Source organism: Arvicola amphibius, chromosome X (assembly GCF_903992535.2).
Source record: "Arvicola amphibius chromosome X, mArvAmp1.2, whole genome shotgun sequence".
Classification (NCBI taxonomy): domain Eukaryota; kingdom Metazoa; phylum Chordata; class Mammalia; order Rodentia; family Cricetidae; genus Arvicola; species Arvicola amphibius.
In genome coordinates this window covers 86,258,831-86,403,009 of record NC_052065.1, presented here as the reverse complement: position 1 = coordinate 86,403,009, position 144,179 = coordinate 86,258,831, and the positions used below count along the sequence as shown (strand labels likewise).

The 144,179-nt window shown below is 40.8% G+C and overlaps 3 protein-coding genes across 4 annotated transcripts in view; 2 read left to right on the top strand and 1 right to left on the bottom strand.

Annotated features, from left to right (window-relative positions):
- Xkrx (XK related X-linked) overlaps positions 1-3,119 on the top strand; it is an 11,360-nt gene extending 8,241 nt beyond the window's left edge. Inside the window, exon 3 of the mRNA XM_038316712.1 lies at positions 1,448-3,119. Coding sequence (XP_038172640.1) covers positions 1,448-2,193 — 746 coding nt within the window. The 3' untranslated portion in view covers positions 2,194-3,119. The remainder of the gene's footprint in view (positions 1-1,447) is intronic.
- Positions 3,120-51,174: 48,055 nt separating this feature from the next.
- Nox1 (NADPH oxidase 1) lies at positions 51,175-78,718 on the top strand. The gene is made up of 13 exons (XM_038317095.1): positions 51,175-51,249; positions 54,566-54,661; positions 64,817-64,927; positions 65,124-65,208; positions 65,525-65,676; positions 65,780-65,961; positions 66,048-66,180; positions 69,702-69,794; positions 71,255-71,490; positions 71,693-71,855; positions 72,156-72,302; positions 72,492-72,616; positions 77,838-78,718. Exons 1-13 carry the CDS (start codon positions 51,205-51,207, stop codon positions 77,962-77,964), a joined length of 1,695 nt encoding a protein of 564 aa, XP_038173023.1. The 5' UTR covers positions 51,175-51,204; the 3' UTR covers positions 77,965-78,718.
- Positions 78,293-116,503, bottom strand: Cstf2 (cleavage stimulation factor subunit 2). 2 transcript variants are annotated; one of them, XM_038317094.1, is made up of 15 exons: positions 116,385-116,481; positions 115,927-116,115; positions 115,175-115,253; positions 114,517-114,686; positions 113,859-113,995; positions 113,199-113,318; positions 112,952-113,083; positions 109,127-109,241; positions 106,121-106,183; positions 95,121-95,262; positions 93,929-94,113; positions 93,442-93,719; positions 84,573-84,683; positions 83,689-83,814; positions 78,293-80,992 (listed from the first exon to the last, which is right to left on the bottom strand). In XM_038317094.1, exons 4-14 carry the CDS (start codon positions 114,602-114,604, stop codon positions 83,692-83,694), a joined length of 1,494 nt encoding a protein of 497 aa, XP_038173022.1. In that variant the 5' UTR covers positions 114,605-114,686; positions 115,175-115,253; positions 115,927-116,115; positions 116,385-116,481; the 3' UTR covers positions 78,293-80,992; positions 83,689-83,691. The 2 variants fall into 2 exon arrangements, with proteins under 2 accessions (XP_038173022.1, XP_038173021.1); XM_038317093.1 differs by lacking the exon at positions 115,927-116,115 and having other exon boundaries at positions 116,385-116,503.
- Positions 116,504-144,179: the final 27,676 nt, after the last annotated feature.

Here is a 144,179-nt window from a genome sequence, read left to right as displayed (position 1 = left end):
ATCCTTTGGTAGCACAACTATCAATCACAGAGTTTGAATTTCAGGGAAAACATTGCCTACTTGGCTAGATGTCCATTATGATCAGCTTATCAAAGAACATTGTATCTTTCGAATAGGAGCAAGAGTGGTTTAGAAAGACAAGGGCAACCACTTTCCAATTCTCCATTTGGGGTCTTGGGATTTTAACACTCTACTCAGTGCTCAGGAAGATTTTGGAAGTAAACCAGTGCTTCCTTTTGGATTTTCATGGGAGAAGGTCTCAGTTTTCTCACAGCTGGACACGTATCTTCTCGGCTCCAGCTTCCCTGGGTCTCCTGTTTTGTGGGATTAGAAACGTATATGTTTCAGGTCTACAATGTGAAGTTTTGACGTATGTTTATCACTTCATGGAATTACTATTTGTGTGTGTGAACACTTCCAGAAAAATTACAAGTGTGAAGATGAATGCCAACCTGTACGTCAGAGCTCCCAATCTTAATCATTTTGTGACAGAAGGTTTGTTCCCTTTGGCAAAAAACCCTCCTGTTTTCCCCAACCCCTAGCCCCTGGTACCATTGCCCTACTCTGTTTCTTTGAATCCAATTTATTTATGGGATTCCACTTATAAATGGGGTAATACATTATTTTTATTTCTGAGTCTGGCTCATTTCACTTAGCATAATGTCCTTGATATCCATCCATTTTATTGCAGTGATGCAATTTCCTTCATCTCATTGTTGAGTGACACCCACTGCATATGTGTACCATTTTCTTTACCTCTGCACTCATCAATGGACATTTAGATTGCCCCCATATACTAGCTGGTTTGTGTCTCGCTGCAGTGAATAACATAGCAGGGCAAATATATCTTTGAGATACCGACTTTCTTTGTGTATGTAACCAGTGGTGGAATTGCTGGATCATATGGTAGTTCTGTTTTTCATTTTTTTTTAAGTTACTTTCGTGCTGTTTCCTACGATGGCAATATTAATTTATATTCCAAATATGTATCAAAGTTCCATTTTCTTCATATCTTTGTTAGTTTTATTTTTAAATCAACAGCCACCCTAGCAGGCAATATCTTATTGTGGTCATTCTTTTCATGCTAGACAAGGGTGCTACCACTGAGATGTACTACCAGCCCTCACTGTGAATTTCATTTTCATTTTTCTAATGGTCTGTGATGTTGAGCATATTCTTCTATATCTGCCAACCATTTATATGTTTTTGTAAAAAATGTGTATCCAGGTGCATGCTGTTGGTGTACATAGTGTGATCGTAAGTCTGCATATATACATATGTGTGTGTGTGTGTGTGTGTACATGTGTACATATAAGTATATATAACCCTTAAATAAGTCTACTTTTACTTGAAGTATTCAAGCCCTGACCATCATCTCTGGACCTCTGGTTCTGAATACAGGCTTCACCACAAACATCAACTGATTGTCTCATTCCTTACTTTGCAGCTGTCCTAATGGTTTTCTCCCTGATATCTGTAACCTATGGCGCCACCCTCTGCAATATGTTAGCCATCCAGATCAAGTACGATGACTACAAGATTCGACTTGGGCCACTGGAAGTACTTTGTATCACTGTCTGGAGGACATTGGAGATCACTTCCCGCCTTGTGATTCTGGTGCTCTTCTCAGCCACCTTGAAGCTGAAGGCTGTGCCTTTCTTAGTGCTCAACTTCCTGATCATCCTCTTTGAGCCCTGGGTTACGTTTTGGAGGAGTGGCGCCCAAATGCCAAACAATATTGAGAAAAATTTCAGCCGGGTTGGCACTCTGGTGGTACTGATTTCTGTCACCATCCTCTACGCTGGCATCAACTTCTCTTGCTGGTCAGCCATGCAGTTGAAGTTGGCAGACAGAGACCTTGTTGACAAAGGTCAGAACTGGGGACATATGGGAGTGCACTATAGTGTGAGGTTGGTAGAAAATGTGATCATGGTCTTGATTTTTAAGTTCCTTGGAGCCAAAGTGTTACTGAATTACTGCCATTCCTTGATCGCGGTGCAGCTTATCATTGCTTATGTGATTTCCATTGGATTCATGCTCCTTTTCTTCCAGTACTTGCACCCTTTGCGCTCACTCTTCACCCATAACGTGGTAGACTACCTTCATTGTATCTGCTGCCGCAGGCACCACCAGGAGAGGGCTGAGAACTCAGAGCCATCCGGTGAGGCTGAAACAAGACAGAGTATTGTCTGAGTTTTTTCTTCTGAACATTATAGGGTGGGTTCAGGGTTGACGAGAGCAACTGTGAAATTGAAGGAGACTCCTATGTGTGTGTTCTTCCAGGATCATTTTCTTGACTCTTTTAGTAATCCTATCGAAAGAAAGACTGACATCCAAATAGGCTTTCCTTTTTTATGATTGACTGCTATGTTTGGGTACCAGCACTAATCACTGTTTATTAGTTCATCCTCCTCCTACCCAAGTCAGTTGGAATAACTTCTGAGTACCTTACTCCGGCTCCGCATTTCCAGCTTTGCTCGTCTGTTTGAGTTATCGTTGTTGTGCCTCCCTGGGCTGATCTGAACTCGACCAGAACACATCTGGACTGACCAGAGGATATGACAGCTTACTAGGAATGAGCACCTCCCAGAAAACAGTCTGAGCCTTGTGGTACCTTTACCTGTGAGAGTGGCTGGGATATTTTGATTCCAATGAGAGACTGTGGCTAAGAAGGCCCCATTATGAAAGAAAGCTACTTCCCAGATAAGCTAACACTCCATTAGGATTTTACTAGTGGTCATTTGGCAAAGACTTCTCTTTTTAGAAGCCTTCCTAGGCACCCCTTTATAGACGGGTATGCAGAATAGGATTCTTTCAGGGAATAAATCAGAATGGCATATTTTTTTCAAGGCTGAGCTCAAGGTCACTCCGCAGCTAAGAACTCCTGATCTTTTTGCCTTTGCCTTCCGAGTGCTGGGATTGCAGATGCATAGCAGTGCACCTGGTTTATATGGTGCTGAGGGCTGCACCCAGGCCTAGGCAAGCACCACTTAGGTGATGCTGAGCACTGGACCCAGGGTCAGATAAGCACTCTACCAATTGAGACATCCCTGCCCCCCCAGGATGACACTTAAGGAACTACATAGGCTTCCAGCTCCATTGAGGGAAATGTTTGAATGAAATTTCTCACCTGGTGCCCCATTATTAGGGATTCCCTCCAATCCAGCTTTTCTGTCGCTTTGCATTTTGTTACTTAATGGAAACATCAGAGAAGCCGAACTGTAATTGAAAGTGTTTATGACCTGTGAAAGAAATAAAGATTTCTTTGTGTCTGCTACTGTCCTGAGTGCTTCATTGATTTTCATTTAGGGGGATACAGTCATAATGGCTAAGGCAGCACCTTCCTGCTGTTTGGAATTGGGCTGAGTGACTCCTCAGCAAAGGAAAGGTGGAAGAGAGAAGCTGATCATATGAGATTATCAACACTGCTTTCTCCCTGTGGGATTTTACTTGCTAATGGGGAATGTAGGTTGTTGGGTTTTTTTTTTTTCTTTTCAATCTTCTTGTCATTAACAAACCCCAATGGCCAAATAGAGATGTATCGTCATGCTCATGTCTCATCCCAGCTGGATCCTTTGGTGGGCTTGTCAGCTGGATGCGTAGAAGGAAACCAAACAACTGGCATTGTCCTGGCCACTGCCTGCCAGCAAACCAATTATTCCAGCCTTATCCAACCAATCATTCTTCCTCACAGACCAGGAAAGTGAGATGACCTCTCAAAAGTACACACTCGCTGAGGAGCTGTTGGCAGTTGGTGACTGCTTGGAGAGGGAGAGTGTTTTCTTCATGGATGCAGCCCCCGGGAGGCTTCTAGTGCTCCCGGAGACGGTCCTCCACCCAGCATACACTGGAAACACTAAGTGGATTCAGTGGGGTCTAAGGGGAAAAAGAGAAGGTACACGGGTTTGGAAGGGAATAGTGGTGCAGGGGCGTAGGGGGGATATTGGAATGGAGGGAATGAGGGATGGGTTAGATTGATAATTTACTTCTCAAAACATCAGAGATGAATACAAAATGGAAAACTACATGAGTTGTGGCTACCGTGTTTGAAGAACTTGTAAAGAATCTGACATGTGGTCTTCTGCCACCATCCAGTTGCGGGCGCTCCCTCTTCTAGGTAGCAAGCTGTTAACCAGAATTATCCTATTTCCTCACGTGTCTACTGTGGTTCTACCAACTTCAACTGCCTTGGGGAACTAAAAAGATTGGCTAATTAATTGGGGAGAAGAACGTAATGATTCTGAGACAGCAGATTTCCTTTTACAGCCTTGACTCTTTCATACCATTTTATGATGACAATCCCGGGTTGTCATGTGAGACTAACATGGACTTCTGACAACTACTCAGGGATAATGTGAAGGACATTATCACATTTGAAAGGAACACTGCCTTTTCAGATGCCAAGCAATAATTTCTGCCTAGTGATTGCTGTGCCCTTGGTTAAAAGCAGAAACGGTGTTTAGAACAATAATTTGGTGCATAAAAGCATATGAGTCAGCTCCTTAAGGGGAGAAACTATGGGAACGGAGAGACACAGGGTAGAAATGAGTGCCTCAGTGTCAAATCCGGCAAGCATTTTCCCCATGGGTCCTTCCAGCCACGGTGACTTCATATCCTAGGAATGAAGAGAGTTTAGGGACAGGGGTGTGGAGTAACTTCTAACCTGAAAAACCTGCTGCCCTGACCTGGAGAAGGGAGAAGGGTTGTGATGGATACATTAGGCAAACGAACCCTTAGATGCTCCTCTGTGGTAGCCTTCCTGTTACACAGCCATCTTCCAGACACACACACACACAGCAAGTGTGGCGTTTGAGAGGGTGGGCAGGGGAAGTACCCGCTTCCATTGCAAACACCTGTAAGTCCTCTCTTCCACCATAGGAAGGGTTTTTTCAGTCCTGGGACTTGCAGTCAGTGCCTTGCACCTGCTAGGCACGTGCCGCACCACTAAGCTGTATACCGATTCCTTTTTTACTTTTTCTCCTGAAATAGGGTCTTGGTAAGTTGCCAAGGCTGGTCTTGAGCTCACTGTGTAGCCTAGGCGGACCTTGAATGTGCCTTTCTCCTGTCCCAGCCTCCCTAGTAGCCAGAGTTAACAGACCTGCACTACCAGGCCCAGATATCGCCTCTGAAATCTTAAAGCAACACAGGGTGTAGTTGAGTCTTGCTGAGTGAAAGAGTAGGCGCAGGTTAGGCTAGCAAAGGGTTTCTGGGGAAGGAAGACTGAGCCACGAGGTTTGGATAAAGGAACTACTAAAGCAAGAATTTCTTCCTAGTAGTCAACCTGTTCTCAACAGCTGTTCTCGTACTACTGATAATTTTGATAGGCTAGGTATGGGCAAGTCAGCATAGAGGAAGGCATAGGAAATAAATTGTAGTCATCATTTCCACTGTTTCATACATGTTTTAAAGGCTATGGACACAGAACGGTGATGTACAGTGAAAAAAATGAAATAATAGCTTTTGCTTATGAACACAGTATGTATAGTATAGTACCAAATGCTTTAATTAGAGATAAAGTCTCACTTTGTATCCCTGGAATTTGATGGCCTCGAATTCACTATGTAGACCAGGCTGGCCTTGAACTCACAGAGATCCACCTGCCTCTGCCTCCCTAGTAAGTACTTGGGTTACAGGTGTGTACCATGACACTAGGCCCATGAAGATTTATATATATTCTATTTATATTTATATGTTCAGTCCTTACAACTATCTCAATATGGTAAAGTATTTGCTACTACACCAAATCTACTTTACAAGTAGAGTTCAAGGCATAACAAGGCTAAACCATACACTCAAAGTTGAAGCCAGTATCAAAGCCAGGATTCAATCAAGACCTAAGCCTCTATGTCCTAAGCGTTTGTGAAATTATCTTAGTAGTTTCAGGATTCCTTTCTAAGATATAGCTAGGTTCATGCCAAACATTCTTTGCTACAAGCATGTCTTATCAGAAGACAGCACTCAATTCCATCTACAAAGAGAAGTCCTGAAGAACCTGAGCTGAAAAACTGAGTGTGTGTTCATAGGCACCTGTAGTTTAGTACAAAGGTGCGGGGAAGGGGGGGGCAGCTGGTAAGTCCCTTTCTGGTTTCCAATCTTTGTCTCACTTAGGCATTTTATTTGTTTGTATCTTTGTTGATGAGTTCTTGCTCTTTGAGATGGGTTCTTGCTCTGTGTCCTAAGTTGGTCTCTGCCTCACTGTGTAGCCCAGGCTAGTCTTAAACTCCAATCATTCTGCCACTGTCTCACAAGTGCTGAGATTATAGCATCATGAGAACAGGGGAGGCTATGAAGGCATGGGAGCAGGGAGTCTGCCGGGAATCTCTTTCTTATGTATTATGTATGTGTATGCACATATGCCGCAGTGTACCTGTGGAGGTCAGGTCCTTTACTTTCGCCATGGCACCATGGGTTCCAGATCTAAAACTCGGGTCATCAGGCTCGTACAGGAAATGCTTTTATCTGTTGAGCCACTTCCCTAGCCCAATACTATAACTCTTTGTACTGTTGTCTGTTTTTCCTGTGGACATAACAATATAAAGAACGTCAAAAAATAAACTCCTTTAAAAACCCAGGATCACAATTTTGAGAGCAACAAGCAGCCGTGACAATGTGACAATTGAACCAGCACGACAGCCTTGGCTCCAAAATGATCATTTTAAATGTGTCTTTAAGAAACTAATTCTGTATAATAAACTATATGCTAAGTACTCCTAAAAGGTGGCATGCTTTGGTTCTTAACACATTAACCAGCTTGGATTCTAACTTAGCATCATGATTTGAGTTGACTTTGTCATCCTGCTGGGTTTTTTTTTTCCTGTAAGTCAAAAACAATTTGCACATGTTATTCTTATGAAACTTTTCCTTCTTTCTCATCCTCCTTTGTTCCTTTTTCCACACTTCCTTGTATTGCATCCTGAGAATCATACTTGACCGATGGTTCCGTTTTGTAAACAATGACAAAAATGTGGGTGGAATTAATTATTACAAACTCTTTTCATCAATTCTTAGTTTAAAGAATAGGGAGACTATTGAAGATTTCCCCGTTTTATTAACTAGGTTGGAATATTTGGATTATATAATACCTCACCTGACACATAATTAGAAGAGCATACTACTTAAAAAGTAAAGATGTATGAAAATAGATTCTTACACAGTGATTTTCACAATAGCTTTAAGGTTTGGATGAAGAGAGGCATATGCTTCATAGAATGAACTAGAAATATAAGGTAAATTATGATGGGCACCTTTGAAGAAAAAGGGCTGTCATCTGCCAAGTCTCTGCTGGATATCAAGGTCCACGTTGGATCATTTATAGACTTCCATTTGATTATCATGGTGTTCTTATGAGGTAGATGTTCTCTATCTCTGTTTTTAGATAAAGATACCGAAGCCAAGAATGACTTGTCCAGGGTCGCACGGTTTCCACTTTAATCTTTTTGACCCCAAGATTCCAGTTTGTTCCTGTTCTACCACACTGCCTCTCACGGATGGCAATTGTCATGATCTGGACTTCATAGCGCGGAAGGCAGTGGACATTTTATACTTGTCTTTGGATCTTTAAATGGAGTGGGCCCATTCATGTACCATGTAGAAAAGAACAAACAATGGGTCTCTTTAATAATTGTGTGTAGGGGCCCTGATCTGGATTGAATTTATTACAACCATCTTGGTTGTGCCTGCCATATTACTCAAAAGATGACCCTGGGATGAATTGAAATCCCAATATAATAAAAAAAATCAATTAAAATAGAGTATGTCCTGCCCTCCAACGAACTGTTTCATAATGGGTGCCTGCTACGCTTATAGTTTCTGAGAAATACCAGCATGCTTTTCATTTGGGATCACTGTAGGGATCAAGTGAAATCTTTAGTGAATGTGTGCTATTGACACGGCCATGGCCATGTCAAGACCCCAAAAGCCTCAGCCCCATGGAAATGTCCAATCTTTGCCTGGATGAGGCTCAGAGGCATGGCAAAGCCTCCCTCTGGTCTGTGTGCAGCTGCTGATAGCATGCACAGAGAATGTCCACCATAGCTTCCTCCCTCCAGATGTTTATGGCCCAAAGACTATCAGGGACTGCTCCTACTGAGATTAGGCAAACCTGCCTCTTTGCCTTATCTGTATCCCATAAGCCCTGGCTTCTTGATTCAGCTGTATGCATAACCCTGCTTTTCTGCTCAACTCTATATAACAAATATGCTGAGCTTCTGAGTGAGAGGGATCGTGACTTCTCCATCAGAGATCCCAGTCCACCCCCATCCTAGCTTTTCTTTGTCTGTGTGTCTTTTAGTCATTGTCCTGGCACCCCAGTCAGGTCAATGCTGGATCCATGTTGGACAAAGCAGCCCACCTTCATTTAACTTAGTGTATAAACCCCCTTCCTTTTGTCTCAAGTTTTAGGGGTCCCAGGGGTTCCCCATCTTGCCCAAGATACTTTTTTTTTAAAAAAAAATCTGTAAGTTCCTAATACATCACATTTTGTGCAACCTGGATTTTCTTTTTCCTTGGTCTCTTGGTGTTTTCTACTTTGGATAGTTGGTTTTTGCACATGAGCCTTCCCTGAAACCTTAGCCAAACCAGCTTGTGGCTTAGCCGGCTCTAGAGGCTCTCCTCCCTCTGCATCCTCTTTGCTTTCCTGACCCAATTGGCTCTGCACCTCTGGATTAGCCAACCTCTCTGCATGACTAGCTTGTTCCTCAACTCACTCTTGCCCATTGGATTGACCCACTTTCAAATGAGACATTCCTCCCAGCAGCTGCAACCCCGGGGTACTCACACCAGCTAGACAGGCTTCCCCGTTGTCCAGACAGGAGAGGGAAATTGAATAGGGATAGTCAGAAAACTATTATTTTTCTTGGAGCGCCATGCAAGAAACATGTGCTCGTGGGGCAAGACCAGAATTCAACACCATGGCAGAAATGCAGTAATTTGCTTAATTAAGAATAAAACTGAAAGTTGAAATTGTAAGAAGGGACAGTAAGTAATAGGGCAAATTGAAATTCTATGGGCGTAGTCCGGCCTAGAAACCAGGGAGGCTTTGGGCACCGACACTGCAGCAGGAGGAATGCACAAACTTGCCTGTAGTGGCTGTGTCTGCATGAGGTATGGGAATGAGTAGTGGCAGGATAGAAGCAAATGTTAAGGGAGCACTGTGGAAAGAGTGAAATTTTAACTATGCCTTGAAAGATAAATAGGATTTTCATTGGTGATGCTGGGTGGGGATGTATTTTTAGCCGAGAGAACATTACAAGTGAAGCCACAGAGGTGTTGTGGTTTATCACAGATGTATTCACTGAACATCAAGCGCTTTCCAGATGTAGCATTTTAGGCATGAGGCATAGAGGTTAGGTTTCAAAGGCAGACTTGGAGACAGGAGAAATGCGGAGGGCCCTAAGATACTGGCTAAAAAGATTTAATCTGAGTCAGGCGTGATGGTGCATGCCTTTAATCCCAGCACTCAATACACAGAGGCAGCCAGACCTCTGAGTTCAAGGCCAGCCTGGTCTACATAGTGAGTTCCCAGACAGCCATGGCTACATAGAAAAACCCTATCTCAAAACAAAAAACAAAATACAAAACCTGAATCTGTAAGCTAGTTGAAGAATAACTGAAAGCTTTAAAATGCACACACAGAAATTCACATTTCAGAACAACGTGTGGATTTTATCACAGTGTAGATGTCTCCACCACTCCAGTCAAGCCACAGAACAATTCCAACACCCCATAGTATTCCTGCTGCTACCGACTTCTCTTCCTATTCTCCCTAACACCCAACAATCAGCTATCTGTTCTCTGTTCCTATAGTTTGTCGTCTTGCAACTGATGACAAAGCACATAAGCTCTCAAAATTGAAGGCCTTTGAAGAAAGGGATGACTTGGCGAGGGCCCTTTCAGAAAGATCACTTTGCTTTCTGTGCGAAGGATAGTTAGGGGAGGGTAAAATGAGACGCTGGAAGACCAGCTGCGAGAGTTCAGACCAGAGATGACTGTTTGGTGCGTGTGGTACATATTCATTAAAGGGAGGGTTGCAGTCAGCGAAACAGCTGTGGGAAGAAAATGAAATGGAACTAGGTCATGTTGGTATATCTCTATATTGCTTTCACATATTTTAGTGTGATTACCAAGGGGGATATAATAGTACACACACAACACAGTGGGCTGCAAAAGAACACATACACTACACCCCATATTTTATTTTCTAAAAGTGACACCTATTTGTTTTCACAGAAAAATACCTGCAAGATACAGAAATGTACATGAAGATCTGAAATGGTTATTGTGGCATAGTGGACTCAAAGGCAGTGGTTTTCTCTTCTAACATTTTACACCTTTGAAGAAGCTCTATTTGCTCTCCTGCCACCCTTCCCCAACCCTGATGCTTCCGGACTAAGTAACAGCAGGTGACATAGATCCACTTCTTTAATTCCTGTAGCCCTAGGCACATGGTCGCCACAGCACATTTTAACCAGCTATTATCTCTTTGTTGTTGAGGAGAGAGCTGAGGTATTGTGTCTTGAGCAAGATTATACAGCTAATTAAGGGTAATTCAAATAATCAAATCCAGGGCTCACAGCCCTAGCAATATTTCTTTTGTCAATTTTTTAATAACCAAAAATGTACAAACGTACATGAAAGGCTAATATACTAGCCCCCCATGGAGCAGCCCTTGGCTCTAGCGATCATTATTTTCCATATTCTTTTTTATTTTTTTCTGGTACTGGGGACTGAACCAGAGCCTTGTGCATCAAGGCGAGCACTCTACCAATGAGCTAGCTACACTCCAACTCTGTTTTGTGAATCTTTTTTTTTTGTTTTTTTTCGAGATAGGGTTTCCCTGTAGTTTCTAGAGCCTGTCCTGGAACTAGCTCTTGTAGACCAGGCTGGCCTCGAACTCACAGAGATCCGCCTGCCTCTGCCTCCCGAGTGCTGGGATTAAAGGCGTGCGCCACCACCGCCCGGCTGTTTTGTGAATCTTGTTTCACTTAGACACCAATCCCTTTTTCGTTTCCACCTAGCTGGAAGATTCAAATAAAATTTCACAAAATGACTTTGGCAGACATCTGTAGTAAGGATTTTCTTATTATAAAAGAACAAGTACTATATCATAAACAAGTCAATGGAAATTATCAATAATTCCTTAATTCTCTGTCAGTAATCCAATTTTTATAGTTGCTTTCAAACTGCCTTTTCACAGTGAGCTAATTTCGATCAGGATCCAAACGACTGAACTTAGTTGATGAACTTTCAGTTCAGGTTTATTCTATAAAACTTTCTCTTACCTTTGCTTTCCTTTTCCTTTTTGTTTTTTTAAAGAAATAGTCTCACTGTGTATCCCTGATTGTTCTGGAACTCACTCAGTAGGCCAGGCTGGCCTCAGACTCACAGAGGTCTGGCTGCTTCTGCCTCCTGAGTACTAGAATTAAAGCATGTGCCACCATGATCAGCTTATCTTCCTTTTATGATATCACTGATGTACTTTTAAAAATCTGGGTCCTCTATTTTTTGAAGTAGAGTTGGGGTTTATTGAAAGACATTTTTAAATACAGATTTTAAGCACAGAGTTAATGAAATGCTTGGGAAAGAGTAGAAGGGTAGATTAATAGTGAGTAAATTTAGGTTAATTGATGTGCAAAGCTCCAATCTAAATGTGGGCAGGGCCATTCCATGTGTTGGAGTTCTGTATAGAATTAAAAGGAGGAAGCAAACTGAGTGCCAACATGTATCTCTCTGTGTTTCCTGACTGTGTATACAGTGTTACAACCTCTCTCCCATTCTTGCTACCATATCTTTCTGGCTCGAATGGACTATACCCTCAAATCATGAGCTGAAATAAACCCTTTCTTTTGAAGTTTCTCTTACTGGGTATTTGATTACAGCCAGAAGAGTAACTAACACAGACACCTAAAAGATGATGCTATGGACTTCCTCCTGCAGTGCATGGTAGCACACTATGCCTGCCTCCTTGATTTTGACTGATGGGACCCTTCATTAGTGGGATCAAGGGATACTTGCCCATCTCTACACTACATCTACTCAGTTGGTAGAGTGCTTGCTTAGCATGCATGAAGCCCTGGCTTAAATCCCAGCACTGCATAAATTGAGGAGTTGGGGTGTAAGCCTGCACTTAGAAGGTGGAACCATGAGGATTAGAAGTCCATGCTTGGCTGGGCCAAGCCTGGGATGCCGACCTGACATACATGAGATTCTGCCTCAAAATAAATAAATAAATAAATAAATAAATAAATAAATAAATAAATAAATAAATGGATACAACAACATAATATAACAAAATAAGATTCCTATCAACTTACCTAATTAATTATTGCCTTTACCCATTGTTTTATTAAGGAATTGCAACATGATGATTTTTTCTAATGCTAATGCTTTTCTTCTGTTGGGATTATTCTATAAATAGGTACTCTCTCATCAGCTGTCTCGCTACTCTGAGTCACGCCGTATTAAGGAAAAGGCAAGATAAGTGCTTTTTCTCTTGACCAGTTTTATTAAAACTAAATTAAGATGTATTAAGCCTTAAGGGTTTTTTGGGGGGGTGGAAATGGGGACAGTCCTTCAGTGCTTAGGGGGGCCACTTACAGCTGTGCCTCAGCCTTAGCGCTCTGCTTGTGTGAACCACCAAGGGAAGCCAGCAGCGTGCGTGCCGGCAGGCTTTCCCGAGCATACATTCAGCTCTGGGCACATGCATGGCTTCTCATTCCCTCGATTTACAGAAGTCATGTTAGAATCTCTCTTTCATGCATGCATTCCTTTACTTCCTCAGACCTGAAAAACAAACAACATTTCTTCAAAGGACTCCCACTCTTTTTCCATAGAAAAATATATTTAAAGATCAAAGCCTGGGCACCTTGGGTGTTTGCTTGCGGTTGGGTTGTCATTGCTTCTGAACGTTCAGATGGAAAAATCTAGGAAGAACATGATTCTTACAATAAAATATGTATTTTTTTTCTTCCATGGCAGTTCTAGACTTGCAGGTCTCTCTTCTGAGATTAGTCTGCTTTCCAAGAGGGTTGAGGGATATGCAACAGAAGAGGACATCTTCCGAACATGGGACATGAGTCATGGACATGAAATCTGAGACTGCCTTTGCACTCACGAACTCCTGTGGCTGGGATTATATGCACAAGACCTGCACAAGGTTAGTCCATCAGCTTTTCATCGTGGGTGGGGAAGGGGCTCATTTGGCTCCATCTCTCCCTCAGAGCCTATTGACAAATAATGGCTGTTCAAGAAGGAGGTGATACCGCCACTGCTAAGTTGTCCCTACTCCATTAAATGACCCCCACCATGCTCTCCAAAAGTCAGTGGGTCACATGCAAAAAAAAAAAGACATGAAAATAGGAGGGGAGCATGTAGGGAAAAGTATTTTCGTCGAAGAGGGAGGAGATAAGAGCGCATTGGGGCGATGGAAACAAAATTTATTGCATATACATATGAAACCAAACAATAATAAAAAATGGGGGAAAAGAATAAGGCCTACTTTAAGAGACACCATGATAAATTTAGACGAAGACGAGAAAGTGAAACTGATGACTATGTTTGGAGCTACTTGGCAATCCAGAATAAAAATAGTACAACATGCACAAAATACCCAAGGATGTATCATGTGCTAGCAGAGATGCCGTTTGTCCAATTGTTCCCACCTGCATGGAAGGAAACTGAACAATGTAGCTTATACACACCCACTACCAAAATGTGGCACAAGCCCTGGCTTGATGACGGAACACACTGCAGCATTTTGTTTTAACACTCAGGCTTCTCAATGAGTGCAGCAGGGACAAGATCCTTAAGAGGCACATAGAGGTAGCCAGAAATGAATAAAATTTGGGATGCACTGATGGACAACCTGAGGCCACTCCTATTTGAATCCAGGCCTTGCTGGAACTACGTCTTGTGTGAATCGTTTTGGGGGGCTCTGAAGGGAGAAATGAATGAGGCTTATCTGTCCATCACAATATCCAGGGATGCCATGATTATGATTTTGAAAGGAAGGAACTTAATGCAGAAGTATACTGAGAACATATTGAGGGATGTATCATTGCCGACCAGGTGTGGTACCTGATGGGAGAAGATGAAGATGCTTATGGGAAACAGAAAGAGCAACAAAGCTTCAAACATCATGGGATAGATGTCCAAGAAAGTTACTTGTTGAGTAGAAAACAATCTAGTCTCACCTGCCAGCACCCCAGGAAGTCTCCCCCTGGAATTCTGCTGTGCATGCTGGGCAAGAAATCAAGTAGGCGATTTTCACTCTTCCAACTCCAATTCCCTACTCTTGTTCCCAGTTCGGTAGCAGACGAGCTGCTGCAGCCTGCGCTGCCTCTCTGCCCCCATCCAAAGGGATTAAACAGATCTTTTCTAGCCTGCCTTTCTCACACTGTGTCTCACCCGACAATACCCAAGGTAGTCTCTCCTTGCAGACTCGCTGGCCAACTACAAATCCGATAGAGGGCTAATATCTAAAATACATAAAGTACTCAAAAAACTGAACATCAAGGGTGGTGGTTTGAAAGAAAATGGCCACCAAAGGGAGTGGCACTATTAGGAGGTGTGGCTTTCTTGGAGTAAATATGGCCTTGAGGGAAAAGGTGTGCCGCTGTGGACCTGAGCTTTGAGTTCTTCTATGCTCAAGCTGCTCCCAGTGTCACAGTTCATTTCCTGTTGCCTGCAAGATACAGGACTCTCAGCTGCTTCTCCAGCACCAGGTCTGCCTGCACACTGCCATGTGCCCCGCAGTGATGATTATGGACTGAATCTCTGAAACTGCAAGTGAGCCACCCTAAGTGTTTTTCTTAGAAGAGTTGCTATGGTCATGGTGTCTCGTCACAGCAATAGAAAACAAATACTCCAATTAAAAATGGAGTGCATGCTGGGAGGTGGTGGTGCACGCTTTTAATCTCAGCACTCTGGAGGCAGAGGCAGGCGGATCTCTGTGAGTTTGAGGTCAGCCTGGTCTACAAGAGCTAGTTCCAGGACAGGCACCAAAGCTACACAGAGAAACCCTGTCTTGGAAAAAAAAGGAGTACACATCTAAGTGGAGAATACTCACAAAAGAGGAAGCCCAAATGGCTGAGCAGATCTTAAAAGCTCACATTTTCTTTTATAGTGAACTTAATAGCATGTTGCCTTTGAGAATCTTAAAAAATGACTAATATTCTTAATGGTCTAAGTAACTGCATTCAGTATCCATTTTGTTTGTTTTTATATGTATAAGTGGTTATCTACATGAGTATGTGCCATGTATGTGCCAGGTGTATGCAGAGACCATAACAGCATGTCAGATCCCTGGAGCTGTGATTATAAGATGGTTGTGAGCCACCATGTTGGTGCTGAAAATTGAACCATGGTCCTCTGCAAGAGCAGGAAGTTCTCCTGACCACTAAGCTCTCTCTCCAGTCCCTGCGTTCAGTATCCTTTGTTTTAAAAATTCATATAATATTCTGATTATGGTTTTCCTTCCCCTGTTTCTACCCTGATCCTCCTCACTTCATCACCCATCCAATTCTATACTTTCTTTCTCTCTCTCTTTCAGAAAAGAAACCAGTAAATAAAAAATCAAAAAACCCCACCAGAATTTAAAAGTGCAAAAAATGCACAAGAAACACACACACACACACACACACACACACACACAAAACCCATAAACTCACATGCACACACACACAAATGTTCAACATCCTTAGTCATCAGGGAAATATAAATCAAAACTACCTTGAGAGTTCATCTTACACCAGTTAAAATAGACAAGATCAATAAAACAAATGACAGCTCATGCTGGCAAGATGTGGAGTAAGAGGAACACTCATCAGTTCCTAGTGGGAGTGCAAAGTTGTACAACACTTTGGAAATCAGTGTGACAGTTTCTCAGGAAGAAGGGAATTGATCTACCTCAAGATCCAGCTATACCACTCTTGGGCATCTACCCAAAAGATGATTCATCCTACCACAGAGACACTTGCTCAACCATGTTCATTGCTGCTCTATTCATAATAGCCAGAAAGTGGAAACAGCCTTGATGTCCCTCAACAGCTGATCAGATAAAGAAAATGTGGTACCTTTACACAATAAAGTATTACACGGTTGTAGAAAATGAAATTCACAGGTTAATAAATGGAATTAGAAAAAAGTCACCCTGAGTGAGGTGACCAGATTCCCAAAGATAAATATGGTATATATTTGCTTATGTGTAGATGTTCACTGTTAAATCTTCAATAAGCAGGCTACAATCTCTATAACCACAGAGGCTAGGTATGAGGTGAGGGACTAGGTGGAGGATTAGCTCACTCTAGAAGCAGAACCAGAATAGATAGTTATAGATGGATGGCAGCGGGGGATTGGAACAGGAGGGTCAAATAGTGAGAGGGAGTGAAGAGAGGGGTGGGGAAGGTCATATGGGGAGAGGCAGCTAAAACTAAGAACCATTGAGGGGCTGTATAAAGTAGTAGTTTCCTAAAAAAAAGTGATATAAATTTAATTGCCAAATAATCGGGGAGACAGAGCTTCAACTGGATACCTCATAACCAAGCAAAGCTTCCAGTTCTGGGAATGGGTTACATCCAATCTAATTATTGGCCAAAGGGGTAATAAGGGAACCCCCCAAACAATCCAAGGTATTTCCAAGGTTATTGAATGGTCTCCGCAAACTGATGGTAAAGCCATATTGCTGCAGACAACACCTATACAATTCACTGGACATGGAGAAATCAGGCTAGTGCATAACTACAGCCGTAAGCCCCACTGACTAGTGTTCACAGTACGGAAGGTGCTCTGCATGCTACCAAAGGAGAAAGGCAAACCCCAGGCCAGTTAGAAACCCCCTTTGATCTACCGTGGTGACCTGCCTACAAGACGTGTTAGCACAATAGTGGTACAAATCTTGTGGCTCTAATCAACCAAGATCTGATTGAATTTAGGATCTATTCCATGAGATGGAGCTTTTTCCTGACACTTGCTGTGTGGCCAAGAATCTGAGACTAGATAGGCCAAGGACCCATGGGAAAACCGAATACTGTTGTTCTGCTAAGGAATATAGTAATACAATGACTCCTAGTGACATTCTGCTATACTCATAGATCAGTGTTGTGCTCATCCATTGTCAGAGAAGCTTCTTCCTGCAGCAGATGGGAACATATAGAAACCCATGACCAGACAATGTGGACAAAGTGAGAGATCTTGGAACACTCAGCCCTAAATGAGACATCCAAATCCCTCCCTTCAGGGCTCAGCAAGCCCTGCAGAAGAGGAGGCAGAAAGATTATAAGAGCCAGAGGGGATGGAAGACACCCAGGAAACAAGACCTTCTAAACATAGCAGAGCCACACATATGAACCCAGAGAGACTGGCAGCACACACAGGGCCTGCACAGGTCTAGACCTGATGGAGTCCCAGTGCTAAGAGGGGATGTGGACACAAGCCTGCATCCCCAACCCAGAAGCTATTGCCAATTGATAATCACTAGCAAATGAAAAATTAGTTTCCTCCAAAAGAGTCTTACCTGGGTATACAAGTTACTCTCAAGGCTAGGTCCCATGCCCAGAAGTAGATGAGAAACACAAAGCAAACTCAATGATGATTTTAGAGTTGCTTGTCTCACAATGCTTTGTCTTTGTTCTTTCTTACTCTACAGGTCTTTAGCCTATATATTATGGTTTCTGATTTTGTATCTTTATGGAGTTTCTGTGTTTGCCAATGTGTCTATATGTGTTTCTTGTGCTTTTTCATTGATTTTTTTTTGTTTCTCTGTTCTTTTGTTTTCTATTCACGTTTGTGTAGTTAGAATTTTCTTTGGGCCGGGCGGTGGTGGCGCACGCCTTTAATCCCAGCACTCGGGAGGCAGAGGCAGGCGGATCTCTGTGAGTTCGAGACCAGCCTGGTCTACAAGAGCTAGTTCCAGGACAGGCTCCAAAGCCACAGAGAAACCCTGTCTCGAAAAACCAAAAAAAAAAAAAAAAAAAAAAAAAAAGAATTTTCTTTGGGCTGCCAAGACACAGAGACTTATTATTAATTACGAATGCTTGGCTTTATCTTAGACTTGTCCCACTATCTCTTTTAACTTAATTTAACCTTTTTCTATTCATCTCTGGTTTGCCTTGGGGCTTTTTACCTTTCCTTCATTCTGTATGTCCTACTTTCCCTCTTCCTCAGTGTCTGGCTGACTGGCCCCTGGCGTCTCCCTGGTGTCCCCTTCTCTTTCTTCCTCCAGCCTAAATTCCTCCTCCTACTTACTCTCCCTGCCTGGAAGTCCTGCCTATACCTGCTCCCTTGTTATTGGCCATTCAGCGTTTTATTAGACCAATCAGGTACCTTAGGAAGGCAAGGAAAAATAGCAATATACCATTATATAATTAAGCAACACATCTTTACATAGATAAACAAATATTCTGCAGCATAAACAAATGCAACAACATCTTTACATAGTTAAACAAATATTCTACAACACAAATACAATACATCTTTATGTAGTTAAACAAATATTCTGGAACATAAACAAATGCAATATATCTTTACATAGTTAAGCAGATGCAACGCATCTTTGCATAGCTAAACAAATATTTTGCAAGAGGTTTATTTTCATTTTATTATTTTTTCTTTTTTTAGTTACCTGTTTGTTTTCTAATGAGAGAGAAAAAGAAATGATGTGAATTTTGGTGGAGAGGGAGGTGGGGAGGACTTGGGAGAGTTGGGGGAGGGGAAGATATAGTCATAATATATTGTATAAAAATACGTTTTCAATAAAAAATGATGATCTAGTCTATGACAGGGATCCTAATAAATCAGTTAAGAAGTGGTGGAATGCTCCTCCAAAGCTCTTTGCCTACAAGAGAAATTGGATAGCTTGAAAGAAGCTTCCATGGAGTACGACAGGAAGCTGCAGAGCTAACCCAAGCAATGATATTCTGCAAAGACTTCAGATGAAGACAATACATTTAGTGAGCAAGCCAGAAGAGAGAGGAGCAAAGATGGGGGAGGAAAGGGAAATGCATGCAGAATGATGTTCCGAATTTTAATTCAGTGAAAAGGAATTTTAGCTAACTACATTGTGTTTGTGTTTTTCTTAAATTTATAGTTTCATACTTATTTGCTTAGGACAGTTTAGGGTTTTTGTGGCTAGTTTTGTCTTTAGACTGAATATCACTACAGCTATGTCCTCATGATTATGTATCTTAAAGTCATTGGAAGTTATTCGCTTATTTGTACAATTATGCCACTGACTGGACATATAATTTGGGTACATTTGTTTCCATTGGTTACAATTTTAGGGCTTGGTTTTGTTCTTTGACTTGATTTTATTTTAGCCATACTTCCAAAATCATAGCTAGATAACAAAGTAGAGAAGAATTTTGCTTCCATTCCTATCATTCCATTCCATTTTCCTTTTCCTTTAGTTTGTTCCCCCCCCCCCAGATTTGGGTTCACATTTCTGTTGTTCACTTTTTCTGTCTTGGAACTCATTCTACATCGATATAAGAAGATTGCTTTCATACCCTTCTTTAGTTCTGTTACTGCAGTATGTGGGTATGTTACGTTTATTTAGTCTATTGACATTGAGATGATGCCAACACATTAACATTGAACATATGCTAGTCGCAGTTTTTCCAGTATGTAATTTCAATAGCTTCTGGGAAGTAATATATCCCTATTTAATTTGTACTAGATATCGGCAAATTTACTTCACGTGGGGCTATTCCAGTTTGCATTGCTGCTCCGACCAGAGCCAATGTGACTCAGAACGGTAATTTGGGCCTTTCACCTCACTCACAGACATATTCAGAGCTTACGTCTTATTATTTTCCTTGTGACATACCTTGCACTAAAAACAAGTGAGTTGCTTGGTAGCAGTAAGGAAACTTTGGTGGCAAGCCTTGTCTTGCTATGAGTCCCTTATCAAGCTGCCTGCCTGAGGCTGAAGAACGTTCCAGAACATATTAAACAGCTTTGACTGACAGAGTCCACATTGTCTCTAACTACACCAACCACGTTTGTGTAAAGAATGAAACATATATGCGTAGCTAGAGCTTCCTAAAGGAATTGTTTGCCGTTCATCATGAGCCGTTGAAAGGAGCCCATTGAAGGCTTTCCCAGCAAGAACCCATTGTTTTTGTGGTTGTTGATCTTACACCTGGACATTTGCCCTCACTTCTGTCACAGCCCCTCTTGAGTTTCCTTGGAGCTTTCGCCATCTTGTGGCGGGACAGGAGGTTTGAGAACCTATAATTTACTTCAAAGTACTCCACTTTCCGTGATGTGTCATATCTTAGTTCACTTAGGATGTATACTTTGGCATTTTATCACCTCTGAAAGTTGTGTGAATTTTGCTGTCAATATGTCATAGTGTAACTGACAGCATTTTTCCTGCTTTTGTATATTATAATATATTGTGTATTTTGTATATTGAGTGATGGATCTTATAAATCCATAATATCTTGGACTGAAAGAATCAATTCTTTAATGAAATATTGCATCTGTCTACACAATATTTTGAAATTCTAGTCTTGAGTTGAGATTGTGGAGGTAGGAAGGAGGGGTACATTCGTTATGTAGTTTGAAAAGCAAAGAACTATACATATTTATCCTTACTGCTGAGGCATTTTTGTAGTTCAGCTAATATTGCTTTTGATCCATAGTCTTTGCATTTGATTAATCTTAATCAAAAATACGTACTGCGAAGTGATTCCTTAGTATCTGAAATAGCTTACTCAAGTGTCCACTCCTCCAGGGTGGCTAAACCTTAGGCTATTTATATTACCTCATCTGAAGCCTGCCCAATCAAAAGTGTTTAATCTTTCTCTGTGACCTGCCTCCATTTGTCAAAGTGTGATTATTGCCCTCAGCAATAATACAGTATAATTGCCATATTAGCAGCATAGGAAATAATGTTTTTGTATACTTATTCACTATGAATGATCAAACTAAGCTACTTAACTTAGCCATCACCGCACCTCACAGATATTGTTTAGAGTGAAAACACTTAATCTCTATTTCTCAATCATGTTCAAGCATATCATACATTAGCATGGTCTACAGTTGTAACACAGTAGATACCTAGTCTTTCTCCCCATGTGGCTTCCCAACTCCATTTTGAATGGCTTTTTTATTTTTACTGTTGTGCTTTTCACAGTAAGTGATGATATTTCCTTCCTTCTAAAGGCTACATAGGATTCATGGTGTATGATTTCTTTATCTATTCATCAGTTGAGGAAGAGTTAGTTTTCCCCTCCCTGGCTACTGTGAATAATGCTGTGACACACACAGGAGTGAAGATGTCTCTTCAATACATGGATTTCATTGCCTTCAAATAGACATTCAGAAGTAGGGTCACTTGATGCAGCAGCTTTATTTTTCATCTTTTGAGGAATTTCCATAATGATTATGCTAACTTACATCCTCACAACAGCGTGCAGGATTCCTTTTTTCCTTCCACACCAGCATTCATCTTTAAAAAAAATAATAGTCATTGTCTCCTCCCAATAACGGAACTGGCCTTCCTCTGTAATCAGATTGGTGAGGACCCTAATTGTCATCATAGAACCTTCATCTAGTAACCGATGGAAGCAAACGCAGAGATTCACAGCCAAGCATTGGGATAAGCTCAGGGAGTTCAGTTGAAGAAAGGGAGGAAGGGTTATATGAGCAAGGGGGTTCAAGATCCTGACATGGAAACCTACAGAGACAGCTAATCCGAGCTTGTGGGAACTCATGGACTCTGGACTGATAGCTAGGGAACCTGCATGGGACCAACCTAAGCCCTCTGCACGTAGGTGACAGTTGTGAGGCTTGGTATGCTTGTGGGGCCCCTAGCAGTGGGACCAGGACCTGTCCCCAGTGCATGAGCTGACTTTTTTGGAACCTATTCCCTGTGGTGGGATGCCTGGCTAAGCCTTGATGCAGTGGGGAGGAGCTTGCTCCTGCCTCAACTTGATATGCCAGACTTTGTTGATTCCCATGGGAGGCCTTACTCTTTCTGAGGTGTGGGTGTGGGGGTAGAAAGGAGGTGGGGGGAGGTAACAGGATGAGAAAAGGGAGGGAAACTGTGCTTGGTATGTAAAATAAACTAAAAATAATTAAGAAATACTAGTCGTTGTGACTGGAGCGCAGTGACATCACCCTGTGGCTGAGATTTGCATTTCTCTGAGCACTAAGAATGTTGAACCTTTTTATTTCTTCTCAAATGTTTGCTCATGTCCTTGCACATTTTAAAAACTAGTTATCTTCTTCCTTGTTATTGAGTTTCTTTGCATATTTTGATTATTAATCAACTCTTTATCTGATATATAGTTCAGAATATTTTCTTTCGTTGTGTAGGTGTCTCTTTCACACTGTTTTCTTCACTGAGCAGAGATTTGTAGTTTGATGCAATGCTGTTCTTCTGTTTTCATTTGTGTAGCCAGTACTTTGACATTCAATAAAAAATGAATATCACGGAGTTTTAGCTAATAAATTTAAGTACTCAGCTGATTTTGAGTTGACATTTTTATATGGCAGTGCAATAATGTCCTAAGTTCATTTCTATGCATGTGGATATGCAATTTCCCAGTACTATTTATTGGAGTGACTGTCCTTTCTTCATTGTGTGTTCTTTGTGCCTACAATGAAGATCAATTAACTATACATATGTAGATTCACTTTCAGGGTCTTTTATATGTTGTAGTTTTCTGAGTATCTGTTTTTATACTTGTACTATGCTGTTTTAATTAACACACCTTTGTTGTTTATTTCAAGTGCAGATAGTGTGAACGTATTTCACTTAGTACTTTTAGGTCAAGCTTGATCTGTCTACTCAGAGACTTTTGTGGTTCAATGTGAATTTTAAGATTCTCTTTTTCTATTTCTGAAAAAAAAATCTAATTGGAATTGTGATAGGGTTTCTATTGTACCGTGGATCTCAAAGCAAGAAAAAAAATCATGAAAGTGGGAAAGTGATGTGTAGGAAGGATGGAAGGTAACAGGAACAGAAGGGCAATAAGAGAGGGTGAAGGATTACAGTAATCAGAACACACTCATACGTGTATAAAATAGTCAAAGACAAAATTCAGTAAAGGTATATATATATACACACACACACACACATACATGTATACACTTTTCTTTCTATATGTGTGTGTGCGTAGAGGGAGAGAGAGAGAGAGAGAGAGAGAGAGAGATTGAGTGAGGGTACCCTCCATAGGTACCAGAATCCATGAGTTATTAAACAAAAATCCCAGTGCCAGGTATGGGTTACTTCCCTATGAGTTGTTGGTCAGGAAGGCTCCAGAGGCCCCACCAAAAGTACAGGGTATTGCCATTGCTCTTGGATGCACACCAGAACAAGACCCCATTGCTGAAGATACCGCACATTTGGTTACAAGACACAGAAAAGTCAAGCTGGAACTGAACTGGAAAGCTCCCTTCTGGCTAGCTTCATAGTACTGGAAGGTGCTATGCCGGCTGCTTCGGGAAAAAGGTCATCAGCAGTCTTACTCAGCTGTGAACCTTAAAAACTGCAATAGTGATCTGCCCGGCATGATATTACCCTCTGGTGCAGTATTGGCATGACTGTTATGGGGGTGACCAACCACTTTCTGATTAGATTTGAGGTCCACTCTATAGGAGGGAACTCATGCTTAGTCCTATAAACCCATTCAAGTGTCCCTGACTGGGCATGACTGTTATGGGGGTGACCAATCACTTTCTGATTAGATTTGAGGTCCACTCTATAGGAGGGAACTCATGCTTAGTCCTATAAACCCATTCAAGTATCCCTGACTGGGGAGATGGTAAGCAGTAGGGAGAAATCTGCTACTATTGTTTTGGTAAATGGCCACGTTAAACTGCCTTCTAAATGCTAATATTTGTGTTAGTACTGTGTTCAGCCTTTATCAGAAAGGTTATAATTGCAGTAGATAGCAGTTAGTGGAAAAGATTGTAACTAGCCAAAGTACCAGGAATAAATTATGGTGGAATGCTTAGTCTAAATGGGACATCGGTCTCACTCCCTCCAAGGTTCTGAGAATATCATGGAAGAGGGGGAGGAAAGAAGGTAAGAGCCAAAATATGGGGAGATAGGTAGCAAAAAGGTATCTTCTGGACACTACATAGCAAGTTCACCCATCAACTCACTGCAACTGTGGCAATTTGTACAACACAAGGACAAGACTGAGCCTATCACCAGTTCATCAGGAATTGAAGAGGGTCCCATGAATCCTCTCTCCTCCCTGAGGAACTTGGGAGCGCGGTTCATGGATGCTGAGGAGTTGTCATGTTCTTTAGCAGCGCAGTTGCTGAGAAGCTGCCCTTGGTCCATTAAATAGCCTCCCAGCTATGCGTGCACCAGTAACTCCTAATTAAAGTTAGTGGGTCAAATGCAAAAAGAAGGAGGGACTTGTTGGGAAAAAGAAAAGTTTCAGCAGGATAGGGAGGGAGAAAAGAGAGAGGAAAGGGGTGACATTGACTCAAATTCATTATATACATGTATGAATCTGTCAAAGGTTAAAAAATTGGGAGAAAGGGTGGACTTTCCCTAGTTGGCTTTTATAGTAGTAAAGCTGGCATTTCCAGAAAGCAAGGAAGGAAGAAAGCAAGGAAAGAAGGAAGGAAGGAAGGAAGGAAGGAAGGAAAGAAGGAAGGAAGGGAGAAAGAAAGAAATGAAGGAAGGAAGAAAGAGAAAGAATGAAAGAAAAAGAAAGAAAGAAAGTCAGTTACAGAAGTACTGAGCCTATAAACCCAGGATTCAGGAAATAGAGATTACAGGATACCCAGGGGTTGCTTTCCAGTCAGTCTAGCTGAATCAGTGAGTCCCAGGTTCAGTGAGAGACTCTCTCCCTAAAAGTAAGGTGGCTAGATGTGGTGGCGCACGCTTATAATCCTAGCACTTGAGAGGCAGAGGCAGGCAGATGTCTATGAGTGAATCTGCTGGCGAGCTTTGGCATTCTGGGACTAAGCATCACCCTGACCTCTACTCTCATTTTTGTATGTGTGTCATTGTTCACATTCGCCTTTTAGTAAGAGCACCAGTTTGTAGTGTGAAGCGGCGATCAGGATGCCTGCCCTACTCCCCATCTCATCTTAACTAATTGTATCTACCGTCACCCTATTTCCAAATAAAATTCCAGTTGGACTTGAGTTTTGTGCATGGTGATAGATATGGATCTACTTTCATTCTTCTACGGGTTGACATCCAGTTATGCCAGCACCATTTGTTGAAGATGCCCTCTTTCTTCCATTGTGTACTTTTGGCTCCTTTATCAAAAATCAGGTGTTCATAGGTTTGTGGTTTAAGATCCGGGTCTTCTATACGATTCCATTGGTCAACTTCTCTGTTTTTATGCCAATACCAAGCTGTTTTCAATACTGTAGCTCTGTAATAGAGTTTGAAGTCAGGGATGGTAATGCCTCCTCACCAACTTCAGTTGGATTGGGACTGATGGAACATGAGACCAAACCAGACTCTCTGAATGTGGCTGACGGTGGAGGCTGACGGAGAAGCCAAGGACAAAGGCGCTGATCTTTGACTATTCTGTATGGACAGGCTCTGTGGGAGCCTTCTCAGCTTGGTTGATCACCTTCCTGGACCAGGGGGGAGTTGGGAGGACCTTGGTCTTAACATAGAGTAGGGAACCCCGATGGCTCCTTGGCCTGAAAAGGGAGGGTGGGAGGGTATGGGGGGAGGGGAGGGGAGGGAAGGGGGAGGAAAAGGGAGGAGATGGAAATTTAAAAAAATAATAATAAAATAAAATGTATAAATAAATTAAAAAAAATTTCAGACTAGGATTTCTGGGTTGTGCCTTTAACTATGAGTTCTGGGAAGATGAGCACCTACCTGACCCCAACCTTTCTGCTTCTCTAGCACACCACGCTGATTTTTATTTCAGGTCCTTTGTACATGCTAGTCTGTCTGTCTAGAATCGCAAAGAACTATGGCAGCTCCCTTCTCAGCATACAGAAGTCATTCATCCATGGGTGAACACTACAGACTTGTTTTTTTTTTGTTGACCCTACCAAAAATAGCCCATCTACTACATGCCAGTCATTCTCAACTCCATTTCCCAATCGAATTTCTTTCTATTACATATAGTGTGATTATTTATCTGTCCCTCCTAGAATGTAATTTCCATGGTGACAGAAAGCTTTCTCATTTTGTTGAATTCCATATCAGCACTTTGTACAATGTCTGTTTGATAGCAAATATTTAATAATTAATTGCTCATGATATATGATTATGTATCAATAAGAAGAAATAGACATAAATTGGGTCATTTAAGCTTTATAAACTTATATATAATATAGACTTTAAGTTATATGCTTAAATTTATTAATAGACTTAAGTTATATATTTAAATTTATTAATTTTATAATACAATCAATTGCTTTAGAAAATTTTTTATTCCATTGGAAATTTTTTTGATAAACGTTTGTTGAATGAACGTTAAATAAATGAACACTCCCTTTGTTCTCTGAGCCTCAGGATAGTGCAGTAAAGTGTTCTTTGAGGAAAATAGGGCTTATCTCAAACTCTTAAAGTCCCATATTTCTCTTCTTTGAAACAATGTAATCTCATCAAAGGACCAATTACAAAACAATAAAATAAATGTATCCCTCTCTCCCAAAGTTTCCATTTCCTTGTGCTACCAGTAAACCACCGGATGGCAGTAGAAATCAGAGCCAACTAAAATGAGGTCAGTTCCAAGACTCATTTGCATGCTTTCCTCAGCCAGGAGTGGCTCTCTGGCTCTCTTCAGCCTTCCAAGTTCCTTCTGGGGCTCGAGAAGCCCATGTTGATGGGTCCCACCAGACTGCACATTAGGAAAACGAGAATCCTTTCCCATAGATCCACTGACTCAGGTAAAGTCAAGAAAATTCAGGAGAGCGTAGAACCCAATGACCTCCCTCCCTCCGTTCTCCAGGATGTAGGACCAATGACAGGTGCTAAGATAAATTGATACATCTACAAAGATTCACAAGGTTTTTCAGATTGATTTTTAATTTCCCTAACAAAGAGGACTCTAGTCGGCATTTTTGAAGTTTATCTTACATCTTTGAAGTTTACCTAACTAAAGTGGGGATTTTCCTGCAATAAAAAGGGAGGGGTGTTTGTGCTTTACAAAGACTCAAATAATGCAGGAAATAAAGTTGATTTTTTTTTTTTTAAAAAAAACTAGTTCCTAGTAGACAAATCTTTAAATAAAAGGAGCAAGGAATTGAAACCATTTTGTGAGATCAATTCCCATCTTGTTCACATTCAATCTTTTCCCTGACCTACTTATACTGTGGTTTTTAAATTTTTGTGGATTGTAAACCCTTTAGCAAAGCATTTTATATTAATGTATCAATCACCTGCTGGTACTGTTAAATGAATTCTTGTTCTGTAGATCTGTGAAGGGGACAGTGGAGTTGACCAAGTGGCACATTTGGCCATTTACTTGAGCTCTGGTCCACCACCAGCTGTGCAATGCACGCTGGTCCTCAGCTGGAGTACCTCATCTTAATGCACTGTGCTCAGCTGAAGTACCCACTGTAACTACCGCTTCTTGCCAGATCCCTCAGTTCTTATCCTACCTTGAGATTTAACTCTCCTGGGTTCCCTTTGTGGGGAGAGAAGGAAGGCCTGAACGAATGTATAAAGTGAGGATGAAGTTCTGAGCAAATGTGAGTTCATGTCAAGGACTAGTGCCTCGAACCCATGCAGATTTGGTGCCACCCCCAGCCCCAGGATCAAGCTCAGAAAGAGAGGCAAAGCCTTCCTCTGGTCCAAGTGTAAATGTTGACTGTGTGTGCAAAAACTAGCAATGACAGCTTCCTCCTCCCATAAGCTCTGAGACGGCTCATATCCAAAGACCTACGACCTAAGTAGCTAATTCCTCCTCCCTGTGCTGTATGTAACAAAACGCACTGGAATTCTGGGTCTTGTAATTGGTGCCCTCTACCAGGGTGAGCATAGCCCGCCCAACCCTAGCTGTTCCGCATATGTGTGCTTTCTTTACTACCTCACCGCCCTAGTCACATTGCCAGAAGTGGATCCTTTCTCTTTGGGCATGCTCTCTGTGAAATTATGAGTAACAGAGAAAATAGAAAATATAAGTAACAGAAATATGGTGCTGGACAGATGAGTCACCGCCCTACCTCTCTCTTGGGCCATCACCACCACCAGCATCAGCTAAAAATGAAATACAAATGGGGACAAAGGTGTTTTTATTTTCCTCAAAGGAATAGTGATGGTGCCGGGCGGTGGTGGCTCACGCCTTTAATCCCAGCACTCGGGAGGCAGAGGCAGGCGGATCTCTGTGAGTTCGAGGCCAGCCTGGTCTACAAGAGCTAGTTCCAGGACAGGCTCTAAAAAAGCTACAGAGAAACCCTGTCTCAAAACACCAAAAAAAAAAAAAAAAAAAAAGAAAAAAAAGAAAAAAAAATTAAAAAAAAAGGAATAGTGATGGTGAGAATTTCTTACCTCCTGAGAAGAAGGGAGCAAACGGCTATTTTAGTAGGAGGGTGGGGGAGAACATAACTTCAAATTTCTCAACACAAGTCCATATAATATAGGGGATTGCTACCCCTCTTCTGCTTTGATCTTATTTATTAAAAGCAGCATTGTCTTAATTTATAAGTGAAATCTTGGAACGCTCAAATAGTTATTTCATGGTTTTGTCCAAAGGACTTGCAATTCTAAAGCAATGGAAGCAGCAGAGATCTGAGTAGTGGTTTCTTTAGCGATAATAGTACATTATATGCTATTAATTCAAGTGTGAAATATTCTGATATAATTGGATCTATATTTACTTAGTAATTCTCTTATAACTCCCCATTGTAGATCTGAAACCATAAATTTTTAGGCCTGCAATTCACACAAGAAAGAGCTTCATAACAGATGAGTTCGCCATACTAGAGATGTAAATGACTGCCTATTCTACCATATACTATACACCAAAGTTTTCCACGGTCCTTTTCTGCCCCATTGAACTAGATAGACCTTACTAATAACCACATTAACCGGTTAAGCCAAAGGACGAACACATTGCTTAGTGATAGACAACTCCATCAAATAGACTAGTTACATCTGGTTTGCAGCATAAGAAAGGTTAGATTTAGCTGGGCAGTGATGGTGCACACCTTTAATTCGAGCACTCGGGAGGCAGAGACAGGTGGATCTCTGTGAGTTCAAGGCCAGCCTGGTCTGGTCTACAAGGGCTAGTTCCAGGACAGGCTCCAAAGCTACACAGAGAAATCCTGCCTTGAAAAACTAAAGAAAAGAAAAGGAAAGAAAGGCTAGACTGCCTGCATTCTTTTTTTTTTTTTAATCAGGAATAGAAATGGTCAGTAGAGCGGATTGTATAAGGATATCTTTAATAGATGTCGAGACAAGGAAGGCTGTGAAGGAACAAAGCAAATGACATAGAGATGAGGGGGAAGAAGATTCATACCACTGAGATGATACACCTGAAAACATACTTCCCCTTTTCTTGTAGGCCTTGAATCACAAAGATGAAGAAATAGCGCTGATGAAGGAAAATGTACTGGAGCCTGTAGGGATAAAGGAACGGGGGGGGGGGGCATGAACTTTGCTCCACGAAAGGTGTGAGGAAGTCAAATTAAACGTCAAATTGTGTAGTCTGGTAGATTCTTTTTTATTTTATTTTATTTATTTTTTATTTTAATTTTTTATTTTAATTTTTTTGTAGATTATTTTTTCAAAAAATATTTTATGTGTATGGATATCTTATTTGCATGTTTATGTGTATGGATATCTTATTTGCATGTTTCCATGTGCACAGTTTTCAAAACAGGGCATCAGATTTCCTGGGACTGGAGCTACTACTGGTTGTGAGCTGCTATGTGGGTACTAGAAATTGAATCCAGGTCTTCTGCAAGAACAACAAATGCTCTTAACTGCTGAGCCATCTCTCCAGCCTGTTTGGTAGAATTTTAATCTTTTCATCATCTAGGACATCTTTCCTTATATTTTGCTCATAGACTTTATTTTGAAACTTGTATTAATATATATTTAAAATAAAATTGCCATGAGCCTAATTAATTGTAGATTAGAAAAAGAATGGCCAGATATGTTATTAAAATGAAGGAGATTGATCTAGATTCCAGAATAAAAAACAAATACACCAGTCAAATTCTATACTCATAACAAACCTAAAAATGTAACGAAAATGACCATCAAAATTTCCATCAATAATAAGAATGAGCTCTTAGGAATAAATCTACAGAAAAAGTAGACCTTAGGTGTTAAATAACCCTTCATGGAATTTTATTTTAAAGCACAAATTTCTGTGTCCTGACCCTGGGGTTTAAGCTTGCTTAGTTCACCAGCCCTTCTAGAACAGATGTAGGAGCGTATCCATGATCCGGGCTTATTGGTATCAAGAACTGAAGCACCGAGGATTTTACAAGCTAGTGAGTAAAATGAGAAGAACATGAGGTCAAACCCCAGGTCAAAGCACAGAAAGGAGCATGAGCATCCAGGTAGCGTTTGTTGGTTAGTCCTGCCTTTCAAGTTTGGCGGAGATTAAGTAAGCAGGGCAGAGGAGGACCAGGTGGATCCTGAGCACAGAATGGCTTTGCTTTGTGGCAAAAGAACATTAGGCTTGAGAGACTTATTGATAACAAACAGAAGCAGTCCCACTCTTGACTGGTGGGAAGACACTTTATCTTCTCTCAAGACTGTGTGCACCAACTGAATGTAGCAAATACCCTGAGTAGGTCATGACCTTGTGTTCGTGTCTTGTTCATCAAGAGTTTTAGGAGTATATGAAACTTGTGGAGGATTATTCCTTTCAACAAAGGGTGTTTGAGGGTATTGAAAGGAGACAGCTACAAGAGGTAGGTGGTTGGTGACAGAAAAAACTATTATTGCAATTAAAATGGTACAGTCACCACTTGGAAAACTCCTTCACCTTTACTCATTAAGTGTAGAATTACTGTACAATCTATTAGTTTCACTTCGAGGCATATGTGCAAAAGAATGGACTATGGATAGTCAAACAAAAATGAGCATATTAATGTTCATAGCAACACTATCCATAACAGTCAGACGATGGAAGCAGCCCAAACATAGCACCAACGGACAAATAAGCAAAATTTGGTATATCTGTCTAATGGAGTTTCTTTCAGGAAAGAAAAGGCAAGAAGCCTAGATACATGCACAGTCGTTGATAAATCTTGAAAGCCTTCTGCTAAAGGAAAGAAATCAGACACAAGTGGTTATATATGATGATTCCACTTCTATAAAATGTCTATAAGAAGCCCAGACACACGCATGGGCATTGATAAATCTTGAAAGCCTTCTGCTAAGGGACAGAAACCAGACATAAGTGGCTGTATATGATGATTCCACTTCTATAAAATGTCCAGAACAGGCAAATCCACAGAAGCCAAAAGCAGAGGCCGGAAAGCTAACAACTGTTGCTAAGGTCTGATGGAGGTGGATGGAAGTAACTGCTTAAGGAGTGTGGGGTTTTCCTGAATGGTGTAGAAAACTGTTTGGGGGCTGAATGTGTCAATAACTGCCAAGTGCTGGGAATGAGCTATATACCACTGAGCTGTGCACTGAAAAAGCATTTATTTATTCTTATTCTTATGTATATGTATAAGTACTTGCATGTGTACCATGTGTGTGTGTGGTGCCCTCAGAGGTCAGAAGAAATGGTCATATGCCCTGAAACTGGAGTTACAAGCCATTGTCATCTGTCATGTGGTTGCTGGGAAGCAAATATGAGTCCTCTGGAAGAGCAGCAAGTGCTCTTAACTGCTGAGCCATCTCTCCAGCCCTTGGACTGTACATTTTAAATGGTTAAAATAGTGAATCTTGTGTGCATTTAATAATGATTATGTGTCTATTTTCGTAAGTATCTTATTTACATATAGGCATTACTCACTCCAAGAAGTCAATTGGCAAAGCACAGAAGCAACGGGACTTAAGGATACAGGTCCTGCATATGAGCGCTCCGGAGATAACATGCTGGCCTTCATCTCCAATATACCTGGGTCATCTAATCCATGCATCTAAACTCCCAATCTTCTGTGGATTTCAAGTACCCCCCCTCTACCCCAAGGCCAATCTTTCTTCTCCTTTTTAAAAATAACAGTAAGAACACTTTAAAAAAAATCAACAGAACATAACAAGCTTTGAATCATACTCCTGCTTTCAAAATTCAGACAGTCTTATATTCTCGGTAAGGGAGGATAAATATTTGCTTTTTGTCTGGGGAGTGCTCCTCCCTCTGTGTGAACTGTCTCTAATGTAAGAAAGGGAAATAGATTTTCAAAAGCATTGCACTTCCTTATCTAAGAGGCTACTCATTTCCATATGCTTTACATACGACAAAAGGCTTCTGACTCATTAATGTCACGCACGTTCATGGCAGAGGGGGTGGTTGATCAGCCTTTAGTTCAGAAAGCTTGTAGTTTTATCTTCTGTCCCAGACAAAGCAGGAAATTTCATGCTCATAAACCTGGACGCAGAAAAGTCCTTTCTTTCCCTCCAGCTTCCTTTCCTATCATCACTGTGATAAGTCACAGTAGTCACCGATGCCACATACACCTATCATCTCACGGTTCTGGACGTCAGAAATCTGCACAGTGTCTCATAGGGCTAAAATAAAACTATTAGTAGGCTGTGTTCTTTCCTGGAGGGTCTCAGGTGTGTACAGCTCATGGACCACGCAAACCCCAGGACAGCTATGCATGTGATGGCCCAACACAAAATCATAAACATACTTATAACATAATGACCTTTTTCTTGCTATTTCTTTGGTAATTTGATTGTATGATCCTTGATTGTGAACTTTGTATGTGGCAATGCCAAATATTGGACATATCTGCTGGGAAGAATTCACTCTCTTTTCCAACTTCAAGAGGTGGCCTGCAGTCTTTGGCTTCTGGCTTCCCTCCTCAGTATTCAAAGTCAGCAATAACAGGATGTGTTCTTATGTCCCAGAATTCTGACCTGTTCTGCTTACATCTTTCTTTTTTTAAGGCTTCTTGTGATTGCTCAGACCATCCATCTAATCCACAGACATCACCTTGCTTTGAAGTCAGATGGTTAGTCCATCGTAAGTAAACCTGCAACCCTCATGCCTTTTTGTCTTGGAAGGCCACAAGCTAACAGGCTTCAATGCTTCAGATGGGAGCATCTTCTGGAGGAGAGGAAGGCATAGTCCTGTCTTGATGGAGGGCTCCCATTGGCTAATAAAGAAACTGCCTGGCCCATTTGATTGGCCAGCCTTTAGGTGGGCGGAGTAGACAACAGGAAGAAGGAAGTGAGGTAGATGGCTCAGTCAGATGCCACACCTCTCCTAAGTGAGACAGACCACTGTGCCTCTCCTGAGAGAGAAGCCAGACGCGATGAAGCTCCAGCCCAAGATGGACGTACGCTAGAATCTACCTGGTAAGGCACCACTTTGTGGTGCTACACAGTTTATTAGATATGGGTTAGTCAAGATGTGAATAAGAATCTGAAATTAATGGGCCAGGCAGTGTTTAAAAGAATATAATTTGTGTGTTGTTATTTTGGGGCATATGCTAGTCAGGAGGCCGAAAGCAGGGCGGCGGGAATGCAGCCCACAGCTCATCACTACAGAATGGCGCCCAACGTGGATAAATGAATCCACAGAAAGCTTGAAAAAGCTTGGGAAAGAATAGAATAAAGCATGGCTTCTTGGTAGCAGCAATTTCTTGGGTCTGAACTTATGCTTGTTTGTTTTCAGTTGTAGCAGGAAAAAAGTTGTGCTGTTTTAAAAATGCCAGCTTTCTGGGCTGTCCTGCCAGGGCAAACTCTGACTCTTTCAAGCAGGCGGTCCTGACTATGGAGCTTTTGAGTGTTGTTTAACACTGTTGCAGCTTGCTTGCTGGCAGGGACCTTGAACCGCCAGAGTTGTGGTGATAAACATGGCTACAGCCGGTACCTCCGCCATGAGGCTGGAAAGCTAAGGAATGGGCTGGATCCAGCCGCCAAAGTCATGGCTTTAATCCTACCTATATTGCTTGGTAAATTAAAGACCCGTGTGGTCAGAAAAAGAGAGATATACAGTAAAGAGAGATTCAAAGACAAAGAAAACCTCTAAATCGTTTGCAGTGAGTTAAAAATACATGCAGGCTAAAAGTTAAAGTTCTTACAGTTAAAAAAAGAGAAAGAAAGAAAGAAAAAGGAATTAGTTTGTTGTGGCCATATACACCTTTAATCCCAACACTTGAGAGGCAGAGGTAGATTGACCTCTGTGACTTCAAGGTGTGGCAGGACACACCTTTAATCCGAATGCCTGGGAGGCAGAGACGGAAAGATCTCTGTGAGTTCAAGGTGTTGTAGCACACACCTTTAATCCCAGCACTTGGGAGGCAGAGACAGACGGATTTCTGAGAGTTCAAGGACAGCCTGGTCTACAGAGTTATTCCAGGACAAAGATATACAGAGAACCTGTCTCAAAAAGTAAAAGTAAAAATAAAAGAAATAGAGGTTAAAACAAAGCCGCACAAAGATGGAAAATACACAGAGAACCTTGATATTGTATGCTATTATGCTCTCTTTGAATTGTTTGAATGCTGAGGAAGGAGCAACAGCTGCTAAAAGACATTTGTTTACAAATGCTGCTGAACTAATCCAAGATAGATATTTTGAAAATACCTTGACTTCAGAATTTGGATCTAAGGATATGATACTTTGGAAAAGAGATTCTTCTTTTGTTTTCACAGAGAATGAGATACTGTGGATTGCTTCTATCCCAGTATGGTATGATAGACCACGCCCTCCTGAAAGGTTGCTGTGAACAACTTCAGAAAATTACTTCACCCAACTGATGACTGAGATGAACCTGGCACACAGGTTACACCATGAAAGATCTGATTAACAGCGTCCCCATTCAGCAGGAAGCAGTTTGGAGAGAAATAACTGCGCCCATGTTCCCAAATATTGTTTATAAATGTTCTTTTACATTTAAAGGGGGGATATGATATAGATATGAATAATTTGCATTGATACGGATTTTGCTTTAGTGATTTAAATTTAAGGTCAATTTTTTATATGTATATGTATTTCTAATAATGATTAAGGTATTGTGATTGTGTAGTTCATTTTAAAAATGTAATGTATATAGGTTGTTAATGGATAGTCATTAATAATAGTAAAGCTTGTAGTCATGTTAGTTAGATTTTCTAGATATATAGAGATATATTTAAGTTAAATATGCATTCTTCATATCTTTCAAAGACTATAGAATATGGCATTTTAAATGTTTTAATAACTTAGGGCTTTTCATGACAATGAGACACATTTGCTCCTGGCAGCACCAGCTACTTCAAGAGGAAGATGGGCATCGAAGAGGCTACTTATGGAGTTTGATAGCCATTTGGGCAAGAAACTGCTCTTGCCTGGACTATTGCATAAACTGGACACAGAGAACCCTCAGAGAGAGGACTGCTGAACTTGCCTAGAGGTGAGATGATCTCTTTGGGTTCCTGATTCATGAAAGAGTCTGCGAGACATTCTGAAGGACACAGCAGATAGTGACTGAACTGTCTTTGAAATTTCCTGCTTCATGGGAAAGTCTGCTGGATACTGTGGACCTATAGGCCGAAGATAGATGCCCCAACAATACAAAAGAACTTTGGGTGACTGTCCAGGCAGCGAGATGTCTCTATCATTTCTAGAGTTTGGAAATTGCATATTTCTTATTTACTTAGGTAATATTGTGTCCTTCTGGAGTCTTTGATGGAGCTGAAGAAGAACAGATAGATAATTATAGTTGTTTTCCTTTGTTATGATAAAAGATAAAGTAGATATAAATATTGTAACTGTAATTCTTACTTGATAACTGTTTTGTTATATGTAATTTTACTATGTTAAAGTTAAAGCCTTTCTTTTTTGTTTAAACAGAAAAAGGGGAAATGATGGAGGGCTCCCATTGGCTAATAAAGAAACTGCCTGGCCCATTTGATTGGCCAGCCTTTAGGTGGGCGGAGTAGACAACAGGAAGAAGGAAGTGAGGTAGATGGCTCAGTCAGATGCCACACCTCTCCTAAGTGAGACAGACCACTGTGCCTCTCCTGAGAGAGAAGCCAGACGCGATGAAGCTCCAGCCCAAGATGGACGTACGCTAGAATCTACCTGGTAAGGCACCACTTTGTGGTGCTACACAGTTTATTAGATATGGGTTAGTCAAGATGTGAATAAGAATCTGAAATTAATGGGCCAGGCAGTGTTTAAAAGAATATAATTTGTGTGTTGTTATTTTGGGGCATATGCTAGTCAGGAGGCCGAAAGCAGGGCGGCGGGAATGCAGCCCACAGCTCATCACTACACTGTCTCTGATGCCACTATTTAAAAATGTTTATTGGACATGAACAATCACAGAGAACTTTATATTCAGATAGAAGAGGTGATCTGGATGAGACAGGGATCATTTTGAGAAGAGAAAATAACAGTGGAAGTTTTCATAGGGCCAGAAGACGTTAAAAAGAGAGGGAATCTCTTGCCATAAAAATCCATGACCATTGAGGTGATCAGAAATGGCTTCCTAAAGGACAAGGAACTGACTAAATGTTTGGCATTATTTTTGCTGGTGGTGGGGGTTCTGTGTCTATAACCTAGGGCCTTGTGCCTAACTATAACCCACTGAGCTATATCCCTGGTAATCTTAAAGAAACAGTATAAGACTTAAACATTATTTCTTTTGTAAAAAATTAAAGTATAGTAACATTATTTTTATTTCTGAGGTGAGAAAATCTTGTATCCTTTCTGACACATGAGGTGGAGTTTCATGTGTCCTGAGATGGCATTGAACTCACTACTATGTCGCTGAGATTGACACTGAACTTGTGACCATCTTGCCTACATCTTCTGAGTGCTGGGACTGAAGATGTACACTACCATGTTTGGTTTATATGGTAAACAAGGAAGAACCTTGAGTATGGAACACAGGACCATGGGTACGCTAGATGAACACTGTAACAACTCAAATAAATTTTTATTCATAAGGATAGGATATACTATGTTATAGAAGAAGAAAAATAAGACCTACAGAAGTTAGACTTTTTGGTTTATCGAGACAAAGCTTCTTTGTGTAGCCCAGGTTGTCCTGGAACTGGCTCAGTAGACCAGGCACTCCTCAAACTTACAAAGATTCACCTGCCTCTACTTTCTGAGTGATGGGACTAAAGGCATATGCAGCCACCCCCGGGCTAAAGCTAGACTTTTTTTTTCAAGGCTTTTTGGAGTCAAACTTAGATTTATCACATCACATAAACCTTAATAGAGTGCTAGTTTGATGAGGTTTCATTCTGTTTATACATGCTAAGGAGAACTGATTTCAAATGATTCCACAACTGTCACCGACACTTATTCTGGGCTGTGTCATTTTTTCAAACTGTGAATAAGGCCAGATTGTGTCTTTAAAAGGTCTATAAGCTAAAATCCAAAAGGAGCGTCTTCTATGAATTCAAATTAAAAACAAACAGCAAAATAAATACAAGGTATCACTAGTTTCATCATCGAGACTATTTAAATGCTTCTTTTTTAAAAATTGATTTTTATTGAGCTCTATATTTTTCTCTGCTCCCCTCCCTGCCTCTCCCCTTCCCCCTTCAGCCCTCCACAAGGTCCCCATGCTCCCAATTTACTCAGGAGATTTTGTCTTTTTCTACTTTCTACTTCCCATGTAGATTAGATCAATGTAAATCTCTGTTAGTGTCCACATTGCTGTCTAAGTTCTCTGGGATTGTGGTTTGTAGGCTGGTTTTCTTTGCTTTATGTTTAAAAACCATCTATGAGTGAGTATATGTAATACTTGTCTTTCTGGGTCTGGGTTACCTCACTCAGAATAATGTTTTCTAGCTACACCCATTTTCCTGCAAAATTCAAGATGTCATTATTTTTGTCTGCTGTGTAGCATTCCGTTGTGTAAATGTACTACATTTTCCTTATCCATTCTTCGGTCGAGGGGCATTTAGGTTGTTTCCAGGTTCTGGCTATGACAAATAAAGCTGCTGTGAACATAGTTGAGCACATGTCCTTGTGGCATGATTGAGCATCCTTTGGATATATACCAAAAGTGGTATTGAGGAAGGTTGTTTCCTAATTTTCTGAGGAATCGCCACACTGACATCCAAAGGGACTGTCCCATCTTGCATTCCCACCAGCAATGCAGGAGTGTTCCCTTTCCCCCACAACCTTTCCAACATAAGTTGTCATCAGTGTTTTTGATCTTGGCCATTCTTACAGGTGTAAGATGGAATCTCAGAGTTGTTTTGATTTGCATTTCTCTGATGACTAAGGATGTTGAACATTTCCTTTAGTGTCTGTCAGCCATTTTAGATTCCTCTGTTGAGAGTTCTCTGTTTATGTCTGTACTCCATTTTTTATTGGATTATGTGTTCTTTTGATGATCAATTTCTTGAGTTCTTTGTGTATTTTGGACATCAGACCTCTGTCTGATGTGGGGTTAGTGAAGATCTTTTCCCATTCTGTAGGCTGTCATTTTGTCTTATTGACTGTGTCCTTTGCTTTCCAGTTTCAGGAGGTCCCAGTTATTAATTGTTTCATTTTTTAAAAAATTTTATTATGTCTACAACATTCTGCCTCCATGTATGACCGCATGCTAGAAGAGGGCGCCAGACCTTATTACAGATGGTTGTGAGCCACCATGTGGTTGCTAGGAATTGAACTCAGGACCTCTGGAAGAGCAGCCAGTGTTCTTAACCACTGAGCAATCTCTCCTGCTCGATTATTAATTGTTTCTTTCAGTGTCTATGCTTCTGGGGTTATATTTAGGAAGTGGTCTCCAGTGCCAATGTGTTTAAGCGTATTTCCCACTTTCTCTTCTATAAGGTTCAGTGTGGTTGTCTTTATCTTGAGGTCTTTGATCCATTTGGACTTGAGTTTGGTGCATGGTGATAGATATGGATCTATTTTCGTTCTTCTACATGTTGATATCCAGTTATGCCAGCACCACTTGTTAAATATGCTTTCTTTTTTCCATTTGATATTTTTTGCTTCTTTGTCATAAATGCTTCTTTTAAATATACCATCCATCACGTTCTTTGTTCTTGAATTTATTGATTGGATTTTATGTGAAATCATTAAATTAGAAAATTAAAAAGTAATACAAAAAGAATTGAATACTCTTTAAGAACAGCCATCTATTAGATTTTGAGTTTCCTGATGGCTAAGTATTTCGAACATTTAAGTGTTTCCCAGCACACATCTTTAACTCCAGCATTTAAGAGGCAGTGCCCCACCACTATTGGCAGAGACAGACAGATCTCTGTGAGTTCGAGACCAGCCTGGTCTACAGAGTGAGTTCTAAGACAGTCCGGGCTACACAGAGAAACACTGTCTCAAAATGGAAAAAAAAAGTGTTTTTCACCATTTGAGATTCCTCCATTGACAATCATCTGTTTGGATCTTTCCCCCATTTTTAATTGCATTATTTCAGTTTTTTTTGATATCTAGTTTCTTGAGTTCTTTATACATTTGGATGTTAGCCCTCTGTCAGATTCTGTAGGCTGCCATTTTGTTCTTTTGACAGTGTCCTTTGCCTTACAGATGCTTTTCAGTTTTATGAGATTCCATTTATTAATAGTTGATTTTAGTGCCTTCAGGATTGGTGAGTTATGTCCCATGCCAATGCATTCAAGCTATTCCCCACGTTCCCTTCTATCTAGTTCAGTGTATCTGGTTTTATGTTGAGGCCTTTGATCCACTTGGACTTGAGTTTTGTGCAGGGTGATAGATATGGATCAATTTGCATTCTTCTATATGCTGATATTCAGTATGACCAGCACCATTTGTTGAATATAATTTCTTTTTCTCAGTGTGTATTTCTGACTTATTTATAAAAACAATAAGGTGTTCATGTGTGTGTGTGTGGATTTATGTCTGGGTCTTTGATTAGATTCCCCTGATAAATGTGTCTGTTTTTATGCCAATACCATGGGAGATCTTTCCACCTCCTGATCTCTTCTTCAATTTTTCTTCAAAGCCTTGAAGATTTTATCATACAAGTCTTTCACTGGTTTGATTAGAGTTACCTCCAAGATATTTTATATTATCTTGGGCTATTGTGAAGGCTGTTGTTTCCTTGACTTCTTTCTCGGTCCATTTATCATTTATATATAGGAGGATACTGATTTTTTAATTTTAGTTAATGCAGTATCCAGCCAGTCTCATAACATGGCTGAAGTATCTCAAGGGCCATTGAGTGTCCTGTAGTTTACATCCTTCTGTAGATGGAGATGTTTTTATGTCATCGCTGTGCAGCCTATCTTTTTGTGTGACACCTAGATGCCTCCTGAGACATGAGAATGAATGATGGCGAATACCTGAAGATAACACTGCTTGGAGGAGTACATGGGATAAAGCAAAGAGGAAGGTCCAAAAAATGCTGGATTGACAGCATAAAGGAAGACTGTGGAACCTTGGGTATGACAATAACACAAGCATCTAGGACTGCCCAGGATAGAAACAACTGGAGAACTGCCATAAACAGGATGCCCATAAATGCTTAAGAATTGCCAGGGCATCAATGAATGAATGAATGAATGAATGATGTATCCAGTCACTTTGCTAAAAGTGCTCATGAGCTGTAGGAATTCCATGGTGAAATTTTTAGGATCACTTATGTGTATTATTATATCATTTGCAAATAAGGATATTTGGTTTCTTTTCCAATTCATAACTCCTTGTTCTCCTTTTGTTGTCCTATTGTTCTAGCTAGAATTTCGAGTACTATATTAAATAGATATGGAGAGAGCGGACAGCCTTGTCTCGTTCCTGATTTTAGTGGAATTACTCTGAGTTTCTCTCCATTTAATTTGATGTTGGCAATTGGCTTGGAATATATTGTTTTCATTATGGGTGGTTATGTTATTGTATCTCTGGTCTCTCCAAGACTTTGATCATGAAGGGGTATTAGATTTTGTCAAAGGCTTTTTCAGCATCTAATGAGATGATCATGTTGTTTTTCCCTTCAGTTTGTGGATTATACTGACATATTTTCTTTCTTTTTTTTTTTTTTTTTTTTTGGTTTTTCGAGACAGGGTTTCCCTGTAGTTTCTAGAGCCTGTCCTGGAACTAGCTCTTGTAGACCAGGCTGGCCTCGAACTCAGAGATCCGCCTGCCTCTGCCTCCCGAGTGCTGGGATTAAAGGCGTGCGCCACCACCGCCCAGCCATATTTTCATATATCAAATCATCCCTGCATCTCTGGGATGAAGCCTACTTAGTCAGGGTAGATAAGTTGTTTTTTTTTTTAAATGTGTTCTTAGATTCGATTTGGCAGTATTTTACTAAGTATTTTTGCATCAATGTTCATCAGTGAAATTGATTTGTTATTCTCTTTGTTTCTGGAGTCTTTGTGTGGTTTGGGTATCAGGGTAATTTTGGCCTCATAAAATTAATTTGTAATATTCTTTCTGCTTTTATTTTGCGGAATAATTTGAGGAGTATTGGCATTAGCTCTTTTTGAAAGTCTGGTAGAATTCTGTACTAAAACCATCTGGTCATGGACTTTTTTTGGTTGGGAGACTTTTAATGACTGCTTTTATTTTCTTAGGGGTTATAGGCCTATTTAAAATTGTTTATCTGATCTTGATTTAACTTTGGTAAGTGGTATCTATCAAGAAAGATTTCCATTTCTTTTAGATTTACCAATTTTGTGGAGTACAGGTTTTTAAAATGTGATCTAATGATTCTTTGGATTTCCTCAGTGTCTGTTGTTATGATCTCTTTTTATTTCTGATTTTGTTAAGTTGTATATTCTCTCTGTGTCTTTTAGCTAGTTTAGAAAAGGTTTTGTTTATCTTGTTAATTTTTCAAAGAACCAACTCTTTCATTGAGTCTTTGTCTTATTCTCTTTGTTTCAATTTTATTGATTTCAGCCCTCAGTTTGATTATTTCCTACTGTCTATTCCTCTTGGGAACACATACTTCTTTTTATTCCAGAGCTTTCAGATGTGCTGTTAAGTTGCTAGTATGAGATCTTTTCATTTTTTTATGTAGGCACTTGGTGCTATGAACTTTCCTCTTAATGATGCTCTTGTTGTGTTCCATAGGTTTGAGTATGTTGTGTATTCATTTTCATTGAATTCTATAAAGTCTTTATCTTTAATTTCTTTCTTTATTCTATCTTGACCCAGTTTTAATTCAGTAGAGAATTGTTCAGTTTCCATGAATTTGCAAGCTTTTCGTTGTTTCTGATGTCCAGCTTTAATCTATGATGATCTGGTAGGATGCAGGGAGTTATTTCAATTTTCTTGTACTTATTGATAATTGTTTTGTGTCCAAGTATGTGGTCAGTTTTGGAGAAAGTTCCATAAGAACAAAGTAGAAGGTAGATCCTTTTTGTTTAGGTGAAATGTTCTGTAAATATCTGTTAGGTCCATTTTGTCTATAACATATGTTAGCTCTAGTATTTCTCTGTTTAGTTTTTGTCTGGATAACCTGTTCATTGGTGATAGTGGGGTAGAAATCTCCCACTATCAGTATTTAAGGGTCAATGTGTGATTTCAGATGCAATTTGGGACATTGATGTTAAGAATTTAAATGTCATCTTGGTGGATTTTTCCTTTGGTGAGCATGTAGTGTCCTTCTCTAACTATTTTGATTAGTTTTTGTTTAAAGTCTATTTTGTTAGATATTAAAATTACTATACTAGCTTACTTCTTAGGTCAATTTCCCTGTAATATCTTTTTCCATCTCTTTACCCTGAAGTCTGTCCTTGATGTTGAAGTATGTTTCTCAAATGTAACAGAAGGATGGATCCTGTTTTCACATCCATTCTGTTAGTCTGTGTCTTTTTGCTGGGGAATTGAGACTATTGATATTGAGAGATATCAATGATTAAACTCCTGTTATTTTGTTGTTGCTGTTGTTGTTGTTGGTGGTGTGTGTTTCCCCTCTTGATTTTCTGGTCTGAGATTATTTGTTCTTTGTGTTTTCTTGAGTGTGATTAACCTCTTTAGATTGGAGTTTTCCTTCTATTATCTTCTGTAGGGCTGGATTTGTAGATAGATATTTCTTAAGTTTGGTTTTTATCATGGAACGTCTTATTTTCTCCATCTATTGTGATTGTGATTCTCCATCTATGGGAGTCTGGTCTGGTTTCTGTGGTCTCTTAGAGTCTGCAGCACATCTGTCCAGGCTCTTCTAGCTTTCAGATTCACCATTGAAAAGTCGGGTGTAATTCAAGTAGGTCTGCCTTTGTATGTTTCTTGGTCTTTTCCCCTTGCAGCTTTTAATATTCTGTCTTTGTCCTGTGTGTGTAGGGTTTTGATTACTCTTTCTTTCCTGGTTCAGTCTGTTTGGTGTTCTGGATACTTCTTGTATCTTGATGTCTCCTTCTTTAGGTTAGGAATATTTTTCTATGATTTTGTTGAAAATATTTTATGTGCCTTTGACCTGGGTTTCTTTTTCTTCTTTTTCTGTTCCTTAAATTTTGTCTTTTCATAGTGTCCCAGATTTTCTGGATGTTCTGCCCCAGAATTTTTTTTCAAGATTTAACATTTTCTTCAATGCCTGAGATTCTCTCTTCTGTGTCTTGTATTCTGTTGATGAAGCTTGTCTCTGTAGTTTCTGCTTGAATTCCTAAATTTTTCATTTCTAGAATTTCTTCAGCTTGTATTTTCTTTATTGATTCTATTTATATTTTCAGGTCTTGAACAATTTTATTTGTTTCCTTCAACTGTTTGTGGGTTGTTTTGCCTTTCTTTAAGGAATTTATTTATCTCCTTCAATTGATTTGTGTGTGTGTTCCCAGATTTCTTTAAGGGTTTTATTAATTCATTTCCTGCGATCATCTTCATATAGCTGGTTTTAAGGTCTATGTCTCATGTTTTAGCCATGTTGAAACACTCAGGGTCTGCTATGACAAGATAGCTGAGTTTTGGTGGAGACATACTGCCCTGGCTGCTGTTGAGTGCATTTCTACATTGGTATCTTAGCATTTGGGTTTGGGATGATTAAAAGTCTAGGTACTGGTTTCTGAATTTGTCTTTGTTGGGTGGGTATTTTGTTCTTTGGGTTGTTTCCTCTCTGGTTTTCAGAGAATGTATTGGCTGTGTTGCCTGCTTTCCTGGCCTGCTCTGCTGGTGTGTTCACAGGGAGTGCCTGCTGTTTTTGGAGGCTGGGTCACTGAGATGAGTTGAGGGAAGGAGGGTTGGAGGAGAAAGTCTTTAAGGTCCATTGGGGATGGGATCAGAAAGAAAAGGGAGACCACAAAAGGTTTCTAGCTATAAATCTGGGGATGAAACCGGGCAGTGGTGGTGCATGCCTTTAATCCCAGCACTCGGGAGGCAGAGTCAGGCAGATCTCTGTGAGCTCGAGGCCAGCCTTGTCTACAAGAGCTAGTTTCAGGACAGGCTCCAAAGCTATAGAGAAACCCTGTCTCGAAAAACAAACAAACAAACAACAACAACAAAAATCTGGGGATGAAACTTGAGGATTGGCTCTCAGGAGCTGTGTGGGTCTGCTGCCTTCAGCCTAATTTTGCTCTGGGAAGAACTGCCCTTGGTCTGCAGGGAGTGCTTGCTAGAGTTGGGATCTGGTGTTGGGAGCTGTGAACCACCCAGATTCTGAATTTCTGGTAAACAACTTGTAATGCTTGCAGCTGCTCTGAGCACGAGACCCTCAGGAGTTCCTGATGGCAGGAGGGTGGTTTCTGGTGGGTTTGTCTGGGGCGTGGCAATCAGTTAAGGATCCCTATATAAGCTGCCCCTGGACATAATAAAGGGGGCATTCTGGCTTCAAGGATGACCCATGTCTCTGTCTGTGAGTCTTTGGTGTGTTTCAGTCTCCAGCCCCTTGCCCGGTTCACAAACTGTGTGGTAGCGCTTACAGCGCAGACAGGTGTGGTGTATCACTATCTGGGACAAAGCAACAAGTTGGGTGAGGGAGGTTAGGTGAAGGTGCTCAGTGGGATCTACAGGTGATGTGGGCAAGGGTGAGGGAAGGCTGTAGCTGGTGTTCTGTTGCAGTGCTAGGGATGGGACTGGGGGGTTGGTTCTAGAACAGAAAGAAAGGAGAAGGTCTGAGGGCCACCTACCTGGTTTTCTGGCAAGGGTGGCCTGCCTGTGGTTTAGCAGGGGCTGCCTGCTGGTGTATGGGCTGGGATACAGCGATGATTGGGGGAAGGAAGGCTAGGATGGGATGGTCCATGGGATCCACAGGCGATGTGGGCAGGGGTGAAGGAAGGCTCAGCTGGTGTTGTGTTACAGTGCTAGGGAAGAGACTGAGGAGTTGGGTCTGGGGGAACAGAGAGAGTGCCATCATGTTCTTTTAAAGGTCCCGAAAGGATTGCTTGGAGTATCCTATGTCCATGTCAACATTCCTGGAGATGTGCAAGAATTATAAGTGTAAAACTAAGTTTAGGATAAGTGATGATTAAGACAAGTGATCAAGAATAAGAATAATCAAGTTAGGGAAGGGCTGTGTGTTTATAATGAATAAGAATTCACTAGCCACTGATACTACTGAAGTATTCTCTTGAAGTCTCCAGGAAACAGCCCAGTGCAAATGTACCCAAATGTCAACAATCTATAAACCTGGGAAATGCAAACATTAAGATGGTAGGTGAAAGAATATAGGGTAGAGGGAGACTATTATAATGTTTGGAGCTGACGGAAGGGAAGCAATTTCTATAGAATTTAGAAACACGAGGGGCCTTAAAGTTAAAAAAAAATAGTGTGTCTTTCATTGTCTAAGGAAGAGAGGTTTCAGATTAGAGGCATGACTGTGGTAGTTAAATTAGCTGCTATAAACTTGTTGTTAAATGACTTTCCTGCTGAGGGTAGTAATAATTTTCCATTCAGAGCACTCAGCTATCTTAGTCCAGAGTCATTGCTAACCTGCTTATCAACTGACTTCCTACAACATCAGTGGGAGTTGGGAAGCCGCACCTTTAGACATAAAGGTTCATTTAGCACAGCATTCATAATTCTTTAAGTTATAAATATGAATTGATAAATTAGTGACAATGATAAATTACCTACTGAATGTTGGAGGATATTCGAAACATATTAGTTCATAGGACTGTTGATATCCAATGTTGTTTTTTTGTACAAGATGACTGGCAAGGAATTATCCATCCTTTATTTGGCATCTCAAGTAAGAATAAAGTCATTACCTCTTTACTTCTTTGAATACCAGAGTTAGAAAATGTGCTTTATATTGAAACAAAATGTGCTATTTTGGAGTATTCATTCCTTCATTTTTAGGTCATCTCCTTATGTACACACACACACACACACACACACACACACACACACACACATCTAACCCCAGGAGTGAATTATACATACATATCTTTCCATGACAAATCTCTTTTCAAAGACATTTTCCAAAGTCCTTAACTCTAAATTCTGGGCACCCTGCCCCTCAGTTGGGCTTCCTCTTTTCAGATGTGGTCTTTGGCTTCTCCAACGTTCTGCACCGCTTTCAGAAGTAAGTCACTTTGTGGTGAACCATTAGAACAATGCCCACTCCAGCTTCCCTCTGTGCATGCTCTATTTCACACTGAGGGAGCCTGAAGTGGCCATGAGTGTATTCAGGATCCAGCTACGGGGATGCTAGATCTGTGGTAGCTTTAGCTTTGGTTTAGGGAAATATGAATTATGTGTGTTCTTGGACATTTCTGTGTATAGTTAAATGATTTCGAGATGCCTCAGTGTAAGAATTACATCCATAAATACTCTTAACACCTGCTGTTCCAATTTCACTCTGTATTGCATAACTGTAATGTGCAGGTGTGTCACCCAGCTAATAAAATGTTAGTTTAATGGGGTTTGTGGTATTGAGATTTTCAGCTTTTAAAAATATATGTAAAATGTGCTGTGTGTTGAGCTCTACTCTTATAATGAGTAAAGCTTTTATGGTATACAAAATCATACTTTAACAAAGCCGTTAAAACATGCTATAGTTTCTTTTCTTCTTTTAAATTAATAGTGTCTTTTTTCTTCTAGACAGGGTTTCTCTGTGAAACCGTCTTGGCTCTTATAGAAGTCACTCTGTAGCCCAGGGTGGCCTTGAACTCAGTGATCTGCCTGTCTCTTTCTCCCAAGTCCTGGGATTAAAGGTGTGTGCCACCACTGCCCAGCAATAGTGTCTTTTGCGCATAGTGTAAAATAAGACAAGAATATGTCTTCGGGTATCTACAAAACTCACATCAAAGATAATCCTTAAAAGTCAGCAGAATGAATTCTCTTTGTGACTCTTAAGTTAGCTAAACAGATGCGAATACTCCCTTTGTTCAACATTTTACTTGGTTATGTGAATGAAGTAAGTCAAGAAAAAGAAGAGATACAAGAAACAGAGAGGAAGGAAAATATAATTAGAGTGGAAATGCAGTTGGGCTTTTTAGAAAACCTACAAAAGCAAGCCTAAATACAGAATTTGCGAGAGTTGGCGGGATGACTCAGTGGCTAAGAGTACTTGTTGCTGTTATGTAGGACCAGAGTTCAGTTTTCAGCGCCCACACAGTGGCTCTCAACCATCCACAACTCAATTCCCAAGAAATCTGAAATCCTTTTCTTACCTCTGGGGGTGCCAGGCACAGACACACATGCAGGCAAAACACTCATACAAATAAAATGAAAATAAGATACTTCATAAGTGAATTTGTTAATGTCGAATATAACATTCAATATGTAAAAAACTTTTTTATATTTTTATGTATTGGCCATAATTTAAACATGTATCCTTTATGATCTCATGAAAACATAAAACACTTAGCAATAAAGTTTGTATAAAAGTTTCAAAGGCTAAGGATAGCCATGCTTTTGAATACCAAGATGTGAAAGCTTGTCCTGTCAGCCAAGACTTCACAAGCCATAGCAATTAAGGCAACTGCAAGGGAGAAGGAAATCGGGAGATCAAGAACAAAGCCACATGCAATAGACATTTGATGTCTGTTAATAAACACGACACAGCTCACACTTCATAGCAGGAAAGAAAGAAGACGTTTGAAAAATGATCTTGGAATGTTTAGTTTTCCAGGCAGAAAACTAGTACATTAAAATTCTGCCTTACACCATACATAAAACGTCAACTCCAGCAATTAATACACTCTAATTTTAAAAACCACTTAAGAATTATGCTAATCCTAGACGCTACAGGTTACCACACCAAAAAATGCAATTCCAGATGTAAGATACTTTGCCCCAGGTTGTTCACAGATGTCCCAAAGACCCCCACAGCAACACGTACTATGACCATTGATCTTGGTTACCCTCCGTAACTTCATGTAACTACTTTCGGATTAGATTTAAGACATGCTTCCCCTGCCTCTTCCTGTCAGGAGGAAATACATCCTAGTACTGTAAATCCACCCCTAGATCCCATGGCTGTGGAGCTCATAGGCTCAAGAGGTGAAACTACTGCTATTATTTTCCTAAAGGGACACGGTGTTAAACTGCTTTCTAAACTCGCATCTCTATGTCTATAGAATAGTGCAGCTCTCAGACCTCCTGAAAGAGACCTCTTTGTGTAGTGGATGACAGTTAACACATGCAGGGACATTTCATTTGTATTTTAATAAATAGAGCTTGCCTGAAGATCAGAAAAGTGAAACAGCCACACTGGCCAGCCTTACAGACCAGGCAGCAATGAAACAAACCTTTAATCTCAGTAGCCATAATGACACACCTTTAATCCCAGTAGCCACACTAGCTTGCCATACAAACCAGGCAGTAGTGGGTGGTACACACCTTTAATCCCAACAATAGAGAGGAATATAAAACAGGAGGAGACAGCTCTCAGACACAGTCTCATTCTGAGCTTTCCTGGAGGCAGGATCACCATTTTTGGACTGAGGTCGAGGTAAGAGCCAGTGGATGGCTGCTTTGATTTTCTGGTCTTCGGGTTGAACCCCAATATCTGTCACTGAGTTGTTATTAATTGTTCTTCCCACACAGAAATTCAGAGCTGATCAGAGTACAGAGAATAAGTGGCTTCGTGGCGTTCTCAGCCACAAATGAGACACTGCATTGCAACCCTTTCCCTTGAGGCTAAGGAAACATTGTGGAAGAGGTGGGGAGCTGGTAAGAGCAAGAAGTCAGAGAAAATGGGGTAACCATGAGTCTAAGGGGCACTCAGATTTGACTCAGTGGGCTATAAAAGAGGCTATGAAAGAGGACATGAAGTTCGGACCGAATTTGGGTGGTGCGGGGTATATCTGGGATGGGTTGGAAGGGAATAGGGGGTGAATATGCTAAAAATACCTTGAAATGCGTGCTTGAAGTTCTGATGCATGATGTGAAATTCACAAGGGATCGATAAAAGTGAAAAAAGAATTGATAAAAACATTATACTTAGAAAACTTTTCACGAGTGCCCAGCTGCTGAGGGTGAACACTGCTGTCTGATGTCCAGAGTTCAATCCCTAAATCGTACATGGTAGAATGAGAGAACTCACGCTTTCAAACTGTCCTCTGACCTCTAGATAAACATGACGGATGTGGAATTTCAAAAGAAAACAGATGGATCCAGGGCATAATTGTGAAGGGCTAAACCATGAAGTTTAAGGAGACGATATGTGAGACTATCCTGACATCTGTGTAGTAATGGATTACTAAAACAGTCACAACATATAGAAATCATTAGAAAAAGACTGAGAATAGGAGCATATAAAATTTAAGACTTTCCACTTATCAGAAAACATTATCAAGGCCATAAAGATAGGGTTGGGAAGATAGCCAAGTGGGTAAAGTGCTTGTTGAACAGGCATAAGGAACCTGACCTGATCCCCATCACGTGGAGGAAGTGGAACTCTTCTGTGGATGGAGTTCATTGGAGCAGACAGTTACATGAGGGCTTTAGAACATCTTGGCTGTGAAAAACATTTGCAAATCTTAGGATCCAGGAATTCCACTCCTGGGTAGGAACCTTAGACAAAATGTGGCGTATATGTGACAGTCCATTAATACTATCCCATCATTACTCCACAAACAGAAGGATTAATACAAAGTAACTGAATTGCGACTACATATACCAGCATGTGTGACTCTCCGAAGAAAGGGTGTTGAAGAAAGCGAAACACAGAAGTGTGCAGTGCATACATACAACTATATTTCTTTCACAAAACTTTAAAATACGAAAAATCAGAATGGAAATAACTGAAGAGTTTGTGAGCCATGCAATATAGTTATGAAAAAAAATCTAAAGAGGGAATGTGTGCTTCAAATCTCGGGTTGCACTGGTGAAGCAGAAAAAAGAGACATGATTAAAGAGGAACACCCTAGGTATTAATTCTTTACAATTGTTCTGTAACTCTCTCTCTCTCTCTCTCTCTCTCTCTCTCTCTCGCGCGCGCGTCTCTCGATATAGAAAGGAACAGTTTTAGTGCTCAGAGCTTAACAATGAACTCTAGCTTCCCAACCATACTAGAGGACAATCACCTCCCCATTTTTGAAAGCTCCATGTCTGTTTGAATAAGGTTCTTGTCATATTCTATTTGTCCTTCGGGCCAGTCAAGTTCTCCTCAGCACCCTTATTGTAGCCATCAGTCTGGAATCATCCTGCAGGGATACTGGTTTACTCAAATTTCGGAGTTAGCTGAGCTGTGATCTAGAAGGCTGCTGCTGCTGTGATAGAGCTTCTGAGGGGTCAGCTCCAACAACATGGGCATGTATCTCAGTTTGACAGAGTATTTGCCTAGTGTGGAAGAAGTTCTGCTTTTGACCTCCAATATTGCATAGAGTAAGTGTGGGGGCGCACTCCTATCATCCCAGGAGGCAAGAAGATCAGAGCCTAAAGTCATCCTCAGCTACACACTATGATTGAAGCTAGCGTGGCTACGTGAGAGCCGTCTCAAACCACACAGAGTAGAAACTTCCTTAAAACACTTGCTTCCCTTCTTCCTCTCTTGAAGTTGATCTCGGTGCAATTTCAGCCTAATTGTGCTTCTTGTGAAGAATTTAAACAAATGCCTTGCCAAGGAAAACGGTGCTTTATGAAGTCACCTTGTAAAGATTACCAGAGAGGCGGCTATTTCCTTAAAGAGCAAAGGCTTCACCAGGGAAAATCCCTGTGGTTGCCACAGGCGGGGCTTTTCTACCTGAGCTGATAACACCGCTCCATCTAGACGAGAAGGCAGACCCCACTTTTGGAAGCTTTGTGAGTAGGTGTGTATTTTGGCATCTTGCAGACTCATAGACCTTGATAAAGAAGTCTTTACCAAGAGGGCCCTCTCCAGAAGCCACATTGCTCCTACGGAGGTTCCAAACTTGGACTCCACAATGGGAAACTGGCTGGCTAGCCACTGGCTCTCAGTTTTGTTTCTGGTAAGTGCTATATCATTTCCTATTAATTGGGAATTTTAGCAGAGTAAGAAGACACCATGATTGTTATTATTTGTGAAGTTACTCAAAAGAGAAAGCATCTATAGCAATTATCTGCCTTGTCAAAGCCAGTTATCACTTAGAAACAGCCAACTCTAGGCCCGATGAGAGAGCAAAGCCAAATGAGGTGCAGTTGCTCTTGTTTCCAGACCACGAGGACCTGCAGTTGAAATTTGTTTCCATTTTTTCTCTTTTCTGTCTTATTTCCAACTGTTGACATGGAGTCTTCATTTCTTTCTACCTTCCTTATATTGCTGCCATTATTAAATAATTGCCTGGTTGAGATGAAAGTGATCTTCGAGATCATCTTGACCCAGCAAAGCTCAATAGAAATATACTATGAGTCATTTGAGAAATGTCTAAATTATCTCATACTTGTGCTGAAAAGGATAAAAGGAAACATGATATTTGAGAAGTGTAATTCATGGGCATTCGTTCAGCATGTAATCAATATAGACAATGTCAATATGATTTCTATTATTTGTTTCTAGGCCCTTGGAAGAGCATGTCTACTTTACATGCACAGCACATCTCGATCAGAATTAGTCACAGTTCAAGTGTTTCAGAACTACATGCTGATGGCTAGCTACTGCATTACACAGAGCAGATATAAAACAATTCCCGGAGGGTTATGAAGGAAATCAATCTAGATGATACACAGTGAATTGGCAACCGTGATTCAAACCCAGTTCACTGGTATTCAAGCTAGAATTTGTTCACCATTCCACCTATATAGGATCCCTTTCTACACACACACACACACACACACACACACACACACACACACACACACACCACACATTCTTTATCATTTTTCCTACATTTGTAAGTCAGCTCCAGCGCCCTGCCTCACTCTCCGGGGTCTCTTGATTTTTGTTTAATAGTTAATGAAAACCCAAGAGCTTGTTTTTTAATCCTCGGTGTCCTGTGTTTAGTTCCTTCTGCACTATAACCGAGAGATCCCTAGCTTAGGGCAAGGGAAATGTGGCAAGTACTTTCAGTTCTGCTACTGGATGACCTTGACTAAATTATTTATTCTTTCCAGACTTCAGGTCCTGCATGGTGTGGGTGGTGATAGATCAGCTAGTGGAGGAACAGGTGATTAATTAAGTGAATTGATTAGCTTTGGATAAAGGCTGTTTGTTTCTCTAAAAGCCTCTGCAGTCCCCCCTTCTATTCTTTTTTTTGGGGGGGGGGGCTGGAGAAATTCATCATTTCCAGGGATGAGTCACATTTAACTCTTTGACTTCTGGTTTCCAGCCGTTCTTTGGCAGCCCTGCTGGTGGCCTCGCTTCTTGCTATCTCTGCCATGCACTCCTATGTACTATTTAGAAAAAAAAATGAATAAATTGCTCTGAAATATATTTACTCCTCTTTCTTCCCAGGTCTTGCACTTCACCTTCTTTTTCATTCATAGTGGGAAATGTAATTCCCGACTCCCAGATGTTGCTGGAATTACACCTACCTTGTCTACAGGTATCAAGGGGCTGATGCAGAGCTGCGTTCCTGTGTCCATCTCACATTCTGAAATATTTCTGATCCCCAAAATGAGTTTTTTTTCTCTTCACCAAATTCATTTCCCTCCAATTTGTTTGTTAGACAATTTAATATAAGAATACTATATTTATACCATTCTCTTCTCATCCCTCTACATCCTCCCAAACACCTTCTACTCCTCAGGTTCATGGTCTCTTATTCTTTAATTATTCTTAAAGTATCTATGGCTTTCAATTTTCTTTCCCCACGGCATCAAATAGTCTCTAAAAGACCTTCAGTTTTGAAAAAGGATCCCGGGCAAAGGAGGCAGGAGGGAACTGATTGAATGTGGTGCCTGCGATCCCTGCTACTTGGGAGGCTGAAGTGAACGGACTGTCTAAGCCTAGTTCAAGACTCACTTGGGTCAAACCAGCTACGATGAGACCCCATCTCACACACAAAAAGGAACAGGAGAAAAAAGGCAGAAGGAGGAAAGAAAGGAGGAAGGAAAGAAGGAAGAAATTAGGAGTGAGCAAGCTAGTGTGGAAAATCAGCCTGTAGTTAGTATGTATTAAGCTTGTACTATATGCAAAACAAGCATGCATTAGTTATTGCAAGTCCCACAACACTGCTGTGGGATAGATACCTCATTTCATAGGTGAAAGAACTGATCCTAGAATTCAGATCACATGTTTGATATTACAGAGCTACTAATGGTGGCACTAGAATGGAGTCTCAGATGTTTGGCTCCAGTTTACACTGAAAACCACTTTACTGTGTTGCTCCCAGTCTGTGAGTGCTCTATAGCTAGGGAATATGAACGAGCCATGCCCCAGACTAAGACCTTTTACTGCTAGGTTGAAATGCTTCTTAGTAATTTGGGGTTGGGGTGTATCAAAACGCATCCCAGTGCTAAAGAGATCTGTTCAGTTGCCGACTAGGATAGAGTTCATCTCCATAGCAACGCATACTGGCTTCCAAATTATTCTCTTAGCCAATGCGCGGAGGTTTGGACAGGCGCACACAGTCGTTACAGTTCACACAAATATAAAACAATAGGTTAGGTTGCCAAAAAGTCTCGCAACCTAAAAGCAGGAAAATATATCAGGGTATAATTAAAGAGGCAGACCCAGCTGGGAATGGTTTAGTCTTTCTCTAGTGAGCATTGTTTAAAAGATGCTAAATTTCTTCTTTGTTTCTTCAGAAATTTACATGTTCATCCAGCATCATTCTTTAGGGGTGATAGTTTGAAAGCTCGTGCCAGTCCGGGAACTGGCCATTGTTTCCGAAGAGAGCTAGATACGTGTTTTAGGCTTTTGCAAGCTCTTTGGTCTCCATTCCAGCTACTCAAGTTCACCATGGCATGACGAAAACAGCCATAAACGATATGGAAAAGAGTAGACATCCCAATGCCATTTTATTTATAGCCAATGACATTTGAGTTTCGTATATATAATTTTTATGTCAGGATATGTTATTCTTTTGATGTTTTCAAGGATTTAAAGTGAAAACCACAAAGCAAACACTCTGAGTTTTGAGGACATGCCAATCTGGTGATGAGCCAGGTGTGGGCCATGGGCCTCAGGAGGCTGATCCTTCTCGTTAGCATAAAATGCATGCCTCAGATTGTCCATTCTGAAAACAAGCTAGATACTAGTAGAGTTATATTAATTTAAAACAAAAATAGATGATCACAAAACACTCAGTATGTCCATATTATTTCCTACCCCTTCCTTACATCTTTCCCAGCTCGTCCATATTCCTTGCTTGTTTTTTCTTCTAGGTGTCTTGGTTGGGGCTGAACATGTTTCTGTTTGTGTATGCCTTCCTGAATTATGAGCAGTCTGACAGGTACTATTACACAAGACAAATTCTTGGGGTGAGTACTGGGCTTTGATTTTTTGTTTCCCTTTTAAAGATGTATTTTTGCTATGTGACACATGATGGCCTAGCTCTTGAAATCCTTGTACCTCAACTTCCCAAACAGCTTATTATGTATGCATGTATGTATGTATGTATGTATGTATGTATGTATATGATTATAGGCATGTGCCACTAGGCCTGGCTAATGTTTTCTTTTGTTGTTGATGTTGTTTGTTAAAATCTTCCATTTGTGGTCCTTTCTGACCCAGCTCTTTGATTTTTTTCTGGGGGCTGGGCATACCAGGGGAAAAATACAGATGCTCATTCAAATTTGAATTTCAGATAAATGATGAATATATATGTGTGTGTGTGTGTGCTCCAATTATACACATAAGTATACAAAAATATTCACTTTCACTTTTTTTGAGACAAGGTTTCATCTGCCTCTTGGCCTCCAGAAACCTGAGATTCAGGGTGTGTAGCACCATGCCTGTCTTCATAGGAAGTTCTAATTTAAGTCAACATGCAGTGCTTTTATTTGCTATGTCTGATAGTGGGTATACTCCTTCAGAGCCAGTAAGGAAAATATGAACTAAGGAAAACTATTAGCCTGTGACTCACAACTGGTTTTCTAAAGTTCATGTGACCCTACAGGGAGCCAGAAGGCTAACTAGACAGAATTCCTGCCTCTGCTTCCACTTTGGCCAGAGCAGCCTTCACCTGCCATATGACCTCGTGCGTATGATTTTAAGAGCTTGCTGAATCTAAATATAAATTGTAGAACACTGTCTGGTATGCTCAAGCCCGCGTTCCATTCCCAGCACTGGAAAATGTTCTGAGTGTTCTGAACATATTAAGGAATAAATACAAACAACAAAGAAAACGGAGAAATTAAAAAGGAAATCTTGGTTGTGGCTTGCAAGATGAGTTGACAGGTAAAGGCAATTGCCACTAAGCCAGATTACCTGAGTTTGCTACCTAGGACTCACACATGGTAACAGGAAAGAACCGACTCCTGCTAGCTGTCCTCTGATTTTCACAGCACACACACACACACACACACACACAAATAAATGTAATTAAAAATTAAAGGAAAACTTCAAAACCATTGCTATGGTTTAGTGCCTCCTTGTGAAAACGAGGAATAAATACCTAGGGGGTTCAGAGGATAAAAGGGAGGCTTACATTGCTGCAGAACTCAGGGCCTACTGACACGTTGGAATATCTCGGGGATGAACAAAGATGAGAAGGCTGGAAAGGGGGCAGTCAAGTACAGAAAAGGCGGTGAGACTTAGCTGAGTGCACTGGCTTGGGGGTGACAGTTGCTACCTGGAGTGGTGTACCGAGGCCCTACCTGGTTAGGACAGCAAATTTGCTTTCCACTTCTCTGTACTGTGGAGTAACAGACAGGGGATTGGTTACAACACTTTCATCTTGACAGAGCTTCTTTTAGTAGCTTTCCACAAAGACTCACTCTATGTTCATATTTAAAGGCAGTTCTCCTTTGCAAAAAAAAAAAAAAAACCCTTTTCTCGTCATAATCAAAGGGCACATGTTGAGATCACAATGACTTTGAATGTTCTGTTCATTGCTTATTCCACTCTGCTGTTTTCTATTTTAAAAGTGCATTCTCCATTTCCTTTTAGAAGCTAAAACTCCAAAGGAAGTGTTAATTTGTCCTAAAATAGCTTTATATTAATAGAACAATGCAACAAATATGACTAGTTATTAAGAACTTGCTTACTTCATGACCAAAAAGTTCGTTGCCGAGAAATGAATCATACTGATATCCTGTGGATGTTTCAATTTTTAAAGCCTTATTTAAAAATGAATTATAGGCATAGAGAACCACTCAGGAATTCCATAAAAAGACTCAAATGGAAGTCATGATATATACACAAAGGATCTATAGGGTATGTATGTATGTATTATATATGTGTGTGTATGTATGTATGTATGTATGTATGTATGTAAAATTTTTAAATAATATAAATTTTTTTCTGAAAGGTCCCAGCAAGACATTATGAACCAAGGAGCCTCCAAAGATGCCATTGTGCTTGTCTTCTGTTGACCATCTGCTGCTGGGCATGCAGCCTACACAATAACAGCACTTTCTTTCCCTAGTGAGACTCCCTTGGGGGAAATAATTTTCTTTTGCAAGTGGTTATCAATCTTAGATAGCCACTGGGTTAGGGGCTTGTGTCCATTTCTCCCAGCTCCATGACCCCATCTGATACGGACGGACCCATGTAGGTCTTTGTATGATGCCCCAGTCTCAGTAAGTTGTGTGTGCATTGGTCCTAATTGTGTTTAGAAAGCCTTGTTTCCTTGGTCCTCTATACCCCTCTGGCTCTTACATTCTTTCTGCTTCCTCTTTTGCAGGGTTCCCTGAGCCCTGAGGGGAGGGATTTGATGGAGACACCCCATTTAGGATCAAGTGTTCCAAGGTCTCTCAGTCTCTGTTTCTTGTGCCTTTTCTTGGCTTCTCTTCCTTTTGTTTGTTTTGTGCTATTCCATTGTATAGTGTTTGGTTTATATTGCTATTATGTTATATTATATTATATTACATTTTTACTTAGAAGCCTGCTTAGTTTCTAATGAGAGGTATAAAGGAGTGGATTTGCAGGGAAGAGCTGGGAGGAGTAGGGGAAACTGTAATAGGGATATAGTATATGTGAGAAAAAATCTATTTTCTTTTTTTAAAATTTAATTTATTTATATTTTATGTATGAATGTTCTGCATGTATGCCTGCATGCCAGAAGAGGGCACCAGATCTCATTACAGATGGTTGTGAGTCACCATGTGGTTGCTGGGAATTGAACTCAGGACCTCTGGAAGAACAGCCAGTGCTCTTAACCATTGAACCATTTCTCCAGCCTTGGGGGAAAAAATCTATTTCCAATCTAAGAAAAACAATGAAAATGAATTATAAATGCTGCTGCTGCCAGTGAGATCAAAGTGTCAGTAACATGTGAAAAGCACTTTGCTCCCACTCCCTAGAGACCAGCACTGTTCATAGATCACTGCATGTGTTGAACAGTCACACTGATGTATTCACAAATGCGTCAGGCACATATTTTGTTTCTTTTCCAAGGTAGGTAATATTGTTCATTTACTTTTTTTAAATTTTAATATAGTGAAAATTGTTCTTTTAAACATATATGTCTACAAATACAGTGGGACTCCCACATATTTTTTAAATCAGTCAAAAAGGGGACTACAGTACAGAAAGTGTATGGAAATCACTTCCTACACTCAATATGTCTTTGATATCTTTTTATGTGATTGTAGTGGAGCCAGTTCATCCCAGCTCTGTATTCAAGGATCTCAAGCTGGTATCTTGAAATTCACTGTGTTTACATTTTCCAAATAGGCAGATGCTTGAAATGGAGAGGCTCCACTTAATAGACATAAACAGTTTGTGGTCTGTTAGCCGAGGGAGAGGCAAACAAAGTGAATGTACACACAACAAAAGGCATTCTTCCAACCATTAAGATGAAACAGAATTAGGTTATTTGCAGAAAAATGGATGCTACTGAAGATAAATATATTAAGTGAATCAAATCAGCCCCGGAAAAGCAAATATGTTGGTTTCTTTAAATGGCAGGTCTCAGGTTTCATATGGAGAAATAAAAGCGTACATGTGTATATGACAGTAGAGGAGAAGTAAAATGGTGGGGGGCAAAGATTGTTAAAAGGCTGGTGTTGTAAGGAGCGAGGAGGTGGAGCAGGCTGCGTCCTGTCCCCTTGCCTGGCTAGCTTAACCCCTGAAATAACCACACAGAAATTGTATTAATTAAATTACTGCCTGGCCCATTATCTCTAGCCTCTTATTGGCTAACTCACATATTAGTTTAACCCATCTCCATTAATGTGTATTGCCACTTGACTGTGGCTTACCAGCATGAGTCTAACCAGCATCTGTCTCGGGCAGGAGAACCATGGCATCTGCCTGTCTCTGCTTTTTTCCTCCCAGAATTCTGTTCTGTTTTCTCTGCCTATCTAAGTTCCTACCTTCTCAAAAGGCCAAAACAGTTTTGTTAATATCCAATGAAGGCAACACAAATACAGAAGGGCCTCCTACACCAGGCTGGGACATGAGAGAAAGCAGGGTAAGGGGGTATGGGTGGAAATATGATCAACATACAATATATGTGCACAAAAGAAAACTTTAAAATGATCAAGTTTAAGTTTTAAAAGCTGGCTTTTAAAATATCTACAATGCCTACTCCACTGCTTTTCATGTTTGAAGAGAATATCAGACCCTTATATTTATAGATCATAATTGATTGATTGAGTCATTACATAGGATAATTTGAAAATGCATGCTCATCTTGGGAGAATATTATGAATCATTCCAAATAAGGAGCAGAGGGAGGAGCTTAAACCCACAGTAAATGAGGCCTTTCTGACCACAAGATTTCAATACCACTGGTTGATATAGAGAAATGAATATACATTGGGATAGCTCCATGTTCTGCAATAGGGTGAAATAGAAGTTGTTTTTGCTTGTTTCTTTCTAAAAAGAATTTGTCTTGGATGGGTAACTACCACAGAATGTAGAGATGTGAAATTATAGTCCAGTATTTTCAATTTACTTGCCAATTATAATTATAGCTTCCAGAATCCTATGTGACTCAAATAGGTACACTGTGGGAGCCAAGGTGGAAATGTAAGATCTTTGTGATGAGCAGAGACAATTTCATCTGCAATGGAACAGGCTGTCTCTACCCAAACCAGCCAGCGTGTGACTCAACAGGGGCAAGAACATGAGCCATGAGAAGAGTCTGAAATGGAAAGCAGCAGGACAGCTCTCGTTCACGGTGCTGCCTACGCTGAAAACCAGCATGGACGCTAGGCAGTCTTGACCTGGCTTGCTTCACTGAAGTCACACTGTCCTGGGCTTAGGTTGTATGGAAAAAAGGATTTATTTTTAATAGTTGACAACATTTCTTCCTCCCTCTGTCCCTATCTTTCTTTTTCAAGTTACTGTATAAATAAGGAAAGGGTTTCCACTATGGCATTTTTTGTGCAATTTTACTTTGTTCTTACTCATTTTCCCCTGGCAGAGCCTTCCCCAATCTCCCCAAAGCCCAACTTGCTGCTTCCCTCTTTTGAAATGTTTCCTCTTCTGCTTTCATGTCATATATAATCCATTACTTTCTCATTTTTTTTCCTTTCACCTTCCTTAATATCTCTTCCTCTCCTCCCATGGTCCTGTTTCCACTTCCGGGGCCGCATGCCCACAGACAGACTGATGACACAGACACGAGTCTCTTCTCTCTTTCCACCACAAGTGTCCTGGGACTCATACCCAGATTGACAGCAAGCACCTTTACCACTAGAGCCATCTCACTAGTCCCTGAGAAACCTTTTAATTTTCTTCAATTCCACTTTTAAAATCTTGGGTTTATGGCCTGGGTGTTTGGAGTCTTTTTTTTCCAGAAAGCCCATGCGTATATCTTGAAGAATCTTCCACATTCAGAGTTTGAGGCCTTAAATTCAGGTCTCTAATCCATTTTGAATTGATATTTTTGCACAGAGTAAGTTATATGGATTTAGTTTCTTCCTTCAACAGATGTATATTCGTTTCACCAGCACCGTTTGGCTAGCTTTTCCCCAATATGTGCTTTTGACACTGTTGTCAGATATTAGGTGGAGGTAGCTGTTTGAGTGTATTTCTGGGTCCTTGTAGGTGGAGACTGCTTACTCATTTCCCAACTACTCAGACCTGAATAATCACACAGAAACTATATTAATTACGATACTGTTAGGGCAGTAGCTTAGTCATATTTTTAGCTAACTCTTACATCTTAAATTAACCCATTTCTATTAATCTGTGTATCACCATGAGGGTGTAGCCTACTGGTAAGATTCTGGCTAGTGGCTGCCGTCTTTCTCCTCTGCCAGCTACATGGTGTCTCCCTGACTCTGTCTACTTTTTCTCTATATCTCTGTTTGGATTTCCTGCCTGGCTGTACTCTACTAAGCCATTGGCTGAAACAGCTTCTTTAATAACCAATGGTAATAAAACATATTCGTAGCATAGAGAGGGGAATCCCACATAATCTCCTCTTTTCTGTCTAAATAAAAAGGAAGGTTTGAACTTTAACATAGTAAAATTACATACAACAAAACAGTTATCAAGCAAGAATTATAGTTACAACATTTATATCTACTTTATATTTTATCATAACTAAAGAAAACTGATTATAACTATCTATTCTTCAACTCCATTAAAGACTCCAGAAGGATATAATATTACCTAAGTCAACAGAAAGTGCATTGTAAGCAACTTCCAAAACTCTAGAATTGACAGAGACATCTTGCTGCCTGGGCAGTCACCCAAAGTTCTTCTGTAACATTGGGGTATCCATCTTCAGCCTATAGGTCCATAGTATCTGGCAAACTTTTCCATGAAGCAGGAAATTTGAAAGACTGTTTCACCTCTATTGACAGTTTGCCAGTCACTTTCTTCTGTGTCCTGCAGAATGTCTGGTAGGCTCTTTCATGAAGCAGGAACCCTGAAGGATTATCTCACCTTTAGGCAAGTTCAGCAGTCATTTTTCTGTGGGTCCTGCATGTCCAGTTCATACATCATACCCATTAAGCAGTCTGGGCGAGAGGAGTTTCTTGCCCAAATGGCTAACCAACTCCATAAGGAGCCTCTTCAATGCCCATTGTCCTTTTGAAGTAGATTGATGCTGCCAGGAACAGATGTGTTTCATTGTCATAAAAAATCCTAAGTTCTCAAAACATTTTAAATGCCATATTCTGTTAGTATTTGAAAGGTTTGAAGAATACCTATCCATCTGAAATATATCTCTGTATGTCTAGAAAACCTAACTAACCTGACTACAAGCTTGACTATTATAGATGACTATCTATTAACCTGAATTTCTTATTTATACATTACATTTTTAAATGAACTGTACAAGCACAATACCTTAATCAAGAGCAGAAATATATATATAACAAAATTGATCTTAAATTTGTATCAATAAACCAAGATACATACCAATGCAAAATATTCATCTCTATAGCATATCCCTCTTTAAATGTAAACAAACATTAAAAATCATTTAGGGAATTTGGACATTGTTCTCTAAACTACTTCCTGTTGATTGGGGATGCTGTTAATCAGGTCTTTCATGGGGTATCCTCAACCAGCAGTCCTGAAACTGTCATGGATATTGGACCATCTGGGCCATTGCTTCAGGGGCCTTGTTTGATTTAACCATTTTAACTGGTAAGGAATCCACAGCTTTCTATCCTCTGTGGAAACAAAAGCAGAACCTCTTTTCCAAAGCAACATATCCTTAGACCCAAATTTTGAAGTCAAGAGCAGCCTATGCAATGAAATGTCTCTCTGTACTTAGTTTATTCACAGTCAAAAAATTCAAAGAAAACACAATGATATATATAACCCAGACTCTCTGTGTATTTTCCATCTTTATGTGGCTTATTTTTCTTTACTCCTTTAATCTATGACTATCTTACTCTGTCTCTTTAAAGACTTTGTTTTATTTTTAAAAAATGATTTATTTCTTTTTATAACTGTCTATACTCCTTTCTTCTCTCTCCCAAGCCTATGTACATTTTTTGAACATAGTGTGTCTTTTTTAGAGGTCTTTTATGTCTGAATCTGTCCTATTGCGTATCTGTAAACATTTTCTGACCAGGGGCACTTTTAAAATGGTAAGCATCTTGGTCATGGCATTTCTGGATGGTGGCTCAGCCTCTCTCAGCCTTTTGATATGGTGGAGGTACCTTTACCATCAGCTCTGGGACTGTCAGGTAGGAGACATCCCCACCACCTCAATTCTGAGAAGCAGTTGGCCCATGCTGCCACCAAGTAACTTGCAGCATGTTGCCCACAAAGTCCATTCAAATGTTCAGTCTCCTGAAAGAGCTAGAGCTGTTTGTGCAACTAGCTCTGGACACCTTCTTAAAGACCCGTGCAGTTTTTGTTGCTACCGCTGAGTCAGGAAGCCTTCTCTTAAAGGAATCATACCTCTGCTTGCTTCTAGCAAACAGAACAAGTCTGAAAAAAAAATACAGCTACCAAGAAGTCATGCTTAATTCTGTCCTTTTGTTTCTAGAACTTTCTAAACTCTCTCAGGTTTTATGTGGATGTAGTTGCCTCACTTTAGTGGCCCATTTTGTAGGTGGAGACTGCTTTTTTGTTTCCCAACTGCTCCGACCCAAATAATCATACAGAAACTATATTAATTACAATACTGTTTGGCCAATAGCTTAGGCATATTTTTTAGCTAAATCTTAAATTAACCCATTTTTATTAATCTGTGTATCACTATGAGGGTGTGACCTATTGGTAAGGTTCTGGCTGGTGGCTGCCGTCTTTCTCCTTTGGCAGCTACATGGTGTCTCCCTGACTCTGCCTATTTTTTCTCTATATCTCTGTTTGGATTTCCCACCTGACTTTACTCTATTAAGTCATTGGCTGAAACAGCTTCTTTAATAACTAATGGTAATAAAACATATTCATAACATACAGAGGGCAATCCCACATCAGGTCCTCTTTTCTATTACATCAGACTATATAGCTGTTTTTAAAAATTATTTACTTTGTGTGTGGGGTATACATGCATATGTGTGTATAGGTGTGAGCACTTCTGTTCAGAAACCAGGAGCTGTCAGGTCTTCTGCTCTGTCACTCTCTACATTATTCCTTTGAGACGAAGCCTCTCACTGAATGTGGATCTAGGCTGGTGGCCAGCAAGCCCCGTGATACTTCTGTCTCCATCCACACTTCTCAAGCATTGTAGTTACAGGTGTTGCTGTCATGCCTGGCTTCATATATGGGTGCTAGAAGTTAGAACTCAGACTCTCATGTTAACATAACAATGTTTTTACCTGCTTCACCATCTCCGCATCTCTTTGTATGCATTTTTGTGACATTACCATACCATTCTGTTGTTATGATTCTGTAGTATTAATCTGAGATTAGGTTTTGTAATATTTATACCATTATTCTTTCTGCTAAGGATTTCCATATGAAGCTTAGGGTTTTTTTTTATAGTTCTGTGAAGAATGTCATTGGAACTGTGAGGGGAATTGCATTGAATCTGTAGACTACTTTCATTAATATAACCATTTTAACAACATGGATTTTTCTAATCCATGAGCATAAGAGGTGTGTCTTAATAATTCTTTTAAAATACTAAGAAATCGTGAATTCTCACCTGTATTTGTCTTTTTAGTTGTTTATAGGCACACATGTAAGACTCATCAATTTGCTTAATTGCAATGAAAAATAGCCTGACTCTTCCCCTACCCAATTACTACTATAAGATTGTCGTAATTCATAGATAGCAGTCCAAAAACATAAAGCAGCTTGGAGACCAGTTGTATAGAATTGAGAGGTTGACTTTAGTTGCCATGACTGCCTAGACCTTTTGTTGTTCTTACTTTATGCTCTCTGGTCACTCAAGGAAATCATCTTAGAGCTCTTCACTTAGAAATGACACTTTCTCAGGGAACAGTGCTTACCTAGCATGCAAACGGCCCTGTGTCCCATGCCCAGAGCTGAGCAAAGAAAAGCTTTCCCCTTTATCTCTAGCTAAATTTAAAAGTTCTCCAAGCATTCCACTTTAAAGACATCACATACAGCTGGTTAAATTTTTATTTTCTAAACAAGTATTGCTTTTTTAAATTTTCAACATTAGAAAATGTGGAAAAGAGAATAAAAAAGTCATCAACCATAATTGTATCTTTAAATATAAGCTTTAGTTAATAATATATAAAAATATATATGATCTCCAAGGCTATTTTATAAAGGGCAAACAATAAAAGTATAATTAAATGCATGAAATAAAAATATCTTCTGCAAACTATTACATTCATAGATTGTAGTTGCTAATGCAGAATTACTGAACCTTGTTCTTGTTTACATTAGTAAATATATCACTCAACATTTCCAAACCACTGTCATGAGAATTCCTCAATTCCAGTAAGTAAGTTCAGCACATTGTCTCTCTTTGGCAGAGAGACTGGCCTGGTATGCTGGTTGCTGAGAGAGAATGACTGAGAGAGGCAGGAAACCGCCTCTCAATGTACATTTGCTCATCCTAGAAAAGTAGACCGGACCAGTCCTCACCTGCTGGATGCTGAGATAAAGTAGCAGTCTCTTTTTCTCCTCTGTTCCAGACCGCCTTGGCCTTTGCCCGAGCCTCTGCTTTCTGCTTGAATTTTAACAGCATGATGATCCTGATTCCTGTGTGTCGCAATCTGCTGTCCTTCCTGAGGGGCACCTGCTCAGTGAGTTCCTGCTGTGTTTAGCTAAGCTTTCACATTAAACGAAGAGTCCCTCAGAATGGAACCCAGAGGTCTCCTTTGGTGGATGGCGATGGTTGGGCACTGGAATGCTGTGGTTAAGGCAGGCATGTTGGTGGGAATTAGTGAATTTCATAAGACTGACTGGTGACACCTGACCAGGATGACTTTGCATTTGTAGTTTTGCAACCGCTCACTGAGAAAGCCATTGGATCACAACCTCCTCTTCCATAAGCTGGTGGCATATATGATCTGCATATTCACAGGTAATGTGGCAAAAGATGCAACCATAGACAACAGGCGATTCAGGGTGCAATGTCATTTGCCTGTGCATATAAACATTAAAAATATTTAATGAGCACCTGGAACTCTATATGAGACAATTTTAGAACCATATTTGTGGAGTATATAATCTGTTCCTTTGGAAACTGAGTGGGATGGTGGTGGGAGGTCTTGGGCCTTTCAGTGTTGGGTATATACTGTGGACTCTGCATTCTGCTAGGCGCTATAGGTGGGGGGTCTCCTATTTCAGTGGGATATGGTTGCCATAATGTTCCTGACACCTCCTATCTTTCCACTTAGCTATTCATGTCATTGCACACCTATTTAACTTTGAACGCTACAGTAGAAGCCAGCAGGTCATGGATGGATCACTTGCCTTTGTTCTCTCCAACCTCTCTCGTCATGAGAAAGAAAAGGATTCTTGGCTAAATCCCATCCAGTCTCCAAACACGGTGAGGTGATTTGATGCGAAAGCATGGATATCTGGTCATGATCGGGGAGATCATGGTATTCTTGGTAGATTTTGTGGCCAGGCTGACATTTCTCCTTTCACAGACAGCGATGCATGCAACGTTTACCAGTGTTGCTGGCCTTACTGGAGTGATTGCCACAACAGCATTGGTTCTCATGGTAACATCAGCTATGGAGTTTATCCGCAGGAATTATTTTGAGCTCTTCTGGTATACGCATCACCTTTTTATCGTCTATATCATCTGCTTAGGGATCCACGGCCTGGGGTAAGGTCTTCAGATCCTATTCTCATGCCCACCCCCATCTTTTGGATAATTCATTGTCACAATCTGTCCTACTTTGTGTGTTTCAGTGGAATTGTCCGGCGTCAAACGGAGGAAAGCATGGGTGAAAGTCATCCCCACAATTGTTCAAAGTCTTTTCTTGAGTGGGATAAGTATGAATGGAGTTGCAGACATCCTCACTTTGTGGGGCACCCCCCTGAGGTAAGAATGCCATGGGAGAAGGACTGTCTCCTATTTCACAGTTACCCTTATTAGTATTGTCATTATTATTTGCTCACTGTTGGTTCCTTCCTATGAAAGATATCTATGATTTTTTAAAAAAAAAGTCATCTGCTACAGGCAATTACAGGGACTCTTGAAAAAGAAAGAAATTGCTACAGCATGTAGCAACCATTAATTGCTGCATGCTGTGTGGCCTCTCTATAGAAGTAAAGTTATTGATAATATTTACTGTGTCCCAGTTTTTTTTTTTGAGACAGGGTTTCTCTGTAGCTTTGCAGGAGCCTGTCCTGGAACTAGCTCTTGTAGACCAGGCTGGCCTCGAACTCACAGAGATCCGCCTGCCTCTGCCTCCCGAGTGCTGGGATTAAAGGCGTGCGCCACCACCGCCCGGCCTGTGTCCCAGTTTTGCTGCTTGAGATAAATGATCACTGAGGTAAGCACTTCTTTTATCTCCATCTTGGGACAAAAAAATCTGTAAGATGAAGTGAAATCATCATCAGTAATTAATGGAGCTTTCCTTCAGGTCTAGGTTTTTTATGAACCTAAAGATGAAACCGTTGACCACTGTATTGTTCCAAAAGTTCAGCTGAGAAATCCCGGTCAAATTTTCATGGAGAAAAATCAAAACATCCTTGAATCAGGCTATTTTTAATGGTACAGCATGCTTGACAAGTACTGTTCCACAGTTCTTGTGAAGGCATGCGAAGTGCTTGTTGCACAGACATAAGGATGAGTTCAGATCCTCAGCACCCACAGAAAAAGTGGGGCAGAGCTGCATGCACTTATAATCCCAGCACTGTGGAGGTAGAGACAAGAGTATCCCTCGTGCTTGCTGGCCTGCCAATCTAGTCAAATTGATAAGTTTCAAATTTGGCGAGAGACGCCCTGTCAAAGAGTAAGGTGGAAAATGAGGAAGTTACCCCATTGATTTCTGGCCACCACATGCCTATGCATGTGCACATGTGTGCTTGCACGCATGTATACACACACACACACACACACACACACACACACACACCACACAGAGAAACAGAGGCGGAGAGAGAGACAGAAACAGACAGACAGAGAGACAAAGACAGACAGACAGACAGACCGAGACTGAGTTCCAGGAACTGTGGTGAAGGACACGAATTCAGATCCTCAGCACCCACAGAAAAAGTGGGACATAGCACAGGCACTTGCAATCTTGGCACTGAGGGGGCAGAGACAAGAGGATCGATATATGCACAAAACCTTGCATTTGATTCTCAACACCACCGAAAATAAATAAATCAATAAAAGTAAATAAATAAATAAATAAACTCATGGAATTAAAATGTGTATCCTCTGGAAATTATCATAGATATAGTTTACTTTAGCTTGCTCATAACATTTGCTACATTGAGGAAATCGATGGAACTAGAACAACAACTTGTGATGCCTCAAAGCACTCTGAGAAGGATTAAATCTTTCAATATGTACAGATAAATTCATAGACTATATGATGTGCTATCTAAGAATTGATATTAATAGCTAAGATGTGACTATATGAACTGGTGTTTGCCAATAGCCTGGTATCAAGGGAAATCAGGACTACTCCACAAAACACAACCTATAGTAGCTTGTGAATTTGTTGCTGTTTAATAAGTTCTCCCCTTATAGAAAATCCCAAATGTATCATCTGTGGTTCTGATATAGGGCACCCATGACAAGTCCCTAGCAAAGCCTCTTTCTTTTTATCATCACTGAACATCTTACTGTATGAATTACCCCTACTGCTGGGCATATATTACCAGTATTAGGTTCTATCAAGTAATGGTATAATTAACAGCCTAGTACATGGAGTTAAACATATATACAAGTAAATTTATGGAATAAACTCCAAGTCTGGCAAATATTGCCTAATCACCCTCTCCAAGTACTTAGAAATGTGTATGTTCTCACCAGTGCTGCATACGATTATTTCTCCACAACCCGCTCAATGCATTCTGTTAGGAGTCTTTGGGTCCTTACTAATATGTCAAGTAATTTAAAAGTATCTTTTAAAAAGTATCTATCATCTATCTATGTAGATAGAATGGCTACAAAGAAGTAGAGCAGCCACAGTGGAGTTCAAGAATTTCAAGGTGACTTTACTGGAAGCAGAGGCAAGGCTGATGGTATTTCTGCAGAGGGAATCTCTGTGGGAGTCAGCTAATAAATCCTGCAGGAGCGCTATTGAAGAGGGCTCAAGCAAAGCCACAGCACCATAAGTGAGCAGAGCTTCAGCATTGAGTTTATCTGCAGGGGCGAGGTGCAGGACCAGGACTAGGGAGGCTGTGGAGGTCAAGTACAGGATCAGACCTAGACAGATGAATGGGTGGATGGACAGACGGATGCATTGTAGTAGATCCTATCAACAGTAGGGACCTAACTGATCCGAAGCCTCTGAGACAGTGGGTAGTCCTCTATCTTTTCAGTCCCTTGATGAACGTATGAAATGACCAGATGACAGGCTGGCCTCAAATTCACAGAGATCCGCCTGCCTCTGCCTCCCGAGTGCTGAAATTAAAGGTGTGCGCCCCTACACCTGGCTATAAAAGATAGTCTTAACACATCCACCATTTAAAAATTAGAAAAATAACATATATTAAAGATAGTTTTAAAACAAAAATTCACATATTTTTACAACCTGAGGTAATCCTATCTATATCTTTGGAGTCTTTCCTCTATTGTCAAATATTCCTTTCAAAAAAACATCTGTATATACCATGTTGGTCATTTTTTTTTAGTGAATATTTTGGTCACTACAGTTGCCAAGGGCTTTATGCACACCCTTGCTATGTTTTTCGATCCCTGTTTTCTAGAAGTAAATTACAGGATAAAAGAGAGGGACTACTTTCACACTGTTGAGATGGACTGGCAAATCGCCCCCTAGGCAGATGCTGTCAACATCCATTAGTTACGTTTGCGAACACGTGAATTGTTCCAAATCCCGGTTAATTCTGGACATCACTGCTAAAATCTGACTTCTCACTTGACAGACTAAAGTGCTACTGTGTTTTTAAGAAGTCTGCTTACTTTGGGTGTTTTGCCGTGTGTTGGTACTGGGAGCATCAGTCATATACTCTATCCCACGTCTTGATGTTTTGTTACTTTTGTATTTAATCATTTACTTATATTGTGAATTTCACTTTTCATAACCGGCACTTTTTCTTTGATTTTCAAGTTTTTAAATTGTAAATATAATTTAACACACACACATACACATGTACCCTTATGTCTTATTTTTGCCATTTGCATTTGCTCCCTGATACGACCTGGATATTTCAGGGAATGATCTATTTTATTAATGACATATTAACAAAGAAAACAATTGTTTTGTGTTTGTTTCCATTTTAACCTGTGCTGAAATCAGTGACTTGATAATGATACACAATAGAGAATTTGATACGCATGTGTTAAATGAAGAACCTCTACAAGAATAAGTCCTAAGGGAGAGCTTTAAGAGTGATTCCACTCTTTACCCTGTCTTTGTGCAGTCTTGGAAGTGGATCCTGGCACCAATCGCTTTATATATCTTTGAAAGGACCCTTCGCTTTTACCGCTCCCAGCAGAAGGTTGTGATTACTAAGGTAAAGGAATATCCACTTTCCATCGCAGTGAGAAAAGCTCTGTTCTGCCTGAGTGCAGAACTAAGTTGTCAGGTGTTCACCCCCGAAGCCATAAAAATGATGTTGGAAGAAGAAACATGCTTAGTTTCCCCAGTGCTGGACAAAACTGTGGGCAATAGGTCTTTGGCTGGAACCACTAGCATGAATCTACATTGGAGAGTACAAAGAGGGGACCTGAGCCAGAGCTTACCCACAAGTGTCTTTTGTTCTGTGTATATGGTGATTATTTAAAGAGTGGATGGGACTGGGGATGTGGCTTCGTGGTGGAGTGCTTTTTTACTATGCTCAAGGCCCTGGAATTGTTCTTGTGACCTAAACTAAAATAAAGAGCTGGTTATCAGCCTTTTAAGAAACTGGATGGAAGTTTCCCCTTTAAAAGGACATTTCTTGGGGACTGGGGTGATGGCTGAGTGGTTAAGAGCACTGGCTGCTCTTGTTCCGTTCCCAGCTCCCACATGGAGGCCCACAAATGCCTGTAACTCCAGCTGCTTCAGGGGATCTTCAGCCCCTTTCTGACCTCTGTGAGCACTACATGTGTGTGGTGCATACACAGACAAGCATGCACACACATAAATAAACACAAGTGTTAAAAAACACGATGGGATTTTATTAGGTTATAAAGAAGAATGAAAGTAAGGTATTCACAGAAGAAGAGCTGGATCCAGGATTATCATGGTAAGTGAAATAAGCCTGAAAGGCAAATCAATGCCATGTTTGCTTGCACGCTTGGAATAGAAATTTCAATATGAATTAAATATAAATGTATATAGAGTATGAAAGCAACGGAGAACTACGTGGGGGACGAAGAGATTGTGACATGACAGCAGAATGGTGACTACTTGGGGGAGAAAGGGATCACCTAATAAGGGGGCAAGTATGGAGCAGACATGAGCAAAGTACAGTGATATATATGTGTATATATATTATACATACATATTATATACACACATCACAGTGTATGCATATAATACATATATATCATATACACATACATATCACAGTATGTATTTATATTATATACATGTATTATACACACATATCACATTATGTATATGTAATATGTGTTATATAGTGTATACACATATCACAGTGATATATATCATACATATATGTTATATATTATATGCACATACATTACAGTGATATATATATATGTTTCATAATAGCATCCATTATTTTTATGAGAACTAAAGTACAACATTATTAAAGCCATTTTTTCCTTCTCTTGAACTATCAGGAGCCCTGACAGCACAGAATCTCACTCCCACATTGCAACTATTGTCTCTAGCTAAGTAGTGGCTGCCCCCTTTTAGAGGGGACTTGACCTCACACTTTACACGTCAGAAGCACTCCTTTAGCTAAATGCCTGCCCTTGTCATGTTCAGAGTTTGCCTCTCGTGATCTATGTGCTTCACTCACAGGTTGTCATGCACCCATCGAAAGTTTTGGAACTGCAGATGTGCAAGCGTGGCTTTAGCATGGAAGTGGGACAGTATATATTTGTAAATTGCCCCTCCATTTCCTTCCTGGAGTGGCATCCCTTTACTCTGACCTCTGCTCCAGAGGAAGAATTTTTCTCCATTCATATCCGAGCAGCAGGGGATTGGACAGAAAATCTCATAAGGACATTTGAACAAAGGCCCTCCCCAATGCCCAGGTAGGTCCTTGAGACCTTCAGAGACTCAAAACAGAATTTAGTTTAACCAAAAAGAAAACAGTTTGTTTTTGAAGCAAAAGTATGGTAATCAAGCATATAATTAAACTAAGTGGCTGGGGAAGCAGCTTGTTTCTGGGAGGCTGATTAAGGTTAAGGACTGAGACGAGACTTCATGTATCTGTTGTCTTTTCTTATTTGGTAGGATTGCGGTGGACGGCCCCTTTGGCACAGTCAGTGAGGATGTTTTCCAGTATCAAGTGGCTGTACTGGTTGGGGCAGGGATTGGGGTCACTCCTTTTGCTTCCATCTTGAAATCTATCTGGTACAAATTCCAGCGTGCAGACCACAAGCTCAAAACACAAAAGGTATGTTCCCACGTGTCATTTTCCCCCTGGCCTGGCCCTGACAGGTTAAGGCCATTGTAGCTTGAGGTCTTACCCTTAATAAGGGGGGCAGGAAAACTTATCTGGAGATAGTTAAGTAGAGTAAATGTCATTCATTCCCCTTAGACTTAGTCAACAAATATAGATAAACCTATGTATATACATATGTATTATATATGTATGGATGTTACACACACACATACATACAAACACACCTGTCGTCACAGTGTACATTGTGAAGGATAAGTAATAAGGGTATGGGCTATTTTTTGCTGATTTCAGATCTATTTCTACTGGATCTGCAGAGAGACAGGTGCTTTTGCCTGGTTCAACAACTTACTGAATTCCCTGGAACAAGAGATGGAGGAATTAGGCAAAATGGATTTCCTAAACTACCGTCTCTTTCTCACTGACTGGGATAGCGACATTGTGAGTTCAAATAAAACACTGACTCCAATCTCTAAATGTTAAGATAAAATACAATGCATGAATACCAAAATAAGTATTCCTTATCATTTCTTACCTGCCCTCATTCTCACACCAAAGGTTTCAAAGTGGCTGAAGGCAAAAGCAGCTGTCAAACTTGGAATTTCTAATTTTATATTTTTCTGCTTCCAGGCTGGTCATGCAGCATTAAACTTTGACAAAGCCACGGACGTCCTGACAGGTCTGAAACAGAAAACCTCCTTTGGGAGACCAATGTGGGACAAAGAGTTTTCCAGAATAGCTGCTGCTCACCCCAAGTAAGCACCTTGCCCTCCACTTAACTGAGTCTACAGAGTTAGAATTTAAGTCTATTGAGCACACCTGGGGAAAGAGCACTGGGCCAGAAAGGGCCAGTGAGACAGATTATCAGGTAAGGTGTTTGCCACCAAGACTGATGATCCATGTTCAGTCCTTGAGACCTCACATGGTAGAAGGTGAGAACAAACGCCCTCCCTTATGTTATCCTCTGACCTCCACTCTTGAACCATGGCACTCTACCCATGTGTTGAGCTCTGACTAACCTACACAGCACACACACATGCACACATGTGCATGCACACACACACACAAATAAATTTAACAGAAAACTTGAGAACTGAGGAAATTTCATCTGGGATTTTAGTAAAATAAGGGTCATGAACTTGCAGTTGATGAAAAGCTGTTCCTTATCCCCATAAGCATCTGTGCCATGAACAAGGTGAAGATACTCTACCCTTATAGATAGTACTGAGCCACACAGAGCACCAGAGAAATTAACACACATTTTGGGGTGTGAGGTGCTTAATAAGTTGGGGTATTTTATCTAGTTCACTGACCAATAGAGCTCATTGTTTTGAGACAGTGTTTCATATATCCCAGGCTGGCCTCTATAGATGTGTGTGTATGCATATATATGTATGTACATATATACACACATATGAATGTATATACACAGATACATGTATACACACATACATCTTGATATATAGTTGTCTTACTTAGGGTTTTATTGCTGTGAAGAGACACCATGACCACAGCAAGTCTGACTTACACTTTCAGAGGTTCAGTCCATTATCATCATTGTGGGGAGCATGGTAGCATGTGGGCAGAAGCAGTTCTGGAGGAGTAGCTGAGAGTCCTACATTTTGCAGGCAACATGAAGTCAACTGAGACACTTGGTGGTATCCTGAGCATAGAAAACCTCAAAGCTTGCCCTCACAGTGGACAATTCTTCCAAGGCCATACCTACCATACCCACTCAAACAAAGCCACACCTCCTAAAAGTGACACTCCCTATGCAATTATGGGGGCCAATTACATTCAAACTACAATAGCCAGGAACTGGAGTATGGACTCTAACTATATTGCATATACATAGCAGCATTATTTATAATAGCCCAAAGTGAAAACATCCCAAATTCCTATCACCATATGTGTTGTATGTAGATGATGGAGTTTTATTTATCTATAAAGAGGAGAGAAGTACTGACACATGCAATACCATGGATTAACTTTGAAGATACTAAGCTGAATAAGAGAAACCAGAGGGGTTGGAGATACACCTCCGTGGTGAAGAGTGTTTGCTGTTCTTCCAGAGGACCTGAGTTCAGTTCCCATTGCCCATAAAAGGTGGTTCACAACTTCCTGTAACTCCAGCTCCAGGGAATCTACATGTATACATTTTTTAAAAAATGAAAATTATTAGAAAGAAAAGGTCACTTGTGGTATGACCTTTCTGAATGTAGAGAAAGTAGATCAGTGATTGTGTAGGGCAGGATGGTACAGCTGGGAGGAAACCAGTGAGTTCTAATGTATGTAACATGAGGGGCTTCCTTGTTGGTGTTTTTGTCCTGCCCGGTACCCCACAGCTGGCAAGCCCCAAAGAAAATCACACAGAGATCTCTATAAGTTATAAAACTGATTGGCCCATTAGCTCAGGCTACTTATTAGCTCTTGTAGCTTATATTAACCCATTATTCTGATCTATTTTTGCCATATGGCTTGGTACCTTTTTCAGCTGGCAGGTCACATCCTGCTTCCTCGGTGGACTGCACAGGACTGGGAGGAATCAACTTCCTCCTTCCCAGAATTCTCCTGTTCTCATTGCATCATTTCTACTTCCTGTCTGGTTTTCCTGCCTATACTTCCTGCCTGGCTAATCAGCATTTATTTAAAACATGATTGACAGAATACAGACAATTCTCCCGCACCAAATATAGATGAGGGGGATGGAATTAGTGATGATGGTTGTGTATTAACTTTGTGGTTACACTAAAAAGCATTAATTGTACAGTTCAAAGGGTGCATTTTATGGTACATGTACTATGCCATAATTAGACTTAAAAAGAGAAGTTGATATCCACAGCATAATTAGGAAGGTTGGCTTTGGCAGAATACCTCCTTCAAAGGCACAGAAAAGTTTGGGGTGGGGATAAGTTCACAAAAGCTTGTTTATATAGCACTTAGCTCATATGCATTTGCTGTGGGACAGGCACTTTCCCATCTATTTCATCAAAGACTCCAGAAGGATATAATATTACCTAAGCAAACAAGAAATAAGCAACTTTCAAACTCTAGAAATGACAGAGACCTCTCACTGTCTGGACAGTCACCCAAAGTTTTTTGTACCACTGGGGCATCCATCTTCAGCCTACAGGCCCATAGTATCCAGCAGACATTTCCATGAAGCAGGAAAATTCAAAGACAGTTCAGTCACTTTCTGCTGTGTCCTGCAGAATGTCTCACAGACTCTTTCATGAATCAGGAACCCCAAAAGATCATCTCACCTTTAGGCAAGTTCAGCAGTCCTCTCTCTGAGGATTCTCTGTGTCCAGTTTATGCAACAGTCCAGGCAAGAGCAGTTTCTTGCCCAAATGGCTACCAAACTCCATAAGGAGCCTCTTCGATGCCCATCTTCCTCTTGAAGTAGATTGGTGCTGCCAGGAGCAGATGTGTCTCATTGTCATGAAAAGCCCTAAATTATTAAAACATTAAATGCCATATTCTGTAGTCTTTGAAAGATATGAAGAATGCCTATCTAACTGAAATATATCTCTATATATTTAGAAAATCTAACATGACTACAAGCTTGACTATTATTGATGATTATCCTTTAACAACCTATATTTCATAATTATACATTACATTTTTATATACACTACATTTTTAAATGAACTACACAATCACATACCTTAATCAATATTAGAAATACATATAACAAAATTGACTTTAAATTTATAACAATGCAAATTATTCATATCTATATCATATCCCCTTTAAATGTAAAAGAACATTTATAAACATTATTTGGGAACATGGGCGCAGTTTTTTCTTTTCAAACTTCTTCCTGCTGTATAGGGGTGCTGTTAATCAGATCTTTCATGGTGTAACCTGTGTGCCAGCGTCATCTTAGTTGGCAGTTGAGCGAAGTACTTTTTTTGAGGGTGTTCACAGCAACCTTTCAGGAGGGTGTGGTCTATCATACCATATTGGGATAGAAGCAATCCACAGGGTCTTATCCTCTGTGAAAACAAAAGAAGACCCTCTTTTCCAAAGCATCATGCTCTTAGATCCAAATTTTGAAGTCATACCCTTATGATATCCATTCTGGTCTAGAGTGGTAGCCCATATAATGAAATGTCTCTCTGTATTTAGCTCCTTTACAGTCAAAAAATTCAAAGAAAATACAATAATACAAAGAATCCAGACTTTCTGTGAATTTTCCATTTTTACGTGGCTTATTTTTACTCTATCACTTTACATTATTCTGTGTCTTTAAAGACTTTACCCCTTTTTTAAACCATTAACTTTATTCTCTATATTCTTTTTCTTCTCTCTCTCAAGCCTACGCACACTCATCCAACACTGTGACCCATTTAAAAGTCTTTTATGTCTGAATCTGTCCTATTGTGAATCTGTAATTTTTTTACTGTCCAGAAACACGTTTGATTTGCGCCTTTACATCGCTAAGCACTTAAGAATCTAAGCTGTGCCATTCTTAGGTCAAAACCAGGTATTGCCTGCTTGCCCCGCCCAGTCCAACATGGCAGAGCCGCTCGTGCCTCTGATCCTTGCACATTGCACCACTAGCATAGCAGAGTTGCTTGTGTCTCTGAGCAGCAGCACACAATGTCCCCCTTTTAGGCACACAGCGAGTCTAGTTGCCATCAAACAAATAGTAGCACTTTACTCCAAATGCTCCATTCAAAAGTTCTGTCTCCTGCAGGAGCCAGAGATCGTGATGGCAGCACAGCCCAGAAACTGGTATTTCAAAACTGCCACTTTTTAGTAGACCTGATTCCGTGGCCTACCCAGGCAAGAAGAGCTGAGCCACAGGCATGGTCTCAGCTACTTTGTTCCCGACTCCGAGTGGGCCCAGAAATGCTCCATAGCCGGAGTTTGCACTGGCAGCAGGCCCCAGGAAGCCGTGTTTTTAAATGGCTGGCATGGCTTTTTTCTGTCACTGTTGCTGAATCAGAAAGTCTCTCTAAAGCATGCCCTAGCAAACAGCAAAAAGCTGTGTTAAACTCTCTCTCTCTCCTTTTTAAGCTCTCTCAGGTTTTACATGGATCCAGTTTACCACGTTGAGGTGCCACTCTGTAGTAGGAGCTGCAGGCCTGCTTTTCATCCCACCTGGTTCCTGCATGGCTAGCTTATGCCCCGAAATAACAACACACAAATTGCATTCATTTAAACACTGCCTAGCCCATTAGTTTCAGGTTCCTATTGGCTAATCCTCACATCTTGCTTTAACCCATATTTAGTAATCTGTGTAGCACCACGGAGTGGTGGCTTACCGGGAAGATTCTAACCACCATCCGTCTTGGGTAGAAGCATGATGTCTGCCTCACTGCCTTCTTCCTCCCAGCATTCTGTTCTGTCTACCCCGCCTATCTAATTTTCTGTCCTATCAAAGGGCCAAGGCAGTTTCTTTATTAACCAATGAAAGTAACACATAGACAGATGACCCTCCTCCATCAAGTAAGTACATTATTTCCTCCCCCAATTCCTTCCACCTCAAATTTATGGCCTCATGAAAAATATAATTTTCAGAAATAATTTATATAAATACCACCTGCTCGGTTTAATGTTAACTTTATGTGTGGTTTTAGGGCCAATCACTTGAATTTCAATCCTATTTACCTCCTATCTTGTGCCCCTCCTACTCCTGCTGATACTCATCCCTCTTCTACTTTCATGGGTTCTTTTTCCTCCCTTTTTGGTGACCTAGTAAGTTTAATTAGGGCTGCTTCCAGCATTAGCATGTTTCCAGTAGCTACAGGACTGAAGAAAATGGTGAAAATGACTCTTTCCCTCAGCAACCATTACTAATAGTTCCTCAGAGAATGATGGGGGCCATGTGCACTCCAGCAAAGGACAGAATGATGATAGACCCAGTGACACACAGCTCGACATTGCTAGGAGTAGCAGAGGCCGTTCTCCATTTCCGCTAACAGCTTTCATTGCATCTGGGTAATTACTGTTGCTCTATTCCTACAGGTCTGTAGTGGGGGTTTTCTTATGTGGCCCTCGAACTTTGGCGAAGAGCCTGCGCAAATGCTGTCAGCGATACTCAAGTCTCGATCCTAGGAAGGTTCAATTCTACTTCAACAAAGAAACTTTCTGAATTACAGAAAGCAGCACAGTAGCCCAAAACCTTGCAGTCAGCTACTAGATAATACTGTGCCTCACAAGGACTTCACTCCCTCCTTTTAAAAGCTTGCATTCAACTTATAATTGAGCTTTGCCAACCTGATATCTGCATAAGCCACAATAATTTCAAAGCACATGAATTGGGTTTTGTGGGATAGTTGTAAATCCTGGGAAACCTGACTTCAGCTGAGCTTTGCTGGTTGACACTTGCACAATCTAACCCCTGGTGTCTTGGTTGATTCCTGAACTTAGTTGACAATCTCCCCTCCCACTTGTCCCTCACAAAAGATTTCTAAGTAGGGTGACTTTTAAAATATTTATTGAATCCACGACAAAACAATAATCATAAATACACAACATAAAATTACCAAGATTCCCACTCCCATATCATACTTACTAGGTACATTGTTAAACACAATCTTATCCAGTGTGACCAACAGTTTACACTTTGTTTTGTCAAGAAAAACTGAAAAGTTTCGTCTTTGCTTATTGAACAATTTTGCTTACTTTTCCTAGAATTTCCATCTGAAGTTTATTAACCAATCAAATTTGAATTAGAAGCCTATATTGCCATTTTGTATTGTTTGAATTAACTGGGAAGGCCTGGCCTACATCATGGAATAACTTAATTCAGCAGCAGCTCTCTACTATTTTTGTTAAAGGAGTTTTTGAATGTCTCGTATAAAAAAAATAAAGATTTTTATAAATTTGACTATTTTCCAGGTTTTATTTACTGAGGAATCATTCACTAAATGTCTATTTTTCTTATCAACCAGGACAATAACCACACTGGCTCTGGGATGTTAGTCATGGTGAATTACAAGAAAAATAAGCCCCAGCCTCCTCAGAGGGCGAAAAACCCCACACTTCATTGTACTCAGACTGTTGAATTCACAGATTTAGCACATTGAATCTAGACCACTTATTTTCTACCAAGAGTAAACAAATTTACATTTCCTACTACTTAGGAAGCTATAGCTTGAAAGATTAGCAGGATCATTTTTCAGTCACTAGTCTGAACCTAACAGACAGGTCACAAACTTGGGGTAGCTAACTGTACTAATTATACCAGTAAAAGCATGGATGAGTGCTTCCATAGGGATGAACTGGGATGCCACTGCTCATGTCAATTTATTCACCTGAATGTCTGCTAACCACATTAAGTTTAATGAGGCCTTGGGAAAATGCACACTAGGATTTCCAGGATATGGTTTCTACTAGACAACTGCTTACCAAATAACTTCAGCCTCAGTAAATCTTGATTGGGAATTACTTGTGTAAAACCCAAGTTCCTAACTAGAAATACTTTTCTCATGGTCTCTGTGTCTAAATATATTGGTGTTTTTAAGTCATAACAGCTGCTAAAATCATCACATTATTGACTTATTTATGTAGGAGGCACAGGTGATGCTACATGCATAATTAATATCCAAGTGGAATAGGCAGGGAGTGCTTGCTGTTTTGCACTTTTCTTGATGACATATCCAGCAAATTTTCATTGTAAATATATGGAGAAAAATCCCTCAATTTTAATATCTTTGCATTCTTTTGTTTGGCATGTAAGCAATGCATTATGCTTTATGTGCCTAGTAATGATTTTAATTCACCTGCCCATAATCCTAACACAGAGGGTAGGGTTCTGAGAATATAAATAAGCTCACAATTAGTTCTAGTAAACTTTACTAATTACTAAGGCAACTCTTCAAATGTCTTGAGGTTAACATGGTGGAAAGAAACCACCTGGTGGAAATGGCACTATGGGAGAACAGAAGACATGGTGGTCTGTTGGTTAGCACAGGCTAATGACACTAATAACCTTCCAAGTAGGTAGTACTTAGGAAAAAACAGGCAACCATAAACAGGGCCTTCCTGCGTTCTATACTTGGTCCTCTTCAAAGACTTGAAAGTGTAAAAGTTTTAGGGTTTTCTGTTTTAAGTTCTTGGAATGAATTTAGTTAGCGGATAGGGCTGAAAGCTTTGCAATTTTCTAAAAAATGGGATAAAATATATTTTCTCACTTGATTTTCCTATTAAATTTGAACATGTAGAAAACCAGTGGCTTTGTAAACTTGGAAAGTTGGCTACCTAGACAGAAGAGCTCTACAACAGTCTCTCCGGTTGCTGACACACACTCAAACCAGTGCCAAAACAATCTTTATCTTAACTCAGAACGGCGTATGTTCAGACCTGCTACTGACCGAACAACACATTTGGATAATTGAATTTTCTTAAACCAAACACATTACTGTGGTATGCTCTTTGCTTGATGGCCTTCTGGCTATTTTATAGTTTTAAATACTTGCTTTTTTTCCTCCCAGAAAACTCAGAGACCCTAGAAAGTTTTCAAAGGGCAAAGTCTTTTTTTTTTTTTTGGTTTTTTGAGACAGGGTTTCTCTGTAGCTTTGGAGCCTGTCCTGGATCTAGCTCTTGTAGACCAGGCTGGCCTCGAACTCACAGAGATCCACCTGCCTCTGCCTCCTGAGTGCTGGGATTAAAGGTGTGCGCCACCACCACCTGGCAATGGGCAAAGTCTTTTTAGTCTTATTACCTTGCTAAAAGCAAACACAACCAAGTTCCTGAAGACATTGCTTCCAAGAAATACTCAAGTATCATTAAGAAGAATAAATGTTTATGCTAACATAAGAATAGAGCTATGGCAATATAAGATGAAAGGACAATGCTGCAGTAAGAGTAGAAAACATATCTAAGCTTTTACCTTTGCGTTTAGCTTCTTAAAAGCAAAATGGTTTTTTTTAATATATATATATCAATTTTCGGTATGCTAAAATTGTGTTCAGACTTTATTTAACGTCACAGAAAATATACAAACTAAGACAACAAAATGAACTGCTTTCGTTTGGAGAAATGGTCATATGAGTCCTCCACCTGGCACCAATTTGAATCATCAGGGGGTTAGGATGCAGAAGTCACCATGTTTTCAACATTTCAGCAATGTTAAGGAATTACTATTTTCAGATTTGTTGCCAGGTGTTTTTCAGAACCTGTAAGAAAAAATTTGGAGAAAGTCATTGTAAGTGAACTTCTTTTTTTCTAAAAGCCAAGAAAAAAACAGCTACCCTCATAAAAAAAAAGAACAACAAAACTGGACTGAGGGAAGGGAGGAGGTGCTGAAGATCAAACAGCGTGTGTCCTGTCTCCTCATTGTCCTTTGTAGCAGGGTTTCTCAGCCTTAGCATTACATGGAATTTTTCAGCCAAAGTGCTCTCTCAAAAAGAGAAAGGTGCCCTGTGCATGATTATGGATGTTCAGGAGCATCTCTCTAAGCACTGAATGACAGTGGCATACTACTTTCAAATGTTTTGTCAACATAAAATGCCTACAGAAACTGACAAATATAGTAGAGGCAGGCAAGACTCCCCTATTTCACAACTACCTTCCTTTCTCTTTCTCATATGTATATGTGTGCACATGAGTGCAGTCATGAGCAAAAAGTTCAAACCAACCTCAACCTTAGGATGGCCATCTAACTATGATTTGAGACTGGGTGTCTCACTGGGACCTGGGGCTCACTGATTAAGTTAGGCTGGCTAGTCAGCAGGCTCCAAGCATCATCCTGTCTCCCTCCACCTCCCCAAATAAGATTACTAGAGTGTGCCACCGCACCCAACTTTTCAGGTGGGTTCTGGGGTTTGAACTTGGGTGCTCATGCTTGTGCTTGGGTAGCAAGCACTTTAGGAACTAAGCTACCTCTCCACTCCAAGAACTACTTATCTCTAATAGTGAGAAATAACATTGTGATGGGAGAAAGGAACCAAAACTCTTAAGTTTAGGACGAAAAGCCAATGTTTCAGCCACAACATGCATAAATAGAGTTTACTCACATAAAATTACAGTTGTGTCTTCACATCCACTGGTATAAATTACTCAGTTGTAAAAATGAATACAGTTTGTAGTCTAGTTCACAGTAACATACTAAGAACAACTGCCTGGCTTTGTACTACAAAGCAAAAATGTAAGATGCAATCACCGAGGGAAACTGTGAAGGCTACAAGGTCCTTTGTATTATTTTCCCAACTTCTTATCAAACTACGATTGCTTCAAAGGTTAAAATAAAAAACCCTGTAAAATCTTGCCCTGAGGTCAGTATTCAAGGCAAATGAGATACAATTAAGAGTACATAATGAAAGAACTTTCAGGAATACTTCTATCTTTACACTCTAAAACCAGTAATTTTCTAAAACTGCAGAGAATGCCTTTTCTGACATAATTTGTAATAGTAAATTACTATGATTATAGTCCATATTTTTAATGAAGAAAATAGGATGTTTGGGATATATGGAAACAAAGGTAAAGTACAATATATTAAAAATCTAGTTTCCAATCATCTACAATCACTCCCAGTTTTGGTACAGTCATTTAAAGTCTCAGTAGATACGCTGCATATTCACATTTTGGAAGTTTTGAAAGCGCTACAAATACAGACTACAGTATAGTAAGTAAGACTGCTAATTATCATAAATGAGTTCACTGTTATATGTAAGCCTGTGCATGAAAATTATAAGACATGTGAGGTTAAAATGTAAAAATTCCTAGGAAGATATTCCAACAGGTATTAGGACAATATGAAAGTAAAATTGCTTTCAGAGAACAGAATTGTTTAAGAAATACAAAGATGGGAGTTTTGAAAACAAAACAATATTTATATAGCAAGTTTGGTCATATGTTATTTATGAGGAAAGTGCACTTAGGATTCTTCTTACATGATGGATGAAGAAGAAAGATAATGGTACTATACACTCATCTTTAAAATGTAAAGAAACTGGTACTGACAGGGACATCTACTACTTTAGATGGCAACCATCAAAATATTCATTACAAGGGCTGGGACATAGCTCGGCTGGCATAGTGCATGCCTTGAACACATGAATCCCAAGTTTGATCTCCAGTATCTCAAAAGCAGAGTGCCGTGCTGCATGCCTGTCATCTTAGCACAATGGAAAGTGGTAGCAGGAAGACCGGAAGTTCAAGGTCATCATCAACTATGTAAGGAGTTCAAGGCTAGCCTGGGCTATATGAGACCTGGACACACATAGACACAGAGACACACATTTCAAAACAAACATTAGAGTAACATTTTATTGAAATACTTTGTATTTCCTCCATTTTGAAGGAATGGTCTGGAATAAAACGACTAATCATGGAACGATCCATACCAAACTTTTTTGATAGGTTCTGCTGGGGAATGAGATTCAGGAAGTAGGGCCTTTCACCTTGGCCTGCCTACCTTCCTTCCTATCACTTACATTGATCTACTATGGGTGCACACTGCTACTGTGTGTGTAGAGGTCAGAGGACAGATTGAGGAGAGTTGGCTTTCTTTTCTCCCATGTGAGTTCTGTGGATCAAACTCAGTTTATCAGAGTTGGCAACAAGTACATCCACCTGCTGAACCATCTTGCCAGCCCTACCTTTAACTTCCTATATTCCTTCCTGTCTTATTAATTTTGGGAAATGGATCCTATATTAATCTCATCATCAGCAAAGGCTGAAAATAATTCAACAACTAAACACATGTTCTACAACCTTACCCTATCCCCAAAGGTGCTGACTACTGAAGGGTCAAGACAGCCTAGTGAAGATCAGGGCCTCAGAGAACATTACATTGTTAAAGGTTAAAGTTATGCACTTCAAATACAGAAGGACCTAGTTCTGCCCAGGTACCATTCAGTCAGCTCACCTTTCAAGGTGCCCCAGTGGATTTCTGTATCTGTTCCTTTAAGATTAGGATACTCTGCCTCTGCTCAGGAGGCAGCATGGCAATCTGGTCTGCAGTAAGTTGAAGGACCTGCATAATCAAAGCAGCCTGTGCAGAGGAGAGCAAGGTTGTGAGTTTCAATGATGTGTCAGAAAACAAACAAACAAAAACCCAAAACACACCACCAGCATCTGTCCAAAAACTACTGTAATAGGCTATGAAGCAAAATGGGAAAAGGAAGGATTCTCTCTCCCCTCCCTCCCTCTCTCTCTCATACACACACACACACACACACACACACACACACACACACACTGCAAGCCAAAATAAAGAAAATGATGAGAAAAGACACAGTGAATCACAAGAAGAAATGAAAATACCCAAGATTAGATGGTGTAAAGAGATGTTCCAGGAACTCAAAGTTCCTGCATACTAAGAGGGTATCTGTGAGCACTGTTTTGAGTTTCCCCTTTCGCAAGTTTAATCCTTCCTATCAGACACAAGCTCCCAACAATAGCCAAGTATAACAACAGAAAAATATACTTGTGGTGAATCTGCTATTTTGTTTAAGTATCGGTAGAAAGGGGAGGCAGAAAGGAGCTTGGACTTTTAAGTCAGTTTGGCTTGCACAAAAAAATTGACATTTATAGATTAGTCTGAAATGTAAAATAAGTTGTCAATTATATTCACTTAAAAACTTAAGGTTCAGGTCCCCAAAATGCTCAGTCAAGATCATTAGAGTCCTAAGTTAGAGTAAACATCGCTTCCAAAAGGGACTTTGAAGACTCAGAATCTTCATGGTAACTGTGAAAAGATCAAAAATAATAGATTTGTGCACGGGGAGGCAGTGAGACAGTGTTGCTTACCTTCTCATGATCCTGGGGTGTGACTTGGCTCTGTCCAGGACTAAAGCCACCAGGTTGGTTTCCACCTTGCATGCTCGCTGCTTGAATGCCTGCTCCCTGCATGACTGCGACCTATAGGTAGAAAGAAAGACAGCATACAGAATTCCTGATGTCCATGGAACCTCAATACAGTACCAATCTTGACACAGGTAAGAGTGAAAAGAGAATTAATGGTCTAAAGATCAGCTTATACTGTTAGCAAAATCAGAAGTTAGTGTTTAATCAAAGACCTACTAGAATACACATTCTTGCATGTTACAGGTCCATCATCATAACAAATAATACACAGTGCAGGAAGGGGACATTAAATTAGTAAAATTTAGCCAAATAAGCATAGGGAAAACTATGAGCACTGGAGAAATTAATGCTCAGAGTAAACACAAGTGAAGTCAGCAGACTTTACATAACTATATACTGGGAAGTGATGTTCACAAGACTACTGCCTACCTCTATTTCAAGTAAACACTGGTAGTTATTCTCAAAGGGCTCTATTCAATAAAACAGATGGACACAGAAAGAAGATAGGAAGGTCTCTGGGGAAAAGACAGTATTAGCCCAACATTTGCTTTTTAGAGATTTCTTAAAAGCAAAAACTATGAATATCCCTTTTAATGCTCAGATCACCAACGGTAGTGTGAATTTTTTTAAGCCTCTTCTTCCTTTTTTTTCCAGGCAGTGTTTTTCTGTAGCTTTGGAGTCTGTCCTGGAACTCCCTCTGTAGACCAGACTGGCCTCAAACTTACAGAAATCCACCTGCTTCTGCCTCCTGAGTGCTGGGATTAAAGGCGTGCGCCAACATTGCCCAGCTCACTTGTTTTTATTTTATGTGTATGAGTTTTTTGCCTGCATGTCTGTGTACCACATGAATGCCTAGTGCCCATGGAGGCCAGAAGAGGGTGCTGGATCCTCTGGAACTGGAATCACAGAAGGTTATGATCCATCCGTATGGGTGCTGAGAACCAAACCAGGTCCTATACAATAAATACCAAGTGCTTTTAACCACTGAACTATCTCTCCAGCCCTTGTTTTTCTTAGAGCTTTCTATAGAAAGTATTTTGCATTTGCGTCCTGCTTAATACAAACCAAAAAATTATTACTCAAGTTAGAACAAAACGCAGTTAATAGCATACTTACTGGCATTTGGAATGGTTAGTGAGTCCAATACTTTGGAAGACAACCAAAACCCAAGGAAAATGCCTCTATGCACCTACTGTAACTAATTAGATGTGCTTTACATGTGTGTGATGTTCACACACTCAGGCTCTTAAGCAGAGTTTACGTTCTTTTTTTCCTGGTTATTTTCAAGACAGGGTTTCTCCACATATCTCTGGCTGTCCTGGAACTAGCTCTTATAGACCAGGCTGGCCTCAAACTCAGAGATTCGCCTGCTTCTGCCTCCCTAAGTGCTGGGATTAAAGGCATGTGTGACCACTGGCCGGCTATTAGATATTTTTATTGCATATAAATTTTTAACAAACTTGTTACCTGCTTTCTCAGATTATAACCAAGGAAGTATAGAAGAAATATACAGAAACATGTGTCAGGAATAGATGATATGCGAATAGATGTAACAATGTGAAGAACCAGCTGATAGTCCATCAGTAAAGGGGGCAGATACACCACAGGATAAAACTATGTTATAACATAAATAACAACGGATCTATTTTCATGTTGATTTTGAATAATCAAAAATGATTTAAGTATTTTTGCAATTTACTTAAGAAAATAGGAAGCATAAAATACATTCAGTCCATCCGTTTTCACTAAACAGCTCAAACAACTTTTAGAATAGTTCTTTCATCTGGTGTGGTTTGAATAAGAATGGCCCTCACGGGCTCATATATTTGAATGCTTACTCACCATGGAGTGGCACTATTTGAAAGGATTAAGATGTGTGGCATTGTTGGAGGAAGTGTATCACTGCGGGTAGGGAGCCTTGAGGTTTCAAAAGTTCATGTTAAACTCAGTATCTCCCTCTGCCTTTGGATCAGGATATAGCTCTCATCTACTTCTCCAGCACCATGCATTCCATGTCTGCTGCCATGCTTCCCACCATGAAAATAATGGGTCTAAACTTCCCAAACTGTAAGCCAGCTAAGACCTGTTGTGATCATGTTGCGTGGTGATAGCGCACTCCTTTAATTCCAGCACTCAGGAGGCAGAGGCAGGCAAATCTGTGAGTTCAAGGTCAGCCTGGTCTACAGAGCAAGTTCCAGGACAGGCTCCAAAGAAAAAACAGGAAGATTGATGTGGTCATTGTCTCTTCACAGTAATATAAAAGTGACTATGACATAACTTGGTACCAGGGACTGGGGTATTGCTGTAGCAGGCTGTTTGTTGGTGGAATATGGAAGCCTCTGAACTAGAAAAGGGGTTGGGGGCTGGAGAGATGGCTTAGTGGTTAAGAGCACTGGCTGTCCTTCCAGAGGTCCTGAGTTCAATTCCCAGCAACCATCTATAACGAGATCTGGCAACCTCCTCTGGCTTGCAGGGATACATGCAGACAGAACACTATTCATAATAAAAATAAACATAATAAAAATATTCATCTATTTATTTTTATTATGAACACTGCATTCGTAATAAAAATAAATAAATCTTTAAAAAAAGGAAAAGAGGGGCCAGGTGGTGGTGGTGCACACCTTTAATCCCAGCACTCGAGAGGCAGAGGCAGGCGGATCTCTGAGTTTGAGGCCCGCCTGGTCTACAAGAGCTAGTTCCAGGACAGGTTTCAAAGCTACAGAAAATCCATCTAGAAAAACCAAAAACCAAAACCAAAACCAAAAAACCACCCCCCTCAAAAAAAAGAAGGAAAAAGAAATGAAAGAAAGGAAAAGAGGAAAGGAGGGAAGGAGGGAGGAGGGAAGAAAAGAAGTTGGATGCTTTAAGTAGGGCTTAATGGGCTATCTTAGCAGAACAGTGACAATAGTGCTAAGGGTGATTTGAACCCGGCTCAAAAAGTTTCAGATGGGAAGGATATTAGTAAGTGGCCTAGGGACCATTCTTGTGACATTTTGGAAAAGAATGTAGCTATTTTTGCCTGGGTTTTAAAAATCTGCCTGAGGCTAAATTGAACAGTTTTAGATGAATGGCACTAGCAGAGATTTCAAAACTGCCAAATATTGACTATGTCATGTTGTTAGTGGCCCTTCTTATTCAGATATATAAAGAAAAGGAGCAAGCTGAGCAAGGAAAAACATAAAATGTACAGTTTGAGGAGAAAAGAAGGACCAGGAAGTGCAACAGAACAAAAGTTCAGTGCTCAAGGAGATAAAAAGTTTAAGAAAAGCCTGATGCTAAATGGAATAAAAGGAGTGGTGACCTCAGGTCAAGACCCCATCCATATAAGCTTCAACTTGTGAAAAAGAAGAAAAGCTTAAGCAGTAAAGGAACCCATCAACACCAAAGGCTGATGCAAATGTCTATTATAAACAAGGAGGCCTAATTCAAGCCACCCCATCAAGCAGTACAACTTGGCACCTAGCCAAAAAGGATTCTGGCTTTAGAGTCAATGATACAAAAAGGGGTTGTGGAATATCCCTCTGAGGCTATGTAAAGCTGCTGAGGCCAGGCATGTGTTAAGGCGTCCTTGTATGGTGACATAGAGAGACCATTGTGTGAAACTGAAAGTAAAGCCTGGATTTCACTGAACACTCCAAGATGTTAGAGATGCCAGAGTCATGGGATATCTGCCAAGAAAACTTACAGATTGGGTGTGGATCCAGCCCAAGAGAGAAATGTGCTGCAGTCAATGAAGTGGAAAGGAATTGGAGATCTGAAGAGCATTTTGACATCAGACATGGAGATCCTGAGTTTGGAGTTTGCCCAGCTGATTTTCAGTCTTGCTTTGGTCCAGTATTTTCTTACTATGCTTCCTTTCCTCCTTTTTGAAGTGGTAATGTACATTCTGTGTCAGTGTATGTTGAACTGTGTGATTGACCTTTTTATTTTATGGATTTATAGTTAAGAGACTGTCATGAGTCTCAGACAAGACTTTGAACTTTTGGACAGTATTGAGACTGTAATGGAATATGGTGACTTTTGAAGTTGGACAGAGCTGGGTGGTGGTAGAATGCATCTTTGTATTATGATATAGCTATAAGTCAATCAGAGCCAGGGAGTCAAATGTGGTGGTATGAGTAAAAATGGCCCCCACAGACTCACACGGTTGAATGCTTATTTACCAGGGAGTTGCACTATTTCAAAGGATTAGGAAGCAGGTCACTAGGAGATAGGCTTTGAGGTTTCAAACACCCATGCCAAGCCCAGTATCTCCCTTTCTGCCTATAGATCAGGATGTAGCTCTCATCTACTTCTCCAGCACCATGCATGCCATGCCTGCTGTCATGCTTCCCACCATGATAATGGAACTAAAACTCTGAAACTGTAAGCAAGCCCTCAATTAAATGCTGTCTCTTATAAGAGTTGCCATTGTCCCCTGTCCGTTTCTGAATGGAGATGGAGGAGTTCATAGGGAGGGTAGATGGGAAAGGGGGACAGGACAAAAGGAGGGAGGAGAAACTGGTTGGGATGTAAAATAAATGAAAAAATGTTATTTAAATAAAAGTTTCCATTTTCATTGTGTTTCTTCACAGCAACAGTAACTAAGACATCTGGAATACTCACTCTCATGCATCAGCTCTTTTCTCAGACATTGGGGACACATGAAGCAATGGCACATAGAGGATGCTTTCTATATTAATACTTAGTTCAGGGACTTGCATAAACCTTATTAATTATGGATATGAACAACCTCTGGGTACAGTCACTTAGGAATTTACTAATACTGATTTATACCAATCTGAGACACTGTAGTATGAAATAACTACTCCAAATGGCCAGTTGAAGTTTCTAGGAATACCTGTACTGGGCAGATAAATACTAGTAAGACTGGTCAAATACCTCAGTTAGCCTAAGACAATCCCAGTTTATGTTTTTTACCTCAGGGTAAATTATTAACACTTTCATTTTTGAATGTTTTCTTCTTTGTATGACAAATTATATAACCACCCTATAATAACAAGCCTTTGGGCTACACTGTGTGGACTGGAGTTAAATTTAAAATCTAATTTAAAGGGATATGAAGGCCATATTAAGTTAAAAAAACAAAGATCATAAAAAGGATAACAGTAGAAAGCTACACTAAAAATGTCAGATAAGCAAAATGTGGTGGTGCATGCCTTTAACTCCAGCACTCCCGAGTCAGGGGCAGGCAAATCTCAGTGAGTTCAAGGTCAGCCCAATATATATAGTGAGTTCCAGCTCAGCCAGTGGTGTGGAAGACTTGTCTGTATTCTGTCAATCATGTTTTAAATAAATGCTGATTGGCCAGGAAGGAAGTATAAGCGGGAAAACCAGACAGGAAGTAGAAATGATGCAATGAGAACAGGAAAATTCTGGGAAGGAGGAAGTTGATTCTTCCCATTCCTGCCCAGACCACCGAGAAGCAAGATGTAATCTACCCGGCTGAGAAAGGTACTGAGCCATATGGAAAACATAGATAAAAATAATGGGTTAATATAAGCTACAAGAGCTAATAAGTAGCCTGAGCTAATGAGCCAATCAGCTTTATAACTTATAGAGATCTCTATATGATTATCTTTGGGGCTTGCCGGCTGTGGGGTACCAGGCAGGACAGAAACACCAACAAGCCGGCCACCATCATGTTACAGAATGGTGCCCACGTGGATAACTGCATCCACAGAAAGCCTGAGAAAGCTTGGGAAAGACTAGAATAAAGCATTTCGGTTTTCAGCCATAGAAGGAAAAAAGCTGTGCTGTTTTAAAATGCCGGCTTTCTGGGCCATCCTGTCAGGGAAAACTGTGACTCTTTGAAGCAGGTGGTCCTGACTATGGAGCTATGGACACACTGTTGCAGTTGCTTGCTGGCAAGGACCTTGAAACGCCATAGAGTTATGGCAAAAAAACTTCTCCATATTCCTTAGCAAATTAAAGACCCACATGATCATAAAAAGAGAAATAAACAGTAAAGAAAGATTCAAAGAGTAAGAAAACCTCTAAATGTTTTACAGTGTATTAAAAATATATACAGGCTAAAGGTTAAAGTTCTCAAAGTAAAAGGAAGGAAGGAAGGAAGGAAGGAAGGAAGGAAGGAAGGAAGGAAGGAAGGAAGGGAGGGAGTAGCCTGTTGTGGTGGTGCACGCATGCTGGTAGGATGATTTGCCTGGGAGGCAGAGACAGACAGACCTCTGTGACTTCAAGGATAGCCTCGTTTACAGAGGGAGTTCCAGGACAAAGATAAACAGAGAACCTGTCTCAAAAAGCCAAAAGTTAAAAGTAAAAATAAAAGAAATAGAGGTTAAAATAAAGCCACGTAAAGATGGAAAATACACAGAGAATCTTGATACTGTATGCTATTATGCTCTCTTTAAATTGTTTGAATGCTGAGGAAAGAGCAACAGGTACTAAAAGATATTTGCTTATAAATGCTGCAGAATTAATCCAAGATAGGTATTTTGGAAATTTACTTCAAAATTGAAGTCAAAATGTATGTTACTTTGGAGAAGAGATTTTGCTTTTGTTTCCACAGAAAATGAGAGGCTGTGGATTTATTCAGAGTTAAGAAAAATCAGCTTTGATCAAGGAAGACCACCTGAAAAATCTCCGGCAGGAATAGATGGCCCAGATGTCTGAGTTCTTCATCCAGAACAGGTTTAAGACTGCTGCCTGAGATGATCAAGACTCACAGGATACTTTAGTCAGGACTTGATCATAACTCTAAATTTTCTTTAGGTCCCCATAAGATTATCAGTGCCCCCAACCAGCTGGAAGTAGCCTGGAATACTATACCGGTGGGGTACTGGGCGAGACAGAAAACCCCAACAAGCAGGCCCCTGTTCGTGTTACAAGCCAGGGCTACATGAAAAGACTTTATCTCAAAAAACAATCTAATAAAGGCAATTGTCTATCATAAGTGATAGATACAGAAGAGGAAGTTGAGGTTCCTAACATAACATTTTTATAGATGGCTGGGATGTACTATTTATATAATTATTGACTGTATTTCTAAAAATGTAAAAAGGTATCAATTTTAAGTTCTTATTTTCTCTACCTTGGATCTAACTGACTTTACAGACTTTTAATAAAAACTATATTGGGCTGGGGGTATAGCTCAGGGGTTGATTATTTAGCATTTGTGAGGTTCTAGGTTGAGTCTTAGCATCATAAAATCGAATAAAAAACCCTAGCATTAGAAAGTAATGGATTCAAACACTAACAGAAGAAGGAGCAAGACATCAGCCATCATTTTCAATGTCTTTCTCCATAGAATGGTCAGTAGAATCACATAAGCACAGTGTATAGTTACTTGGTACCTCTTTCCTCAGCTAGTATGTCAAGACTTTGATGTTCATACTACTATATCCCTAGTACTATGATTGTAGATGCTCAATAAGTATTGAAAAGATATATAAAAAATGTGTTTTGAGGCTATTGACCATAGAGCATGCAACAAAAATCAAAGTCCACAAACACATTTTTAAAAGCAAAACCTGAAATACAAAAGAAAATACATTTTTATTCTATATATACCAAAAAAGCTACATTTTTATCTCAAATTAGGGAGGATCAGGCAAACACCCCCACACACAGACACATATATAGATGCAAATAAGACAGAGAAGCAGAAAAGAAGAGCAAGCTGTATTTCTTGCTCTGTTATTTTTTTTAGTTAGGTGAATTTGGCCAAGTCACCAGACTTAGGTAGGCGGGGAAAATTAAATGGAAGGCTAGGAGGAAGAAAGCAGAGTCAGAGAGATGCCAAAGATCCTCTGCCTGAGATGGACACCGGTTAGAATCTTGCCAGTTAAGCCACTGCCACGTGGTGATATACAGATTAATAGAAATGGGTTAAATCAAGATGTGAGAGTTAGCCAATAAGAGGCTAGAACTAATGAACCAAGTAGTGATTTAATTAATACAATTTCTGTGTCATTATTTTGGGGCTAAGCTAGCTGGGCGGCCAGGACAAACAAGCAGCCTGCTCACTCTGCAACTTCTGGCCTTCACCTTCCAAACCTATAAAATGAGAGAACTGGATGCCAGACATGTTGCATTCTAGTTTTGATATTTTCCTCTCTTTCTTTTTTCTCTCCCAATCCTCAAATACATGAAAATGGAATATAATGAAATACAAGCACATGAAAATGGGAAGAGAGAAATGAAAAACAAAGGCACCAACATATAGAAACTTGAGGAGATACACACATTCCATCTCCCCACAACCAACTGGAGATGATAAAAATGAGGTGACTTATAAAGCATCCCATACATACAGCTGGAGTGAGCCAAGTGAAGGAGACAGAAAAGCGACAGACTGCAGTTCCAGAATTATATGCAGATGGCCTTTCCTATACCACTGTTTATTTAGATGCTATGATGACAATAGATCCACCCTGAGATAATCTAAATGAATGCAACTCCTCAAATGCTCTAGTTCAGGTTGTACATGGTAATCATTTGGGGGAGGTTTTTCAAATGGCCTAAGATCTGCACAAGTATTTGATGGGGGGACTTTGTACATATTGATGATTTATATACACAGTACAGAGTACTCCCTGCTCTGTACATTTTCATTTTCAGAGGTTTTTCTGAATGAAATAGCCACTAAAATTGTGAAACAAGGTTGTTCTTTTGGGTTAAGTATTAGAGGCTAGTCACCATTCTCCTAAGGGATATGAGAAAGTAAAAGGAGAGCCTATTCTCTCCTTTCTAACAAGCAAATTCATTCAAGTTAGAAGACAACAAAAATCAGGCTCAGTAACAAATTCCCAAATACATTAAGATTTTATGTAGATGCTACAAGTATTACCTGTCTTGATCCCTGGGGAACGACAGCCCCCATGTTCATTGGATTGGGACCTTGGATTCCACTAGGTATAGGTCCTCTAGGTCCAGGTACTGGGCCTCTGGTATCCATGCCTCTGGCCTCCATGGCACGGGCTTCCATGGCACGGGCCTCCATGGCACGGGCCTCCATGGCACGGGCCTCCATGGCACGAGCTTCCATGGCACGGGCCTCCAGTCCTCTGGCCTCCATGGCTCTGGCCTCCAACGCTCGTGCATCTAATCCTCGGGGATCTCTTCCACCTAGAAAGTTGTAAGAAAACCAGTGTATAGCTACTAACTTCTAGTCACATCTCTCCTTGTCTATGACATTGTCTCCTAGAGTTTATCAGATTTGTAGGTAAATCGTAAAAACTCTTTCCAAGACTTCTGTCCCATATTAGAGCTGAAGAGAGTCAAATTCTTCACCAACCACAGCTACTAGTGGGAGTTGTGATGCAGTTTCCCCTTACCTCTAGCATCCATGGGTGGACCCCTCTGATCTATCATGGGTCCTCTTGGCTCTGCCATTAAAGGTCTAGGCTCAGCTAATGGACCTCCCCTTATGTCATGTGGGGGTGGTCCACGGCCTTCATGACCAGGAACATGGTGCATGGGTGGGCCCTGATGAGGTGGTGGTGGGGGTCCCAAGTAAGCTCTAGAGATGGAGAGAAGTGACATATTTTAAAGCAGAATGTACCAACATTGAAATGTCAATCAGATCAATATGCAAACATCCATCAGAAAACTAATATAATTATCAGTAAATAAATGGTAAAGTAACATCACGCAGATAAAAGAAAGCTATAGAATGTAAATCTATGCATTCTGGAATTTCTTATTTAATCAGGGCATTCAAAATTAGGGAAGAATTAATAGACACTTATTGTAAGTGAATATGCAGTAGACTGCTTAACAATGCAGATTCTGGATTCAGAATAAATGGCTGAAATCTAGGTTTTACCATTTATTAGCTATGTGATCTGGGTCACTACCTTAACCACTATATGCTCTGGTTTCTTTGCCTATAAAATAGGACTAAGAATAGTCATTTCTAAGGTTATAAGGATTTGTCTGTCTCTCTATATTTGTGAGGCTGAGGATTGAATGTAGGGCCTTGGAAATGTTAGGCAAGTGCTCTTACTACAGGAGTTACACCCCCAGCCTAAGGCAGATATAATGAGGTGATTTAAGTACTTAGAGAAAAGCCAGAGATGTGATCCCCACCAACATCAACAACTATTGTCATTAATACTACCATTACTTCACGTTTTCCTTGTTTAGTTATACATTACTACAATTTTCAGTTTCTGAAAATACAAGTCATTGTTGGCTCAAAGTTATCTTTTTTTTTGAGAGGGTTTTTTTGTAGCTTTGCAGCCTGTCCTGGAACTCTTTCTTGTAGACCAAGCTGTCCTCGAACTCACAGAGATCTGCCTGTCTCTGCCTCCTGAGTGCTGCAATTAAAGTCATGCACTACCATCACCCAGCTTCAAAGTTACCTTCTTAGCTATACGATTATGTTTTCGGAAAAGTACTTAGTTTTAGACAGTGGTTATAAATCTTATTTATCTTTTGAAGTAGGCAAACAGGTCCAACCATTTGCTTTCAATGTAAGGAAACTTTTCAACTTCTCAAGATGTTTCCTTCTACATGAGTACTTACCTAGGCTCTACCTCTCCAGTTACAGACATTAAAGTGCCTCCCCGTGGGTCATTGGGGGCATCTCCTAACAGACCACGAGGAGTTGGGACATTGGCAGGCAAGGCTCCCCGCTGCATAGCTGCTCTGGGGTCTTGCATTGGCACTGGCAGGGAAACAAACAGGGAGTTAGTGCTGTGAAAGACACATTAGGAAACAAGAAATGACTCTATACCACTGACAATGTAATTCAGACACCTTAGAGTGGGTGAAATTTCACCACAGAATCCTCTTGCAGCTCAAGGACAGAAGCAGGGTGTAGGCAGAATCAAGTGCCATTTTAGAGGTATGGATGGAATTATATAAAGAAGAAACTGGGGAGCCACCTGCCAAGGACTAGCACTGTAACCTGAATAAACTTATGATCCTGGTTTTTCTTCTAATCAATCTTAGGTTAAGAACCAGAGTCACAAAAGAAAGGTAGGTTCTTGGCATAGGAACCCTGCTATGGCTCTGCAAGAACCTGCTGTCTCCTTACAGACTGCTATTCCAGCCAAGCCTCCTGACACCAGTAGGGAGAGAATAGAGCATTAGACAGATGCCCATATCATCCATGTTCTCTGCCCTGTGTGAAGAGGTCAATCTTGGGCTTATGGCCCCAAGAGAAAAAAAAGCCACAAAACAAAAAAGAAAAAATACCCCAAAACACTACCCTTTTGGGGTTCTGAATGTGAGGATGACTGCCAAGCAGCTCCTTTCCTTTCATCATCCCACCCTGAACACCACAAGCAAAAGGAAACCCGCAGATACAATGGATACCTTGAACTCGCTCAATTGATGCAGGCCCGGCGGGTCCCACGGGCGAGTGCTGTAGGGTTCCTATGTGAGCAGTAAGTTCAAAAGGAGAAATAGCAGACACTTAAAATAGCTTGCACACACACACAGGCACATACACGAATGGAGACTGGAGACTTACACGTCAGTAAAAGCCGAGAGTTCGTTAGTTTGCCCCGGCCTACAAAACTTCCTAAATACAGGAGGGGCTAACAGTTCCACTTTGACCAGGCATCTTTCTTAAGGGAAACATGTATACTGGTTTACTTGGGCAAGAATAACCAGCAATTTTGGACTCTCCTTTCTGTTACTACAGAATTTTCCTTTATGTCTTCTTGTGCATTAAAAAAGAAATAGAGAAAAATGTATTTTCAGAAATAAAACATGAAATAAATTGCAATGAACGTGACATGAGATTTGTCAAAGATAGGCCATTAATGGACCCACACTAATAATGGCAATACTAATTTTGTCTTATTTAAAAGTTAGAAGCTCCACCAGGAGCAGAAGCCAGGAGCAAATCCAGTCCTGGAAGCCAACCCAATCCTGGGACACTGGCAGATCAGGACTAAGCCTACAACCTGACCCAAACTCAGCAATCTCCACCGTAACAGGTACAGGGGAGTAACCGCTGAGCTAGTGAGCTAGAGCCAGAGACTGCTGAGGGTCCGGAAGTGAATCTGGGATCTTCAAGGCAGTAGACCTAAGCCAGGACCCCGGTGGGTCTTGGGCATGAGTCTAGGACTTCCCAGGAACTAGGCCTGAGCCATGACCTCTGCCAGTCTGGGCATGAGTGAACCTGGGACCTCCAAGGGAATAGGCAGAAACCAGAGATCTTGGCGGGGCCAGCCACAAGTCTGGGTACTCAAAGAGAATAGGCCTGAGCCAGGACTTCTGTGGACATCAAAGGGAATAGGCAGGAACCTGGAACCTCTGTGGGTCCTGGTGTGAGTCTGGGACCTCTGAAGGAGTAAGCAGGTCCTCTGCGGGTCCGGGTGCACCCAAGCCTGGGACATCTAAGGCAGTAGACAGGAGCCAGAAACCTTTCCACATCCAGCTCCAAACCAGGGACTTCTGCAGCCGGGAATTCAAACCAGGATTTACAGATATAGGTCAAATCTGGTAACCTAGGCCACCTTTGCTCTGAGGCAAGGAACTCCGCCTTGTGAAACAAATTCTCCAAGAGTGGCCCTGAAGGAGCTACCTAGGACAGAGAGCGAACAAGCTTCACCAGGAAGAGAAGCCAGAAGCAAATTCAGTCCTGGGAACCAACCCAGTCGCAGGACACTGGCAGATCAGGACTGAGCCAGCAACCAGATCCAGAGTCAGTTATCTCCACCGGAACAGGCACAGGGGAGTAACCGCTGAGCAAGTGACCCAGAGCCAGAGACCGCTGAGGGTCTGGACATAAATCTGGGATCTTCAAGGCAGTAGACCTAAACCAGGACCCTGGTGGATCTGGGCATGAGTCTAGGACCTCCCAGAAACTAGGCCTGAGCCATGACCTCTGTCAGTCTGGGCGTGAGTGAACCTGGGATCTCTGAGATCTTGGCTGGGCCAGGTGTGAGTTTGGGTCCTCAGAGAGAATAGGCCTGAGCCAGGACCTCTGTGGGTCCTAGCGTGAATCTGGGACCTCTGAGGGAGTAAACAGGTCCTCTGCGATTCCAGTCGTACCTGAGCCTGGGATCTCGAGGCAGTAGACTGGAGTCAGAAACCTTTCTAGGTCCAACTGCAACCCAGGGACTTCTGCAGGAGGGGTTCCAGACCACAATTTACAGAAACAGGGCAAGGCTGGCAACCTAGGTCAAAGTAGGCCTGAGACAGCAAACTCTAAGGGAGCAGAGCAAATCACAGGAGCGCTGAGCTATCTCCAAGAGCAGAGTAACCAGCAGGGTAACTAGAATTGTGACACTGACTGTACCACGAGGAACAACCATCTGAGCTTTGGATTCACTGGAACCTAGAAGATTATACAACAGAATCTCAGACAGCTCCAACCACACCTATTAGCGAAAAGATGAGTAGAAAAGGTAAGAACATACGCAACATAGCAAAGAGAAACACAACACCAGTAAAACCTAAAAACCCTACAACAGCAATACCTGAACAACCAAATATGGATGAAGAAAAAAATGACCTAAAAATAACTTCAAGAGATTGTTTGAAACTCGGGAGAAATTCCCTTAAAGAAATGGAGGAAAAGACAAACAAAAAATTGGAAGACATCAGCAAATCACTTAAAGAAAACCAAGAAAAAGAAATCAAACATATGAAAGAAACTTTTCAGGACTTGAAAACCAAAATAGAGGCAATAAAGAAAACACAAACCGAGGGAATTATAGAAACAGAAATCATGAGAAAACGATCAGGAACCACAAACGCAAGCATGAACAGAATACAAGAAATGGAAGAGAGAATCTCAAGCGCTGAAGATACAAGAGGAAATAGACTCATCAGTTAAAGAAAACATTAAATCTAACAAGAGCTTAACCCAAAATATCCAGGAAATATGGGACACCATGAAAAGGCCAAATATAATAGGTATAGAAGAAGTTCAACTCAAAGGCACAGAAAATAAATTTAACAAAATCATAGAAGAAAACTTTTCCAACCTAAGGAGAGATATATCTATGAAAATACAAGAAGCTTACAGAACACCAAATAGACTGGATCCAAATAAAAAGTCCTCTTGCCACATAATAATCAAAACACTAAACATACAGAGTAAAAAAAGAATAATAAAAGCTACAAAGGAAAAAGGTCAAGTAACATATAAAGGTAAACCTATCAGAATTACACCTGACTTCTCATTGGAGACATGAAATCCAGAAGGTCATGGTCAAGCGTTATGCAGATGTTAAGAGACCACGGATGCCAGCCCAGACTGTTATACCCAGCAAAACTGACAATCACCACAGAAGGTCAAAACAAGATATTCCATGACAAATCTAGATTTCACCAATACCTAGCCACAAACCCAGCAATACACAAAATAAAGAAAACTCCAACCCAAGAAAGATGGCTACACCAACAAGAACAGATATTGATGGTCTCAAAGCAGCAAATCCCAAAGAAGGAAAAAACGCACTAATTAAAATCACCAACAATGAAAACTAAACAGGAGATAGCAATCACTGGTGATTAATATCCCTTAATATAAATGGAATCAATTCACCTATAAAAAGGCACAGGCTAACAGACTGGATAAGAAAATAGAATCCATCCTTCTGCGTACAAGAAACATCTCAACCTCAAAGACAGACATCATCTCAGAGTAAAGGGCTGGGAAAAAAATAAACCAATGGACCTAAGAATCAAGCGGGTATAGCTATCCTAATATCTAACAAAATAGACTTCAGTCTTAAAGCAGTCAAAGGAGACAAGGAATGTCATTTTATATTAGTAACAGAAAAAATCCATCAAGAGGAAATCTCAATACTGAACATCTATGCCCCAAATACAAGGGCACCTTTATATGTCAAAGAAACACTTCTAAAGCTTAAATCATACATTAAACCCCACAGGGTGGATATGGGAGCAGGGAAGCATATATCTTAATTTAGGGAGCCATCTGAGGGTTGTCAAGAGACTTGACTCTAGAGGGGTTCCCGGGTTTCCAGGGAGACGCCCCCAGCTAGTTCTTTGGGCAGCTGAGGAGAGGGAGCCTGAAAAGGCCAGTTCCTATAGCCATACTGATGAATTTCTTGCATTTCACCATAGAACCTCCACCTGGCGATAGATGAAGAAAATGACTGAGCCCCACATTGGAGCACCAGACTGAGCTCCCAAGGTCCTGATGAGGAGCAGAAGGAGAGAGAACATGAGAAAGAAAGTCAGGACCGTGAGGGGTGCGTTCACCCATGGAGACGGTGGGACAGAACTAACGGGAGATCACCAACTCCAGTTGGAATGGGACTGATGGAACATGAGACCAAACCGGACTCTCTAAATGTGGCCGACGGTGGAGGCTGACTGAGAAGCCAAGGACAAAGGCGCTGGGCTTTGATTCTTCTGCATGGACGGGCTCTGTGGGAGCCTTCTCAGCTTGGTTGATCACCTTCCTGGACCTGGGGGGAGTTGGGAGGACCTTGGTCTTAACATAGAGTAGGGAACCCCGAAGGCTCCTTGGCCTGGAGAAGGAGGGAGGGGGGGTATGGGTGAAGGGGAGGGGAGGGAAGGGGGAGGAGAAGGGGAGGAGATGGAAATTTTTAAATATAAAAAAATAAACCATAAAAAAGACAAAAAAAACCCCACACACTTCAACACTCCCCCTCTCACCACTGGATAGGTGAATCAGACAAAAAATGAACAGAGAAATAAGAAAACTAACAGATGTTATGACTCAAATGGACTTAACAGACATCTATAGAATATTCCATCCAAACAGAAAAGAATATACCTTCTTTTCAACACCTCATGGAACCTTCTCAAAAACTGACCACATATTCGGTAACAAAACAAACCTCAACAAACACACAAAAAAAAATTGGAATAACCCAATGTACCTTATCATATATATCATCATGGTATAAAACTATAAGTCAAAAGCAATACTAATTCCAGAAAACCCAAAAACACATGGAAAATAAACAATGCTCACCTGAATCATCAACGGGACAAGAAAGAAATAAAGCGAGAAATTAAAGACTTCCTAAAATTCAATGAAAATGACCACACACATACCCAAATTTATGGGACACAATGAAAGCAGTGTTAAGAGAAAAGTTCATAGAACTAAATGCCAACATAAAGAAGCTGGAAAAATCCCACACTAGTGAATTAACAGAACATTTGAAAACTTTAGAACAAAAAGAAGCAAACTCACCTAAGAGAACTAGACTGAAGGAAATAAAGTGAGAGCTGAAATGAACAAAATAGAAACAAAGAAAACAATACAAAGAATCAATGAGACAAAGAGTTGGTTCTTCAAGAAAATCAACAAAATAGACAAACCTTTATCCAAACTAACCAAAAGGCAGAAAGAGAATATCCAAATTAACAAAATCAGAAATGAGAAGGGGGACATAGCAAAAGGCACGGAAATCCAGAGAATTATTCGGTCATATTTCAAAAACCTGTACTCCACAAAATTAGAAAACTTAAAGGAAAGGACAACTTTCTGGATAAATATCACTTACCAAAGTTAAATCAAGACCAGATAAGCAAATTAAACAGACCTATAACTGCTGAAGAAATAAAAACAGTCATCAAAAGTCTCCCAACCAAAAAAAAAAAAAAGCCCAGGACCAGATAGATGGTTTCAGCTCAGAATTCTACAAGACTTTCAATGAAGAACTAATACCAATAGTCCTCAAATTATTCCACACAATAGAAACAGAAGGAACATTGCCAAACTCTTTTTTATGAGGCTACAATCACCCTGACACCCAAACCACAGAAAGACATAACTAAGAAAGAGAATTACAGACCAATCTCACTCATGAATATTGATGCAAAAATACTAAATAAATACTGGCAAATTGAATCCAAGAACACATCAGAACCATCATCCACCATGATCAAGTCAGCTTCATCCCAGAGATGCAGGGATGGTTCAACATATGAAAATCTGTCAACGTAATCCACCATATAAACAAACTGAAAAATAAAACCAGATGATCATCTCATTAGATGACGAAAAAGCTTTCAACAAAATACAACATCCCTTCATGATAAAGGTCTTGGAGAGAGCAGGGATACAAGGAACATACCTAAACATAATAAAGGCAATATACAGCAAGCCAACAGCCAACATCAAACTAAAAGGAGAGAAACTCCCAGTGATTCCACTGAAATCAGGAACAAGACAAGGTTGTCCACTCTCTCTATATCTAATCAATATAGTTCTTGAGGTCTTAGCTAGAGCAATAAGACACCAAAAGGAGATCATAGTGGATACAAATTGGAAAAGAAGTCAAATTCTGTTTGCTGATGATATGATAGTTTACATCAGCGACCCCAAAAATTCTACCAAGGAACTTCTACAACTCATAAACACTTTCAGTATTGTAGCAGGATACAAGATTAACTCAAAAAAAAAAAAAACATCAGTAGACCAGGGTTGGAGAGATGGCTCAGCGGTTAAGAGCACTGCCTGTTCTTCCAAAGGTCCTGAGTTCAATTCCCAGCAACCACATGGTGGCTCACAATCATCTGTAATGAGATCTGGTGTCCTCTTCTGGCCTGCAGGCATACATGCAGACAAGAATACTGAGAATACTGTACACATAATAAATAAATAAATCTTTAAAAAAAATCAGTAGCCCTCCTGTACACAGATGTTAAAGGGCTGGGGAAATAAATCAGAGAACCAACACCCCTCACAATAGCCACAAATAGCATACAATATCTCGGAGTAACTGTAACCAAACAAGTGGAAGACTTGTATGACAAGAACATTAAATGTTTGAAGAAAGAAATTGAAGGAGACACCAGAAAATGGAAAGATCTCGCATGCTCTTGGGTAGGCAGAATTAACATAGTAAAAATGGCAATCTTACCAAAAGCAATCTATAGCTTCAACGCAATGCCCATCAAAATCCCAGCAAAATTCTTCAAAGACCTCGAAAGAACAGTATTCAACTTCATATGGAAAAGCCAAAAACCCAGGAAAGCCAAAACAATCCTGTACAATAAAAGAACTTCTGAAGGCATCACAATCCCTGACTTCAAACTCTACTATGGAGCTACATTACTGAAAACAGCCTGGTACTGGCATAAGAACAGACAGGAGGACCAATGGAACTGAACAGAAGACCCGGATATCAATCCACACATCTTTGAACACCTGATTCTTGACAAAGAAGCAAAAAATATCAAATGGAAAAAAGAAGGCATATTTAACAAGTGGTGCTGGCATAACTGGATATCAACATGTAGAAGAATGAAAATAGACCAATATCTATCACCATGCACAAAACTCAAGTCCAAATGGACCTTAGACCTCAACATAAAGCCAGCCACACTGAACCTTACAGAAGAGAAAGTGGGAAATACACTTGAACGCATTGGCACTGGAGACTACCTCCTAAATATAACCCCAGCAGCACAGACACTGAGATAAACAATTAATAAATGGGACCTCCTGAAACTGAAAAGCTTCTGTAAAGCAAAGGACATAGTCAATAAGACAAAACGACAGCCTACAGAATAGGGAAAAATCTTCACGAACCTCACATCAGAGGTCTGATCTCTAAAATATAAAAAGAACTCAAGAAATTGGTCATCAAAAGAACACATAATCCAATAAAAAAAGAAAAAGGAGTACAGACCTAAACAGAGAACTCTCAACAGAGGAATCTAAAATGGCTGAAAGACACTTAAGGAAATGTTCAACATCCTTAGTCATCAGAGAAATACAAATCAAAATAACTCTGAGATTCCATCTTACACCTGTAAGAATGGCCAAGATCAAAAACACTGATGACAACTTATGCTGTTATGTTATGTTATGAGGTTGTGGGGAAAAGGGAACACTTCTGCACTGCTAGTGGGAGTGCAAGCTGGTACAACCCCTTTGGATGTCAGTGTTGCAATTTCCCAGAAAATTAGGAAACAACCTTCCTCAAGACCCAGTAATACCACTTCTGGGTATATATCCAAAGGATGCTCAATCAAGCCACAAGGACATATGCTCAACTATGTTCATAGCAGCTTTGTTTGTCATAGCCAGAACCTGGAAATAACCTAAATGTCCCTCGACCAAAGAATGGGTAAGGAAAATGTGGTACATTTACACAATGGAGTACTACACAGCAGAAAAAAATAACAGCTTGAATTTTGCAGGAAAATGGATGGAACTAGAAAACATTATTTTGAGTTAGGTAACCCAGACCCAGAAAGACAATTATCACATGTACTCACTCATAGGTAGTTTTTAAATATAAAGCAAAGAAGCCTACAAACCCCGTCCGACAGAGAATTTAGACAACCATGAGGACACTAAGAGAGACTTACATAGACTTAATCTACATTGGAAGTAGGAAGTAGAAAAAGACAAGATCTCCTGAGTAAATTGGGATCATGGGGACCTTGGGGAAGGGGTAAAGGGGGGAGGGGAGAGGCATGGAGGGTAGGAGAGAAAAATGTAGAGCTCAATAAAAATTAAAAGGGGGGGAAGAATTGTTCGTGCTTGTGAGTATGGCTTTTTAATTTCTTCACATGCTTAAAAAATGTATTTACTCACCTAAAAAACCCAAAAATGTGGACGGTATAATAAAATGATGTTGTAAAAATGAAAAAAGTTAAACATTTCTGTCAAAAAAATATTAAATGGGTCAATGCAGCTGATGAACTTTGCATGAAAGAGAGTTATGAATGAAACAGCCTACTACATAAAGTCTATGATTAGAAAAAACATGACAAAGATTAATGAGCCAACACGGTAATCAACATTAAACAAAGGAGGCGGGAAAGCAAAAAGCACCATCTCAAACATCTCTTGTCACCATTACAAATGCACAAACGAACAAGGATTCCAGACAAAGGAAGACAAATTTGGTCACAAATGAAAACATTATTGTTTCCTATGCTAGGTACTGAAGGAAATTATTTTTTAATCTCATTTCATTGTAATCTTTGTATCAATAGATCCTTGAAACAGTTTCAAAATGCAAGTCAGTTCCTTTTGCTAATTCTTTCCAGAAAGATGGGGCTAAATTACAGTAGGAAGATGTCTCATAGAAATATGTGTTAAGCGGCTGAGGAATTCACTGAGACTAATGGTCTAGGAAGAGGGAGAGATTTAATGGAAGCCTAAGCCCTTTTCACTACTGCAAAGGTACTTTGGGTTAGATACAGCACGTAATGACAGCAATAGGATGGAAGTACACAGCAGCACAGAAGCATGGGATACTTTAGAGGGAAGAGGAGCTATTTGGCAGAAGTTTGTCTTGTTGCCATTTATCTGATGAGACATATTTAGACTCTTGATTTCAAACACCAATCCCTCTGTATAAACCATGGCCTATATATCTTAATATTTTGCTTTTGAAGTGGTTTCTCTTTTAAGAAATCCACTAAAAAGAAAAATATTAAGTTCCTCTGTTCTTGTTCAAAGCAATCACAGGAGGAACCTTATGAGTAAGCTCAGTATTTTAAAAATTAATTCTGAAATTAACACAGGCAGTACAGAATGATGGGAAGAGGGCAAATTTTGTTATTATTTTTTTTTGGTTTTCCAAGACAGGGTTTCTCTGTCTAAAAGCCCTGGGTGTCTTGAAACTCGCTTTGTAGACTTGGCTGGCCTTGAACTCACATAAATCTGCCTCCTCCAGAGTGCTGGGTATGTCACCACCACCTGGTAAGGGCAGATTTTGGATTTAAAGATTTTAATTTTTAAGTCAAAAGAGAAGAACACCAGACCATTTTCAGAGGTATGAGTATGTACTTACCGTATCCCACTGAGAAAACTCCTGTGCTTCCATTTCTTTACCTGTAAAACTGAGGCACTGCCACCTACCTTAACAAGGTTGTCCATGGAAACGAAGTGACTGAGTATTTACAGTATATATTCAGTTTCCTTTTTTCTATTGTCTGTTGTTTTGAACTGAACTACTGTACTTTCTTTTCCTTCAGACTCCAATAATATGAGGAAAGAATGCAAAGATTCTGGAAGGGCTACTATTCTTATATATACAGTGTTTCTTTGCCACAGTACAGGAAAAACTGCAACTATGCTTTATAGACCTCTACTTTGCTCCCAGTTTGCTACAGGGATTACATCTTGACATCTACAGTCCTGGTCATATACTATATTCTCACTAGTAAATCTTCTTACAAAGTCAACAGCTATTCACAGATTGAGAACATGCCAGTGGATTTGTCAGACTGTCAGGAAACAAAGGATGCATTTGCTGTATCACCAATTCCTATAGAGATAGGCTCTGAATATCCCCTATGGAAAGTCTGGACCAATAGAAGTTTTGTTGACCATTGAAACATTCTATATCTGCAATGTCCAGTGTGGTCTTCATTAGCACGTGTGGCTACTAAGTACTTGGCTACTGAACACTTGGAATGCAATTATTGTTCCCAGGAAATAAGACCGTTAGGTGTTACTTAATTTAAACTTGATTTTAATTAACTTAATCTTTAAATTGCCACTGGTGGTTAGTGGCTAAACATTAGACAGTGCAGATATAGAACATTTCCATGTTCAGTATATATACAACAGATATTTAATATTTAACCTTGTCCTCTTTCCATGGGCACTGGTCCACCTCCTTGCATTCCCACTTGGGCTTGCATGACTCCTAGAAAATAAAGAGCAAGGGAAAACATATTTGGTCTGTAGAAAAAAAAATAGTGGCTGAGTTTACAAATGTCATCATTTTTTCCCACAAAGGAAAAGCATATGATGGAAGATGATAACTATCATCCAACCATGCAGAGAAACAGAAGATGAAGTCTATCAGTATATCACACTTCAGTGACAAATGAGCTCAGAAGGAATTATTTCATCTCAATTACCAAAATTGTGGAAGAAAGCCTTTTAATGGAGAAAAACAATGCCTATTACCCAAAAGCCTCCTCTCATGGGAGGCAGTATCACTCTTAGGGTATTTTATAAATGTGTGGCTATATTACTTAGTTCTGACAAAGCTCTTTAGGGGCATGGTTAACCCTGAATGAGATGGTACCAGGGATACTAGGCGGCCTACAAAGTATGAGGAAATCCCACAAAATCAAGGCTGATTTGGTGTCTGAAAAACCTTTCAAATGATTCACTGAACATTCATACAAAGGAAAAGCTATCTGTTGCCATCTCAACCTAGAATCTGAATCTGTTTTATTTGTAAACATAAGTTATATGTACTGTTTGAGTATATATACACTGACTTTTCTAGAAATGCAATTTCTTAGTAAATTATGGAGACTGCAATTAGTAGCATGATTCCTCACTATTTAGTAAAAACCACATCAATAGTCCTTGTGGTATTTGAATTACCAAAGCAAACATTACTATAACAAAGAGTAATCAATGCACCATAAATCCTTGTCTGATCCCTTCCACATAGCAATAACTCTCTTTTCCTCAAAGGAACAAGATATGCTCTTGAGTGGGGACAAAAGGCAAGCTGATTTGTTTGCAGTTAATTAATACTTCCTTAAAATAGAAAGTATACATCACACTGTCCCTATTTCACTGACCTTGCTAAGCACTAAAAAATTTAGGGATTAAGTACCCAGAGAACTGGGTGCTAGTCTAGCTCTTGCTACTAAGTAACTGGAATTCTGAACAAGTGCCTCAATAAAATTACTACATTCCCGACTTCCTCATCTGTAAAATGAACAGGCTGTTCCAGACAAGCCACATCACTACCAACAAAAAAAATACAAACACTGGAAATTTTCAGGTTCTGCACCTCAGATTTATTAAATTATAGTTGGCAAAAGGGACCATCAACCTGCATTTTATAGGCCCTTCAGGTGATTCTAATACACAGTAAAGTCCGAAACCACTGATCTAAAATGATTTGAAAGCTTCCTTCCAGCCATAACGTTCCATTCCATTGAATTCAGACCAATTACCAACACAACACAACGGTTTAGAATATGAGAGAAAGATAGCAGAAGGCATTGAGCATAATTTCTCACATAAAGAAATCATACGTAACACCTTAATTTGTACAGGCTTTGTACAAATTAATTTGTATGGTGTAACTGGTGGTCAGAATGTAGGAATCTTTCGTGTTATACTAATTGCTTAAAAGGTTGAAAACCTTCCTATTTCTATCAATGATGTATGAGTACAAATTTCTTTACAAATATTGTCCTGTTCTTTGAAACTTGGCACTGATGAGTGTTAAGTGACATTTTATTTTTACATTATTTGTAACCCCAAACCATAAAGGAGGCTGTTTTTGTTAGCCATCTGGCTTTGCTCTTTTACAAAGCTCTTAAACAGTTTCTTCCTGCACTTTTCTATAAGTTGTTTTTTCTCTCCTTAGGAATTTTCAAGGAGTTCTGTAGGATAGCTAAAAAAATTCCCAAGACATTTTAATGAATTCATATATGTACACACACACACACACACACACACACACACACTATAAACTCAACATCCCCTGAAAGTTAATTATTTTAATTTTATGGATACACTCAGTTTTGGTTTTAGGTTCTTTTTTGGGGGGGTGTTTTTATTGCTAAGAAATTTTTTGTGCCTGGTGCTAGGGACTGAACATGAGATTTTGGACATGGCAGACAAGTGCTTTACCACTAATCTACATCCCCATCTTCATTCATTTCATCTTCTTGGTGTCTTGTGGTTTATTATTTTTCTAATTAATTAGTAGCAGTATGGAATTTAATTCATTGGTTAGTAACATGGGTATTTAGAATATTCATTTCCTTTAGCCACCACCTTTACTATTTTTCATATGTATTTGTATGGAATATAAACATAATACTTTTTGTTTTAATTTATACTATTTATGATTTTTATTTCCTCTTTAAATAGCTATAGTATTTTTCTTAATTTTCCAAGTCAAAACTTCTTCCCACTCACCTTTTAATTATTTCTAATTTTATTGGTTTAAAACCAAACTATGTGATCTGTAAAAATCTCTACTGCCTCAGATTTGTTAAATTGTATTTATGGCTAAGTACTTGGTCTTTTTAGAAGGGTTCAATGATCATTTGGAGTAGGGGAGTATACACTGCAGCCAAGAGATGCAAGGCTATCTCTAAATATTAAATGGAGCTTGTTGATCCCAATAATTACCTATTGAATATGTACAGCTATTTTTTTATCCAATAGGACAAGGTTACTCAACTTGTCTAGAAAAGGTACTGATATAGCCTATGCTAACATTTCATGACAAGGTAAGTACAGAAATGGAGAGCAGATAGAAATTTCTATGAATTTGACACTATTGTGACACCCAAGTGTGTGGCCAGCACACCTGCCTTACTTAAGATTTCATTTAGCTGGTGGTGACATGTGCCTCTGATCCCAGTACTTGGGCATCTGAATTAGGGGATTGCCAAGTTCGAGGCCAGCCCAGCTACACAGCAAGAGTTTTTCTTCCAAATAATACAAAGTCTTCAACCTAGAACACATGTTATAATTACACATATATTTTATGTATTTTATATCAAGATCCTATTATTAAATAAGTAACTATACCTCAGCAGTTACTACTATAAATCCTCAGCAAAGAAATAAAATAGTAAAGACTCTAACTGAAAGTTACCTGCAGGGGCTAAAGTTCCAGGGCCTGCTACAGCTGCAGTCATTTGCACTGGGGCAGGTACTCCACCTGGCATAGAAGCCTGCATCAGAGGTGCACCATTGACATGCATCCCGCCCTGACCAAGAGAAAAACAAGTGTGAGCAAGTCTCTGCAGCCTCAGCATTAGGTTTATCACATACTCTGAATTCCACAGAAGCAAACTGAAGTACGTGGCTTGAGCCTGGTTATGTGAATGCAGTTAAAATGAAGCATATGACTACTATAGAGGCTAGTGTAGTCTTTTTTTTTTTTTTTTTTGTTTTGGTTTTTCGAGACAGGGTTTCTCTGCAGCTTTTTTAGAGCCTGTCCTGGAACTAGCTCTTGTAGACCAGGCTGGCCTCGAACTCACAGAGATCTGTCTGCCTCTGCCTCCCGAGTGCTGGGATTAAAGGTGTGCGCCACCACCGCCCGGCGAGGCTAGTGTAGTCTTATCCATGTGGCAAGGCAGCAAATAACAACCCATCCTTGACATCACTGACTGGTGCCTAAAAATAAGTTAAAAATATACCTTATGTTTAAGACAAAAAAGGTATTGAGACTTCAAAAATATTCTGCTGGTACTGTATTTTCATGAAGAAAATTATTTATGAAAAAAATTTTCAAGCTTTAATAATTTCTGTCCTTGGATGTAACTTTCTTGAATATGTATATAATTTGTAAATGATACATTAAATTGCCTGAGAGAAAGGGAATGTAATCTTTTCATGAGGCATTCCGTAGAGAACTATGCACATCTTTGGAATGTAAAGAACTGCAAAGTTTTTAAAAAATCAAATATATGAACACCAAAAAGAAGAAAGTTTGGAGTCTGAGTTCAGTACTATCCTACCCTTTCTGCATGTCTCTGCAGTCTGTTTATAGTACAACAGTTTAGTAATAAAGTGACAAATTAGATTCAGAGTAGAGATGCTTTTCATATCAGCCGCTTCTTAAACCAACAGCAGTAGTTTACCTATTGGATAAAGTCCAAAACAGCATGGATCCCAATAGCTCATGATTGGTTCACATGTTCACCCCGACCTTATCATTGTGAGTGGTGATGGTAGAGGGGAGTGAAATGTACTGGCACTCTTGTTTTCTTCAGATACATTTCAAGACCTCCAGTGGATGTTCAAAGCCTTATATATTTTTTAACTTGTCTGTATATATCACTGCTTTTCTCTATGGTTCATTTTAGAGGTTTACAACAATAACTAAAAATAGAACTCCTCCCCCAAGACATGGTTTCTCTATGTAACAGTATTGGCTGTCCCGAACACTGGGTAGACCAGGCAGGCCTCGAACACAGAGATCCACCTGCCTTTGCCTCCCGATTTCTGCAATTAAAGGTGTGCGCCGCCACCACCACACAGCTCTCTGCCTCTCAAGTGCTAGGATTAATGGTATGTATCACCAAATTTGGCTAAACTGTTAACCAGTTAAATTTTTTTCAAGCCAGGAATAGTGGTCCATGCCTTTAATCCCAGCATTCAGGAGGCAGAGGCAGGTGGATCTTTGTGAGTTACGAAGTCAGCCTGGTCTACAAAGGGATTTCTAGGAGTGTCCCAAAGCCATATAGAGAGACCCTGTCATTCATATATATATATATTTTTTTCCACCATTTTTTTGTGTCCACATATACACCCCAGCACGCATGTGGAGGTCAGAGATCAGAAGACAACTTGCGTAAGTTTTTTTTTTCCACTATATGACTCCTGGGGATTGAACTAAGGTTGTCAGGTGTGGCAATAAGCTCCTCTATCTATTGAGCCATCTTGTCATCCATCCATCCATCCATCCATCCATCCATCCAGTGTGTGTATATACTATGGCACACTCGAGGACAATTTGCAGGGATACATTGTCTCCTTCCACAATGGGTCTCCCAGTGATTGAACTCAGGTTGTCAGGCCTGATAGTAAGCACCTTTATTTTCTGAACCATTTTGCAGTCCCCCAGTCTTGGTTTCTTTTTTTGGAGGCAGGGTCTCAAATATCCCAGAGAGGCTTCAGTTTTGCTAGGTAGCCAAGGATGACCCTGAATCCTGATCTACCTGCCTTTATCTTACAAGTGCTAAGATTACAGGCACCACCAATGCCTGTTCCTATCAGGGGCTTTATAAGTAAGACTTTCCTGGAATACAATCAGATACGTTTACATATTAGCTCACATTACAGAGACGATACAGCTTTTAAAGGCAACGATATTTACTGAGTTTCTTAAGAAAATGTTTATAAATTTTTGCCATATACCATCATCGGATTCATCCACATTTACCTCTGCCCACCCAGTAGGTGAAAATTTGTGGCTTATTTTAGTTTATATTTTTAGACTGAATACTTAATTTCAGTTTTGTGAACTGTTTATGCTTACAACTTATTTTGGTATTTTTAAAAATAATGTATAGGCTTTTTTGCTTATGAAAAAGAGATATAGCCGGGTGGTGGTGGTGCACACCTTTAATCCCAGCACTTGGGAGGCAGAAAGAACTCTGAGTTCGAGGCCAGCCTTGTCTACAAAGGGAGTTCCAGGACAGATAGGACTGTTAAACAGAGAAACCCTGTCTCAAAAAACCAAAAGAAAGAAGAAAAATAGAGATATAAAGATATAAACAACATAACCTCCTATGTGGCTTTCATCTACACCTCATATTTCTACTCCTTAAGTAACTACTCAGAATTCTCATACACATTTAAAGATGTTTATATTTGGGCTTGAAAGATGTTTCAATGCTTATAAACACTTGTTTCGCTTGCAGAGGACTTGGGTTCTGTTCCCAGGATCCACATGGAAGCTCAAAATAGTCTGTATCTCTAATTCTAGGAACGCTGACATCCTCTTCTGGCCTCCTTGGACACTTCATGCACAGTGTACTTACATATAGGCATAAAAACAGATACACATAACATATATCTTTAAAACATACTTATAAATATTGAACTATTTTTGCATTTCACTTAAAAGTTTGAGAATTTATGCTAATACATATATCCATATGGAGAATGTTTCCATATTTACTTAATGTTACTTTCTGTAGGCCATTATATTTTTGAGTTATCTGTGCTGATACCACATATTCTTGCCCACCTTAATATTATATGGCATTAGGTTTCTAAAGGTCATTTCTATTCATACAGGTAGTTTACTTAACTGTTTATAAAGTTTTCCATTGGATAAATACCAAATTTTCTCCACTTTTCACTAATGAACATTTCATGTGTTTGTAATATTTGCTACTATTATATGGCAATAGACATCTTTGAGCATGACCACTCTAAATTCTAAATACTCTTTATTTAGAATTAATCTTCTGCCCATCATATGTGTGACAAATCCTTTTCCCATTTCGTCTTTAGTGTTTAGTTCCTTTTCTTTTTAAATGTCAACCTTTAGATGTATTAAACTTTTATGTCTATAGGGTTACAATCATGCTTTTGAACATGGTCCTTTGTTATTGCTGAGAATGGAGGCAGTAAAAATGCTTGCCTCATTTTGCTGCTATGCAGATTAAATGAGATAACAAGGAATACTAAAGTGATAACCACAGTGGCAGGTATACACACCCACAAAAATTAGCTTACTAGAAAAGGGTTTACAGGAAGGATCTCTTTTTTATTTATTTTATTAACTTGGAATGGAATCTACACTCTTTCAGGTAGCATGTGCTCTGCAATCTGGAAATTTCTCTTATGCCTAAAAATTTTAATTCCCATCTTTGATTCCTGCTGTTTCTTCTCTCAATATTCTCCTGGAAAGAAAATAACATTTTAAGACAGATAAAAAAAATACTGTAGAATAAAACCCTACCAAAGATTGAGGGGCCTGAGGATTCTGCTGGTTCATTGAAACATTGGGTCCTGAGCCAGGCCCAGCAACATGGACTGGCTGAGGGTTGCCTGAAATCAGCGTTGGGATATTTGTTTGGCGATGCAGAATTTTCTAAAAAGTGAAAAGATACATCTATGAGCTCTCTGTTTAACAAGCCAATCAGGCAGTTTTTATCCCACTCAAAAGAATATCCTACTATTTCCACATAAGAATCAGAAGCACTCACCAGGGCAATCTCAGGATCCACAATTCTCATCACTACCTGTGCTTGTAGCAAAGCATACGCCAGCTGAGGATTCTGAAGCAACATGTTTCGTGCTTCCTGGGGACTATTCTGGACACAGAGCTGAGAAGATTAGAAAATTCACCTTCAGGTTCAATACTAAGAATCTGATAATTATTTGAGCCATTTCATTTCATAAATGTAATATTCAAGACAATCTGAGTTACTATTGATTTTCTTTATGAGACAGTGTTTCACGTATCTCATTTTGGTATTGAACTCACTGTGACCCTTCTGCCTCAGCATCCCAAGTGGTGAGACTAAGGCACACAACACCATGTGATATGGCACAACACCTGGTGATTTAGCACTGATTTTGACATTGAACAAAAAAATCTTGGCCATGGCAGGCAAGAAAAAGTACTTATAGTATGGTAATATTATCACTTATGGGCAAAGCTACAATTTAACATCTACGGGGGCACGGAAACAATGCTGGACAGTTTGGGCAGGACTGTTTGTGTACAAAAACAGCTCTGTGTATAAAATGTGGAAGAACTAGTGTCTACAGACTCAATTACTTAAGCCCAGGGAATTATGTCCATTAACTCCTTGAAAAGCTGATGTAAATTGTTTTGTTTATAATCTAATGCCTCCTCCCACCTTCATCTGTTTCATCAGTTCAAACATCTGTTCTGGTGGAAGACTAGCAACTGCTTTGCTAATAGATTCAGGGGCATCCTCGGGGTTGATGCTCTCTCCATAAGGTGACTCGATGACAGGTGCGCCAGTGCCAAGGCCTGATTAGGAAGAAAGCAAACAACAAAGTCAGGAAGGCAAAATAACACCCTAAGTCATTTCAAGTGTCTATTTCCCAGGGTTTCTGTGAGCACCATCCGTAACTTGAAACTCTGGAACTGAAAAGTAAGCCACCAAACAATTTCATTTCAGCGAAGGAAAATGACAGTATCCCTTCTGCTCTGAGAGGATAGCTGACACAATGATAATGCCATTATTGATTTCGTCGCCAAGTCATTTCCGAAGAAAAGCACTTAAACAGACAGAGACATTAATTTCAAGGATTTGTGCAACTGCCTTTAGGCTTGGTGGACCTGAATTCCCCTTAAACTGGAAACCAATTCCTAAGGAAAAGAAGGATTTCTAAAGGCAAGTTACTTAAACGTCACTCAGGGGCCTCGGGTTCTAAAAGGTCTGTTCACTCGGCTACCACCCTCAGCATCTTCTAAAGCACAATCCCAAATGGAACTCGCACTGCTTCATCGTCAGTAACTTGGAATGGATATGGCTTGGATTGACTCACTTTTGAGTTCCTCTTTGTTCTTTTCACTGGCAGCATTATCCACTCGAAGAGCTCGCCCGCTGAATTCGCGACCGTTCAGGTTCCGCATGGCACTAAGGGCCGTCTCTTGGTCTTGGTATTCACAGAAGCCATAACCCTTCGGTTTTCCTGTCTCCCTATCATACACCAATCTGAAGAGCAAAACCAAGTATCAGGAACAAATGCTACATACGTACAGACTGACATCCTGCTAACATTGGCATGTTCAAATTTAGCCCACTGTAAGATACCCTTGTAGCAGACAGGTTTTTATAAGTTTGAGGCCAGCCTGGCTAAAGAGTGAGTTCCAAGGCTGGGCGGTGGTGGCACACACCTTTAATCCCAGCACTCGGGAGGCAGAGGCAGGTGGGTCTCTGTGAGTTCGAAGCCAGCCTAGTCTACAAGAGCTAGTTCCAGGACAGGCTCCAGAGCTACAGAGAAACCCTGTCTCAAAAATTCAAAAAAACAAAATAACAATAAAAAAATACCCTTCTAAATTGCTTTTCTGTTTTTGAAACATTTTTAATGAAAGAAGTCTTTCAGCTAAGACTGGATCTGAATAATAAAGCATGTATATTTATCACAAAATCTGTGGTGATTTTTAAGGATCTCCCATGAATAGCTTAAAAGAGGATCTCACCTGAAACTAACAACAGGCCCAACCTCAGAGAAGATGTCCTTCAGCTGTTCTTCAGTAGCTTCATAAGGAATGTTTCCCACTAAGGAACAGATAATACATTAAAATGCTGGGACAGTAAGGAGCTTTTTTGGTGAGCAAATAAACAGTAGGCTGTCTAGTTTTACCAATAAATATGTAACAACTGACTCAATGTTCTCCAAAACCCCGCTTCCACTATATCTTTTCAGACCTCAGAACAGAGCCAGAGATTAAATAAAAAAGATGTCTTCCAAACAGTTCTCAGACAGATATGACAACTAGCATGTTTCCCCTAACTCTGATGAAAATCAGTGTTTAAGCACTGGTATTTATCCATAGAACTATGAGTTCAACCAGTGACTACCAAAAACAGAATAAACGGGGTAGGCTCACGTCTTTATTTCTATGCATAAACATACTTGTGGAGGGGTAGCCATGAATATAGAGGAGGCCGTTTAAAAAGCACTCAGAACGGCTTTGGCACGTTTATTTCAAACAGTGCTTCTGGTTCTTTTTGAGAGTCTTATATGTAGCTCTGGCTCATCTTGTTATGTAGTTCTAGGCTGGCCTGGAATTCGAGGCAATTCTACAGCCCCCCAAACGTGCTTAAAAGCAAGACACATATTTTAGAAGTAACTCGTTTAAATCCTAAAAATTGCTTAGTTTCGCTTCTCTAAAATCGCCCTGGGCTTTAATCATTCATTCATTCATTCATTCATTCATTCGCAACCCACCTCAAGATGCCAGGTGGCCGCTACCACTATGGTTGGATGAAACGTTACAAGTAAAAAGCAAGCGATATTACGCGTTTATGAGAGGGCGGAAAGTGGATATAGGGTCGATGGCTTCAGAATAAAATCTGTATTTTGGGCTAAGAGAAGCAGCACGGAACAGGGACGCTCTGTTTTCACGCACCTTTTCTCCTAAAAAATAACTGAGAATCATGAAGGGGAAAACGCAGAGAAGACAAACGCTAGAGTCTAGCTCCCTGAACGACACTGCGGAAAATCTCCAATACCTTGGAGCCGAGGTGTTGGGGGGGGGGGGGGGGGGCTGTTTGCCCACGAGTACACCAGGCTGCCGCGTCAAAGGACAGCGGCGAAGCGGCACGCCCGCCCCGACACCCGCTCCAGCTGGGGACCGCAGGGGACGTCCCTCCCTGACCGGAGAGGCGCCACCGAAATCCTCTCACCGAATACAGAACGCAGAGAACGATCCACCGCAGGGTCTCTAACGGGCAAACCCGCCATGGCTCACCCCCTGAGGTGGCTTCCGGTGCGCCTAAACACACTTCCGTGGGAGAACGAGCCCGGGGCCGAGCGCGCCTCCGTCCGGTGGGAGCCGGAAGCACCTGGACGGAGCCGCGGCGGATCACGCTCCCCGCGTTGTGGGTTCCCGCCTAGCTTTTGGTCCGGGGGCGGGCCAACAGGCTAGTGGGAAGGGCTAAGGCCCGGGGAAAGGGGCGTTGACCAAGCGTCGCGGAGCGTGGCTATGCTAATTTGAAGCCTTTGCGTTTGCCGTCTTTCCCTCTCTGTCATTTTCGCTGGCTTTCACCCCAGCCTTTAAAAGCCGCGCTGTAGCGGCGTTACAAAAGGGAAGTCATTTGCTAACAGCTCCGGCACTCTCATCTCAGGTCTATCCTACTAGAAATGCGGAGGCCTTCACCGGTAGCATACATCCTATTATTTTGTTGAGACTTAGCTCTACCGAGGGAGAGCTGAGACACGCTACAGAATGAGAGGACTCGCAAAGTCTAGTACCAGCAATTAATAAGAGCGCATAGGGAGAACGGACTGTGCTCTCTCATATAGCCCCTGGGTTCCAGATTCTTATTGCTGGTGCAGTGTGGCACTGGGTATTAGCAGGGAAGCTTTGAAACGATGGAAAATGCCATTGGCTGTGGTTGTGCACGCTCCAGGGATACTGCAAGAACAGTTGCTAACCTGCCACTGGAGTTGGAGGAAATCCAGAGTAGGTATCCTACGGAGAATAGGATTAAAGGAAGAACAGTGAAGTCAATAGCACTGCCACATGAGAAAATCTACTATCTGGAAAAGGAAGTCCAAAATAGTACAATAAGCACAGAATTGGAGGCATGGGCTTAAAAATATTAATTCCATGGGCTGGGTATGCGGCCCATCGGTAGAGTGCTTACAAACCATGCATGAAACCCTAGATTAAGTCCCCAGGGTGAAAAATACCTCCTGTATTGGCAGAGTCTGTGCTTTAAATGTGACGAATAGAATACACACACACACACCGTGGAGCATGTCTCAAGGAGTAATTCTAGTAAAGAGAGGGAAGTTTGGGAGTATCACCAATTCAACTTACAATCACTATGTGAGCCATAGGATATCTTAAATAATAGACTTGTTCAAAGCTTGGTATTTATAGCTCTGTAAAAGGCACAGATTCAGAATTTTGGTGCATCGCAGTTCAGTGTAGTGAGTTTTCACTAACTGAATGTATAGCTAAGTAGATTTCTCACCTAATGTTTTCAAACTGCAAAAGATTTACTTAGGCTACTCAACTAAGAAAAGAGGTGCTTGGACCCCCACTCCAATCTATATAAAGGGTGAGATTTTACACAAGGAACTGGAGAGTCATATTTAGTGAGTGCCTCTGGTGGTTCTCAGGGCTATGCAATTTGGCAAACATTGTAGTCAATGAAGTAGTTTTATGACATTTGGTACAGCCACACATTCTTTTTATTGGCAAATTTTTGTTAAGGAATAGCTGGACAGCTCCCACAGTAGTAGGCCTAGAAATTCTTTGTTCAGCTCTCCCCCTTGTGAGAGAGGATGTTTAGAAACACACAGGAGTGGTTTTGGATGTATGTGTTTTGTTGGATTGCTAGTGAAAGACCCCCAACCCTAATTTCCATCTTAAGATGTTTTTGTGATGTTTTTGTGATCATCTAAGGAAAAACAGGATACCTATGAGTAGCAGAAGCAGCCTTGAGACCAGCTGCACCTGCCAAGGGGGCAAAACAGGATATCTGTGGGCATCAGGAGCCAGTCTTGAGAAAAACACCCAGTCCTTTGTGTATCAAAGCTCAGGAGGCAGAAACTGGCTAAAAACTGGCTTAATTTAGACTTGTTTTTGTTCTTAAGGTTCTGAAAACTTGGTAACAGCTTTAAGTGCACAATCTATACAGTTAATATAGGTTATAAGATATACTGAACCAGATAATACTGACAGTTTACTGTACAATAGCCTTATCAGTGAGTGCTGTGGACCATTTCTACCAAAAGGAAATGTACTTGTCTTTATCCTGTTAGACTTGTTTTTATCCTGTTAGAGTTGTTTTCATCCTGTTAAACTTGTTTTTATCCTGTTGGACTTGTTTTCATCCTGATGCTGACCCTCCCCCATAAGTTAATTTGAGTTGACCAATGATGTTGCTGTTGCTATGTTTCCCTATTATGTAACCCTGAGACCCTATAAATGCTTGCTGGAAGAATACCATGGGGGCTCATTCTCACTGGAGTATTGAGTTCCCCGTTGGCGCCTTCAACATTAAAGAATCCTCTTGCTGTTTGCATCCATTGGTGTGGCTTATTGAGTCTGGGGGATCCTTCCCTGAACCCTAGAAATTAGGGTCTTTCACTAGAAGATCTGGAAACAGTAACACATTGACACATCCAGAGTTCCACTTGATGAACTCCGCACTCCACCAGATGCCCAGTTTTGACAGATAGGAACACTATCTGTCAGCTATACAGGAAAAAGCAGACCCTGGCCTAACAGCCATGTTGTGTGGTCTGTTTTGCATGGATATCTTCTGCTTTAGCTCTCTCATAAATACGATGCTAGTTCCCACAAAAGCTGGCATGTTCAGGTATTGGCTCCATCCTCCGCAGTTTTAATTTTCGTGGAAGGTACAGAAGTCCTTCTGCTGACAGATAAGTACTAGAGGGACCAGGAATATTAAACACACAGTGTTGTCTCTTCAAGAGAAGAGATGTACAACCAGTTTCCTGCCCACAAGGCTGGGAGCTGACCTGGTTGATTGATAGCCTGGTGACTTTTGTACTATCTGTGTGGTCGAGTCAACACCGGATCCTCCCCCAGACCCTTTTCATGAGCTTGTTTTTTTCAGTTAATCTATAGAGCCTATCTTTATGGAAGAAGTCACATGTACTTTACAGAGAGTTTCAGCGTCTTCATATCTTAAGCTTTGTTGTACACACAAGACTGAATTATTTATCACCAGGGATTTTTTCCCAAATTGCACTGTGCTTAAATCTATTTAAAATAAACTGCTCAGTGTCAGATTCTCTAAGTTTGAACCAACACCAACTATTGAATCATGTTGAACTTTCTTGCCTCCCATGGATCATTACTCTGCTGCCCACCGTAGTCTCGCAGTGACCCCCATAAATACTATTGCTGTACAGTATCTTTCCAGAGAACAATAGTTTGTGACAATGTTAATTTGTTAGTTCACAGTTCTGAAGCTCAGAAGTCTAATCTGACTGGATATGGCTGGATTCTCCCATTTAATTTTTCACAAGAATGGAATCAATGTGTTAGGCTTTCTGTGGCTTGTCTATCAGACAACCAGCTTTTAATCTCACTTTATTGTTAGCAACAATTGTTTCTTTGTGGCCATAGACTGTGGTTCTTCATTTCTTGCTGCCTATTTTTCTAGGGTTGTTAGCTTTAGCTCGTGGATGGAAAAGCTTCTCACTGGTCCGTGCATGGGGTAACTACATCTCAGAGCACTCTGGTAGGTTTCTGCATCTTCCAGGCAGCTGGGCTGGCCTCAGGGTCTTTGCAGCCTGGCTCATCTGAGAGTCTGTTTTGCACCTTGGGCTTGTCTGACAGGGTACTCAGCAGTTTGTCTTGTTTACTTTTGGAGGAAGGGGACTAGTGAATTTGGTCAATTTCAGGGACTCCTGAAACTATTTTGAGTGGTTTACTTCTCTGCTTAAGGAAATAGCTCTCAGGGTGGAATCTTGGAAGAAAGGGCTACGTACACAACACTAACAGTACCCGAATGAAAAATTGTGCTCCCAATCTCAGTTTTGCAATCGTAACTTGGAGAATATGCTGCTTGTACAGGCTCACTGAGATATTTTCTCCATATCAAGATCAACTATGTTGGGGCTGGAGAAATGATTGAGCAGTTAAGAGCACTTGTTATTCTTGCTCTGGCAGAGAACCCAGGTTCCATTTTCAGCATCCATCCACATAGCAGCTCAAAAGGGTCAGGAATTCCAGATCTGTGGGAACACATGCCCTTTTCTGACCTCCATGGGCATCAGGCACACACGTGGCATGCAAATATATAGCTAAACAATAATTTATACACAAAAATACAACTAATCATTTTTGTAAGAGGATCGGCTATGTTGTACAACAAATTAGAATCATGAAAATAAAAGTCTTTAAGAATTAGCAGGCAAATAATCAAGGCCTTGGGGAAGAATCTTAGGGTCCATAGTAGATTACTGCCTATTGTGCCCATTTTGTGGATAGTCATGTCTAAGTAGCCAGGTGTGGTTACACATGATGGTAATCCCAACACCCGGGAGCCTGAATCATGAGGATTGTGGATTTGAACCTAACTTGAGCTACACACTAAGACATTGTCTCAAAACAAAACAAAACAAAACAAAAGCAAAAAAAAAACCCACTTGAGTAACTTGCTTTAGGTCCCACAATAAGAAGCTGTAGCATGGTGTCTCTGGTGCCAGAGACTGTTCAAATGCTGTTTTTATTCCCTCCTAATATAACTGAGAAAATTTAGATGGCTCAATATGTTTCATTACCATTTTAGGGAAATTACGTAAAGCATATGATCTTTTAATGCTGAGTAGATGGCTCATAGAATGAAACCACCAAGAAAAGATTGAGGCACTTAGCCAGAATTTGTTCTGCTTCACCAGCCATCTGCGGAAAATGTCCTATAAATACTATCATATCAGCAGCTACACTGACTGTATTGCTTATACACAAGGAGGTGTGTGCAAGGGGTGCATCCTAAGTGCGGTTTTATCTTTGGATTTAATGTATAGGCTGTGAAGTAGTTACTCTTACCTCAGTGCCTGCTTATTGAGAATCTTCCCTTCATTAACATTTCCCGTGTGACACTTCCTTTGTCATCAGTTTATAGCAAAGACACAAAGTGGAGTGTCTGATCCTCTTGTAGCTGTGGCGCCCACGTGGATAACTGAATCCACAGAAAGCTTGAGATAGCTTGGGAAAGAATAGAGTAAAGCATGTTTTCTTGATGCAGCAATTTCTCAGGTCTGCTCTGCTTGCTAGAGGCAAGCAAGTGCTCTCAAATAAGAGAGGCTTCCTGACTCAGCTTTAGCTACAAAACCCTGCAGCTCTTTTAAGAGGTCCTGCCACGAAACACTTAAACGGTGTTGATGAAAAGCTGAATGCATGCTTTTTGGGTTTTAGCTGTAGCAGAAAAAAAGCTGTGCCATTTTAAAATGCCGGCTTTCTGGGCCGTCCTGCCAGAGCAAACTCTGACTCTTTCAAGCAGGTGGTCCTGACTATGGAGCTTTTGACTGTTGTTTAACACTGTTGCAGCTTGCTTGCTGGCAGGGACCTTGAACTGCCACAGAGTTCTGGCGATAAACACGGCTACAGCCGGTACCTCTGCCATGAGGCTGGAAAGCTAAGGAATGGGCTGGATCTAGCTGTCAAAGCCACGGCTTTAATCCTCTCCTTAAAGACTCATGTGGTCACAAAAAGAGAGATATACAGTAAAAGAAAGATTCAAAGTCGAAGAAAATGTCTAAATGGTTTACTATGTGTTAAAAATATATGCAGGCTAAAGGTTAAACTTCTTAAAAGTAAAAAAAGAAAAAAGGAGTAGTTGGGTGTGGTAGTACACACCTTTAATCCCAACACTTGGGAGGTAGAGGTAGATTGACCTCTGTGACTTGAAGGTGTGGTAACATACACCTTTAATCCCAATGCCTGGGAGGCAGAGACAGGAGGATCTCTGAGTTCAAGTACAGCATGGTCTACAGAGTTATTCCAGGACAAAGATATACAGAGAACCTGTCTCAAAAAGTAAAAGTAAAAATAAAAGAAATAGAGGTCAAAATAAAGCTGCATAAAGATGGAAAATACACAGAGAATCTTGATACTGTATGCTATTATGTTCTCTTTGAATTGTTTGAATGCTGAGGAAGGAGCAACAGATGCTAAATGATATTTGTTTATAAATGCTGCTGAACTAATCCAACATAGATATTTTGAAAATACCTTGACTTCAGAATTTGGATCTAAGGATATGATACTTTGGAAAAGAGATTCTTCTTTTGTTTTCATAGAGGATGAATCCCTGTGGATTGCTTCTATCCCAATATGGTATGATAGACCACACCCTCCTGAAAGGTTGCTGTGAACACCTTCAGAAAATTACTTCACCCAACTGATGACTGAGATGAACCTGGCACACAGGTTACACCATGAAAGATCTGATTAACAGTGTCCCCATTCAGCAAGAAGCAGTTTGGAGAGAAATAACTATGTCCATATTCCCAAATATTGTTTATAAATGTTCTTTTACATTTAAAGGGGGAAATGATATACATATGAATAATTTACATTGGTATAAATTTTACTCTATTGATATAAATTTAAGATCAATTTTGTTATATGTATATGTATTTCTGTTACTGATTAAGGTATTGTGATTATGTAGTTCATTTAAAAATGTAATGTATATAGGTTGTTAATGAATAATTATCGATAATAGTCAAGCTTGTAGTCATGTTAGACTTTCTAGATCTATAGAGCTATATTTCAGTTAAACAGGAATTCCTAATATCTTTCAAAGACTACAGAATATGCCATTTAATGTTTTAATAACTTAGGATTTTTCATGACAATGAGACACGTCTGCTCCTGGCAGCACCAATCTACTTCAAGAGGAAGATGGGCATCGAAGAGGCTCCTTATGGAGTTTGATAGCCATTTGGGCAAGAAACTGCTCTTGCCTGTACTATTGCATAAACTGGACACAGAGAACCCTCAGAGAGAGAACTGTTGAACTTGCCTAAAGGTGAGATGATCTTTCGGGGTTCCTGATTCATGAAAGAGTCTACGAGACATTCTGCAGGACACAGCAGATACTGATGAACTGCCCTTGAAATTTCCTGCTTCATGGAAATGTCTGCTGGAAACTTTGGGCCTGTAGGCCGAAGATGGATGCTCCAACCGTGCAGAGGAACTTTGGGTGACTGTCCAGGCAGCGAGATGTCTCTGTGATTTCTAGAGTTTCATAAGTTGCTTACTTCTCATTTACTTAGATAATATTATATCCTTCTGGAGTCTTTGATGGAGTTGAAGAATAAATAGATAGTTATAGTTTTCCTTAGTTATGATAAAAGATAAAGTAGATATAAATATTGTAACTGTAATTCTTGCTTGATAACTGTTTTGTTATATGTAATTTTACTATGTTAAAGTGAAATCCTTTCTTTTTTGTTTAAACAGAAAAAGGGGAAATGATGTAGGTGTGTCTTCTAGCTATCTGATGATTTCATTGGTTAATTAATAAAGAAACAGTTTGGCCTAATAGGTTAGAACATAGGTGGGTGGAGTAGACAGAACAGAATGCTGGGAAGTGAAGCAGATGCCTCGGGCAATTGCCATGCCTCTCCTCTCTGAGCCAGTCGCCATGAAGCCAGCCACCAGGTCAGACATGCTGAATCCTTCCCAGTAATATGGGTTAAAGCAAGATATGTGAGAATTAGCTAATAAGAGGCTGAAACTAATGGGCCAGGCAGTGATTAAATGAATACAGTTTGTGTGTTGTTATTTTGGGGTATAAGCTAGCCAGGTGACCCGAGCCAGGCAGGACAAAAAGCAGGCTTGCTCACCCTCTTCACTACATAGCTGTTTTGATTGAAGGCTAAATTAGCAACAATATAGGTGTGATATTAAGAATTATGAAGAAAAAAGCATTTTTACACCAATGGAATTAAACACATAGGAAATATGTCACTTGGGGGCTTTAGAAAGTTAAAAATACCACTAATGGAGAATCAAAGAATTTGGGAGTTGTGGTGGTTTGAATGAGATTCTTCTCCATAGGTGCCAATGTTTGAACACTTGGTGCACAGTTCATGAAACTGTTTGGATAGGTTTGAGAGATGTGACCTTCCTGGAGGAAGTATGTCACTGGGCACAAGTTTTGAGGTTTCAAAATCCTCATGCTGTTTCAAAATCCTCTTGCTTCTGGTTCAAGATGTAAGAACTCATCTTCTACCCTCCGCATCCAGTGCCTGGTGCCTGCTATCTCTGTACCACAACCATGGATTCTAAACCCCTGAAACAAGAAGCCCAAATAAGCTCTTCCTTCGCTGCCTGGGCTTAGCAACAGAAAAGTAACTAATATAGGAACTTGTAATTAAAATTTATGGGAATGAAAATTTTGTAAGAAAATCCTGAGTTCTTAGCCAATCTTGTAGGTGACATCACAAATTTTAGGTGGGGTATACTTAAATGAAGAAAGCAATAATATTCAAAGCTATTAGGGTACATAGACTGTGAATTTTTTCCCTGATTATAGAAGTTCAAATTTCCAACACTAATTCATGTTTAATCTATGTTTTAATCTCCTAAAATTCATTAATTTCATATGTGAATAAAAATCACATTCACAGACACTGACTGTAGAAAGTGGACTTGGTGGCTCATGTCTGTAATTCCAACAATCCATGAGGTAAGAGAAATCTCTTGTTTGCCTTGCAGAGAATAGATTGAAAAGCAGCCACTCTTGTATAGATACCATGGTATGTACTCTAGATTCTAAAAGATTCTAGATGAGACTGACAGTGAGGAAACTGTTCAGTGAACATTGCCTGCAAGAAATAAGGAAAGATGTGACTCCTCCTCCTTCAGAGAAGGTTCTAGGCTCTTATTCCATACCTTTGCCTTCAACCTGTGTGTGTCTTGAGAAGTGACATTTCTTCTATGTAACTCTATACTTGGTCTTGCTTTTTAATCCATTGTGCTATTCTATGTGTATCAATTGGAAATTTTATGTCTAAAGAAACTATTGATAGTTTGTAGGCAGAGTGTTTTGTTGAAGCTTCTGGCTCCCAAATAACCACACAGCGAGACTTATTATTAATTATAACTACTCAGCTTATACATTAAGCTTATCTTCAGCTTAAATTAACCCATATTTCTTATCTATTCTGTACCAGGTGGTGGTACCTTTTTCAGCACAGCATGCTCATCATCTGGTTCCTCTGTATCTGGTGACTCCGCCCTCTTCTTCCCTGCCTTCTCTCAATCTCAGCTCTCCTGCCTAACCTATTCCTGCTTAGCCATTGATCAGTTGGTTCTTTAGAAAACCAATGAGAGCAATACATACTCACAGTGTATAAAAGGATGACTCCACAGCAATATGTATGGTTTTTATCAGCACCCTTTTGCAACTTGTTTCCTGGTTTTACTGTAGCTCGTCTTTCCCTTTCTTACAGTCTCTCGTTGTGACTGACTTCCTAAATTATACACATTTTGATTCCTCGCTTTTTTCTTAGATTTATTTTATTTGTATGAGTGTTTTTCCTGCATGTATGTATATGCACCGTATGTGTGCTTGCTTTCCACGGAGGTTAAAAGAAGGCGTTGGACCCCTTCAAAGTAGAGTACAGATGGTTGTGAGCCACCATGGGAACTGAACCTGGGTCCTCTGCAAAGCAGCAAGTGTTCTTAACAGCAATCTCTGCAGTCCCACTTACAGATTTTTGTTTTGTGGTTATCACAATGCTTACCGAAAATCCATTTTAATTAGAACAAGGTATTTTGAAATTATTGTAATGTAACATGATCATAAAGATAAGCAAGAGAGAAAATATATTAAAAGGCTATATTTACATCCATTCCTTTCTCCACTTTGATTTTTTTAAAATTTCTTTTTATTTATTGTATCTTTCACATAATGCATCTCAATCCCATTCATTTCCCCGTCCCTTCATATCTGCTCTCTGCCCTTGCAACCTCCCTCCATAATAAAATAAAATTTAAGAGAAAAGAAGAAGAAAGGGGGAAAATCTCATCATGGAAGCTGCAGTGTGACGCTGTGAGCCACGCAGTAAGCCCTTTTGTCCATATATCTTGCAAGTGCTCACTGCAATGAATCACTGGTCTGGTTTGAGGCCTCTGGTTTCTACTACACTTTTTTACTCATTGGGACTCCTCTTGGACATCCTGTAGTTTGCTGTGTCATGGAGATTCTGGAGCTTTGGGTTTGTAGGACCGGCTCCTTCATGGGCTCCAGCAGATCATAGACGGTGTAGATGTTGGGGTGGGTCAACTCATAACCCTGGTTCTGGACCTGCACAGTTGCAAAGTTAGTCAGCCCACCAGCTCCTCCCCCATCCTCCCCTCTAGTGTGAGCTCTCCAGCATTACCCTGGCTAGTTCACACTTTGCAGTGACGAGCAAGAGGTGGGGCCAGTTCTCCTGCTTTCACACACTCAGGGTCCGCTTGACCACACCTGTTCATTCAGGGCCAGCTCTACTGTGTTGCCCAGGTGAGGTGTAGCAGCCATTCTCCTGAGTGCTGCAGCTGATGAGGGGCAGGGATCGCTTTCCTGCTCTATGACCGCAGGGCCAGCTCTCTCACCTGACACAGGTGGCGAGGTAGGGAGGGTATCTCTTTCCTATCCACACCACCACATGGCAGATAAAGAAGGGGCCAGATCTCCCACACTGACGTTCTCCTTCTAGGTCACCCTCATCCCTGTCAATAGGTTCTACTCTACTGTGCTCTCCAGGTGAGGTGCAGTGCCCACTTTCCCAAGTACTGCAGCTGGTGTGAGGGACGGTCAACTCCCTCACCATCACAGGTGGCAGGAGCAAGGGGGAGGGCATCTCTCCCTCACCCTCCCCATCACATGGCAGATGATGGGGATGTGGCTAGTTATCCCACCTGTACACCCTCAGGGCCAGCTCAGCTGTGTCTGCGCCAACAGGGGCAGCTCTATTGTGCTCCACAGGTGAGGAGCAGGGCCTGCTCTCCTGCGTGCTGCAGCTGGTTAGGGGGAGCATCTGCTCCCTCATCTGTTGCAGGTGGTGAGGGGTGAGGACAGGCATCTTTCCCCCAGCCCATGCCTCCACATGACAGATGAGTTGTGGGGACAGCTCTCCCATGCTCACAAATTTGAGGCTGGCTCATTCACACATCCACCAACAGGGTCGGCTCTACTGTATTGCCCAGGTCAAGAGCAGGGTCTGCTCTCCTGAGTGCTGCAGCTGGGGAGGGACAGGGGAAGGGGCAGCTCTCCCAATCTTAAGACCTCAGAGCCAGCTCTCCCATACTCCTCAGGAGTAGTGGTGAAGGAGGGCATGATGGGGGGAGGGCATCTCTCCCCCACCATGCCACCATAAGGCAGATGAGGGGCGGGGTCAGATCTCCCACAGTCATGTTTTTGGACTGGCTCACCTTGATGCACTCCCCAACAAGGTCAGCTCTGCTGTGCATCCCAGATGAGGTACAGGGCCTGCTTTCCCAAGTGTTGCAAATGGTAAAGGGAAGGGTCAGCTTAAAGAAGTCTAACTGGAGGCAGTAGGGGCAAGTGGGAAGGGCATCTCCAGCCCACCATACCGCAGACATGGAGGAGGTACCGGCTATACCCCTTTCACATCCTCAGGGCTGGCTCGCCCACTGTCTACAGGGTTGACTCTACTTGTGCAAGAGACAAGGTCCCTCAACTGGTGAGGGGCAAGGAGAGGACGGCATCTTTCCCTCACCCATGCTACCATATGGCACACGAGAGGGGTGTGACTTGCTCTCCCATTCTCATACCCTCAGGGCCAGCTCGCCCATGTCCCTATGAACAGGGTCAGCTCTACTGTGCAAGCCCTGGTGAGGTGTAGGACCCTCTCTCCTAAGTGCTTAAGCCTGTGAGGAGCAGAAACAGTTCTCCCGAGTGTTGCAGCCATTGAGGGGTGGGGCCAATTCTGTACTGCCCTATTCTCTCTGCCTTCGGTGGTATCAGGAGCCATGGACATCAACACAGACTGAGGCTGTGTCAGGGACATGAACCCAGACATAGGCCCTGACAGCAGCCCAGGGCCAGATATCATCATGGCCCTGGGTAACAATCAAGTCACTCAGCCTTCTCCTCAGCGTTTTCACCTCTTCAGATCTGCCTCTGTGCACAGGACATGAATCATTCTGTCTCTTTCTCTCTCACATACCACACATAATAGTGGCCATCTCTGTGCACAGGACATGAATCATTCTGTCTCTTTCTCTCTCACATACCACACATAATAGTGGCCATCTCTGTGCACAGGACATGAATCATTCTGTCTCTTTCTCTCTCACATACCACACATAATAGTGGCCATCAGTTTGGCTCAAGACACAGCGAGGGCCTGTGTTTTCTCCTGGAGCCTGGGGTGGACTGCCCCAGGCCTGCATGTGGCCTCTTTGTCCTGCTCACTGCGGCAGGCTTCCTCCTTAGTGCCTGGGGGGGGGGGCGATCACCCTGGGGCCAGTGTGTGGATCTCCTTGTCCTGCTCAGTCCCTCATGTCTCTTTGATTTTTTTTTAAAAACAATACTGACACACTTGAACCCAGAGTTTTACACATACTAGACAAATGCTCTGTTGTACTTCTCATCCTTGAATCTTATTGTTTTTTTTTTTTTAAATTTTGGACACAATGACTCATTATGTGGCCCAGGTTGGACTCAGATTCATGATTCCATTTCACCTTCCCAATTATAGGAGCTAAAGTCATGAGTCACTGTGCCTGGATAATTTTCTAATGTTTTATTAGTATACACTAATTATACATAAGCATGGGTTCATCATAATATTTATATGTATATATATATATGATGTATTTCAGTTATATTTACTCCAATTGCCCTCTTTTATCCCCTCCCCACTCTTATTAAGCCCTTTCCTCTTCACAACTAGACCACCTCTACTTTCATGTCTTTTTTTTTTTTTGGTGACCTGTAGCATGAATTCTAATTGATCTTAATAATAAAAACCCAGAGTCAGGTATTAGGGGGTGAAAGCCAGCCATTAGAGTTTGTACCTCTATAAAATCCTCAGACTGCATATTGAGAGATCCTGTCTCCACCTGTCTTATATTCCACCTCCCTAGTGCTGGGATTAAAGGCATATGCCCCCCAGGACTGGGATCAAAGGTGTGTGCCACCGCTGCCTGGCTTCTCTGGTTAAATTGTGGCTATCTCCACACTCTGATCTCCAGGCAAGCTTCATTTTTTGTAGCACCATAGTGACCCAATGGGGCTCATTAGGATTGTTTACAGTGTAGGTAAAAGTTTGTTTACGGGATCACGAGCACTGTGCCAGTGGCTATACCCTTGAGGAAACTGTCTCGCTTTCCTCTATTAACTGTTTATCAGCCTATAAATCTGCTTGGGGGCGGGGCCCATGACCTAGTCCTTCTTCTCTGACAGGGAGTCGATGGGCAACAATCTTGTGCAGATAACTGCAGCTTCTGCAAGTTGAAGAATGTAATAGTCACATGGTGCCCAGAAGCCAATGTTCCACACTTGTCCCCCTCCTTTCTCCAATCACTGTAGTTCCCACTCTTTCTGCAATCTTCCCCGAGTTTTAGATGGAATGCTATAGATGCCTTCTTTGTGGTTGGGCATTCAACAGTTAGCTCCTCTCTGTACTTTGACTAATTCTAACTCTGCAGTCACTGCGACCACTACAAGAGGAGCTTCTCTGGCAGAAGCTGACAACAGCACTATGCTGTGGAGATAAATATATATACACATATACACATACATGTATATAAAATTTAGAAGGCAATTTAGTAGGCACATCATGTCCATTTAGCAACATGACAGCAGTAGCTTCTCCATTAAACATGTGACCTCCCCAGCGACTCCTGTGGAGTGAGACTCAATTCTATTTGGAAAGTAATTTTATATTTTGGAATCTCATAAATGTATACAATAGAGAACATCATGGACTGCTGTGGGATAATGGTCTTGTACCCTGTAAAGATTTGTCTCTTGTACTTGTTTGATAAAATGCTGATTGGCCAGTAGCCAGACAGGAAGTATAGGCGGGGTGAGCAGGCAGGAAGTATAGATGGAGCAACCAGAACAGGAGAATTCTGGGAAGAGGAAAGGCAGAGTCCACAGTCATCATCCAGACACAGAGGAAGCAAGATAAGAAAGCCTCATGGCAGTATGGATAACATAGACAAGAACAATGGGCTATTTAAGATGTGAGAATTAGTTAATAAGAAGCCTGAGCTAATAGGCCAACCAGTTTATGATTAATGTAGGCCACTGTGTGTTTCTTTGAGATGGAACGGCTGCGGGACTGAGTGGGACAGAAACCTCTGTCAACAATGGACTATTCCCATTTTACCCTTTCAGCTACCTCCATTTTCCCTCAACATGCCAGTCCCAACTTCATGCTTTTTTTATGAGATAGGGTCTCATTATGTAGCCCTGTTTGACCTGTAACTATGCAGACCTTTCTGGCCTGGAACTCACAGTGATCTACCTGCCACTTCTGAGTGCTGGATTACAGACATTTGTCACCATGCCTGGCCTCATTCTTATTTAATATTTACAACCCATTAAGTCCCCTCCGTGCTGCCTGTATGTGCATGGGCAATGGGGCCATGCATGGGAGAATGGGAAATCTACAAGTGGCCATATCTGCAAAAAGAATGGCTATGCCTCTCTCTTTCAGCAGCTACCACTCTCAAATGCTTCTTGTAACAGGGTTCAAGAATTGAGTCCTGTGAGGAGATTTCTCAGTGCTTGTGAGAAAACTCCAAGAAACCAAGAGAGGAGTCTTATGATGTCAGGTTCTTAAAAAACACAAACACGGAATCTTTCTTGCATTATGTTTTTGTTCCCCTCTCGGGTGTAACAGATACCAGTGAGTTTACTTCTGGCTATTCATTATAACTGGCTCTTGTTATTTGTTTATATGCCTTTTTGAATGAACCTGTTTTTGCCATCTGCAGCTTACCCTTCTGATTGGACACTTTTCTCATATGACTCCTCTGCGCCCTCAGAGTATATATTGTCTGATGCTCTGAGAAAAGCTGGCTGTTGTATGAGATTTTAGTCTGTCTCACTTAATTGGCTCCATTCTCCCAGGTCCCACCACCTATAGAACAGTACACAGTCCATCAATAAGGGATAAGACCTAGATAGCATTTACCCCATCTATGCCAGGATTTGGGTTAGCTTGATCTTTTGCCTATTTGTTACACATTAATCATACTATTATTTTTTAATTTTTATTTTTTCACACTGACCTTTTTTTTCTTAAAAAATGTACTTCTGACAGTAGTTGCACTGAATTTAAAAGATCACTTGGGTACATTGACAACAAATTTAAGTCTTTGGACTCTTTAACATGGAATACGTTTTCACTTATTTGTTTTATCTTTACATTTTTACAAATTTTCAAGTGAAATATTTTAGTGTACAAATGTCAGAATTCCTTGGTTAAATCTTTCATTTTTGATTTTTTTTAGGCAATTTCTCTGTGTAACCGTCTTGGCTGTCCTGGAACTCACTTTGTAGACCAGGCTGGCCTTGAACTCACAAGTGCTAGGATTAGAGCCATGTACCACCATCACTACCCAGCTTAAATTTATTATTTATTTACATTTTAAAAACTTTTTGTGTGTTTTTCTCTGTGTAGCTTTGGAGCCTGTCGTGGAACTTGCTTTGTAGACCAGTCTTGGCTTCAACTCACAGACATCTGTCTTCCTCTGTCTCCCAAGTATTGGGATTAAAGGCAGGCAACACCACTGCCCAGATAAACTTATTTTTAAATGTTTTTCTTTTTACTATGAATTTAATCAGTTAACTCCCTTTTTAGATTGTTTTCATCAATACAGACAGTTAATTGTTATGCATTGATTTCATAACCTGCAACATTGTCTTTGCATGTTTTGATATTTTTGAAGAAAACTGAGTGTTTGCAAGAAACCTTCCATTATTTTGGTTTGGTTTTATTGCTATAACATTTAAAGTGTTGATATATCAGATCATCTCTGTGCAGAAGAAATATTACTTTTTTCTTTCTAATTCAAGTGATTTTTGTTTCTTTATGTCTACTTGCTCTGGTAACACTGAATTTCCTTTATTTGGGAATGCCTCAATTTCTCCCTTGTTTCAGGAGAATAGTTTTTCCAGATGTAGAATTCTCTGCAGATGTAGAATTCTCGGTTATTCTCTAAAGATGCTACTCCAATCTTTCTGGCTTCCTTGGTTTCTATTGAGAAATCCACTCTGAATAACTTTCTTTTTGTTTGCTTTTTTTTTTTTTGAGTTGAAAAGAGCTCCATTTTATTATGGAAAGTTACAAAAAGAAACGAATCAGGCAATTAATAAAGGAGCAATAGGCGAGAAACGAGGCACCTCCTTTAGTTTCCCCCACGCTGCAATTCAATTCAATGTGAACCACGTGGAGGAATAGAATTAAATAATTCTCATGGGGTACAGAATTAGGACCCCTCAGCCTTCTCTCTTGGGAGAGACTGAGGCACAGTAATACTGAGCAAAGGTGAAGAAAGCCACATACCTCCCCAGGTCACTCTCAATAAAACAAGAGGAGGGTAGAGGATTCCTAGGGAGGCTGGGTAGGCAGAGCTTGTAAACCTGGGACTTTGGCAGGCGGGACTGGGAGCTGGTGGGTATGTAAACCAGGCTGTGATCAAGGGAGGAGGAGGAGGCTGTAAACAAAGGGGCAGTGACCTAGGAAAGGGGTGCTTGTGGATGGAGTGGGATCTAGACCTCCCAGGGAGGTGAATGCGTAAATCCTGAGTGTCCCCGGGAGTGGCAGGAAGTCAAAGGCTGTGGGGACAGTGTACCCTGTCATGGGGCTGGAGGTGCTCCATCCATCTCAATCCCAGGTGAATCCTGTGTTCCGCCCTAGGACCTGAAGCTCACTCTTAGCTCACCGAGGATGCTCCAGCCCACGTGACTACACCCACGGGGGACCTTGGGGTAGGAGTAAATTTAGGCTACTGGCTCTGCCCCAGAAACAGGATGGGAGAAGCAAGTTGGAATGTGCTCACTGCCCCTCCCTCGTCTGTTGGCTCTGAATCTTCCGGACTCCAGGATCTTCAGGTATGGGAAGCGGGGAGGTACAGGCCCAGACTGGAAGATGGTCACCGCCGGCAGGACTCATCCACGATTAGGGCCTTGGTGTGCAGCCCGCCCTGGAGCCCCGGCTGCAGTAGCAACTCCTCTTCCTCCTCCTCATCGTCGTCGTCAGGCTGTGTTGCCAATGGGGTGGGCGCACTGGGGGTCTCAGGCTCCGGGCCCAGATCCTCCAGTACCGAGCTCTCGGAAAGGTATTGGTACGTGGTCTCCAGGGCCGTCTCACTGAAGGAGATCTTGAGCTGTTTGTGATGTCTTTCAGGGGACCCCTTGACAAGGCAGCTGCGGCTGAGTCGGAGGCAGCCCCCCAGCACCAAGATCTCCTCAGCAGTTGGGTACCGCTTCTTCCCGGATCCAGGCCCTGCAGCATTAGCTGTGGCTGGGGTGGCCAGTGGGGCTGGGCTGGCAGGGGGCACACACCTCCGTGGGTTGACAGTGAAGGTGTGTCCGCTACGGCGGGGGGCCCCCACCCCCGGTCCTGCCTTCACCCCATAGAACAGAAGGCTCATGAGGGGATCCCCAGGGGGCTGGGGGGCAGCTGGGGCTGGGGGTGGGGGAGACAGAGGGGCTGTCGTTGGGGGCCGGGGTTCTGCTGCTTCCTCCTTGTTTGCTTTTTTAAATGTTTCTCTCTATAGCTCTGGTTGGTCTGAAACTTGCCATCTAGAGTAGATTGACTTTGAACTTGCCCTCAGTATGGGACTACAGGTAGACAGCACCACTCCTGAGCTTTTACAAGCTTATTGAGGGTCCCTTTCATGTGATGAATTTATTTTCTTGCTGCTTTCAAGATTCCCAATTTGTTTTTATCCTCTGATAGATTATAATATGCCATGGTTTCTATCTCTTTCAGTTGAGCCTACATAGATGTCACTGAAGTTCTTGTATTTGTAAGTGAATGTCTACTGTAATATTGAATTGGAAGTGTCACTCCCAGCCTTCCAAGTGCTTTGCGCTTGGATTCCAACTCCCAGCCTGCCAAGCGCTGACCCCACAGGGTATTTAAGCTTGCGCTGAAAAGAGAAACACACGGTTTTGCGTTTGCATGTGTGCTTCCTCTGTCTTTCCCTTGCCATGCTCTCCCGGCCACTCAGGAGTGTGCCATCTATTAAACATGGGCATTTAATTTGATTTGATTTGGTCTGATTAAACTTCTTTTGTGTCGGCAGAGTGGCTTGTCTTAAGATTTTTCTTAACAGATGAGGTTTCCACCAAAAGGGTTCTTTTTTCCCACAGGCCCAGGGCACAGGGCTATGCTGAAAAATGCCCTTCCCGCACATGCCCTCCACCAGGCAAGATTGACTCCGGGTGAGTTTCTCTTTTAAAGTGCATGCTTGATAGGGTTTAGAGTGACCCATTCGCTTTTCAGGTTCTCCGATGAAGCTGTGGGCCCACACCAGAAACCTGACCCACGCGGTGAAAGTCAGACACTTTTGAGTCATCTGGGATGCCAGACATTCAATTTTTCACAGTCCCATCTGTAATGGAAAAATTAAAAATGCTGCAGACCCTCAGCAGTGGCAGACAGCAGAAACGTAGGTCCCCAAGTGGTGGCAGTGGGCTGTGTGGCAGCAGGCAGCTGGCCCTGAGAGAAGCCAATCCCAGGCAGGGATGGCTGCATGGTGTAGGAGGTTCTTCTGTCTATGTGTTAATTTCATTGGTTGAATAAAGAAAACTGCCTTGGCCTTTTGATAGGGTAGCCCTTAGGTGGGTGGAATAGAAAGAACAGAATGTTAGGAAGAAGGGAAGTGTGGCAGATGCCTTGCTTCTCCTGCCCAAGATGGATGCTGGTAAGACACAGTCAAGTGGCGATACACTTTAATGGAGATGGGTTAAATTAATATGTGAGAGTTAGCCAATAAGGGTCTGGAGATAATGGGCCAGGCAGTGTTTTGATTAATAAAATTTCCACATGGTTACTAAGTTAGGTGGGCAGCAGGACTAAAAGCAGGCCCACTCCTTGCTCTCCTTACTATAGCTGCAGATCCCCGAGTGGTGGCTGGTCCAGGGCACGGAGGCCCGTGGTGGCAGGCAAGAGACAGAGACATGGATAGGCGCATGCAGAGTAAGGTTGCATATTTATTCAGTGGGTTATGGAGGGGGAAGGGAGAAGGGGAGAAAAAGAGAGAGAGAGAAAGAGGAAGAGGGGGAGAGAGGGAGGGAGAGAGAGGGAAAGAAAAGGGAGAGACAGAAGCTGCCTCTTCGAAAGGGAGATGGAAAAGGGAAGGAACTCAGGCTGGAAGCTGAAGATCAGCCTGCCTCAGTGGACAGCGGAAGGAGTAGGCGTGGCTTGTCTCTTAAAGAGATAGAACAGATCATTACACCATTTTCGACTCAAGAATTGTCTCAGCAGATGCACTGTGACACACTTGAGCCACACAGGCATGTGCTAAAATGGGTTTCTTATGATTCTAGGCCGATTCCTGAGAGCCCTCTTACAAAATATTTCTTTAAATTGGGGCTAATTTAAAGCAAACATCGCTCCAAAAGACTGTGGTTCCCAGATGCGGTTCCTAGATGTGCACTCCTGTCCTGCTCCCCCCTTTCCCTGCTTCTTTAAGCTATCTACTGTGCTTTTCTGGCCTTTGTCCCTACCTCCTCTTACAGTGTTTGCTCTAAAAGTGCTTTATTTGTCTGTCTGTTAAAACGATGTGGCCACAATATATCTGTGTGAGTATGTGGATTTATGTTTCTGTGTGCATGTGTGCTTCCAGATTGCAGCAGCTCTGGAAAAGCGCAGACACATGGATAGCCACTATTTTGACCTCACCACCATCTTTGGTGAGGGCAACCACATGTGTTAACTACTATTTTAACCTCACCGCCATCTTTGGTAAGGGCAACCATGTGTGCTAGTTGCCATTTTGGTAAGGGTAACCACAAGTGCTAGTATTCTACAAGCATTGATAAACTGTAACTAATTTAATAATATACACATCTAAATTTAGCTTATAGTTTAAAATAATAGGCAGTTTAAAATAGTGCCCAGTTTAAAATAATAGGCAATAGTACTTGGTTCCCAAATGCCTTTACAGATCTGAGGGCATGACATTTTAACAAGAGCTTCTAACACAGACATAAAGCTTCCACAGCATCCTTTAGCTCCTCCAAGAAGACTTAAGACCTTCCTCCTCCACACCTTGCCTTTGGGTTTGGCACAACCTACACAGCAGCAAAAAGCAGCCTTTTACCTCAACACTCCGGCTTTCTAGATGCTTCACCCAGGAGTCGATCTTCTCATCCTGCCAAGCCAGGTAGACTAAATCTTCCCCTCACAGGAAAAATCTTTGGGCCTCTGGTACTCAACAGCTAATGGTAAGCATTGCTTCTAGGCTGGTGCTCTCCAAAGATTAAGGAGAGGATTTGGGATTGCCTGCATAGCTAAAAAGCTGTCTCATTTTTGCTCATTTATCCCTCCCAGATCTGTCTAAGGGCATTTGACAACTTAAGGTACTATTCTTTAACAGGTTTCATAGTCCAGAATTAACAGGTTTCAGGTGTATCTTCAGAAGTTCAGAGTTCCCAATTTAATTGTATTCTAAAATGCTCATACCTTTTAACCTAAAGTAATAGCATTTTGCTATGATGTAAATCAGTTCCAGTTCTCTTACAGATTCCTAGAAAAGTTTTACTGCTGTATCAAAATCAGGTCTGGTAAAAATCTAACAGTCTCCAGAGCCTTTTGCTAACCCCAGACCTTTTCAAGCATATTTTACAGGTCACTTCTGCTGCCTGGGCCAAAACCAACTTACAAAGTGCTCTCCAGATAATGCCAAGCACCTGCACCAGCTCCTGGGACTTCACCATTGGTACCAACTCTCCTGGATCAAGGACACTGCCACCTAAAATCTGGCTCTTCTGGATCAAGGATCCTGCGTGCCATCTTAGATAAGTTCATATGTGCCACACCAACTCCAGTGTCGTCTGTGTGACATGACATATGTCATTATGCCGGATGGAAGCTACGTGTCCCATGGGACTAGGCTTCCTGGAGGTCAATGGCAGACAGCCCAGTATTGGCTGCCCTTGGGGCATAGACAAGTTTCTTGATTAGCTGGCTATGCGGGATATGAGCTTTGCACAATTTCTTTCATAATAATGATAGTCTTTATATATACAAGACAAGGATCATTCTCTTCAGGAATAGCTTTGAGATAGGGAAGCACAGTATGGGAATGCATGAGACTACAGCAGAACCTTTGTCATACACAGGGAGTATGATGAGCAAGGGAATAGATGGGTTAATGTTGATGGACAAAGACTGTTATATTATACTTTGAACTTTATGAATAGGCTTGCTAGATCCCAACCCCCATGGTGTCTCCTGCATAAGAAGGTACTAAAAAGTATATCTCCACAGGTGCAGAGAACTGATTAGGCATATTTGGTCACTAGATGATATGAAGAAAGGGTTAGAAAGAGGAAAGGCCATGATAGCGATAATGAGACAGAAACTTTCTATTCTTAAGATGAAACCACTTGACTGAGGTTTACGTTCCCAAGGACAAGATTTCCTTTTCTAAGGATGTTTTATGTCTAACACCTGTCCCTGATAATGTGACTAAGAGAAGCTTTCGTACTGTGCCAACTAATGACACATGACTTTCTGATTTGTTCTTTGTTTGAATACTATATAATGAAAACTTGAATTTAGTAAAATTGCAGCAGATTCCAAGCACTCTCTTGTGTGTTGTGTCTGTCTGTCATTTGCCGAACTTGTGCCTTCCTGTTACCAAGACCCTGCTTCTCCCACAGTCTGAGTGACTCCCCTCAGCTGGTCCGTGGCACATATGTTTGTAATAGTTAATGAACTATTATTGACATATAATCATAGGTGAAGTTCATTCCTTGTTCAAGTTTCCTTAACTTTTATCTGGTATATTTTTCTTACTAGGATCAAGCCCAAGATGCAACATTCTACTTTATCATTGTCTCCTTCATCTCCTCTTGACAACATTTTCTCATGCTTTCCTTGTTTTGATAATGTCAATGGTACTGACAGAAAAGTGCCTTTGGAATGAGAAGATTTAATTGTATGTCTTGCCACAGTTCTTTCTCTAAGAAATTCTGATAGAGGAGGATGATTAGTCCAAGACCAGCCTGGGCTATATAGTGAGACCCACCCCCTAACTAAAAAACAAATCTGTGAGACTGCGAAAGATTCTGTTATGCTGTATTTGAGCCAGTGGCAACCTGTTTGGAGGAGTACGTGAGTACAGGCATGGTCAATAGAGCAAAAATTAGAGGAATATGGGAAAGGCCATAATCCTTTTGTCTCCTGAATAAAAGCACAAGGTAAAAGACAGATACCATAAGATCAAACCCCACTTTATAGCTGTGTGGTTTTGAAGAGGGTCTATGCTATTAATGGTAGTAGCTTCAATTCTTGTCTAAGCTAGCTACTATAATGTTACTAGCACTGTGTGTACTCATTTGTTTTGTTTGATCTTTGCTCCCTTTTCTTTTTGTTGCTCAACTGGTCTTTATTGCTTTCCTTTCCCATAAGCATAACTTTGATATAACCTCACAAATGTTTTCTTTTGTAGTCTTCACTGAGAGTCTGGAAGCTGTATCATTACTTTACATTGGAGAAGTGTAGGCAGGGTCAGGGGTGGAGAGAGGACTCTTCATGCAGATTACATTTGTAGGAACCAGTGGCTTGAAGTAGATTCACTTTCCCTATACTCTCATTTAGGTTTAGTCCTACTTGAATCCTTACTAGTCCTGTTGTTCTAGTCCATAAGAAAACTGTTTTTTTTTCAAGACAGGGTTTCTCTGTAGCTTTGGAGCCTGTCTTGGAGCTAGCTCTTGTAGACCAGGCTGGCCTCGAACTCACAGAGATCTGCCTGCCTCTGCCTCCTGATCGCTGGGATTAAAGGCGTGCACCACCACTGCCCGGCAAAGCAAACTGTTTTGTTGGATATATTCAAATCTGCATTAGGCAGCATTCTCTAGAAGAACAGATCTAGTAGACATATATTATATTAGATTGGTTAGCAGGGTAAAGGCTGGTATTCCAATAATGGCTCTCTGCATGCAGGAGAGGGAAATGACCTGGTGATTACTTAGTCTCTGAAGCTAAATGCCTCAGTCTCAAAGCAGTGCCAGAAGCTTGGAGCTCCCTGCTGAGTTGCTGGTGTTCAGTCTATCTTAGAAGGCAGAAAAATGCAGTTTACTCTCAGGGGGACAGCTGCAACTTCAGATGTGTGTCAACCATCACAATGAACAGCCCAAGGAATATTATAAATTCTCTTTCAAAAACGCAACTGGAAATTTACAGGTAAATGGAGAGAACTTGAAATAATCATCTCGAGTGAGGTAAACCAGACCCAGAAAGACAAATATCTAATGTTTTCTCTCATACATAAATGTTAGCTTTTCAGCTTTAGTTATGTGTATTTTTTTTATTTCTGTTGTGCCCAGATTACGACCCCCAGAGAGAGACCACCAGAGAAGCCCAGACTGTAATAAGCAAGGTTTAATCAGTATAGTATAAACATGTTTGGGACCTCAGTCTACTGTCCCCGATACAGCGAGGTAGAGAGAAGTTGTATCTCCTCTGTGGAGTAAGCTTTTAAAGGCATAACTAAAAGGGGCTTTTGAAGCTGCTTTGGCATGGGTACAAGAACTTTTGCTCCCTCCCATCTGCTAAGTCAGCTTTCTCCTTGTTCTTAGAGCAAGGCCACTGTTCCTGAGTTAGGCCATCTTTATCAGCTTGTACCAGGTGGCTGGCTGGGCTGAGCCAAGTGTGCTTGTGCTCAGAATCTCCCAGGTGGGAGAGGGGAAGGCCACTATCTTCCTGGGAAAACATTTCATCCCTTTGAGAATAACGGGCGAGGGTCCCACAATTTCATATACCAATATACAGGTTAGGGAATTAGTAAGGGGCCATGGGGAGGAAGGGAATCTTTCAAGGAATGGGGAATAGAATATAGTGTTATAGAGGGGGAAAAGATTGGGCTGATGGCACACACCCTTAATCCCAGTACTCAGGAGGCAGAGATTTGAGGATCTCTGTGAGTTTGAAGCCAGCCTAGTCTACATAGCCAGTTCCAGGACAGCCAAAGCTACATATAGTGATATTTTCCATACCCCCGTCTCTCTCTCTCTCTCTCTCTCTCTCTCTCTCTCTCTCTCTCTCTCTCTCTCTTCTCTCTCTCTCTCTCTCTATATATATATATATATATAATAAATATATATATGAAAATGGAACTGGAAGTATTAATTTGTAGAGGAGTGGAGGGCATATGAGAGAAAGGACTATGGGGAGTGATAACAACTTATGCCAAAGGCCCTTTGAAAAAGCCATATGGAAACCTACTACTGCAGAAGCTTCCTAAAATATGTGCATATACAAATACATATAAAAAAGAGTTTAAATGTTGTTGGTATATAACAAGAGGAAAATACTTCAACTAGACACCACATGCTTCCAAAAAACCTCTCATTTCCAAGGAATGGGTTACCTTTTCTGAGTTGTTAGATAGTGGGGTCCCATAGACCCTGCAAACATTACAGGCTATAGCCATTGATATTGGTTACCTACCAGAACTTGCTGTTAACTCTACTGCTGAAAAAAACCACATAATTGAGTCATAGAACACTGATAAATATACCTAAAAAATTCATAAATCTCTCCAAGCTATGACCCCATCAAGTTGTAATAATGACCTGCCTGGCAAGATATATCTGGTGGTGCAATAGTGGCACAAATGTTATGGGAGTAAGTAATAACTTTCTGATTTGATTTCAGGTCTGCTCCACAAGACAGAACCGAAACTTGGCATTGTCAATGAGGACAAGCACCTGTAGCTACGTAGATCATAAGTGTTAGGGAAGAGCTTACTATAGTTTATCTGCTAAATGTACATAGCATTAAATCATAGTTTTAAATCAGACTGCACATCTTCCCTCAATCTGACATTCCTCTAACTATGTCAAGCTGGCTTCAGCTAGCAATACTTCATTAAATCCAAAAGAAAAAAAATAGTTTTAATTTTGAGGGAGAAAATGTCCAGTTATGAGAACAATTAACTTTAGTCTTACTTAAAACAAAATGAGGGTTGTTTGTGCTGTTTTTCTTGTTTGTTTGCTTTTCAAGACAGGGTTTCTCTGTGAAATAGTCCTGGCTGTCCTGGAACTTGCTCTGTAGCCCAGGCTGATGTCGAACTCACAGAGATCTGCCTGTCTCTACCTTCCAAGTGTGGGGATTAAAGGTTTGTGCCACCACCACTGGTTTGTGCTGCTTTATCTTCCCTTCTCACACAGAATCAGGAAGTGTCTGTCTATCTCAAGCAGACACTAATACTAATGGACACTTGCATGCACATACCCTCACAAGAGCACGTGTGCTCCCACACAAATGCACACATACATCAAAATTCTGAGCATGTCAAATGGTAAAAGTTTTGCTGGTATTGATCAAAGCTCTTGAAGTCAACAGTCATTCTAAACTTGGAGGGTAAGAATCTATGTTAAAGAAATCTATTGTCATGCTCTGAAACAAGAGAATTTGGGTTGTATCTTTTTTTTTTTTACTTTAAAATTCTCGAGACTATGTCAAAAAGCATCATTTTTCATTTTCTGGGATGAGGCAGGAAGGACTCCACACATCTGCATTTAGTTAAAACCAGAACAATTTCAGCAACAGTAAAGAGACAGCTCACAAAGCTGCCAGTGTTTGAGGTATCATCAATGAGATGTCAACCATCCTATTGACCTAGATGAAACTAACAAAGCAGGAAGCTTATGGCCCTGCACAATAAATTTCTACTGGGACAAGATGATTCTAGGCCTGCATTTAGGGTTTGGGTAGCAGGACACTGTCAAGTGTGGAACATTTAGGTGAAGAGGGTGCCAGAGTCCCTGGGGATGCCCCCTCAACTTGCTTTGTCTTTAGAGCCTGGTCAACTTCCTTCTGCAAATAAGGAAAACACAGAAAATGAACCAAACAAACAAAACAGAAACCAAACAACCAGTTTTAATCATGAGGGTTGAGAGATGCAGGAATCCATAGGTATGGACAGTTTATTATTATATCCATTTACCAGGATAATAGTATTAGGTTCTTCCCTAGGGCCTATGATCCATCTAGGGATTTTTGGCCTAGTAAATACTTTCAGTCATGGGTTCTTTCTTATAGAGAGGGCTTTAAATCCAAGAAGAAGGTGGTTGTTTTATTCCAGTACATGTGCCACCATTGCACAAGTGAACATATTTTGCCAGGCTAGCCATTACTGTAGCTCACCAGAGTCACAGCTGGCTTGAACTACTGTTTATTTTTCTCCCTTGGTAGCATGCATAACACCTTATAAAAGGTAACTAATAGCAATGAAGCTTCCAGGTCGTCAGTACCAGCTTGAGTTTCCCAAGTCCTATGACAGAAGTATGTGGTTTCCTCAGCAATAGGCTCTTACCATCAACTTCTGGATGGTTAAAGCAAGAACTGTGGCAATATCCCATATTGTTTGGGATGGTCTATGGGACTCCACTGCACACTTGAGCTCACAGAGGCTGGAACAGCACTCACAAGACTGAACACAATCAAGTCAGACCGAACCTCAACCCAAATGAGGGATGGCCTCATGATGTTCCACTCTCTAGCTGAAGAGTCCCTGGGAATGAACACCTGCTGGGTTAGTGTCAGCTTCCTCAGGGATACAGCCCCTGAGAGGCTACCTGTTCTCTAGCAGGTGACCCTACACCCATGTACATGCTGACAGCATTAAGTTGGGAGGGAAAAGTTAAGGTGTGTTTGGGGAGAGGGAAGGAAATGAAGGAGTGAAAGGGATGAAAGGGTTTGATCAAAACACTTTACATGAATGTATACAATTCTCAAATAATAAAAAATTAGAACCTTTATTCATGAATGACAGTGTGAGACCATAACTGACTAGTTATTGACATGGATCATGCCAGAGGAGCCCAGAGTTGCCATTGAAGTTCCAGGTGTTAGTGCACCGGAAGGGAATCCTCTGATGGCTCAGTCTCGTTTAGGTAAGGCAACAGGACTGCAGACCCTTGGTGTAGGAGGTCCTTCTGTCTGTGTGTTGCTTTCATTGGTTAATAAAGAAACTGCCTTGGCCCGTTGATAGGGCAGAACTTATGTAAGCAGGGAAAACTAAATGGATTCTGGGAGGAAGAAGGCAGAATCAGGGAGACACCATAGATTGCTGCCAGAGATAGATGTGCTGGAACTTTGCTGGTAGGCCATGACCTCGTGGTGATGCACAGATCAATAGAAATGGGTTAAAGTAAGATGTTAAATTGGTCAATAAGAAGTTAGAGCTAATGGGCCAAGCAGTGACTTAAATAATACAGTATCTGTGTGATTATTTTTGGTTCTGGGCAGCCGGGACAAAAAAGTGGACTTCCTCCCACAGACCCTGGAATGTCTTTTGCTTCTGCTGTGCCTTTACATGTTTGCTGCAGCTCTCTTTTTCTGGTATCTAGCATAGTGTGAGTGGTCGTGGAGAGATCTCCACTGCCTGTGATATAATGTGTTTATCTCTTGGAAACATCCCATTATACTTGGCAATTTTACCTGTGGATTGTCAAGAAAATGACCCCTCCCTAACCTGTACTGTCTAATTTAATAACAGTAACAATAGCTTATACAGAGTTTTGAAGAATAAAAAAAAACACAAGGATATGTTTCACAGCCAGGGTCTTGAGTCTCACCTAAAGAGCTGCATGGATTGTAACTCAAGTTAATGGCTAACAGTTGAGTCCCAATAGCCCAGCTAGTTTAAATTCTTTTAACCTTAATGTTGGGAGATGTGTTCACAGGTCTCAGAGTGCATCACAGCTGAAATAAAGCTTTGAAAATAACAAAGTTAGAATAAGGTGTTTCTGTTAAATAACTTC

Coding starts and splice junctions, on each gene's coding strand:
- Nox1 (XM_038317095.1), top strand. CDS start 51,205: ATGGGAAACTGGCTGGCTAGCCACTGGCTCTCAGTTTTGTTTCTG. Junction 71,491..71,692: donor AGGCCCTCCCCAATGCCCAG/GTAGGTCCTTGA, acceptor CTTATTTGGTAG/GATTGCGGTGGACGGCCCCT. Junction 72,617..77,837: donor ATAGCTGCTGCTCACCCCAA/GTAAGCACCTTG, acceptor CTATTCCTACAG/GTCTGTAGTGGGGGTTTTCT.
- Cstf2 (XM_038317093.1), bottom strand. CDS start 116,442: ATGGCGGGTTTGCCCGTTAGAGACCCTGCGGTGGATCGTTCTCTGCGT. Junction 114,687..115,174: donor GGGCCTGTTGTTAGTTTCAG/GTGAGATCCTCT, acceptor TTTGCTCTTCAG/ATTGGTGTATGATAGGGAGA. Junction 94,114..95,120: donor ACTGGAGAGGTAGAGCCTAG/GTAAGTACTCAT, acceptor CTCCATCTCTAG/AGCTTACTTGGGACCCCCAC.